General features: G+C 45.0%; 1 protein-coding gene, 1 non-coding gene and 1 pseudogene across 2 annotated transcripts; 1 reads left to right on the top strand and 2 right to left on the bottom strand.

Moving 5' to 3' along the window:
- Positions 1-50,555: 50,555 nt before the first annotated feature.
- LOC112859150 (U6 spliceosomal RNA) lies at positions 50,556-50,659 on the top strand. Its single transcript, XR_003223466.1, has one exon. It is a non-coding gene; the product is annotated as a U6 spliceosomal RNA (small nuclear RNA).
- Positions 50,660-61,354: 10,695 nt separating this feature from the next.
- On the bottom strand, positions 61,355-112,346 carry SCARA3 (scavenger receptor class A member 3). The gene is made up of 6 exons (XM_086703752.1): positions 111,898-112,346; positions 88,210-88,308; positions 86,672-86,791; positions 81,397-81,495; positions 79,370-80,413; positions 61,355-63,199 (listed from the first exon to the last, which is right to left on the bottom strand). The coding sequence occupies exons 1-6, from the start codon at positions 111,902-111,904 to the stop codon at positions 62,748-62,750; spliced, it is 1,821 nt and encodes a 606-aa protein (XP_086559878.1). The 5' UTR covers positions 111,905-112,346; the 3' UTR covers positions 61,355-62,747.
- Positions 93,804-94,973, bottom strand: LOC147581625 (small ribosomal subunit protein eS24 pseudogene; annotated as a pseudogene).
- Positions 112,347-121,603: the final 9,257 nt, after the last annotated feature.

The raw sequence follows: 121,603 nt of genomic DNA, 5'->3' as shown, positions 1-121,603 counted from the left end.
TCAAAAGCCTGGAGCTCAAGGGCCATGATACTTGAGCTCTGGTACTTGAAGTTCACGACTTGATACCCCACCTGCCACAAATCCTAGGGGTCTGCTGAGATTTTGACCAGGACGAGGCTACAAATGTGAAGACTTGCTGGAATGATACCCTTGAGGAGTGGAGTGGTCCAGACCAGCGTTGTTGACAGCTGCACCCCTTCTGTGGCAGTGCTTAGTCTGTAACTGAGTGCGTTTGCAGGCAGGTATGGGGGTAGAGGGAGCCACAGAAACATTCATGTTTCTCTCCCAGCTGCAAAAGCATATTGGAATCCTTAAATGATTATTAGAAGACATTTGAGTTCTGTTTCTCACTGGTCGGGGCAATACCCACATCCATTTGGTTTTCACCTCCTTCACTATGAGAATTCTGGAGTTTTAAGGTTTTTTTTTACTTTTTTTTAATGTTTATTTTTGGGAGAGAGCATGAGTAGGGGAAGGGCAGAGAGAGAGAGAATTTAGAATCCGAACGAAGCAGGCTCCAGGCTCTGAGCACAGCCCAATGTAGGGCTTGAACTCCCAGAACCTCGAGATCATGACCTGAGCCAAAGTTGGTTGCTTAACCGACTGAGCCACCCAGGCGCCCCAAGAGGTTTAAGTTTTTGAGTAAATTAACCCATATGGGAAAGATAGGTTGAAACCAGAATTTTCATACAAAAACACGTAGAAATGAGTGCGTACCCCTGTTAGAGTCGAGGGTACACTGAAAACACAGATGCTTCTCTGACACTGTGTGTTAACCATGGTTGATCATTAGAATCTACTGCCCTCTGTTTTTCTGCCTCACATTGATTGCTCTACTGTGTCTTTCTGATTTCATGGTATCAATTACTTGAGGAACTTTCCACCTTCATGCCCGTGACTCTAGTTCTGCCCCATGGCCAGGTGAAATAAGAAACCTCCCTGCTGTTGGCACATACTGATTGGCACTGACCTGGCATTTTCTGCTTTTGTTGATGGCCAAGGAATGGAGGCCAAGGGAAATGAAGGCTCACCCTTGAAATCTTATGTAGCTTTTACTCGTTCCCAAACCTGGTGCGTGGGTGTCAATATTTAAGGCTGGGGGGGAAAAAAACCCAACTCTCCCAAGTCAGTATGCGTTTTCATTCCCATGTCAACCCCTCCTGTAACCACTGCAGTAAAAATACAAGACTAATGGCCTGACATTTCACATCCTGCCTAGATGAACCCTTCGCTGCCCGCACTCCTGCTGGTATTTTGGTTTCTGCCTCAGCAGTTTGCCCTGCATAGAGGAGGCTAACATTTGCTTAAGACTTCTGGGATATGCTTATGAGAATAGGATCTTTCAGGTTTTAAAGGCTGGTCTGTTATCCTTGAACCTTTTTGGCTTCTTGGCCAAATCCAGGGTCAACGGGTCAAAATTACAGACTGAAAAAGGTAAAGAGAAAAACAGTGTTAGAGGCAGTGCCCTTTATCCAGTTCAGCCTTGCCAGAATTCTCTTCCATTGTGAAGCCCTTGGCTTTGTTCTATCACTTCAAACACTGACTTTTTAATTTTATAGTTAATGTACTCCCTATCAGTGAGGCTTACGTAACCTCTTTCAAAAGTAGAACTGTTTTAGGGGCGCCTGGGTGGCGCAGTCGGTTGAGCGTCCGACTTCAGCCAGGTCACGATCTCGCGGTCCGTGAGTTCGAGCCCCGCGTCGGGCTCTGGGCTGATGGCTCGGAGCCTGGAGCCTGTTTCCGATTCTGTGTCTCCCTCTCTCTCTGCCCCTCCCCCGTTCATGCTCTGTCTCTCTCTGTCCCGAAAATAAATAAACGTTGAAAAAAAAAAAAAAAAAGTAGAACTGTTTTAAGAGTCTAACCCATTTTCCCTTTATTCCTAAAACCAGTTCAAAACTCCCCTTCTTGGGGCAGCCTTCCCTGCTTGGCCTCACCTGTAGGCGTTCACTGAGATTCGCCCCGGAGTGCCCAGTGGTACTCTGTTCCAGTCCCTGGAGCCACAACTGGGGGATGCCCTGACCCCATTTCCCTCGGCCCGGAAGGCAGCCTGGCCTAGGAGCTGGGCCTGGGCTTTTATCCTCACTGCCTCCAATGTCCTGTGCAACCTTGGAGGGCTCACTCCACCTCTCCGAACTCCATTTCCTCTGGAGGGGGCTCCGAGCTCCAGTGTTCCTTCATCTCTGCTGTCTGGTCCATTACAGAGTAATGGAACCCGGGCCTGAACAGCATGGTCGAGGTGTACCTGGTAGGGAACAGTTCCCAGCACTGTGTCATCTCCCCGACCTCTGTCCACGGGAGAGCAGACATTCGCATTTGGGTGGCCATCCTCCTGGACTCTGAGACTCCGGACCGCCACAACTTTGACCTCTTTGCCAATGAAAGTTTGCCCAACCGTGTGGGCTATGCCAAGGTGAAGATCACCCTCATCGATGAGAATGACAACCAGCCCATCTTCAGCCAGCCACCGTACAGTGTACAGAAGTCACCGTGGGGACCTCCGTGCTGACAGTCCTGCTCCGGACCTCGCATGAAACTGTGCGGGCCCTGCTCTCTTTGCCTTTGCTGTGTGCTGGTCTATCCACGTCACCTCTGAGAGGCTTCATTTCCTCATCTGCAAATGGGCATGAGACCTCCCAAGGCTGCTCTCCAGAGGTGTGAATGTTGGATGTGAAGGCATCCCTGGGCAACCCCCACCCACCGTCATCTCCCAGTCTCCCCCAAGGTGCTTCCAGAGCTCCTAGCAGGTAGTAAATTTTGTGGCCACACCTAGCACCCTGCCCCTGCCTTTTCCTGAGGTCAGCCTGGTCTTTCTACCTCCTTTGCTGCAGGAGGAGCTGAAGTTACAGCTACCTGCTTAGGAACTGTGAAATTTCCTTCTCCCTGACCTTTTCTGGGACATTATTAAAAAGTTTGATGTGGGGCGGGGGGTGGGGGTGGGGGGAGAAGTCTTTGCAAAGGGGTAGAAGTTCTCAAATAGGGCTTAATTTTGGTCACAGAGAAGCCTTTACAGGTGCATGCGGTTAGAAAATGTTTCCTTTTTCAAGAAGGGAGAAGGCAGTACATCCATGTTCCTGCCCCTCACCCCCAAAGTGAGGTCCTGCTTGGTCCCTCTTCTGCCATGGTGAAAAGCATTATCCATCATGTTTAAAACCAGTTAACGATTGGAGATTGGTAACAGTAAAACCTTGGTGAACAGAACAATACATTGATTACCTGGACTTGTTTTTTCCTTTGTTTCTATTCAGACAACCTCTCATGCGTCAGGGATTAAAGAAAGTGCTGGAAACACAAACCCTCCCGCACTTCAGTTTGCCCACTCTTCCATGAAAGCGCCGTGAATGAACTCCACTGGAGGAGCCCCCCACACCCAGGATCTCCTGGGATTCTGAACTGGGAAGAATGTTGACAATGTTTTCAAAAAACAAATATAAAAAAAATGTTTTCAGTTATATTCATTAGATATAAAAGGGCAGAGGGCACAGCTTTTTAGGGCAATGAAGCTACTCTGTGTGATCCTGTATGGTGGATACATGTCAATATCCATTTGTCCAAACCCATGGATGTACATCAAGAAGGAACCCTAAGGTAAACCAGACTCTGTGTCAGAGGATGGGTCAGTGGATGTTCGTCCATGGTAACAAATGTACCCCTCTGGTGGGAATGTTGATAATGAGAGAGGCTGTGTGTGTGCGTGGGGGTAGGTGATAAATGGGAAACCTCTGTATCTTCTGCTCAGTTGTGCAGCAAATGTAAAAGTGTTCTAAAAAAACAAAGTCTACTTAAAAGAAGAAAAGGGTACAGCGGGACAAGTGTTCCCAGTTCTTCTTGGAGGCAACCAGTAAAAACCACCAGTTGTTTTTTTTTATCGAAGGTAGAATTTCCCCATCTGGACTCAGCTTTCGCTGGGGGATTTCTGCCTGTTTCTTGGCCTGGATGTAGCAGTGGCTCAACTAACAAGGAGAGGGAGAGGGGCTTCTCTCTGCCTTTGCCTCCTGGGGCATCTAAGCCAAAAGAAACAGTGCAGCCACTTCCCAGACTTCCCTGGCTGCTGGTGCTTAGGGGAAGGCAGTGAGAGAAATGGAGAGGAACAGGAGGATTAGGAGTGCCTTGGTGTCCCCACCCACAGAACCACCTCTGCTTGGACACTGAGTTAAAGGACAGGCTGTCCCTCAATGAAATCCTGTGTTCCAGTTGAATCTGAGCTCCGTGGAGAATGGACACAAGTAAAGGAAGAAGGCTGCTTGCTTTCATCTCAGTTTGTGCTTGAGGGTGGGAGAGGGGGTGATGGGGACAGGACTGGCCTCAAGCAAGTCAAGATGTCCTTGCCGCCTACTCCCTTAGCTGCCCAACGCCCAGTGCTTTTTCCTCCCATGACACAGAGGATGGGAAAAAAGATCTAGTGAAGAATGTTTAAAGTGTTTTCCAATAAATAAGTAAATAAATAAAATGTTTTCAATTCTATTAATTAGGTTTAAAAGGGCAGAGGGCACAGAAGGGTGAGGATTTGCACAGTAAAATGAAGGAAAAGGAGCCGGACACCATTTCCGTGCCTAGGTTTTATCTTTAGGAGTGTGGACTTCAGGAACACTCAGCTCCTTTTCTATGTGACTTAGCACAAGTCAGTTGTTCCCTCTGGGCTCCCCTTTGCCCGCTGGAAAATGGGGAGCAGGACGACAGCAGGGTAAATTCAAGTGCTGTGGGGATCAGGCAGGTCATGGGAATGAGGGCCCACCCACACCCCATGTGAGCTTCTAAATGGGGCAGCTGCCTCTCAGCTCTGGCCAATGATCGCCACGGGGGAAATAAGTTTTTATTAACCGATTCACCAGAGGGGCTAAACTTGACAGGACAGAAAAAAAGAAATGGCTGTTTTCTCCCAGGCCTTTCTTCAGTAGTACTCTGGATTCTCTTGCTCACCCTCTGATGATATCTTGTACCAATAGATCAGATTCCGGGACTTTCTGATCAACTTCCCAAAATGGAACGGTTCCATTTTTAAATTACAACATCCTTTTAGATATTAAAAACTTGATCATTTAAGTCAAAACTGTAGTCACAAATATAATTCAAAACTTCAACCCACCTGCTAGTTCAGGTCTGACTGGTCACCGCCCCTTCTAGCTCTCCCCAGATGCTCTGACGTTCCCCTCTTCCCCAGCAGTCGCTCCCCTCAAAGCAGGGCAGAGACTAGAAAGATAGACAAAGGCCAAGGGTAGGGATCTTTTGTGACTGTTGTAATCTCACTATTGGTGGGTCTCACAACTGGAATGTGAGTTCACTCACCTACTTACTGCTCTCAGCTTTATGACTTCACGAATACCCAATAAATAGCAAATGACGTCAGGAATCTGATTTTTAAGTCAAATTTGTACATGCGAGCTCAAAATTACTCAATGCCACTGGGCCAAACCAGACCTATCTGTGGGCTATACTGGAGGGCTCTGGCTTAGAATGAGTTTGAAGGTCTTTTCTAGTCACTGTCATCTGTGAAGTTACGATTTTCCTAGATTAAGAAACCCTGGGGAGCGCCTGGGTGGCTCAGTCGGTTGAGCCTTCGACTTCAGCTGGGGTCATGAACTCACGGTCTGTAAGTTCGAGCCCCGCGTTGGGCTCTGTGCTGACAGTTCAGAGCCTGGAGCCTGCTTCGGATTCTGTGTGTGTGTGTCTCTCTCTGCACCTCCCCTGCTCACACTCTGTGTGTCTCTCTCTCTCAAAAATAAACATTAAGTCATCCAAGGTTTCCCCTTACAGTCAGGGTCCCCCCAACCCTCCTCCCCCACTCCCCCAGGACTTCTGGGTGGCAGAGGCCTCCTGGAAATGAACTCTCCTGGGTGGATACCACCAGTGTCCTAGAGAAACAAGACCTGAGGGGAAGGCCAGCAGGTGGCAGGAGAGAATAGCATGGTTTTCAGTTTCTGTCTAGTTGTGGTTCCAGCTGCCAACTTGTGAGTCCATATTGTATTCTGACATTTGGATGGGAGGTGGAACACAGGACCTCGGGTATCCCTCCAGCACCAAGAATCTTGAAGCACATCTGGAAAAGCTATGCTTTGGTGGTGACTTGGGGGGGGGGGGTGCGGGTTCTCAAAGGTCTTCGCCATTGAAATCTTAGAAATGTGGGACAGAAGATGCGTGACCCCTCTAAACCAATAGCATGTATTGATTGAAAAAGCAAATGGCTGTTCAAAACACAATGCTTATATTTAAAAACATTTCTTTTGTTTCGGATTCAGCTTCTAGCTTTCCCTTAAGGGTATTAATGCACAGGTTTTGTAGAATCATGGAATTTCATAGAAACATAGCCCATGGAGTTTAGAAGGGACCTTGAAGGTCACCTAAGCTGATCACACTCTTCTGTGCCCTTTACAACGTCCTGTAACAGAACTCCTTCAGTGTCGGCATGAATGCATCCAGAGGGCAGGAAGCTCAGTACTTTCTAAAGCCATTTGTTATTAGAAAATTACTTTATGGAGTCAAAGTCAGTCCCACAGTGACTTCAACCCATCATTTTGTCTTCTGGAGCTACACAGACCAAGTTGAAGTCCTCCTCTATGAACAGGCTTGGAAGGCTGGATCACATATCAATTGCTACATGAGACTGCTCCTAAACATCCCATTAGCAGAAAAAGCAGGCATCTGAGGACAGAAGATGGCCCCTCACATCACATGGATCACCCCCCCAACCCCCACTTGCCTAACTCCCAGGTAAACAGCAGCTCCCCAACTGTTCACATTCACTAGCCATGACCCCAGCAGCTTGCACAGAGCAGGGGAGAGCCCATTCTTCTCCACATGTAGCCTAGATCACCTGACTCTTTGACAATGTCTTTTCCACACATCACAGTGATTAGACTGCTGGGACCTTGGGGAGTTATTTTGGATCAGAGGACTTTTAGATAGGGGGATGGGTGGATGGATTGATCGATTTTTCTTTTTGCTGTAACATGTCACGAACACCCAAAAGAGTGCACGGAAAGATACAATCACTTTGAAAGAGAATGATAATATAAATACCTGTGTTTTATCGCCCAAGCTAAGAAATTGAACAGCCCCACCCCTGCCCCCTTTGTGCCCGCCCCTCTTCATGGCTGCTGCTTCCCTCCCAACTCTCATCGCTTTTGTGATAACCTTTCCCTTGCTTTTCTTCATGGCCTTTATCCCATACTTTTGTCTAACAAAACAATACACTGTTTAGTTCTGCCTGTTTCGAACTTTATATAAATGGAATTTTGTTTGTAGTTTTTTTCTATGATTTGCTTCTTTCACTTAATATTATGTGTTTAATGAATTTTCCCTCTTAAAGATATCTTGTTAGAGTCCACTGAGTTAATTCTTGCTTTAATGATTTACTCCAAAATAATCCCCTTTACAAATATTGTCTACATATTTGTAAGCATTCCTTCTATATTATAATCCAAAAAATTTGGGAAAACATTGAATGGGGAAGGTCTCAGGGTAGTCCCTTCAGCAAACTTCTAGAACCATCCTTTCCAATTGAGATTAATCGATTATTCAGCACTCTTTGGGCAACATTCTCCCAGTAACTAATCCTCTTAATTTTACTTTAATACGGACCATATTTTTCTACTTGCTCATGGGGTTGTCAGAAAACACCTTCCTTAAAATCCAGATCAAATGGATTCATGGCATTTTCCTGATTTACCAATTCAGCAACCTTGTCAAGATAAGACTTAGATAACTTGTATTGGCTTCTAATAATTGCTGTAACATTTTCTAAATCAAATAAAACAGCCCTTCCATAACTCTGCCTGAGATGGTGAGAAGCTCACCAAGCCTAAAATTGTAGGGAATCACCTTTGACCTTCAGAAAACCAGAACTACAATTGCTAATCTCTTGCCTTCCATGAGGTCACGGATAATCTTGCATGGCCTTTCTTCACAAGTTTTCAGTACATGGAATGTCCTTTGTCTGGGCCAGGGGGTTATGCCTCCAGGGGGACAAGAGCTTATCTACTGGGACAAGGAAGGCATTTTTAGCACAGAGAAGATGACAAAGCTCTTAATGATTGGTTTCCAGAAAATGGCAGATGAGATAATTTTCAGAAATTGGCAGTAGGAGTAGGATTAAGAACTTGAGGGTGAAGGGGAAGGTTGAGATAGTCACCGGAGTAATGAAAGCATGCTTTTATGAGAAATGAATCAGATTGCCAAAAGGAAATGGTAGGGTTAGGATAATTTAATAGTTGGTCCATTTAATATGGAATGATAACTCTCTCCACCGGCCAACTCCCAGCCAAGGAGCAGGAGAGGAGAAAGAAGACAGGACAGTCTGGGGCTGAGGGTGCACCAGCTAAAGGGTAAATTTTAGATGAGTTTAGGCCATTTTGTGGGAGCAAAACCAAAGGGGCCGAGGGGCTGAGGAGCTCCAGAACCCAGAGGAAGGAAATCAGATGGAACAAAAGGAGGTGTGGACTGGGGAAAATGGGATAGGTTATGTGACTGGGGGTTTAAGGAGAAGTGAGTTTGGTTATGGTGGGAAAGGGAAGGCCCAGAGATGAGACTCACAGAGCAGGATGACATGTGGCCTGGGAAGTGGTGGGCCTGCTGCTGATGACCAGCAGAGAGTGACATCAGGAGAAAGGGAACAGGCTCAGGTGGGGCATCCCCGTGCAGGCTAGCACCACTGACAGGGCACCAGGCCCACACGTTAGGTGCCAGAGTCGCTAGAGTTGAAGGGGAAAGTACCAGAACCAGATGGCATGATCTTCAAACGAGGAGCTGGGGGACAGCGGTAGGGTAATGGTCTGGATGCTGCAGCAGGGAACAAAGCAGGTTCCTACATGGCCCTAGAACGTGATGGCAGTGGGTTCCCCACATGTCCCCAGAGGACAAGGGGAAGCCACCTTGACCCAGAAGGGCGAAGGAGACAAAGGCATTGAGACTGAACGGAAATTCATGATGATGATGCTGGAACGACAGGCCTCTGGGACAGGAGCTCTGGAGTCAGACTTGCAGGAATGGGGCTGAGGCCGAATGGGGAGCTGCAGGACCCAGCAGGGGAGCCAGTGGGTGGGTTTTCAAGGAGAGTTGCTGTGGATAACATAGTGGAAGGCACAAAGAGTTGGGGGGGGGCCTGTGTGAGGACCAGGGGCGATCTTGTTGCAGCCTCAAACCGCCCTATGGGGTGGAGATGATCTCTCTTTCATAAATGCAGAAGCCCAGAGTTAATATGAATGTAATTGCAGGGCAAGCAGGAACATGCCCACAGGAACAGTTGCCCATGGGCGGCGGGGGTGGGGGAGGGGGAGGGTGGGGTGGGGGGTGGGGAGGGGAGTTCATTAACAGGACGGTTTTTTCGGGCACTATACCTGCGAGCTTTCCCAGGCATACAAAATGTGTGAGACCTTTAAAAACGCGTGTCGGCTTCCAAAGTGAAATAGAAGCCAACATAATCGAATACGTACTTAACGAATGCCTACAAATGTAGTACTAGGATGCCATTCTGATATGCTTAGATTCAGCGCTTATAAACATTTCATTCCATTTTAAACTTGTAACTTAGCAATACACGTTGATTACTGAGCGATCCTAATCATCTGTAAGGTAATTGAGTTAATCAAAGCCAAACAACATCTGAATCATCTCTGAATCAAGGCTGAGCTCCAGGGTCCTGAGTTTTTCTGGCAAGACCCCAGTCTCACTGACTTTATCTCACCAGAGCTAATTTCACTAATCCTTTATTAACCATGGCCTAAGGCCAGAACTAACCACTGAAACCACAGGGGGCCTTTGTGGACAATAAACCAACCTTGCCCCCATTCCTGCTTTATTTTTTTAAATTTATTTTTGCCTTTCCCCTTGCTTTAGTTTTCTCACAAGCGTATCACCATCTGCCATACTATACATTTTTTTGTATCTATTTGTTGGGCTTGATCTGCATAAGCTCCATAAAGGCAGGGATTTTGTTAACTTTGTACCCCAGCATCTAGAACAGTGCTCGGCTCACACTAGGAGCTCAATAAAATATTTGCTGAATGAATGAAATTTTCAAAAGTGAAGTTGAAAAGGTTCAACTTATATGTTTTTTCAAAGTTTAAAAATACTTCACATTTTACAGCAAATACAACAATTTATTTAATGGGTGACATGAATGCATTTTGTTGCATTTAACATGAGGTGGGAGAGGGCTTCTATAAAAAAGGTAATAGGGGCTTGGATGACTTTTAAATGGCCTTGCTCATGAAATGAATAGATGGATGGATGGATGGATGAATAAAGCTGGAAAGGACCTTAGAGATCAGCCAGACAGAGATGTGCCCTGATTTCATCATCCAGGGAGTGGCAGAGGCAGGACTGGAACCAGGGTCCTGACTCCCAGGCCAGTCCTCTCTTCCTATCCTCCATCCTGTGTCCCTCTTCCTCCACCCACCCCCCACCTCTCCCACCAGCTCCACACAAGGTGGGTGGAGGATGTGGTGAGCATCATAGCAGAGATGGGCTTACCATGAAACCAGTGATGGCGAAGTTATACTTACAAAGACCTATACCCAAGGTCTATATTTCTGCATTTGTAATGTTCTGTTCCTCTTCTTAAAAAGTGCCTCCTGCCAAATTGTATCAGCTTCAGGCTCCCCCAAACTGGGATCCACCCAGTGCTGGGCACAGTCCGAATGGCCTACCTCTCTCCCCGCTTCTACTCCATACACATATCCACGAAGGACTGACCCACTCACTTCCCAGGCCCACCAGGCCCCAGACTTGTAGACAAGATTCACAAAAACGTGCTATTTTTCTGACGTGACTTATGAAGGAAGTGCACCAACCTAATTGAGGAGGTTACTGGAGCTGTTTGGGAGAGAATCCCTCCTCCTCCCTGATGAGGTCTGGCCCTGCCAGTGAGAGAGAGCGGTGAGCCAGCCGTCCAGTGGGCTGGGACGGCGGCAGGGAGAGAACGGGGCCTGCCCAGGGCGCCAATCCCCTCTACACCTCCCACTCCCAAAATGTGGCGCCGAGAAGACCTACCCTTCAAGCTCACAGGAAGAACAAAGGGGAAAGTCTGGGCCTGAGACAGGGCCCAAGGCTTTACCGGGCTTCTGCAGCCTGAGAACCATCACCCTCATCTGGCCCCTTCTGTCACTTCCGCTTCCGGTGAGGCTGGAGACCAAGCCAGGGTGGCTTGGCACCTCTTAGTTCCTGTTTGCAGTTAGGGGCACTTCCTCACCCAGCTGATAGCCAGCCTTGGAGCACCCTTGTGTCCTGTAATCACCGAAACCCCAACCGTGTCTCCTGGGGAGGAGCCTTGGTCCCCTCGATTCCTTTGACCTGGCCAAGTCCCGCTCATCCTGGAAGGCTTTGCTCTCCCTGATCCACTTGCGGGCGGATCTGCTTGCTTTTTCTTTGTGTTCCTTGGTTTTCTGTAATTATCTCTATTTAGCCCTTCTCAAAGTAAAGAGGAATCATTTATTTGTTCCCAGAAAGCAAGGACTGTGCCTTTTATCTCTTAAATGCAAAGACTTGGGGGGCAGAAGTTCAAATTAGTGAGGAGGGTTGGCTGTGTAAAAGCAGTTGGCGATGGAGACAATTCACCTGCCCATGACCACGTCTGCTTCTCTAACTGCAAAAACGTAAAAAGCACGGGGGAAACGACAACAACCAACAGGAATTTATGAATTGCCTCCTATGTGCCAGATACAGTAGTGTTTAATCCTTAAGACTCTTTGCTAGTATGCACATTAAATAGGTGAGGGCACCGACCCCAAGAACCAAAGTGGCTCGCTCAGCATCAGACAACCTAGGCCTCACCATTCCGGGAAGTGATCCCCATTATCCGCCCCATCCTCCTGGTGTGGAGAGGATCACGTGTGCTGCTGTGGCCCTGTCTTCAAAACCTCCACATCCTAACAGTCTCCCAGAGTGGGACAGCCTGTGTTTCTTCTTGCAAGGGGAAGTAGCTTCTCTTTGCCTTAAAACACTTTATAAGGTATGACATTCCAAACATAATGATCTTTTTAAAAAAATTTTTTTTAATTTTAATAATTTATTTATCTTTTAATTTACATCCAAGTTAGCAAGTTAGCGTATAGTGCAACGATGATTTCAGGAGTAGATTCCTTAATGTCCCTTCCCCATTTAGCCCATCCCCCTCCCACAACCCCTCTGCAGCCCTCTGTTTGTTCTTTATATTTAAGTCTCTTATGTTTTGTCCCCTCCCTGTTTTTATATTATTTTTGATTCCCTTCCCTTATTTCATCTGTTTTGTCTCTTAAAGTCCTCATATGAGTGAAGTCATATGATATTTGTCTTTCTCTGACTAATTTCACTTAGCATAATACCCTCCAGTTCCATCCACGTAGTTGCAAATGGCAAGATTTTATTCTTTTTGATTGCCGAGTAATACTCCATTATATATATATATATATATATATATATATATATATATATATATACCACATCTTCTTTATCCATTCATCCATCAATGGACATTTGGGCTCTTTCCATACTTTGGCTATTGTCAATAGTGCCGCTATAAACATTGGGGTGCATGTGCCCCTTCAAAACAGCACACCGATATCCCGTGGATAAATACCTAGTAGTGCAATTGCTGGGTCATAGAGTAGTTCTAGTTTAATTTTTTGAGGAACCTCCATACTGTTTTCCAGAGTGGCTATGCCAGTTTGCAGTCCCATAAAAAATTTTTTTTATTATTACAGAGAGAAAGCATGAGCAGGACAAAGGGACAGAGAGAGAGAGAGAGAGAGAGAGAATGAATCTGAAGCAGGCTCCACTCTCAGTCCAGAGCAGGACATGGGGCTTGATCTCATGAGCTGGACACGGGGCTCGATCCCATGACCCTAGGATCATGACCTGAGCCAAAATCAAGAGTCAGATGCTCAACCAACTGAGCCACTCAGGCGCCCCTGAAACATAATGATTTTCTATTTGTGTCTTGATACTATTGGATGTGTCTGTTGGACTGAGCCTAGTCGATTTAGGAGATAGGGAAAGTCTTTCCCTTTCAGAAGAACATAAGAATTATTTTCTGTGTTTCTGAAGTCTGTTATAAGAGTACAGACCCCTTACTTCACAAAAGGGGAGAGAACACAAAGGCCTGAGGTTTTTGCTTTGGTACAGTCACCTGGGTGTTTTGAAATTCTGATGAGTCCTATTGGGGGGGGGGGCAGAGGTGGGGCATCTCCCCCCTCTCCCCGAGTCCTTCTGTCTTGAGCTGGTGAAAAGCTGCTCTTACACTTACATACTGCTTCTCTTGTGGCCTAAATAAATTATTCCACTGTTCTGTATCCTTTTCCCAAGAAGGAAATACTCCCCCATTGCCCACAGGGCCTAGAGTTATGCCATCAATCCTGCTGAAGTTTTGGAAACAATGGAGCTACTGAGAGCCCCAAACTTCTGAGCTCTCCCAGGGTTCTGTTGAGCTATAAGAGCCATAGGACCCCCAATTTTGTTTGAAATCATTCTTTACCAAGTAAAGGTCTTCATTGCTGGTCTGACATTTTGGGGACCATTTTTGGCAATCCAAATGAAGTAGGTAGACATTCATGAGACATCTGACCCTTTCGGGTCTTGTCTAAGGCTCTGCGAAAGCAGATAACTTTTCCCGAAGACACTGCTGAAGTTGCTGGAGGCAGACACATCCGCAGCTGACAAGGGACCAGACGACCAAGTGCCCTGAGAGCCCAGAGGAGGGGGCAATTAACTAGCAGGGGCCAGGGAAGTTTCCACAGAGAAGGCTGGGTTTGAGGTGGGTTTCAAAGGATCGGTGAGAACCTACCAGGTGGTGGAGCATTCCTGGCAGAGGGTCTGTCTTGGAACCAAGGCCATAGTCAAGGAAGTGCTTACAATTAGATAAGGTATGTGCCGAATGCCCAGCACAACCTGAGTACTTAGTGCCCGTAAATGTTCATCGTAGTAATAGAACCTGAGGGAGGGTCTGGGGAGGCAGGGGTGAGGGGGTGTGACTGGAGATAAGAATAGCAAGGAAGCTTGCTTGAGACAGACAGAAGGACAGACAGAACTAAATGCTATGCATGATAAGGTTTTGGCAGAACAGGGACAGGGTCAGTGTTGTGCTTTATATTTCTTGAAAATGGTTTATTTTTTGAGCAGTATGGTGTGGTTTGAAATAAACTTTATATTAGGGGCACCTGGGTGGCTCAGTTGGTGAAGCATCTGACTTCAGCTCAGGTCATGATCTCATGGTTCGTGGGTTTGAGCCCCACATCAGGCTCTCTGCTGTCAGTGTAGAGCCTGCTTCAGATCCTCTGTCCCCCTCTCTCTGCCTCTCCCCTGCTCACGCACTCTCTGTCTCTATCAAAAATAAACATTAAAAAATAGAATTATAAAATAAACATTGTCTTAAATGATATATACTGAGAAGTCTTGTCCTCGTACCTGACTCCATCCGTTCACTCCCCCACCCCCCAGTGCCCTAGCTTACCACTTTTATTAATTTTTTGTATCATTCTAGTGTTTATATCTACATCTATATCTATACCTGTATCTGTATCTACATCCACATCTCTATTTTACTTTGGAGCACTTTCAGCCTTACAGAAAAGTTGCAAGAATGCTACGAAGGACTTCACCCAGAGCCCCCATTTACACTACACCAATTGTCCTAGTGACATCCTAGCACTGGCGTCAATGCCGTGCAAGGGTATACAAGTCACACCCAGCTGTCACGCCTCTCCAGTCTCCATTCTGGAACAGGTCCTCCTTGAATTTCTGACCCTGAACATACTTTTTTTAGGACTATAAAGCCAGCCTTTGTAGAAGATCCTGCAGTTTGGGTTTGTGCAACATTTCCTTGTGATTACACCCAGATTATGCATTTGCCGGGGTGGGGGTTGGGGGGCCGGACTAGCACAGAAGTGATACTGTGTTCTTGCTGAACACTATTAGATTTCACATGTTGATTTGTTCCATTCCTGGTGGCGTTAGTTTTAATCACTTAAGATGGTGTCTGCCAGGTTTCTCCACTGGAAATTGACATATTTCCTACTTTGTACCAAAAAGATACTTGGTGTGGCGATCCTTTGAGACTATGTAATTATTCTATTTCTTATTCCCCTCTCACCCACTAGTTTTAACATCCTTTGACTTTTTTTTTTTTTTTTTTGGTCTGATTTAATTATTGCTAGGGTGACGGTAAAGTGGTTTATTTTTAAACTTCATCATTCTTTTGTATTTATTAGGTGGCATTTTATTATGTGGAAGAGCTTTCTCTTCTTCCCATTTATTTACTTGTTTGTTTACATATATCCACGTGAATTTCCTATTTTAAGTAGTGGATTAAAAACTATTAATATCATTATTTTGAGGCTTAAATTGTTCCCGATTTGATAAGCAGGAGCCCCTTCAAGCTAGTTTCCATGTCCTTTTACATATCCCCATCATCTTTGAGCATTTCCTTAATTCTAAAAAAAGAAAAAAAGAAAAAAGAAAAATTCCAGACTCATCTTGTACTGCCATTGCCCCAGCCCTGGAATCAGCCATTTTTTCCATGAATTCCCGTTTCCTTTTAGTAGAGAGTGGTATTTAAACATCAGCCATTTAGATGTCAGAGTTCCTTTTCTACTGGGGTGCCCTGCTCTTAAGCTGTCTCAGTGGACACACACATACCCCTTTACATGTCCATTTATCATCTATGTAATATGTTATGTATGTATCTATCTATCTTCTATCTATCATCTATCTATCTACCTACCTATCATCTGTCTATCCATCTATCATCTGTTAACCCACGAATTCACACAGATACTTTCAATTTCACTCTATACTTCAGGGTTCATTCTTCCTTTCCCCATTTTCATATTTATGCCTACTTTCTCTGTCAATGAGAAACCTGACTTCATTGTCCACGATTCATTTGTTTATTTGTTCAATCTCATGCATGTAGCCAACCAGTGGGATTCCCCTGCCACCTGCTCTAATGCCATTTTTATGTGGCTCATCATTAATGGCCATCTTAGACAATACATACATGCCCGTGTGCACACACACACACACACACACACACACCCTTTTTTTTTTTTTTTTTTTTTGGAAGGAGTATGGCTCATGCAATTATGGGGCTTCTCTGGCAAGTCTGCAATCTGAACACCAGTCAGGCAGGCTAGAAATCCAAGAGTTGCTGTTGTAATTTTGAGTCAGTAGGCTGAAAATTCAGGCAGAGTTTCTATGCTGCAGTCTAGAGACAGAAGTCCTTCTTCTTTGGAGGACTTTAGTCTTTGCTCTTAAGGCCTTCAACTGATTAAATGAGGCCCACCTGAATTATGGAGGATAACCTACTTTACTCAAAGTCTACTGATTTAAATGTTAATCAATCTAAAAACCACCTGCACACTAATATCTGGATGGGTATTTGCTCAAATAACCGAGGACCATAGCCTAATGAGGTTGATGCATAGAATTAACTACTTTGGTAGCTAATTAGTAGTCATGATCAATGTGTGCTACCTGGTATAACAAATAGTCCCTACATCTCAAAAAAGATTTATCTTTTCTCACAATGGTCTGGCATTGGTTGGCAGATCATACAGACTTTCAAGAACTTTGTTTCTTCTCATTAGTGGCTCTAACACACATTAAAGCTTTGGAAAGTTCTGTAGGTTCCTATCCATCTAGCCAGTAGGTGTAAGAAGGAAAGAATGTCAATGGTGCATGGCACAGTTTTATGGGCCAGGCCTGCAAGTGACATTTAATCACTTTTGCTTATATTCTGTTGGCCAGAATTTGATCAATAACCAGTCCTATTGCAATGAAGGCTGAGAATTGTCGCTTAGGTGTGCCAGGAGAAAAGAGGAGACATTTTGGAAAACAACTAGCCGCTGTCTGCCACATATATGTGTACACAGGCCTGAATTTTGGTTTTTCACTAATACGTCCTGGAGATATTTCTTATTAGTATATTTCTCTTTTTTTATTTTTTTAAATTTTATATTTTATTTTTTTAAATTTACATCCAAATTAGTTATCATATAGTGCAACAATGATTTCAGTAGTAAATTCCTTCATGCCCCTTACCCATTTAGCCCATATAGCTTCCCACAACCCCTCCAGTAACCCTCAGTTTGTTCTCCATATTTATGAGTCTCTTCTGTTTTGTCCCCCTCCCTGTTTTTATATTATTTTTGTTTCCCTTCCCTTATGTTCATCTGTTTTGTCTCTTAAAGTCCTCATATAAATGAAGTCATAGGATTTTTGTCTTTCTCTGACTAATTTCACTTAGCATAATACCCTCCAGTTCCATCCACGTAGTTGCAAATGGCAAGATTTCATTATTTTTGATTGCCGAGTAATACTCCACTATATATATATATACCACATCTTCTTTATCCATTCATCCATCGATGGACACTTGGGCTCTTTCCATACGTTGGCTATTGTTGATAGTGCTGCTATAAACAGGGGGGTGCATGTGCCCCTTCAGAACAGCACACTGGTATCACATGGATAAATGCCTAGTAGTGCAATTGCTGGGTTGTAGGGTAGTTCTATTTTTAGTTTTTTGAGGAACCTCCATACTGTTTCCAGAGTGGCTGCACCAGCTTGCATTCCTAAGTATATTTCTTTTTAAAGAATTTTTTTTTTCAACGTTTATTTATTTTTGGGACAGAGAGAGACAGAGCATGAACGGGGGAGGGGCAGAGAGAGAGGGAGACACGGAATCGGAAACAGGCTCCAGGCTCTGAACCATCAGCCGAGAGCCTGACGCGGGGCTCAAACTCACGGACCGCGAGATCGTGACCTGGCTGAAGTCGGACGCTTAACCGACTGCGCCACCCAGGCGCCCCGTAAGTATATTTCTTTTTAAAACACAGCATCTGCATAGTATTCCATTTTGTAGATGTACCACAGTTGATTTAATCAGTCCCATTTAGATAGCACACGGATTGATTCCAATCTGTTGGAATGTTAAAATGAATAATGAATAACCCTGGTTAGTGTTATTTTGTACATATACAGATAAATCCGCAGGATAAATTCTCATGAGAGAGATTACTGGTTTAAAGATGGAAGTGCACTGGGGTGCCTGGGTGTCTCAGTCGGTTAAGCATCCGACTTTGGCTCAGGTCATGATCTCGCAGTTTGTGAGTTTGAGCCCCACATCGGGCTCTGTGCTGACAGCTCAGAGCCTGGAGCCTGCTTTGGATTTTGCGTCTCTCTCTACCTCTCCCCTGCTTATGCTCTGTCTCTCTCCCTCTCTCTCAAAAATAAAATAAACATTGAAAAAGATAATAAAGGTGGAAGTGCCTTTATTATTTTAATATAATAAATTATAATATTTATAATATAAATATTATATTTATATATATAATATTTTCCCCCTTTGAGAGCATCTCTCTTATTAAGAGTGAAGTTCATCATTCTCATATAGGGCACTTGTATTTCATTTTCTGTTTCTTTGTTCACATTCTTCTTGACTTCTTGATGGATGGGACCTCTGGTACTGGGGAGATTACACTGCAAATTCTTTTCCCGGTTTTCTATTTCCGTTTGGACTTTGCATCAAATATAGTTTCCATGAAGAAATTTTTATTTATATAACTGAATTTATTATTCTTTTCTTTTATGGCTTCTAGATTTTGAGTCATCATTAGGAAGCCTTCCCACTGTGAAAGTCTGTGGAGAAAGGGTCAGAGCGGGGCCAGCCTGGAGGCAGAAAAACCAGTTAGGATGTGGTTATAACTGTGAGGATGGAGGGAAGGGTATATTTGTCTCCCAACATGGTGACAAGGTGGTGTAGGCAGTGGGGCAAGAGGAGGTGAGAATAACTGAGGTCTCTGGCCAGATGGTGTTGCTAAGAATGTAATAAGGTTTCCTATTGTTTCTGAGGTTTGGGCTGATTTGGGGAGTGTGGGGGGAGGGCGAGGCCAGGGGTGAACCTAGAATGGACTTTGTTGGGAAGTTGTTTTACTTACACCTTGCATTTACCTCCTTGTATCTAACTGCTGTTAACTTTTGTGCCACTAAAAAGCAATTTATGTCATAAAGTAATTAAGACAGGCTTATTGTGTTTCCAAAGGCAATATAGAGCTCCCCCAAATCAGGAAGTTAAAAGGACATTAAGGGGCCAAAAAGAAAAAGTACAAATGGCGATTCAGAATATAAAAAGAGGGGTGCCTGGCTGGCTCAGTAGAGCATGCAACCCTTGATCTCAGGGCCTTGAGTTCAAGCCCCACTGTGGGTGTGGAACCTACTTTAAAAAAAAACATAAAAAGATGATCAACTTTACTCTTAATAAAAGAAATGCAAATTGGACTATGCAGAGGTATTATTTCTCATCTATTCAACAGAAAAAAGCTAGAAGTTTGAATACATATTTTGATTCTGATTTACAGGGTGTAGAATTTACAAGAGGGCAGATTTTATCGTGACCCCTGAGTTAGACCTTTGGATCACAGCATGCTTTGGATCAAGCACCCTACGAACACGGTAGACTAGGGAAAGGAAGCTTGCTTTCTTTGTCTCTTTTTTTTGTGGCTTGCGTAGTTGTTTTTTGTTTAGTTTTGTTTTTTGTTTTTCGGCCACCACAGCTCTCTGCCAGCTTCATCCTTTCTTCCTACCTTGCTAACTTATTTATTTATCAACAACTATTTAGTGAGCCCTCATTATGTGCCAAGCACCATTGCAGGTGTTTGAGATACTTGAGTGACTCAGACATAAAGGTTTCTGTCTGGCTTCACGGAACTTCCAGTTGACATCGATTCTTTTCTTCTCTCCCTGTATATCTCCCTCATAACTCTGTTTCCGCATCGTTTCTGCTTCCTCTGACTTTGGTTTATCATGACCCCTCCTGGCCCCATTTATTATGATTGTCTCAACATCTTGATGGACATTTGTGTTATCCCTAATGTTTTACAAATAGTGCGGCATCGAATAGCCTTGAACACGTATCTTTTCATATTTATGCTGCTTGTGTGTCTCTGGGATAGGTTCCTAGAAGTGGGTTTGTGAGTCAAGGGGCAACTCTACATGTAAGCAGACTTATGTAGAGATTTACATGGTGAGTCTATAGTGAGTAAGAAAATATTATATGGTAGTCAAGTATCAAGTACATGTTGGTAGATATTACCAAGTTCCTCTCGAAAGAAGTTATATGGTTGGGGCGCCTGGCTGGCTCAGCGGAGCATGCGACTTTTGATCTCGGGGTCATGAGTTTGAGCCTCACGTTGGGTTAGGGATTACTGTAAAAAAAATTTAAATTTAAAGCATAGGTTAGGTGGTTTTTGTGGCTTTTCAATCCTTTTCTCTGACCATCGCCTAACTTTTTGGACCTTTCTCCTCTATCCTGCATCTATCCCGAACTAGCCTCATCCAGAGTGTTCTTTCTGCCAAAATTTGTTACTACTCTCCGTTCTCTTTTCTCCCTCTAATTATTCCTAAAATACAAAGGCAAGTGAAACTAACAAGCATAACTGCATTTTGAGTTGGAGGTTTAATCACATTGAGAGTAATATTTTAATTGACCTAAAAGCACAGTACTTTGGCTGTATAGTTTTAGCAGGGAATACCCTAAGGATAAAACGAACTTTAAAAGATCTTAAACTTTTCCCACCATATTATTTGCAATGGTAGTGGTTTTGTTATTCTGAAATAATTAAATATGCCATAAGGTGAAGTAAATAAGTAATAATCTTGATGTTGTCCGAAACCAAGATTTTTAGCTTAAGAGAAAAAAGATGAAGATACACAATCAAGGAAATTAAGTAAGATCGTGTCCACCTCCTAAATCTAAATTGAAAATGTTATACATACTCAAGAAGTGTTTTCTCTTTATTTATCTATTTTTTTACATTTTTTAAATGTTTATTTATTTTTGAGAGAAAGAGAAAGAGAGACAGAGTGCAAGCAGGGAGGGGCAGAGAGAGAGGGAGACACAGAATCCAAAGCAGACTCCAGGCTCCGAGCTGCCTGATGTGGGGCTTAAACCCATGAAACACAAGATCATGACCTGAGCCAGTCAGCCACTTAACCAACTGAGCCACCCAGGCACCCTATTTTCTCTTTATTTAAAGAAAAAATGTAGCTATTCCTCCTTTTCCTTGTTCTCCTCTTCTTTCCTTTCACTTCTCTTCCTTTCTTATTTTAAAAATATGTTTATTTATTTGGGGGGGGAGGGGCACAGAGAGAGGGAGACAGAGGATCAAAGCAGGGTCTGCACTGACAACAGAGAGACCAACGTGGGGCTTGAACTCAAGAACTGTGAGATCATGACCTGAGCCAAAGTCAACTTCAGAAAGTTGGCTCCCCATCCCTTCCTTTCTTTTCTTGAACAATTCATCCCTAAAGCCATAACGTGCAGCTGAGGAGTAAAATCAGTGTCTATGCTGGGGTTTCAGGACAGAGGAGCCCAGGGGGTACACAGTGTCCCTGGGGAAGGGTGGGCTGCCAGCATGGGGGGTCAGAGCCAAATGGGACAAGGAGAGTGGCTGTGAGAAGGAGCAGCCTCACACTGGGTATTGGAGTGGGGGCAGGATGAAGAGGGTGTCCACATAGTCAGTGGCAGCACCTGAAGTGGGGACCAGTGCCCCAGTAGGGTGGGCAGAGGGATCCTCATAGGACAGGAAGTGGCAGCTGCTAAGGGAGATTGTTGGGGAGTGACCCAATGGGTAAACACATTATGGATAATGGGAATAATTGTCTAAGCATTGGAAAAACGTATTACAAATACAGAAAGGAAAAAGCAGAATGGACCCTCTGGTGTTAGATTAGAATGGAACTCTATGAAAATAGAAGCAAATATAGGTGCGTGTGTGTGTGCACATATACCTCCCCTAGCTATGTCCATTGAGAGAAGTCCTAGGAACACAGACACCCCAAAAAGCAATAAGCCCATCCCGTGTCCTGATCTTGGCTTCCAAATACTATTCTACACTAAAAGAAACTGGATTCTTTGGAGAAATGGCTTATTTCACAGCTGGGATGGGCAAAAGACAAGATGAAACTAGAACATAATGGATACAAGTCAGAGAGACACAGAACTAGTCTGAAGGAGCATCTACTGGCCATATCTGGGACAATCTGAGCACCAAACTAAATAACGTTTGCAATGGATTATAACCCATTTAATAAGATAGGAAAACTTGAGCCTATACGATATAAATGTGTAAATAATTAAATTGAAAATTTGACAAAGTTTTTAGAATATGTCTTTACAAAATATGTATTAATTACGAAGGGGAGGGGTGCCTGAGTGGCTCAGTCAGTTAAGCGTCTGACTCTTGATTTCCGCTCAGTTCACGATCTCATGGTTGTGGGATGAAGCCCTGTGTCGGGCTCTGCACTGACAGTGTGGAGCCTGCTTGGGATTTTCTCTCTCTCTCTCTCTCTCTCTCTCTCTCTCTTTCTCTCTCTCTCTCTCTCTGTGTGTGTGTGTGTGTGTGTGTGTCTCAACACAAAAACAAAAACAAAACATTAAATTACAAAGGAGAAAAGAATTACTTTACAATGGAGAAGGTTACCAGACCTGACATTAATCAAGTGACCAAACCAAATGTTATTTATAATTCATCAAATTGAAATCATGTGTCACCTAATAAGATGCAGTGATGTCACTTCTGTGATATTTTTGCCCTGGAAACCCAACCTGAATCTAATCATGAGGAAACATCAGATTGACACAAACTGTAGGACGTTCCACAAGGCTGCCCTATCATCTTCAGAAATGTCAAGGGCATGAATTTCAAGGAAAGATGGAGAACTGTTCTAAAGTATTTGGGAGTTAGAGGACATTCTTGCCAGAATTTATTCTCATTTGGGGAGGAGGGCGTCTTTGTACTTTACTTGCAACTTTTTCATAAGTTTGAATTTTTTTCAAAACTAAAAACGATAGCACCAAAATAGATGTATTTTCTAGCTCCATCCATTAAAGAGAATCAGAAACAGTGATCGGCCAGTAGCAGTGAGTGCCTCCTGTGCCCAGATTATGAATTCTAAACACCATTTTCCACCAAAAGGAATCAGAATTCCTTAAAGAGTATTAGAATACAGGTCTAATGTTGGAAATATACAAGATAAGCCGAGAACATTTTATCGCTCCTGAGACAGCAGGGAAACTACCAACAACTACTAAGGTTGGGTAGGAAAAATTCAGAAACAAGCTTGAAGAGGCCAAAGATGGGACTCATTTGGCCCCAAATAAGAATATAAGTGCTGGGGTGCCTGGGTGGCTCAGTCCATTAAGCATCTGACTCTTGATTTAGGCTCAGGTCATGATCTCATAGTTCATGTGACTGAGACCTGCTTCGGGCTCTGTGCTGACAGTGTGCAGCCTGCTTGGAATTCTCTCTCTCCCTCTCTCTCTCTGCCCCTCCCCTGCTCTCTCTCTCAGAAATAAATAAACTACAAAAAAAAAGAATAATAAGTGTAGTAGGTTAAACACATTAAAATTCTTAAAACCCATGAGTTTATAATAATATTAATAAAAACAATAAAAAAGAACTGATAGGTCATCTTTGACTGATATAGTGGGGGGACCAACTTATTCTGAACACTAGAAAACAAAACAAAAATAAAAAAGAAAGGGGAAAAAAGAATTCAATCTGCCTTTCCTGTAGGAATTTTATACCAATCCTACAGGATTGAAGAATCCTATAAGATCTCCTCAAAGTAGTCATTATTTGAGGATAAAGGCTTCTTTTTTTTTTTTAACATTTATTTATTTTTGAGACAGAGAGAGACAGAGCATGAACGGGGGAGGGTCAGAGAGAGGGAGACACAGAATCCGAAGCAGGCTCCGGGCTCTGAGCTGTCAGCACAGAGCCCGACGTGGGGCTCGAACCCACGGACTGCGAGATCATGACCTGAGCCGAAGTCGGAGGCTTAAGCGACTGAGCCACCCAGGCGCCCCTAAAGGCTTCTATCTGTAAGAATCCCAGCTTGTGAGTGAATATACAGTACTGAAATCATCAAAGCCCCTATGAGCTAGGGGACCTAGATAATGATCAGCAGTGTTCACCAAAATCACAAAAAGATCAGATGTTATACACCTCTTAATGGCACAGCATCACCTATGAAGTATTCTTTTCAAAAATCACACCTCACTTGTATACATCTCACTGTTAGTTTATAGGAAATGTCTGGGACAGAGGAATAAGTTTTAAAATTGTGACCAGAATAAGGGCGCCTGGGTGGCTCAGTCAGTTAAGCGTCTGACTTTGGCACAGGACATGATCTCGTGGTTTGTGAGTTCAAGCCCTGTATTAGGCTTCTTTCTGCTGTCCGTGCAGAGCCCACTTTGGATCCTCTGTCTCCCTCTCTCTCTCTGCCCCTCCCCTGCCTCACACATGCTGTCTCTTTTTCTCTCTCAAAAATAAATAAACATTAAAAAAAATTAAGGGGCTCCCGGGTGGCTTAGTTGGTTAAGTGTCTGACTTCAGCTCAGGTCATGATCTCATAGTTTGTGAGTTCGAGCCCCACGTCAGGCTCTGTGCTGACAGCTCAGAGCCTGGAGCCTGCTTCGGATTCTGTGTCTCCATCTCTCTGCCCCTCTCCTGCTTGCACTCTCTGTCTCTCTCTGTTTCGAAAAATAAATAAACATTAAAAATTTTTTTAAAAATTAAAGCAGCACCTGGGTGGCTCAGTTGGTTAAGTGTCTGACTCTTGGTTTCAGCTCAGGTCATGATCTCACGGTTCGTGGGTTCAAGCCCCATGTCGAGGTCTGCACTGACAGCTGTGGAGCCTGCTTGGGATCCTCTCTCCCCCTTTCTCTCTGCTCCTCCCCTCCTTGCTTTCTATCTCTCTCTCTCAAAGTAAATAAATAAACATTTTACTTATTTTTTTTAATTTTTGTAAATGTTTATTTATTTTTGAGACTGAGACAGAGCATGAATGGGGGAGGGGCAGATAGAGAGGGAGACACAGAATCAGAAGCAGGCTCCAGGCTCTGAGCCATAAGCCCAGAGCCCGACGCGGGGCTTGAACTCACGGACCGTGAGATCGTGACCTGAGCTGAAGTCGGACGCTTAACCGACTGAGCCGCCCAGGCGCCCCGAAATCAACATTTTATTAAAAAAATTAAAAATTTAACCAGCATAATTGAGAATATGGGAAACTCTATAGGAAAAATGACCTGGTTTCTTCAACAAATCAAGTGCACAAGGAAAAAGAGGGAGCATAAACATATAGTTTCAAAGAAATTTAAGAGACATATCAACCAAATACTATGTGAACATTTGGGGGAAGTTTGAAACTGCCTGGTTATCTTATGACAACATAGATTTGCTTCAAAACAATCCATTTGGGGAGATTAGAAATGGAGGGGGCAGTGATACAGTTGAAAGAAGGGTGGCCATGAGTTCATCTCTTTTTTTAAAATCTGAGTGATCAGTTCATAGCCGTTCATTGCTCTCTAATTCTGTTATGCTTTAAATTCTCCATAAGAAACATTTCTAAATGTAGCTAACCCAATGTGCCTGTTGACTTCCGCCTAGGTTGTTCTGGCTCTAGTGCCTTACTTAGCTCCAAGCACTTCTGAGGGGAGCAGGAGATCCTCTGTCATGTTGTGTTAATGGTGTCCCCTGGAACAGAAAACTTTCATCTTTCTCCACCCAACAAGAAGGGAACAGAAACAAGAGAAGAGGTAGATGAGGTGGGCAGTGTTGGGCCTTGGACTTAGAGCCTCCAATAGCAAACATAAAAATCGCTTGTGAGGTTCAAATATCTGAGATAATATACACGAAAGAGCCTGTATGTAGAAAATGATATGCAAACATAAAGTGAGATTATTTTTATTTTCAATTCCTTCTCCCAAAAAGAATTTTTCTTGGCCCCAAGCTTTAAGAATATAGGAAAAAATGAGTATAAGGGAATTTTAATTATTCAACCCTAAGAGACATCTCTCTTTGATTTTCTGCAACCACATAACACTGAATTTGCTAACCTGGGGATCCTGACACCTGCGCCCTGTGGTAGAGCTACCTGGGCCAGCCCATCAACCGGTTGCAGGGAGAGAGATCAGGAGGGAGGGAAGAAAGGAGGGACAGTGGGTGGGATCTTGCCCAAGTGCTGAAGTGTATGGATCAGAATTGGCTGGAACCATGTATTAGCACTAGGTTGGCCATGCAAATGACACAGCGGATTTTCTGGCTCTAGCCCTGGGCCAGCATCCCATGCTTCTGGGCACAGAAGGACATTTGGGGAAGCTGTCCATTTGGCAAAGGAGCTCCACCGCTCCTCTGGGTCTGGGGAATCCGAAGGTGGGCAGGTAAGTCTGAGATGAATTCCATGGGACTCAAAGCACCGTTCCCCAAAACTTCCCCTTGTCTCAGCACTGAATGTCAATCACACTCTCCAAAAAGGTGCATGGTTGGAGCTTTCTGGACCTAATGGGATCCATTTAAGAGAAAACCAAGGTGGCATAGAAACCCAGATTGGTGTGTAGAGGCCATGACACTGTGGGCAAGAGGCTGGGACCTTGTTCTAGTTCTGCCTCTTCGTGACCTGGTCACTTACTCTTCCTCCCTGGGTCCAAGTTACCCCAGGTCTTGAGGAGGGAAAGCTTTTCTTGCAAAATCTCATCAGGTAATTCTCCTGATCACACAGCATAGAGACCATGTGCTCAACCTCATGGTCACTAAGTCTCCTTCTGCTATTTGGAGTCTGTTCCTACCTGATCCTTTGCCTTTCTCTGAACTGTTTTCATTTAATTAAATAATCAAATAGATGGGAAGTGCTCATTCAAGGGTCGGGGGAAAGGAAAACTGACATTTCCTGAGGAGATTTCTGTGCTGGGTACTTTACCAACTTCATCGCTGTGTTCTCTGACCAGAAGACAGTCATAGACTGTAAATAATACTTTCAGAAAGTTGTCTTTCTCCCCTTTTCTGACTCTGAAATGGCAACGGCTACTCTGCTGGGATTCTCCTCACACTCTCAGGAGGGGGGATGGTTGGAAATGGGAATGAGAACTCACATTTCTTTTTTGCTATTTCATTTACATTTAATCTCTTAAACACAAAAGTTGTATAAAAGAAACATCTGAATGTGGTTTTAAAAGTCTAATGAAAAACAGTAACCGTCTGTTTAACCTCTCCCTACGTTCCAAAACCTTTTCCCCAACAACCACCTAGACGACCACTTCCACCATTTCTTTTGCTACTTAACTCTACAATATAAAAATAATATGATTATGTTTTTTTCTTGAAACATCAGTTTTAGACATTTCTGTTATGATAGTATATGATATTGTCTCTCTTTTAATCTCTCCCACCTGTTGTCTCCCCATCCTCTCAATATAGTTAAATTACTATTTTTTATTTTATATCAGTAATCAGGGTTTACATCATTAAGATTTTGTAAATACTGTTTGTGGCAGAGTCAAGTAGCACTCTGATTGCATCGTCTTTCCTGCATAGTTTTTTTTTTTCCTGGAGTTATTAATTGCTCTTTTTTTACTTGCATAACTGTCCATACTTCTTTTTGGAAGCTCCATTATATAATCTACTGTATCCCTTACATTATCAGGTCTGTGTTTTTTCCTAGAGAATTCTCTTTCAGAGCACTCCATATTTCTCCAGTCTGGACAAGTCACTCACTAGTTCTGCTATAGAGTGTCCTCTAGGACTTTTTTTTCGCTACACCTCTAGTTGCAACCCCATTTCCTGGAATCTATGACTTCTATCTGGGTTTACCTTTTTGTTTTGTTGGCACCTATTCTGTAGTTTCCTAGGGTAGTGTGGATGGGAACTACATTTTCTTTTTTATTTTTTCAATTTTTCTTTTTTAATGTTTGTTTATTTTTGAGAGAGAGGGAGTGAGAGAGAGAGAGAGAAAGAGCATGGGTGAGGGGCAGAGAGAGAGGGAGACACAGAATCTGAAGCAGGCTCCAGGCTCTGAGCTGTCAGCACAGAGCCCAACACAGGGCTCAAACTCATGAAACTCAAGATCATGGCCTGAGCTGAAGTCAGACGCTTAACCTACTGAGCCACCCTGGTGCCCTGGGAACTAAATTTTCTGAATCTTGGCATGTTTGGAAATCATTTCTCTTCTCCTCTCACACTAAGCTGATAGATTAACTGGTTATAGAAAATAATTTTCTGTCATAATTTTAAGATACATTTACTCTGGAGGAGTCCAATGTAATTCTTATCTTTTGTGTGTATTTTGTTGGTATTGTTCTGTCTCTGGAAGCTTTTTGAGTTCTTTGCTTTATGCTTGGTATCCTGACATTTTAGGATCAAACATTTAGGTTTAGATCTTTTAAAATTCTTTGTTCTGGGCTCTTGGCAGGTTCTTTTAATCCAGTCATGTTCTCTTTAGTTCTGTGAATATTTCTTACATTATTTATTTGATAATTTCTTCTTTTTCCACCTTCTCTTTCTTTGGACTTTCTGTTAGTCAGTTGTTGAACCTCTTGGATTAATCCCTTATTTTTCTTATCTTTTCTCTCTTATTTCTTATTTCTGTATTCTACTTTCCCAGAAATGTCCTCAATCTTGTCTTCTAACCCTTTTGTTAAAATTTTTCTTTTATCTATTAATTTCTAAGAACTCTTTCTTGTCAAATGATTATTCCTTTATCATAGCACCTTGTTCTTGTTTTATGGCCTCTCATATCTATGAATGTATGAGATTGAGTGTTCATATTTAACAATGAGAAACTACAAGCATTGACTGTAAGCTCTGTGTTGCTTATCACTTTAGGGTGAATGGGATGAAACTTCCCCATTTCTTTAGAAGACATTACCCTCCCCCCCAGAATATTAGCATCTGGAAGTTTTTTCCTCAGGCACCATTCAGTTCCCCTAAAGAATCCTATTTTCCTACCTGGGAAAAAGATGCCAATTAGCAGGTAGGGCAAGAGAAAGAGGCTAGAGATCTGCTGCTCCATAGTCAGACTTTCAGCTAATCCTTTCCAGCCCTGAATCTCACCCTCATTATTTGGTGCCTGGATCCTTAAGTACATAACTTCTTCAGTTCTCTTTCTTCCAAGAATAAATGCTATCTCCTGCTTAAGAAATAAGTATCTGGCTGCTAGAATTCTGAAGGTAGACAAGTTTCCAACCTATGTCCTGATTTTTCTCCCATGCCTCATTCTACCCTCCCCCTTACCTGGTGCCTTCACATTCTGAGTTTTTCCAGGGGTCTATGGCGTGGATTGGCTTTCTCCTTATTAATGTTATTCTCCACTGGCACATTTCTTCTTCCCAGTGCTAAAATAGTTACTATCCCTTCCATCATCAAAGCTGCCTCTTCCACAACATCCAGTCAGTCTTCAAGCTCCACTGATTTTTTCCTCTCAGTCACCTCTCATACTTACCCATTTTCCCCTTCTCTGTGTTCACTTCACCTCTGCAGTCAGACCTCTGTTGTCTCTTGCCCGGTTCACTCCCACAGGCTTCTTCTAACAATCTCTTCACCTTCTTGTGTATTCCTCTCCTTCAGTCAGCTCTTCATCCTGTAGCCACACAAATATGATCATTTCATTTCCCTGCTGAAAGCCTCTATTAAAGCACAGACTTAGGATAAAATCTAAACCCCAGCATGAATAGCCAACCTCCATTGTCCTCTTCAGCTTATCCCCTCCCTGATGTCCTTCCTACCACACACACTCCATCTCTGGCCATTCTAAACTATTTCTGTTCCTTAAGCCATGCTTTCTTTTACTGCAAAGCCTATGCACATGTTGTTTCTTTGCTTTCCTTTTTCTTTTCAAAAACTTTTCCTGTATTGACAAACTCAGCTTAGATGCCATAACCATGGGAAAGATGTTCCTCATCCCCAAACTACTACGTGCTCCTATATATAGCCCTAGGGCAGCCCTACTTGTCCTTCCTAAGTAAGCTACAAGCTCCTTTGGAACAGGGACATAATTTGGTTACCACTGCATTCCCAATGCCTAGCACAGCACTTTGGACATAGTAGGCACTCAATAAATAGTTGTTGAACAAATAGACATGTAAGTAAATGGTTAGATTCCCATATTCATGTGAAGAAAGTGAGGTTTGGAGAGGCCAAGCAAATCATTCAAGTTCACCCAGCTGAGAGCTGCATTGAGGTCCCTCTTCCAAGGCCTGTCAGCCCCTGTTTGATGATGGGTGCTCCCTCTTTCAAGCTGCACTTGTTTTCCTAGGCCCTGGCCTCTGCCTCAGGTATGTTAACCTTGGCTACTGAGGAATTAAATTTCCAGTGTCCTCTGGGGTGGCTTTACCATCAGCATTGATTTTCAGTTGCTCCTGCCTGGGTCTGCCAACATCCTGCCATGGATTTCTGCTAGCCAAGTGCCCATAATAAAAGACACTAGCCCCAGAGGAAGGCAGATGGGGGGCCATCCCCCATTCTGTACCAGACTCCTTGGACCTATGCTTCCTTTTCCCCTCCCTTCCTTAACCACCCTTAGCACTCATTTTCCCAGCCCTTGGCACCCACAGAAACCCAGACTATGAGGATTTTTATGGGGGAAGTGGGTGGGAAGTGTGAGAGAGGCAGCTTGTTGGTACCCTTACTAATTAGTGCCTTAATGAGCAGAGGTGTGGGTTCTATTTTGGCCCAATTCAGAGGACACTGCCCTCTGGGGAGACATTGAGGCTGGAAGTTTCAGATTATTTTGCAGCTTTTGAAGCAAACATCCACTCAGAAAACATGATGTCACCAAGGATGGTTTGATTACCCTGTGGGGTGCTGGCAGCAAAGACACCCCTCCCTCATCTCCAGCTTGTGCTCCTTCGGGAGACAGACAGGAAGAGCACTCATTTCAAAACAGGAATGATGCTCCGAAGGGAGTTGGCTCAGTGTCTTCCGGCTGCGAGCATGAGTGTGTGTGTGTGTGTGTGTGAGAGAGAGAGAGAGAGAGATCCAGAAACAAACCCCATGCAAGGGCTCTGTAAATGCTTCTATTAACTGGTTCCCCAGCTAGTTCAGGAAGTTTCCTTCTAGTCCAGCCCAGGCCAGGGTTTTCATTATCGACCCTAAGAAAAGTGAAGGGAACACTGACTGAGGTTTCTTTTGCTGTCACTAGTGCCTCACTCTCCGAGAGGCCAGTCCGGCGCCCCAGGAAACTGGCAGGAGGACAGGCCCTCCATGCCCATGCTTTCCTCCTGCCCCCTTCCCTCCTGCCCTCCTTTTCGTTTTCCTTTGATTCCTTCCTCATTTCAGACGTTCCTCTCTCTTCTTTTTCTCTTTCCTCCTGCTTCCTCTTCTCCCCCTTTCACCTTAAGCTAATACTATCCATTAGCAGATGCCAGCCCCTCGTTCTGCTAAACGTCTTATGTGTAGCGTGTCATTGGTGAGAATTCTTTTTTCCCCTGGAAATATCTCACACAAGCAACCCTTGCTTGTTGTAAAAAAAAAAAAAAAAAAAAAAAAAAAAAGTCCAAGTGACCCAAAACAACAAGATAATTAAAGTTCACCCCGTCATCACGTTGTTGACATTTTGGTGCGTGTTCTCCCAGATTTCTCTGTGAGAATAAGAGTAGGAGGTTCTTGAGGAGTCAGGAGGCCTGGCTTTGACGCCGAAGCTCCGTCCTGAGCAAATCACAAGCCCTCCCCGCTCGCCTCTGGATCTCCGTTTCCTCAGGCGACACCTGGATGGCAGGAAAAGGCCTCAGCTGTGCCACCTGCTACCACACCCAGGATGACGGACCAGATTTTTTCTCTCAAGGGAGCCCCAGCCTCGTGGCCTTTTGCCCTAACCAGTTCGAGAATCAGACCTGGCTTCTCCGCCCAGCTACACATCCCCTCACATCCCTTTGGGCCTCACCCCTGCCTTCTCAGCTTTCACTTTTTCTGCTAACGCACTGGAAACTGCAGCGTGCTCCTGTCTTCCCTCCACCTGCACTAACAAACACAAAGTGCTACCCCAAGCACTATTACCCACGGTTCTAAATGTCCTCTGCCAGGCGCAGGTGCTGCAAAGCAGCGTGCTAAGGGGACCCGGGCACGGCTCCTTTCTGCTTTGGTGGACCCTGCTGGCAGCAGGCAGGGGAGGCTCCTCTCCTGTGCGGCTCAGGGCTGTTTCTTCCCCTGGAGCGCTGTGGCCAAGTTTCCACGGCCCTGCGTTCAGGGACCCTGGGCCAGGGCTGTGGGTGTGGGCAGCTTTCTGTTCCATGCGGGTTCTCAACAGGAAGGGCTTTCATGTGGGCGCCAGCAGGACTCCCAGGCCGGCTTCACCCTGGCGGGGCCTGAGGAGGGAGGCTGCGAGTGTGAAAGACACTCTGTTAGGGAGCTGGTTGGTGGGACGGAAAGACAAAAGGGAGAGAGGCCAGGCAGGTCAAAACTTTTGTCCAGGCGGAGGGCAGAAAGACCGGCCGACCTTGGGGAAATGAGACACTGTAGCCTTTTCCACCCACGAAGAGGCCTTGGCAGAGATGCAGGGGAGAAAAATCTGTTGGGTGGGAATGGAAAACAGTTTCTCCTCCCTGCCTCTGCCCCGGCTCATGGAGCCTAATCAGGTCAAGCATCCAGTCCACTGCCAGACACAGTGGCATTGTTTAAATCCCCAGCCTCCCCAACCCCCAGCCTCTCTCCCCACTGAGAACCGAGTTCTGGCAAAGGAGCCCCTGAGGGACAGGCCTGAGAGGACAGAGGCCCAAGGTCTGGGAGGGAGGGTCACTTCCTCGTCGCTCTCTCCTCCCGCCCACTGGGTATTTTTCTACCCGGGACCTGAAGAGGAAAACAAGCCTGCCCCTGGAAAACCTGAAGGCTGTTTTTGTTTATATAAAGTTACTTTCCAACCGAACTGCTCCCTGGAAGGTCAGCACTAAGACCAGGCTGCGCTGGCACTCGAGAGTGGCTTTGGGAGGCGTGGGGAGGAAGGAAATCGTTGGCCACTTGGGGTCAGATGACTTCCCCGGAGTGGGGAAATGGTAGGCCAGGAGGTGGGGAGCGGAGCTTCCTGGAGATGCTTTTCATGCACTTACGTGTCATTCGTAGATCTTCTTTGCAAAATTTCTGTTAAAGTCCTTTCCCTATTTTTAAATTGGGCTATATGTCTTTTTAAAATTTAATTGTTAGAGTTATGTATATACCCTGAATGAAAGTTCTTTGTCTAATATATGCATTGCAAATATTTTCTCCCATTCTGTGGTTTGCCTTTTTGTTTTCCTAAAGGTATATCTTGAAGAACAGAGCATTTTAATTTTGATAAAGTGTAACTTACCAAGATTTTTCTTTTATGGCTTGTGACTTTTGTATACTAAGAAATCTTTGCCTATCACAAGGTCATGAAAATTATCTCTTATATATCCTTCTAGAAATTTTATAGACTTAGTTCTTACATTTATGTCTGTGGTCATATAAGATAAATTTTTGTTGTGTGGTATGTATGAGGTAATGTTGAGCTTAATTTTTTCAATATGGAAAAAAATCGTTTGTTGAAAAGACTTCTTTCCTTATTGAAATTCTTTAGTGTCTTAGAGGAAAATCAGTTGATGGTGTATGTATGGCTCTATCTGCATTTTCTGTGTGATTTAATTGATCTGTATGTTTATCTCTACACTATTATCACACTGTCTTGATTACTGTTACTTTAGAGTAACCCTTGATATCAAATATTAAAAGACCTCTAACTTAACTCCTCTTCAAAATTCTGTTGGCTTTTTCTAGGCCCTTTGCATTTTCACATATATATTTTAGTATCAGTTTGTCAATTAAAAAAAATCTGCTGGGATTGTATTGAGAATGCATGGGATCTGTAGATGAATATAGAGAGAATGGGCATCTTAATAATATTGAACGTTCCTATATGTGAACATGATACATATTTCCATTTGTAAAGATAGCTTAAAATTTCTCTCAGCAATGTTTTATAGTTTTCAATATAGAGATCATGCACATCTTTTGTAAAGTTTTCCCTACGTATCATGTTTTTATTACTATTGCTAGATAATTTTTAAATTTAATTTTCCAATTATTTTGCTCCTGGTATATAGAAATGCAGTGGGTTTTAGTGATTGGCCACCTATCTTGGGACATTGATAAACTCACTTATTAATAATTGTTTTCTTATAGATGCCTTAGGGTTTTCTATATAAACAACCCTGCTGTCTATGAATAAGTACAGCTTTACATTTTTCTTTCCAATATTTATTTCTTTATTTCCCTTATTTCCCTGGGGAAGACCTCCAGAAAAATATTGAATAGAAGGGTAGGAGGTTAGATCCTTGCCTTATTCCTAATTTTAGAGAAAGACTATAGTCTTTCACCATCAAATATAGGATTAGCTGTAGGGTGTTTTTTATAGATGTTCTTTATCAAGTTGAAGAAATTTCTTTCTATTTATAATTTGCTGGAATTACTTTTTAAAATTGTGAAATGCTATTGGATTTTGTTAAGTTACTCTTCTACATCCATTAAAAAGATTGTATAAGTTTCCTCCTTTGTTTTGTTAATGTGGTAAATTACCTTGATCAGTTTTCAAATGTTAAAATAATCTCTCATTTCTAGGATAAACCCTATTTGGTCATGGTACATTATCTTTTTTTTTTTTTTTTTTTTTTTTTTAATCTATTGTTGCACAGGCACCTGGGTGGCACAGTCGGTTAAGCATCCGACTCTTGATCTCGGCCAGGTCATGATCTCACAGTTCCTGGGTTCCAGCCCCGTGTCGGGCTCTGCGTTGGCAAGTGCAAAGCCTGTTTGGGATTCTCTCTCTCCCTCTCTCTCCCTGCCCTTCCCCCACTCATGCTCGCACACGTGCTCTTTCTCTCAAATAAATAAACTTAAAAAAAAAAAAAAGAATTTCAATAAGTTTATGTGTCTATAATTATCTTCATTGTAATGCCCCTGTCTGGTTTTGTTACCAGATTTATACTGGCTGTCTCCGTCTGTTCGGGTTACTATAACAAAATACCACAGACTGGGTAGCTTATAAACAAGAGACATTTATTTCTCATAGTTCTGGAGTCTGAGAAGTCCAAGATCAAGGTGCTGGCTGAGTTGGTGTCTGGTGACAGCTCATTTCCTGGTTCATAGTCTTCTTTTTTGCTGTGTCTTCAGGTGGTAAAAGGGGTAGGGGACTTCTCTTAGGTCTTTTTTATAAAGGCACTAAATCCGGTTTGTCAAGGCTATTTCCTCATGAACCAGTTACCTCCCAAAGGCTCCACCTCCTAATACCATTACCTTGGAGGTTAGGATTTCAACATAAGAATTTTGGGGGGACACAATTATTCAGTCTATAGTACTGGCCTCACATGATAAATTGAGAAGATTCCCCTTTTCCTCTATTTTCTGAAACAGTTTGCATATGAATGATATTATATCCTTCTGAAGAATTTTATAGAATTCATCTGTGAAATTATCAGAGACTGGTGCTCACTTAATGAGAATTTTCCTTATATTAAAAATTCAATTTCTATAACACATATAGTATTATTCAGATTTTAAATTTCTTCTTGAGTTAGTTTTTGTAAGTTGTGCTAATCAAGCAATAAGTCCAAGTTGTTTCAGTAATCAAATGCATTGGCATAAAATTGTTCATAATATTCCCTTATTATTTTTTAATGTCTGTTTGATCTATGGTAATAGTCCTTTTTCATTTATGATATTGGAATTTATATGTTCTCTTTTTTGTTTATTATTAATCTTCCTAGGTGTTTATCAGTTTTATTAATTTGTTTAAATAACCTATTTTTGGCCTTGTTAACACTCTCTATTGTTTGTACGGCTTCTGTTTCATTGATTCTTATTGTTCTATTATTCTTTTCCATCTACTTACTTTAGGTTTAATTTGCTGTTCTATATCTAGTCTCTTTTTTTAATTTTTTAATGTTTATTTTATTTTTTAATATTTATTTATTTTTGAGAGAGAGAGAAAGAGAGCATGAGCATGAGCATGAGCAGGGGATGGCAGAGGGAGAAAGGGAGACAGAGAATCCAAAGCAGGCTCCAGGTTGTGAGCTGTCAGCACAGAGCCTGACACAAGGCTCAAACCTGCAAACCACGAAATCATGTCCTGAGCCAAAGTTCGACACTTAACCAACTGAGCCACGCAGGTGCCCCTATATCTAGTTTCTTAAAGTTGATTTTAACCTTTCTTCTTATCTAATAGAAATATTTAAGGCTATAAATTTCCCTCTAAAAACTGCTTTAGCTGTATCTTACAATTTATATAGGTTGCATTTTTCTCTTTCATTCTAAATACTTCCTAATATCTCTTATGATATCTTTTTGACCCAGGTGTCACTTAGTAGTGTGATATTCAATTTACAATTATTTGGGAGATTTTCTAGACATCTTATTTTCATTGATTTCTAATACAATTCCCTTATAGTCAGAGATATTTTATGTAAGATTCCAATCTATTAAAATTTACTGAGACTTAACTTAACATAATCAAAATATATGTTTTATTTTGATGGCATATATTTCCTTGAAAGGAATGTTTATTATGCTCTTATTTGGCATAGCATTCTATAATTACCAACTCCAGTTGTTTCAGATTTTCTATACAATTACTAGGAGTTTTTTGGGGTACTTATTGTTAATCACTGAGTGAGAGGTGTTAAAATACCCAACTATGACTGTGAGTTTCTTTCTTTCTTTGGTTCTGTTATTTTTGCTTCTTGCATTTTGAAGCTCTGTTATTAAGTTTATACATGTGTAACAGTGTTATGTCTTCCTGGTGAATTATCTCTTTTATCATTGTGACATATTCTTCTTTATCTCCTTTAATGTCTTGAAGTCTGTTTTACCTGGTATTAAGATAGCTCTACCAGCTTTCTTATGCATACTGTTGGCATGGTAGATCTTTTGCCATTTGTCACTTCCAATCTATCTTTGTACTTAGAGCACCTCTATGTAGACAGTACCTAATTGGGTCTTTTTTAAAAACCTGGCCTGACAAAAAGCAAACAAATGAATGAAAACAAACAAACAAAAACAAAAACAAGCAAAAAAAACCCAACCTACCTTGACAATCTCTGAATTTTAATTAGTGTTTAGTCCTTCAGCATTTAATGTAACTATTATTATGATAGAGTGCAAGTCTACTACCTTGTATTTGTTTTCCATGTGTTTATCTGTTCCTTTTGTCTTCTATTCTTCTGTTGCTGCTTTCCTGCCTTTCCATGGTTAATTAAATAATTTTTAATATTCTAGTTTACTTTTTCTATTGGCTTCTTAGCCATACATCTCACTATTGTATTTTAGTGTTTGCTTAGGGTTAATAATAAGCATTTTAACTTACAGGTCTACCTACTTAGATTCAATATTATACTGCTTTTCACTTTATAACTCACATTTCCTATTTCTTACTTTGCACCTGACACTCCCACTTCACACATCCCATTTCACTAATGTAATAACCTTACAACAGCACAATTTCATTTACACGTTTCCCCTTGTTCGAAGTACAATTGCTATATCTGCTTAAAATATTGCAGATACATACATTATAAATGTTCTACAATGTTATTATTTTTCTTAAAAAGTCAGTTATCTTTTAGCACAATTTAGAGAAGATAAAGATTCCATAAATTTTAATATTTATCCATTCATTTACCATTTCTGCTGTTCTTCATTCCTTTTTATAGATATGAGTTTCTTTCTAATATTTCTTGTTAGTATGAAAAATATACTTTATCAATTCTTCTAATGCAGATATTCAACTCTGAATTCTGTCAGCTTTAATTTTTCTGAAGATATCTTTTTTTATCCTCATTTTTGAAGGATGTTCTCAATGGATATAAATTCTATGTTGACAATATTTTCTTTTAAAACCTCAAAGATTTTATTCCATTGTTTCTTGTGTCTGTTGATTCTGATTTAAAAATTAGGGTCATATCATTGACCCTCTGTATATAATGTGTGTTTTATTCTCTAGATGTTTCTAAGATTTTCTCTATATCTTTGGGTTTTAGCAGTTTGCCTAGTAGGTGTGATTTTCTTTCTATTCTCAATTTTTCTTCTGGTTCTCCAATTTCATGTATGTTGGATTATTTGCCATTATCCCCAAGTACCCCTGGGGGTTCTGTTTGTTTTTCCTGCTGTATTTTTTCCTTCAGTTTGGATAATTTCTATTGATTTATCTTCAAGTTTTTCTGACTTTTTCTTTTCTGTTGCCAATGCAATGTTAATTCCATCCAATGAATATTTTATTTCAGTTATTATAATTTTCAGTTTTAAAATTCCCATTTTTTATAGCTTTCACTTTTCTGTGGGATTTCCTGCTTTGTTATTTATTATAACTGTATTTTCATTTAGTTCTTTAAATATATTTATTATCATATTAATATATTATCTTTGTCTGCTAACACTTGGGTAACCTCTGGATCAGTATTTATTGCTTTTTTTTTCTTGACAATGGTCACATTTTTTTCTTCACAATGGTCACATTTTTTTGTTGTTTTTTGTTCCTTTTGGGGGCCATGTCTAGTAATTTTTGGATATTATGGATGACACATTTTAGAGACTATGGAATCTGTTATTCTCTTCAGTAGAGTATTGATTTATGTTCTAATAATCAGTTCAATCACTGATTGATCCCTTTGAACTTGATTTGATTTGATGTTTTTTTATGGCAAGTTTGTTATTCCCGCCTTCGAACTTTATGGGACTCAGCCTCCAAACTTTCTCTCTTGGACATTTTCCAGAGCTTGGCTTTAGTTTTTTTTTAGAATGAGCCTAAGATAAGCCTTGATCTAGAGTGTAGTTCTTACTCCTATAGCACAACTTTGCTGATGTCTCAGCCTGATGCTGAAGATGTTGACAAATTATTAATAACATCACTCCACTCTGCTGTTATGTATCTCCAGTATCTCCAGGACTTCATGATCTCATGTCTCTGTTCCGTTCTCAGCCCATATTAGTGTCACAAGTAATCCTTTGTAGTCTTTACCTGTGTGTATACAGCCCTCACCCAAGGCTTCATGGGTAACCCAAACACAACTTTTGGGCCTTTCATATGCACATCCCTTTCTTATTCATTGCCCTGCTCTGTAGTTCCCACTGCTTCAGCTACCCCTCTTGAACTCTGCATGCTGACTCCTCAGCTCAGCAAGACTGCTATGCTTAGATTAGACTTTAACCCTCTGCCCTCTTTTACAAAATTGTCTCCAGGGTAATCATGAGTTCACCTTGTGGGTTTTCTTTCTCTTGGGGGACTGGAGTCTTGCACTGTCCATTATCCACTGCCTGAAAACAGTTGTGTCATATATTTTGTCCCATGTTATGATTGTTTATGATGGGAGGGCTGGTATGGTACCAGTTACCCTGTTATATCCAGAAGTGGAAGTCATCGGTGGATTTCAGACAAGGAAGTCTCAACATCATTTCAGTCTATATCGTATGGTAAAGGGTTGAGGGAGACCACTTAGAAAACCCTTGAACGACTCTGATGAGGATGGATTATTTTACCCAGCAGCACCATTTTCCATTCCATTTCCATTCCTTCTTATTTCTGTATGCCTTTTTTCCAGTTATAGTCCTGCCCTCTGGTGATTTGATCTTGTGGGGACCTGAGGTGACACACGGATGTACTTAACTACTTTGGCTCATCTTTCAGCAGGCAATAAATAGGCACAGATCTCTCTTTCTGTGGCTAGCTTCCATTTCTCTTTCTGTTTCCTGCTATTGTGAATGGGTGAAGTTTACAAATTAGGTCACAAATAACTTGTACTTACCAAACTACCATGGGGGTGTGCCTCTTACTGATCAAAGCTATGTTTACTTCTCATTCCCACACATTCACTCACCTTCTTCTCAGCTTTTCATTTCTCCAACTATCTGCTCATTTCTTTCTTCTTCTAAATGTAGTTTTCCTCTGTTTGCTTTCCTGTTTTTGAAAAAATTATTGTCTCTTGGGCCATATGAATATGATCTATATATCTTTGTATAAATCAATTTATATATGTAAATCAATGTCTATTACATTATTTATGTAATTATTACAATTAATTATTTAAAATTTTTTTATATTTTATTTTAGAGAGCACAAGCAGGGGAGAGGGGCAGAGAGAGAGAGAGAGAGACAGAGAATCCCAAGCAGGCTCCACATGCAGTGTGGAGTCCAGTGTGGGGCCTAATCCAATGACCCTGGGATCACAACTTGAGCCAAAATCAAGAGTCGGATGCTCAACTGACTGAGCCACCCAGACACCCCTACAATTATTTCTATATTGTGTTATTTATAAAATTTATATTAGTTTATAAATTGATTTACATATATTAATTGATTTACATATGTATGCTTGATGAGAGGTATTCCTACATATGTGAGTGAGAATTTATTTGGCATAGTTTCTATGAAATGAAGCTGGAAAACATCCAGGGGTAGAGAACTATATTCACTAAGCATTGGTTCTGAGTCAAGACACTAAAATAACCTTTTACATACAAAATTCATTTAATCTGCTCTACTACTTTGTGAAGTATGGATTCTTACACTTATTTCTTAGGAATCTTTTCACTATGCAATACTTTCTACCCAGAAAGGTGACTGTTAATAAATTTGGTCAAAAAGCAGGCAGTTCCCTAATTCATGAAGTCGGAATGGTCCAGCATTACCTGGATGGAAATTGTCAGATATTAGGGGTCTTGTGTTATAATCTCCATCAGAAACTTGTGTGATCTGGGAGGCTTTGTGATCAGGCAGAGGAGAATGAGAAGGGTGGGGAGGAGATCATAGATTAAAATAATTGAAAACTACAGGAAGGGAATCATAGGACTCACAAGGGAATGAGTCCAAGGTCTAGGAGGAGAAAGGATTGAGGATGAGGTCAGCGGGAAGAATAGAACCTCAGGGGACAAAAGGGCCATTCAGCCCTGAAATTTACAGGAATCCACAGGGGGTAGATTTAATGCAGCAGACAGCCTTCCCAGAAGCCACTCATATGTAGAGTGACAGGAACCAGGTGAGTGTGGCACTGAAACTTACAGGAATCCACAGGGGGCAGGATTAATGTAGGAGACCGAGAGCCTTCCCAGAAGTCATTCACGTGTGGATTGACAGGAACCAGGTGAGTGCAATCAGGCTCCCCTCCTCTCAGCAAGGGGTGCCAACATCATTTATAATCAGGATGAATGAGTGGTCTGGTTGGAAATGTTAGCGTGCCATGAAATATTGAAATGAATCATGATGTCATGACAAGTGCAAGAAGAAAGGAAGGGGTTGAGAGTTTGAAAAAGCAAAAAAAAGTAAAGGGAAATAAGAATCTCAGATTCTGCTCCTCTGGCCAAGGGAGAGAAACTGAGCTGGGAGATTCAAATATGTGGTCCTTGGAAGGCTGCACTCTCACAGGCCTACTGATGATTTGCTGAAGTCTCCCCAGTCTGGATTAAATGTAAAAATATTCCTTGCTTTGGAAAGCTTCTTTACTTTTTTATGTTTTAAAATAAAAACAATTGCTTAACACATTCACAAAGTCCAAAAGGTGCAAAAGAATTTACAGGGAAAGGCAGATTTCCCTCCTGCCTCTGTTGCCCCCTACCTGAGCTCCCCTTTCCAGAGGCTTCTATCATCAGGCTTTTATAGATCCTTCCAAAGACATTCTCAGCATTTAAAAACAGCAATGTACATATTTATATTTTTCACACAAATGATAGCATAATGTATATGTTCTTTTGCACTTCGCTTTTTATAAATTTTACCTTTTAAAATATATTTTGGAAATTATTCTTAATCAGTTCACAGAGGACTGCCTTATTACTTTTTAATGACCACATAATTTCATGTTATAGATGTCTCACAATTTAGTCTCATAGTAATGGGGATTCAGGTTAATTTCTAGTCTCTTGCTATTCCATACTGGACGGTAAACGTCCTTGGACATACATGGAGTCAAGCTTAGCAAGGTGCTGGCAATTCCAAAGTAACTGAGCAGCTTTTGGTGAGCCTCTCAGGTTCCCTAATACTGGGAAAGGTTGTATCTCTCTGGATAAAGGGGAAGGATGTCTAGAAGTATGGGTCCTTCATGATAAATAACCTCAATCAGCTTTCTGGTCCAGTTTGGTCTTAGAGGTTCCTTGGGATCCCTTAGGAGTCCACCCAGAGTCTGTCTGGTTCACCTTGAGCAGAGCTGAGAGAGCACATCTAGGCCTGCCCTTGTCCCAATGCCCTGAGGCCCTGAGGCCCTGAGATGACTGGACAAGTTTACTCCCAAACATAGATTCTAGAGCAATTTAGTGCCTTCTCAGTGCCTGAACACTCACATCCAAACACAATAGGACTTTTGTTTCCATGGACAGGGCCCTGGGAAGCCTGCCCGACCTACCTGAATCCCTCCTCCATGATGTAGGACGATGAGGAGATATAAATGAGACGTGGCTCAGTGCGTTATCAACTTCACATTGGTCAGAACTTCTAGAACCGGTTTAGCAAATTTCTCTCTCGGGAGCCTTTCATGCTGCCCAGACACACTCGTTTCAGGCACTGCTTCTGATATTCAGTTCTTTTCTGATTGACTGGTTCGGTCACTGACCGGCAGACTGGCGGGTATGTAATCATGCGGCAGGCTGGCTATTCAGCTCATGGTAGAAGGCCAATGGCAAAATAAAGGATTTTGACTAAATGAACACTTCATTAGACCGTAAAAGACAAAAAATATCTCAGGCACCATATGCACTGTATGCCTTGTACCATTTGTTTCTTTTTCTTACTTTAATGAAATGTATAGGACCTCCAGTTCAACATTGAGGACAAATGGTGATAGCAGCAGGCACCCTTGTTCTTGATCCTGAACAGAATGTATTGCATTCTCTCTTTTGTGCATGTGCGCGCGCGCGCACACACACACACACACACACACACACACACACACACGGGTATTTTATTAATTAATGTACTAGAAGATGGAGGGGAGGAGGTGTGGCTATATATAGGGATTATAATTGTCACCAGGCTCTGAGTCTCTGAGTCTCTGCTTTCTTATAGTGGCTTCTTAGGTAAGATCCCCTCCTGTTTTTAGGGACATGGCCACAGCCCCTCCAAGCTTTCAGTCTGCTGACCTAGCTACCCCATAAAAAGAGAAAGCACCTCTTTTCTAATATTTTCAGCAAAAACGTGGAGGCTGACATTCTTTGGCTAATTGGCCCTGCCTGGGTAACATGTCCATTCCTGCAATGGTATTCCCATTGCAGTGGTATTCCCATTGGTCAGACCTGAGTCACTGGTCTGTCGCTGGGGGATGTGGGGGGGTGGGGTCAACTTTGAACCACATGAAGTGTTTATCCCAAGGAAAAGACGGATGGGTGTTGTTACTTGAAGAAGAGTGGGTGGGGATTCAGTAACTACAGCAGATATCTGCCATAGGTACATTGGGAGCTGGGCTTGCGGGAAGTCAGGGCTTATGTCTGCAAAGACAAGTGAAAAGGGAACTCTGGGAGGAAGAAATGGTGTAAGCAAAAGCCATGGAGATGGGCTGGAGACAGTTTAACTAGCAGCCTGGTCTCCCTGGGAGGCCCCACGATGGTGAAGGAGGAGGAGGGCCTACTGCCTTCTTTGTTTTGTTTTCAAAATATTTGTTGTTGTGGCCACCACCACCATCATCGCTATTTGTCTTTTATGTTGTTATTACAGAGGGTTTCCACCAAAGGCCAAGAGACTAGCTGATGTATCCCCATGTACCCATGTATCACTCATCACCCAATTTTATAATTGTTAATGTTTTGCCAATTGTTTTTTTTTTTTTTTATCTTATCTCATGGCATACTTTAAAGCAAATCCCAGACATTGAATCATTTCAGCTCTAAATATTTCAAGGCATGTATCTTTTTTTTATTTTTTTTTAACGTTTTATTTATTTTTGAGACAGGGAGAGACAGAGCATGAACGAGGGAGGGTCAGAGAGAGAAAGACACAAAATCTGAAACAGGCTCCAGATTCTGAGCAGTCAGCACAGAGCCTGACGCGGGGCTTGAACTCATGGACAGTGAGATCGTGACCTGAGCGGAAGTCGGACGCTTAACCTACTGAGCCACCCAGGGGCCCCATCAAGGCATGTATCTTTAACACAGAGGTTTTTTTTCTTAAAAAAAAGCAATCACAATACATTATTTTCTTAATGTTCATTTATTTTAGAGAGTGAGCAAGCTCGGGAGGGGCAGAGAGAGAGGGGGGGACAGAGGATGCTAAGTGGGCTCCTCGCCGACAGCACTGAACCCGGTGCAGGACTCAAACTCACCAACTGTGAGATTGTGACCTGCGCCAAAGACAGACACTTAACCAACTGAGCCACCCCGGTGCCCCAGTAATCACAATACATTATTACACTTAATAATTTCTTAATATATTATAATAACAAATCTGTGTTCAAATTTCTGTGATTTTCTCAAAAATTCTTTATAAACTGGTTTGTTTGAATTAAAATCCCAAGTCCAAACATTGCATTTGATTGATATGTTTAAGCCTCTCTCTTGAATAAACTTTTACGTTATTTTTTGTTAACGTCCCTTTTGATCTATAACATCTCCTCCACGCTACTTTTCCCATGCCACTTATTTGTTGAAAAAATGAGTCATTCTAGGTTGACGGTTCAAGATCATGAAGATGGTGTTAACATGTTTCTCTCTTTGGAGATGCTGTGGGCAAACTGGAAGATAGATCTAGAGGCTTGATTACAACAAGGGGCAATTTTCTTTTCTTTATTTTGGCAAATCTACTTAATAGGTGGTGCTGTGTACTTTCTATTACATCATGTCAGGAGGCATGTGATGTCTGGTTTTCTTAAAGGGAAGAGTTTCCATTTTTCACCTTTAGGAAGGATGTTTGCTGTGGACTTTTTTGGTAGATTTTACATTTTAGATTTAAAAGTTCCCTAGTTTGATAAGATTTCTTCTCTTATCACATAGGATGAGATAAATAAGGCATCTTATGGATGCCTTATTTACTAAATGATTTTTCTGCATCTATTCATCTATTTCCTTTTCTGATTTTTGTAACAAGCTTTTCTATCCTCATGGGATAAATCTGGGGAAGTCTCCCTATTTCATCTGTTCTCTGGAGGAGTTTGTGTTGGATTAGAGTTGTCTTTGAATGTTTTGGTAGAATTTGCCTCTAAGTCTTTCTGCATGAGCCTGGTGTTTTCTTTGGGGGAATATTTTAAACCACTGATCCAACATCTCTAATGTTCTCAGAATATTCAGGTTTTCTACTTCTTGAGTCAGTTTTGATGACTTACATTTTCCGATGAATTTGTTCGGTCCATCAAAGCTTTCAAATGTATCGCGACTAAATGTTCATGGCAATTCCATTTAATGTTGTCTTATTTATTCTCAATGTCTTTTATTGATGCTTTCATTTTTCTTGATCAATACTGCATATAGCTTATCAATTGTATTAGTCTTTTAAAAGAACTAACTTTCGGCTTTGTCTGTCCTCTCCATTCAAAACCTTCTTTTTCTCATGTCATTAATTTTAGGCCTTTATTATTTCCTTCCTTCGACTTTATGTGTGTTCCGGTGGACTTCAGACTTTTCAAGTTGGACACATAGCTCATTAACTTTAGCCTTTCTTCTTCTAATGTAAGTATTTAAGACCATTAATTTTCTCTTCAAGTACTGCCCAACTACACTCCTCAGCTTCTGAGATTTTATTATGATACATTTCATAATAAAGCAGCTTAAAAATACTTGCTATGTCTATGTCAATGTAAGTTTTATTTTTTCTTTTTTGACTCATGAGCTTTTGGAGGTAAATTTCTATTTCTTAAAATAATTTTTAAAAGTTGAGTGCTACTTCACATTCCTTCAGTGAAACGCATAGATTATGTGCATAGTTCGATGCGTTTCCATAAATGCATACATCTGGAGAAGTCACACAGCTGTCAGGACACAGACCATTTCCATGAGAGCAGAAACTTGTCTTATGGTCTCTCCATCGATTCCTGCTTTTCCCCTGCACACCCTGAGGCAGCAACCACTCTGTTCTCTAGCGTCATAGGATGGCTTTGCCTCCCCCTAATTTAACAGAAATGGAATCATACTGTATATGCTCTTTTGTGTGTTACTTTTCTTCAGTATAGTATTTTTGACTGTTTTTTTTAATGTATTGCTTATACATTTTGGTTGTTGCTTTTTTTCTTCCTCTTCAACCTCTCCCCCCTCCCCTTCTTCCCCATCTTCTTTGGAGTAGTTCATATTCCATTGCACAAAAATATAACAATTTATCCATTCCTCTGTTGGTGGATATTTGGCCTATTTCCAGTTTGGGGCAATTATGATGAAAGCTGCTGTGAATGTTTTTGTACAAGTCTTTCTGTGGAATATGTTTTTGTTTCTCTTGGGTAAATACTTAGGAATGGAAGTGAAGTGTTGAGTCATAGGGTGAGTGCATATTTACCTTTATAAGAAATTGCCAAACTGGTTTTCCAAAGAGGTTCTACCATACAGTCCCAACAGGAACATTCTCACTATAGCTGGATATTTAAGTCTTTTCCATTTTAATTCTTCTAGTGAGTAAAATATGGTATCCTAGTTGTTTTTTAAAATCAATTTTGGGGCACCTGGGTGGCTCAGTCAGTTAAGCGGCTGACTCTTGATTTCAGCTCAGGTCATGATCTCACGGTTGTGGGTTCCAGCCCCACACAGCACAGACCTTGCTTTGGATCCTCTGTCTCCCTCTTTTCTGCCCCTCTTTCCCTCCCCCCACTCTCTCAAAAATAAATAAATGTTTTAAAAAATTAAAATCAATTTTATTGATGTATACTTTACATGCACACATTTTAAGTGTATAATTTTAAAATGCACACATTTTAAGTGTATAATTTCTTGAGTTTTAACAAATGTACACACCTGTGTAATCACCATCCCTAATCAAGATAGGGACAATTCTGTCACCTAAGAAAACTCTCATGCCCCTTTCTGGTTGATTACTCTCCACTTCGGCCCCAGTAACCACGAATCTTACATCTATCATTTTTTTATTTGTTTTGCCTGTTCTAGAATTTCATATAAATAGAATCATCACTATGTACTCTTTTTTATGGGTGGCTTCTTTCACTCAGCATAATTTTTTTTATTAAAAAAAATTTTTTACACTTTTTTCATTTTTGAGAGACAGAGACAAAGCATGAGAAGGGGAGAGGCAGAGAGAGAGGGAGATGCAGAATCTGAAGCAGGCTCCAGGCTCTGAGCTGTCAGCACAGAACCCGACGCGGGGCTTGAACTCACCAACCATGAGATCAGGACCTGAGCCGAAGTCAGATGCTTAACCAACTGAACCACCCAGGCACTTCTCAGCATAATTATTTTAAGATTCACTCATATTTTTGTGTCCAATATAATAACATTTCCCTTTTCATTGCTGAGGGGGCATTCCATTGTATGGATTTTATACATTCTCCTGATGGTGGACATTGGGTTGTTTTTACTTTTTGGCTATTATGAATAAATTTATTTTTTGATATATGTTTTTATTTCTTTGGGATAAATTCCTAGGAGTGGAATGACTGAACCATATGATAAATGTATGTCTAACTTTAAAAAAAAAATTTTTTTTCGGGGCGCCTGGGTGGCGCAGTCGGTTAAGCGTCCGACTTCGGCTCAGGTCATGATTTCACGGTCCGTGAGTTCGAGCCCCGCGTCGGACTCTGTGCTGACAGCTCAGAGCCTGGAGCCATGAGAGAGGGAGACACAGAATCTGAAACAGGCTCCAGGCTCTGAGCTGTCAGCACAGAGTCCGACGCGGGGCTCGAACTCACGGACCGTGAAATCATGACCTGAGCCGAAGTCGGACGCTTAACCGACTGCGCCACCCAGGCGCCCCTATGTCTAACTTTTTAAGAAACTACCAAACTGTTTTCCAAAGTGGTTGTATTATTTTACATTCCTGCCAGGGGTATATGAGCGTTTCATCCTCACCGCATCCTCACCAGCACCTGGTCAGTCTTTTTAATTTTAGCTATTCTAATAGGTTTGTGGTGGTATCTCATTGTGGTTTTGATTTATATTTCCCTGATCACTAATGATGTTGACCATCTTCTTGTGCACTAATAAATGTCTCTTGTGAAGTCCGTTCAAACATTTCACCCATTTATATGGGTTATTTGTCTTATTACTGAGTTGCAAGAGATATTTATATATTCTATTTATAAATTATTTGTCAAATGTTTTCTCCCAGTGTGTAACATATCTGATCATATACTTAACTGGATCTCTTGGTGTGCAGATTTTAATTTTTATGAAATTTATCACATTTTTCTCTTATGGTTAATGCTTTTCTTGTTTTAGCTGAGAAATCTTTGCCACCCAAAGATCATGAAGGTATTTTTCTGCGTTTATTCTAGAAGTGCTATAATTTTTTTTTTTTAAGTAAGTCTTTATGCCCAGTGCAGAGCCCAACACAGAGCTTGAACTCACGACCCTGAGATGAAGACCTGAGCTGAGATTGAGTCAGACACCAAAGTGACTGAGCCTCCCAGGCGATCTTAGAAGTGCTATAATTTTAACATTTGTATTTAGGCCTTCATCTATCTTGAATTAATTTTTATGAGTAATATGAGCTAGGGGTCAAGATACACTTTTTTCCTTATGATTTCCAATTGTCCTAGCACCATTTTTGAAGAATCTTTTATTTTTTTCGTTGACTTCTTTTGGTTCCTTTGTAAAACAAAACAAAACAAAACAAAACAAAAACATCAATGGGCTAATTAATGTTGAGCTAATTTCTGACTCTGTTTCTGTTACATTTGTCTGTTCATCTTTGTGACAGTACCATACTATCTTGAATACTAAATCTTCATAGTCATTACTGAAATCAGGCTATGTAAGTCCTCCAAATTGGTTCTTTTTTTTTCAAGAATTTTTTTCTTTTTTGCTATTCTATGTCATTTATATTGCCATATACATTTTAGTATCCGCCTTTCAATTTCTATAACAAAGACGTGCAGGAACTTTGAGATTGCATTAACTATAGATCAGTTGGGGTGAATGTCCACTATTGTCTTTCAATCTGTGAACGTGTATATCTCTCCATTTATTCTGGTCTTTTAAAATTTCAGCAACATTTTGTCATTGTATACATACAGATTTCATACAAATTTTGTTAAAGTTATTCCCAATTATCTTATGTTCTTTCATGCTATTGTGATATTTTTTTAATTTCCTTTTTCATTTTTTTTTTTGTAGCTAGTATATAGACAAATGATTGATTTTTATGTATTGCTCTTGTATCCTTTGACCTTGATAAGTTGTTTTTTGGTAAAAGTAAGGTTTGCTTTTGAATAGATTCCTTAGGAATTTCTACATGTACCATTATTTTGTTCGTAGATAGAAACAATTTTACTTCTTTCCCTGTCTTTATATTTTCTTTTTTTGCCTTATTTCACTGGCTAAGATCTCCAGTACAATGTTGAATGCAAGTGGTATGTCCATACCTTTGCTTTGTTCTTGATTTTAGAGAGAAAGCATTTGGTATTTAACATTTAAATATGATGTTAATCGAAAGATTTTCATAAGACAACTTTATCAAAGTTTGAAGTTTCCTTTGATTCCTAAGTCTACTGAGACTTTTAATTAGAAAGCATTGAATTGTTACAATTGTTTTGCATCTGTTGAGATGACCAAATGATTTTTCTCCTTTATTCTTCTGTGTAAATGATGAACCATATTAATTGATTTTCAAAGTGTTAAACTACCTAGCATTACTGTGACAAAACCTGCTTGGTCATGATGAATTATCTTTTTTATATATGACTAGATTTGATTTGCTAGTACCCTCATTCAATTTGTTAAGAATTTTTGCATTTATATTCATGAAGATCATTGGTCTATGATTTTATCTTCTTGCACTTTACTCATTCCCTCCTTACCTTTTGAAAGAGTTTGTGTAAGATTGCTATTTATTTTGTAAATGTTTAAAGTAAATTTTCTTAGGAAAAGGTTTTTAATTCTGAATTCAGTTTTTAAAATGCACTTAAGACCATGGAGACTTTTCTATTATTTTTGTATTAGCTTCTGTAATTTTTGTCTTTCAAGAAATTTTTTCATTTCACCTAGATTGTTGAATTTGGTAGTATAACTTGGTTCATAATATTACTTTATTATCCTTCACTCCGCAGGATCCATAGTGATGTCCCCTCTTTCATTCCTGATATTGTTAATTTATTTGTTCTTCCTTTGTTTTTCTTGAAAATTTAGTTAAGAGTATATCAGTTTTATTCATATTTTCAAAGAACTAACTTTTGGCTGTGTTAATTTCCTTATCGTTTGTCTTTTTTTTAATTGATTTTGGCTTTTTTAGTTGTCTCTCTGTATCTTATTCTGTGTTAACATTTGTTTCTCTTTCTAGTTTCTCAAAGCAGAAACATAAATCAATGATTTAAAAATTGCTTTTCTTTTTTTATATAGTCATTTAAATGTTTATTTTTGAGAGAGAGAGAGCATGAGAGCACAAGGGAGGAGCAGAGAGAGGGAAACAGAGGATCTGAAGCAGGCAGATAATAGAGAGCCCGATGCAGGGCTCAAACTCATGAACCTGTAAGATGATGGTCTCCGCCAAAGTCAGACGCTCAACTGAATGAGCCACCCAGGTGCCCCACTTATATAGTCATTTAAGCTCTATTTTATTTTTTTTTCCTAAAAACTACTTTATCTGCATCTGTCAAATTTTGGTATGTTATATTTTCAATACTAGTTAAAAAATTTTTCTAATTTTCTTTGTGATGTTTTTTCTCTGACCTATATAATTATAAGTGTGGCATTAAAGTGTTCACTTCAGCAGCACATATACTAAAATTGGAACGACACAGAGATTAGCATGGGCCCTGTGCAAGGATGGCATGCAAATTTGTGAAGCTTCCAGAAAAAGAAAAGAAAAAAGAAAAGAAAGAAAAGAAAAAGAAAAGAAAAAGAAAAGAAAGAAAAGAAAAAGTGTGGCATTAGAAGCATCTCTTTCACACAGCGTATCATTAGGTCTTACATTTTTTTTTAAGTCTAGTTTGACATTCTCTGCCTTTTAATTTGAGTATTTAGTTCACTTATATATAATGTAATTATTATATAATTTTTTAAAGCCCATATCTTTCTTTTTGGGTTTTTATTTGTCCTGTTTTTTTGTGTTCATTTACTCCTCTTTTCCATCTATTTTTAGCTCAATTAAGTATTTTTAGTATTTCATTTTACCTCTTCTATTTGCTTTTCTGTTCTACCTCTTGGCTTTATTTTTTAGTGGTTGCTGTAAGAGTTACACTATACTTCCTTCCTTATCCTACCTTGAATTAATGTTATTTTTGTTCACATATGATGTAAGAACTTTCCACTTATCTACCTCCCTTTCATTGTGCCACTGTTATAATTCATTTTCCTTTTTTGTATGTAATAACTTCACAATGCACTGTGGTGATTATCCCTTTAACAATAAATTTTCTTTTAAGGAAATCAAGAAATAAAAAGAAAAAGTATTTTATATCCTTAAACTTAACACTTATTGTTTCTTTCATTGGGTAAAAGAGTGTTGTGTGTGAAACTTAAGTTTGTAACTGGTATAATCTCCTTTCAGCCTAAAGATATTCCCTTAATATTTCTTTTTTGTGCAGGTGTACTGGTTATAAACCTGCTCAGCTTTGTTTATATGAAAATCTCTTTTACAGTCCGTGTTTGTATGCTTTTACATGTTGACATACTTTTAATATCATATTTAAGAAACTGTTGCCTAACTTACTATTCTAAAATTTTTATATGTTGTTTTTTGATGTTTTATACTTTAGCTTTTACAATTAGGTCTATAATCCATTTTGAGTTAATTTTTGTGTATGTTAAGAGGTAAGGGCCAAGATTCATATTTTGTATATCATTATACTATTGTTCCGAGTACTGCTTTTTATAAAGATTATTCTTTCTTCATTGAATTACTTTGGCAATCTTGTTGAAAATCAATAGACAATATATAAGTGGATCTATTTCTGAACTCTCTATTCTGTCCCATTGATCTATGAGTCTATCTCTATACAAATACCACACTATCTTGATTACTATAGCTTTGTACATCTTGAAATCAGGTAGTATGTCTTTCTACTTTCTTCTATTTTTCTAATTTAAAAAAATTAGTTTTTTAATGTTTATTCAATTTTTGAGAGAGAGCGAGTGAGCAGGGGAGGGACAGAGAGAGAAGACACAGATTCTGAAGCAGGCTCCAAGCTCCAAACAGTCAGCACAGAGCCTGTTGGGGTATTTGAACCCATGAACTGTGAAATCATGACCTGAGCCAAAGCCAAAGCTGGATGCTCAACTGACTGAGCCACTCAGGCACCCCTACTTTCTTCTTTTTTAAAAAGCATAGTTTTGGCTCTGGGGTGCCTGGGTGGCTCAGTTGGGTGAGCATCTGACTCTTGGTTTCAGCTCCATTCATAATCCCATGGTTTGTAGGTTTCAGCCCTGCATCTGGCTGTGTGCTGACAGTGCAGAGCCTGCTTGGGCTTCTCTCTCTCCCTCTCTGTCTGCCCCTCCCCTGCTCATGCTCTGTCTCTTGCTCTCAAAATAAATAAACATTAAAAAAATAGTTTTAAAAAAGTTTGGGCTCTTCTAGGTCCTTTGCATTTCCAAGCAAATTTTAGAGTAAGTTTATCTATTTCTTTAAAAATTCCTCCCGAAAAGCAAATAACCCAGTGAAGAAATGGGCAGAAAACATGAATAGACACTTCTCTAAAGAAGACATCCGGATGGCCAACAGGCACATGAAAAGATGTTCAGCGTCGCTCCTTATCAGGGAAATACAAATCAAAACCACACTCAGGTATCACCTCACGCCAGTCAGAGTGGCCAAAATGAACAAATCAGGAGACTATAGATGCTGGAGAGGATGTGGAGAAACGGGAACCCTCTTGCACTGTTGGTGGGAATGCAAATTGGTGCAGCCGCTCTGGAAAGCAGTGTGGAGGTTCCTCAGAAAATTAAAAATAGACCTACCCTATGACCCAGCAATAGCACTGTTAGGAATTTATCCAAGGGACACAGGAGTACTGATGCATAGGGGCACTTGTACCCCAATGTTCATAGCAGCACTCTCAACAATAGCCAAATTATGGAAAGAGCCTAAATGTCCATCAACTGATGAATGGATAAAGAAATTGTGGTTTATATACACTATGGAATACTACGTGGCAATGAGAAAAAATGAAATATGGCCTTTTGTAGCAACGTGGATGGAACTGGAGAGTGTGATGCTAAGTGAAATAAGCCATACAGAGAAAGACAGATACCATATGGTTTCACTCTTATGTGGATCCTGAGAAACTTAACAGGAACCCATGGGGAAGGGGAAGGAAAAAAAAAGAGGTTAGAGTGGGAGAGAGCCAAAGCATAAGAGACTGTTGAGAACTGAGAGCAAACTGAGGGTTGATGGGGGGTGGGAGGGAGGAGAGGGTGGGTGATGGGTATTGAGGAGGGCACCTTTTGGGATGAGCACTGGGTGTTGTATGGAAACCAATTTGACAATAAATTTCATATATAAATAAAAAAAAAAAATTCCTGATGGGATTTTTTTATTAGGATTACATTCAATCTATATATCAATATGGAGTAAACTCATATTGTAACAATATTGAGTCTTCTGATCCATGAACATTGTATTTACCTACAGTTATTTAGGTCTTCCTTAAGTTCTCACAGCAATGTGATTTTCTGTTTTCTAAATCTCAGGTCTTTGCCAAATTTTTTACTAAGTATTTCACATTTTTGATATCGTATTACAGTTTTTCATTCCAACTTCTAGCTGTGCCTTGCTAGTGTATAGAAATACAATTGATATTTGTTTATTGACCTTGTGTTCTCAATTTTGTTTACTCATTGCTGAGTCATCTTTTTTTTTTTTGCAAATCCTTAGTATTCTTTACCTAGTCAATCACTGTCCTCAAATAAAGACAGTTTTACTTCTTCCTTTTCAATCTGGGCATCTTCTTTTATCTTTTACTTCCGTTATTGCATTGGATAGGATTGTCAATACATGGTTAACTCAAAGTGGTAAAAGCATACATACATCCTTGACTCTTTTCTGGTCTTGGTCTTGATACAAAGCATTAAGCCTTGTATCATTAAGAATGATGTTAACTCTAGGTTGTTTGTTTTAGGATGTTTTATAACAGATTGAGAAAGGCTCAATCTATTCCTAGTGTGGTTTTTCTAGAGGTATTCCTAGAGGTTTTTCTAATATATAAATTTTGGATTTTTTCAAATGCTTTTTCTGCATCTATAGAGAGAATCATATTATCTTATTTTCTATTAACATGGCAAATTATCTTGATTTTGAGTGTTAAAACAACTTTGTATTTCTGAGATAAAACTCATTTTTGATATATTATCTTCATATATATTGTTGGATTCAGTTTGCTAAAATTTTGTTAAGAAATTTCACTTCTAGGGGTGCCTAGGTGGCTCAGTCAGTTGAGCCTCTGACTCTTGATTTCGGCTCAGATCATGATCTCAGGGTCATGGGATTGAGCCGCCCGTTGGGCTCTGGGCTAAGCATGGGAGCCTTCTTAAGATTCTTTCTCTCAAAAAAAAAAAAAAAAAAAAAGATTCTCTCTCTCTCTCTTCCTCTGCCCTTCTCCCCTGCTTGTGCTCTCTCTCTCTCTCAAATTAAAAAAAATTTTTTTAAAGAAATTTTGCTGCTATATTTTAAGGATATTGATCTGTAGTTTTCTTTTCTTATGATTTTCTTTTCCTGTAATATGTATTAGGTTTTGTTATCAAGATAATGCTGAATTCATAGAATGAGTTAGCAAGCGTTCCCTCCTCTTCTATTTTCTGAAAGAGTTTGTATAGAATTTTTCATGTTTCTATTGTTGCCTAATGTCTCCAGGCGTAATTGCATGTAGGGCGCTGTTTAGCATTAAAGATAATGAACATAAGTTTATTTTCAAATCATATTCTAGGTCATTCCAAACTTTCTGGCTGACTTCATGTCAGATCTGATTGTGTGGAAAGGAAGCATGACTTAGAATAGATGAAACACAGGGAGTAGACATTTTAATACTTAATAGTTTGTGCCTCACCCCAGAGGATTTAGTTGGGTGCCCATATTAGACTTAGGGAAAAGACCATTGGGAGTTTGGTGGGCACCTGGCTTCCTTTGTAAAGCCCCCAGCTTTCACAGCAGAGATTATGCTCCTGTCTCTAACCCCTGTATTGCTCTTCCTAATCCCTAATCCTAAATATGTGCCTTGTCACATGTTTAGTGACAAGGCAGCTGGGCCAGAGAAGCCCGGCAGGCCCTGAGATTGGCGCCTTGTTACAGCTGTGTCAATAGCTTGCTCTGAGTCCTTGAACAAATCTGTTTCTGAGGACCTCAGCTTTCTCAGGTGCAAAGCACAGGCCCAACTGAACCCCCAATCCTATCCTTCTGTAAGAAGCACCTCACCATAGCTGGCTTCCATACATTCTGGGTTCAAATCCGCATAACTTCTACATGGCCTTGAGTGAATTACTTTACTTTTCTCAGCCTTGTTTTCTGACCTATAAAATGAAAATACTTTCAGTTTGTGAGAACTGGATGAGATACTATACACCGATTTTATTTTATTTTATTAGTTTTTTAATGTTTTATTTATTTTTGGTGAGACAGGGCACAAGCAGGGAAGGGGCAGAGAGCCAGTGGAGGAGAGGGTCTGAAGCGGGTTCTGTGCTGACCGCAGCGGGCCTGATACAGGGCTCAAACTCACAAGCCGTGAGATTATGACCTGAGCGAAAGTTCGACGCTCAGTGGACTGAGCCACCCAGGCGCCCCGAGATACTGCACACAAATTTTAAAGAACATAGTTTGCTTTCTCTCTTACACCTGTGGTTCTCAAATTTTCTTTGGAGCACCAGAATTCCCTGGGGATTTCTCCCCCTCACTCCTCCCTGTGCTGCCCCCTCTGTGATTCTGAAGCGGGCAGTGGAAGCCTGCAGCCTGCATTTCTAGGGCCTCCTGGGTGGTTGTCCCTGCTAAGAGCACTGCCCTAACCTCTGTAACATCTCCCACCACATCAAACACAGAGCCTTGCACTTTGAAGTGTGCACAGGAAAATAAAAGGACCGGGTAGGTGATGGCAAGGAAAACAAATAACCTGTGCTTCTGCAGGTCAAGCAATCCCCTGGGAGGCTGCTCAGCGTCCCTCCAGGCCCTCCCCAGCCCCAGCCCAGCGCTGCTGGAAAGCGCGGCGTGATCCCACCGTGTTTGTCAGCTCCCTGCTCGCGTCTCCTCTGGCTCTGTTTTGACAGGTGTGTCCAAGGCTGGCGCAGCACATGTTGCCAGCACAGCCTGGGCCAGGGAGGAGGAGCCGGAGGAAGGCGCAGAGGCTCAGCCCAGGCTGGAGGGGCGGTGAAGTGGCCTGGGGAGGAATGGTGGGCAGGCCCAGGGTTTTTAGACATAACCCAGTCCTGTGGCCCCCAGGAAGCCCCCTTGCTGTCTCCTTAGGAGGAAGCCCAGGAGCTCCTTCAAGGCTTTGCAAACCTGGCAGGGAGTAAAACACCTGATGGCAAAGGCCATGATTCTGATCCAGTGATGAGAAATCTCGCAGGCTATCACCTCTTAGTCCGGGTTCAGACTTTAACGCCTCGGCCCTGGTAAGTTCCAGGGGAACAACCAAGCAGGGCGGGAGGAAGAGCACTTGGTCAGAATTGCAGGATAGAGAAATCCAGCGCATTCCAGGTGACTTCCTGATGGCGTCAAGACCCGGCCACTCTGTTCCCTGGTAGAGGAACCAATGGTCAGAGATGCATGGTGTCAGCCTGCAATCCCACTACAAATGGAGGGCCCAGCGGGGTAGAAGCCTGCCCCGTTGCAGTTCCATGTCCGCGAAGGAATTCTATCATGGAGCCCACCCAGTCATCCCACGTGATGCGGGTGGATCACAGAGTTTTTGCACAGAACAGTGTACCGATTCATGGTGTTTGCTGCAGGCTTTATGGTTCCAACTGCCCTCCCCACCAACACCTGTCGGCTCTCGGGCTTTCCAGAACCTTAAAAGGGTCTGGACATTCTGAAGGGTCACGTTAGTAGCGAGGGCTATTTGATGAGGTGGGAATAGAGAGAGAGACCCGCGGTACTTTTTCTGGGGAATGTGCATCAGGAGCCCAATGGTCGTGACCAACGGCAAAGTGGCCTGAGAAGTAGAGTTTACAGCACAACCAGAGATGTGAGAAGTTGAGGGGACCAGGACCTGAGCTCTAGTCCCAGGTGGGTGACAAACTCCTCACCCCTCTCAGCCTTTGCTGTCTCTCTTGGAAAGTAGGCTGAGCCTGGTGATTCACCAGCTCTCTCTTGGCTCTAACAATATAGGGAATGTGGCAGCGGGAGCTGCAAGGGCTCCCATTCCGACCACTCATCTGCAGTGGGCAGTGGTGACCGCCACTCAAGAAGGTCTGCATCTGTATAATGCACATGATAACGGCTGCTAATCGCCTGACCACCACTGCCAGGTACTGGGGACTGAGCTGTGTCTCCATGAAATCCATGTGCGGAAGCCCTAACCTTCAGTGCAATTGTATCTGGAGAAAAGGTACTAGGAGTTAGCTGAGGTTAAATGAGGTCTCTTAAGGGTAGGGCCCTAATCTGTTAAGACTGTGGCCTTATGAAAAAAGGAAGAGAGTGCTCTCTCTCACTCCCTCTCTCTCCTCCCCTTCCTTCCCTACCCCACACACTGGACCAGGTGAGGACACAGCCATCTGCAAGCCAGGAAGAGCTGGCATCTTGCTCTGGGACTTCCTAGCCTCTGGAACCCTGAGAGAATTAATTTCTATTGGTTGAGCCACCCAGCCTCTGTTATGGCGGCCCGAGCTGACCAGTGCACCAAGCAATTGGCCAAATGCACTGTTGAAAAGAAAACCCCAGGCCCAAAATGGTGGTAACTGGGCCAGGCCAGATCATCAGACCTGGGCTTAGTACCTAACCTAATTGCAGTTTCAGTCTCCCCCAGAAATGTAAATCTTAACCTGTCAGTCGGGAATTTTCTGATAACAGCAATGAGGTAATCTGTGGACCTGGGCCCTCTCCATCCCCCAAAGGAAGATGAGGTAATCTGTGTAATAAAACCCTTTGCCCTTCCCACTAGGGGAAGGTGATTTTGCCTGAAATAATCCTTTCTTTTCTTTTGCTTGTAATTTTTCTGCCCTACCCTCCTTCCTCCAAAAACTTTCCATTTTGGGGTGCTGGGGTGACTCAGTCGGTTAAGCATCTGACTCTTGATTTTGGCTCAGGTCACGATCTCACGGTTCATGAGACAGAGCCCCCCTCGGGCTCTGTGCTGACAGCGCGGAGCCTGCTTGGGATTCTCTCTCTCTTGTTCTCCCCTACTCACGCTCTGGGTCTCAAAATAAATAAACATTAAAAAAAAAAATAAAAACAAGGGGCTCCTGTGTGGCTCAGTTGGTTGAGCGTCTGACTCTTGATTTCAGCTCAGGTCATGATCCTGGGGTCACGGGATCGAGCCCCACATCAGGCTCTGTGCTGAGCACAGAGCCTGCTTAAGACTGTCTCTCTTCTCTCTCTTTCTCTCCCCCTCTGCCCCTGCTCATGTTCTCTCTTTCTCTAAAATAAATAGAATGAAAAAAATAAATAAAAATTAAAAAATAAAAACAAAACAAAACTTTCCATGTTGTACAACTCCTTACAGTGTCCCTCTCTTCACTAGATGGGGTACAGCCCGATTCAGTGAATCACTTGATAAAGCCAACTAGATCTTCAAATTTCATCAGCTGAATTTTTTTTTTTTTATATAGTATCCTCTTACTTAATCCCCTCAACGACCTCAGGAGGTAGGTGCAATTGTAATCCCCATTTTACAGGGACGGAAACAGAAGCATAGAGAGGGTAACTTGCCCAAGGCTGTTTTAATGGAGGTACATCTAAAAACTCATTACCTATGTGACTTTGGGAAGCTAATCTCTCCAAACCTCCGCTTCCCCATCCGTAAAGGGGGAATAATAATAGTATATATGGATACAATAGCTGCATTACAAGTTGTAGCGAGGATTAGATGTGTGACTATATGTAAAGTGCTGGGTCACCTGGTTGGCTCAGTCGGAGAAGCGGGTAACTCTTGATCTCGGGGTTGTGAGTTCAAGCCCCACGTTGGGTGCAGAGATTATTACTTAATAAATAAGTAAATAAATGAACTTAAATTTTTTATTTATTTTTTTATTTTTTTTTAATTTTTTTTTCAACGTTTTTTATTTATTTTTGGGACAGAGAGAAACAGAGCATGAACGGGGGAGGGGCAGAGAGAGAGGGAGACACAGCATCGGAAACAGGCTCCAGGCTCCAAGCCATCAGCCCAGAGCCTGACGCGGGGCTCGAACTCACGGACCGCGAGATCGTGACCTGGCTGAAGTTGGACGCTTAACCGACTGCGCCACCCAGGCGCCCCGAACTTAAATTTTTTAAAATATATGTAGAATGCTTAGAATGGTATTCTGTTGCATAAGTCCCCCACTGGTGTCTGCTATTATTGTTGCTATGATTCTCCTTATTCCTTTATTGCCAACCACAGATTTATGGCCAGCTTCACTCAGAGCCAGTCTGGCTCTTCTGTCTCTAATTTGACCACAAGACTCTCTCCCTGTGTGGTCCCAGCCCACTGGATCAAGGTGGATCCTGGACAGACCCCCAGGGTTGGCAGTTCAATTGCTATCCTAGGGTTGGGAATGAGCAATCAAAGGACAGGGTCCTTGCGGGGGAGAGCAGTAACCCAGTTAAGCTGAGCCTTATGCACACAGAAGATGATGGTCAGGAGAAAGGGGACAGAGGGGAGCAGAGAGGAGAGGTCAGTGGCCACCAAGAGAAGGTAAGAGACCAGTCACCCTCGGCAGTGAAGACAGAAGCCTGAGAGGCTGGCAGCCTCCCACAGGTAGCAAGCCCAAGACCCGGCTGTTCTTCAGCATCTGTAGCTCTGATTTTGCCTGCTGTGCCTATTTCATAAATACTCTCTCTCTTCCTTCCTCGGTAGGGCTTGAGAGGACTTCCCTGACCAGGGAAGGTGGAGGTATGCACCTGTGGGGGGCGGTGACAGCACAGGTGGGCTCAGGTGCGTGCCTCACCCTCACCTGCGAATCAAGCTGAACTTCACCCTCCAAATCACACAGCTGGGGATACTGGTGGCCAACAGTCTAGGACACATGAGTTTTCTTATGTCTTTATTCTTACGTTATTGAGTCACTAGGTTTTTGTTGTTGATTTATTTTGAGAGAGAGAGTATGTGCACGCATGAGTGGGGGAGGGGCAGAGAGAGGGAGAGAGAGAGAGAATCCCAAGCAGGCTCTGCACGGTCAGTGCAGAGCCCGACACGGGGCTCGAACTCACAGACTGTGAGATCGTGATGTGAGCCGAAACCAAGAGTCAGACGCTTAAGCAACTGAGTCACCCAGGTGCCTCATCTGTGTCTAATTTATAAATTAAACGCTATCATCGGTATGTATATTTGGAAAAAAGGCAGAATACGTATGGGGTTCAGTACTATCTGTGGTTTCAGGCATCTAATGGGGGTCTTGGAACCCCTCACAGATAATGGGAGACTATTGTATAGCCTCTTGGTTTTGTTTCTGTGGAGAAACCTTACTAACACGCAACACTTTCCCCTCCCTTCCAAAAAACAAAATCGAAACAGGGCATAGGACTTGTACTGGGCTGTGTTTTACTAGCAAGTGAACATACTATGCTACCATAGACCGAATATTTGTGTCTCCCCCAAATTTATGTGTTGAAATCCTAACCTCCGCTGTGATGGAATTAGGAGGTGGGGTCTTTGGAAGGTGTTTAGGTCTTGAGGGTGGAGCCCTCATGAATGGGATTAGTGCCTTTAGAAAAGTGACCTCAGCGAGCTCCCTCTCCCCTCCTGCCATGTGAGGGCACAGTGAGCAGATGGCCATCTGTGAACCAGGAAGCAGGGCCTCACCAGGCCCTAAGTCTGCTGGCACCTTGATCGTGGACTTTCAGCCTCCAGAACTGGGAGAAATAAATGTCTGCTGTTTGTAAGTCACCAGTCTGTGGTATCCGGTTAGAATAGCCAAAATGGACTAAGACATGTGCTTTCAAAGCCAGCCCCCGAGGGCAGAGCTCCCTCCTACACTCTGGCTTCCTGGAGCAGACCTGGCTGATTCACAGGGGACCCAGCTGTCCTCTGTTTCCTGTGGATCCTGGAGAGGCAGGCTTTCGGGGGCAGATCTGGCCCGATCTCTTTCTGCTTTTCTGTTTTATCTGCAGACCAGGGAGGGTGAAGGTGTCACTCAGATTGTCTAGGGCTCCGTTTAGCCTGTTGCAAGAATAATAGAACTCACCTTGTTTCTCACTGGGTTCCTGCTCTTTATGGGTGGTTCCCTCACATGCGCTTGGTCCTTGGCCCCCAGAGGACTGCTGTGAGTTCCTGCCACAGCTCCGTTCCTCTAGATTGAGGGGCAGGGGGTTAGGGCCAAACTCTACAGTGAATATCTAGGGGACCCTTCGTCCACCGGTTCCGCTTCAAAGTCCAAGTGAGGCAGAGCCCCTGAAGGCATTATGCCCCTGGTTGGGCAGAAAGGACCAGAAGACACCTCCCTCCTGGAAACAGCTCTTTACTGACTCAGTAATACTATATCACATGATATCATATATAGACAGAATTACATGGCATTGGGGGGGGGGGGGCAGGTGGGAGTGCAAACCAGTTGCACATATTACAGGAAGGGAGGTGGCATTAAGGCTTTTGGAATGAGGACAGAGGCTATTCTCTGAGTCAGGGTGGGGAGGGGACAGCTCCAGACCCCCAGCCCAGGAGTGGTCGGGATCTGCCGAACACCAAGATAAGGCAGCTTTACCACAAGTTTAGCCTGTGGGCGGCCTTCACCCTGCTGGGGGAGCTTCCAGGGCTCCTTTCTGCCCTTGTGCACAGGAAGTTGGAGGTGACGAGGGATGGTGTCCTAGCGAGTCTCTTGTGGATGTTTGGGCCCTTCCCTCCTCGTCCAGTCTTCCCACCCAAGCTGAGAGGCCTCGGGCCATTCTGAGTCAGGACAGGGTAAGGTCAGCAGGCAGCTGTGGGCAAGACAGCCGGGGACAAGAGGGGAGAGCTGCTGTCGCCAGGCTTGGCCCTCCTCCAGCCTCCACAGAGCGGCCCGTCCCAGGAATGGAGCAGGTGGGCCAGCCTCAGATGGAGCAAGGGAGGCATCTTCACTCATGCCTCTGCCTCCCTTCTTCCAGCTTCCCAGCTGCTGGGCGCCACTCTGGGAGAATGTTCCAGGGCCTAGATAGTCTCCCCATGCAGATGAAGCTCCTGCTTGGATTTCTCCCAAGATGCTCCTGAGAGAAGGAGGCAAGGATGAAGTGAGGAATTTTCTGGAGACAAGAAAAAATTGCTGAACTCATGAGAGCTCGGTGCCCAGAGCCCGAGAATGTGACTCAGGTGGAGTCCCTCCGTCCCGTGTGAGCTCCCGGGACGTTGCTCCCATGGTCATGAGGAGAGCGTTCTGGTCATCAAATCCACCTTGTCCCTAGAGTTTGAACCACATCCCCTTCAAAGGTTTTCCTGGGTCTTTTCAACCGCTGGGAGCCACGGGGAACTGTTAGCTAGGCTGGTTCCGAAGAAGCTGGAGAGCCAAGTTGGTCAACAATTCAGAAATAGAGTTAAGACCTTCCTCCCAAGGTAGCCACCTCCCTGGCAGGCTCAGTCACAGGAGAGGGGGGTCTTCTCCTGCCCTCTCCTCCTGCCCAGCCAGGGACACCCAGTTGGCCCCCCTGGCCAGCAGGGAAATGTATGTGCGTGTGCGTGTGAGGGGCTGCTTTCTGTGGTACAGTCAGTACTGGGGAGCCCCGAGGTGCAGGGGCAGGCCAGGGAGAAGCCCCTTTGGGATCAAAGAACCACAACTGTCTGTAAGGGTGGCTTTCTGGGGTGGGGGCTTGCCATGCCCTGAGGCCCTTCCCGGCATTTGGTGCAGCAGTGTCTGGGCCTGGGGCCCTTAGTAGCGGCTCTGGCTTCCTGGTGGGCCTGGGGGCCCTGGGAGGCCAGGGGGCCCCTGGATCCCTGGTTCACCCTTAAGCCCCATGGGCCCCCGCTGGCCTGGTGACCCTGTTTTGCCAGCAATCCCTGGCTTTCCCTGAGGCCCTGAGGGCCCTGGAGACCCTGGGGGCCCCTCTGGCCCTGGGGGCCCCATGTCCCCTTTCGGGCCTGGCTGTCCTCTTGGGCCTCCAGTTCCAAAACTGCCCTTTGAGCCTTTGAGGCCTGGGAAACCCCGAAGGCCAACCGGTCCCCTTTCCCCCATGGGTCCTGTGTCTCCAGGCTGCCCCTGAGGACCCTGGGGTCCCGGGGGCCCCAAGCTGCCAGGGTCTCCTTTCGGTCCTCTGCTGCCACCAGGCCCTTTCGTGCCCGTGTCTCCTTTGAGTCCTCTTGGTCCGGGGGGGCCGGGGGCACCTAGGGTCAGAGAGAAGAAGGGAGAAGTCAGTCCATGACGGGCAGCTCTCACGAGGCTCTCCCACCAAGGAGACACAGCACAGGCCAGGCCACAGTGACAGCCTGAGGGTTAGCTAGACCCAAAGGCCAGGCCTGCCGCCTGCGAGCTCTGGGAGCTCGGGCCCATTATGTGACTTCCCTAAGTCAGCCGAACCACCTGTGAGGAGGGGACCCTGAGATAATGCAGGTAAGTGTCTGGCAGGAGGTCTGGGGCACCGTGAGAACTCACTGTTCTGACTTCAGGGCTTGCCCATCGTTCCCCACGTGCACTCAAGCTGGGAACTGGGAGAGCTGAACAGCTCTGGGAAAAGGCCAACACTGGCCAGGACTGTCTGTCCCGGTCTGGAGGCCGCCTGGCCTTCTGCTTGAGTCTTTGACTCAACCCCCTGCCCCGCCCTCATCTCAACCTCAGGCTTTTGCCCATGACCGTTCTGCATCTGGGGCCAGGGATGGAGTCAAGTGACACGGGGGAGGAAAACCAAAAAAGTGAGGCAGGAGAAACAGACCCCTTTGCAGGGTTAGTGTGTGGGCACAACAGCCCAGAGAAAGGATGGCTCCTCCAGGAGGCCCACCCTGACCACTCTGAGCTCCTGAGGCTGCCACTTGCTGAATCTTTCAATTGACGTGTGGAAAAAGAAGTCACCGTACCGTGAAAGCAAACCCTCAGTGCCTTTCTGGTAGACCCTGCTAGACTATGGAGCCTCTGGAAGAGACTGAGGGCCACAGCTCACAGCCCCTGCCCTGGGCATGGAGGCTGGCACATGGCAGTGAAAACTCAGAATATGCTTGAAAAGAATGATTCACCAAATAGCTGTGGACTCCTTGCTCCCACCTGGCTCTGGCCTAGCGCCTGGGGGAGAGGCCAAGATGAAGACATGGTCTGTCCTTAAAGAACCCTTCTTAGTTCCCAAGCCAGGGGTTGGAAGACTTTAATATGCTTCTGACTACGTAGATCTGAGAGTCACCAGCTCCCAGAGCTGTACAAACCCTCAGGGCACAAAGCAGAGTGTGGCCGTTGCTCTGCCCCAAGGCATCTCTGAATTCCTGGAGGAAAGGGGACTCGTTGGCCTCATGAGGATCATGCAACAAAGGCACAGCAGAGACCTGGCTTTTTTCAGTGGTCTCAGCAAAGGGTACTGGTACAGAATTCTCCCTGAGAATTCTGCTGCTGCATCATTCTTGCAAAAGACTTCTGGCATTTTCAAGCTAGGTGAGAGCCAGTCCAATTCCTGCCTTTCACAGAGGAGGCAACTAACACCCAGAGAGGTGAAGCAGTCCCCTCAGGGGCCCCTGAGCGGAAACCAGAACCCAGGTGGGCCTCTCAGAGAGGAGGGATCCTGCAGCCTGGAGCAGGGAGCCCTGCCAGTGGCCATGACCCAGGTCTGCGGTGTCCGGGCTCTGCCCCAGCTAATGAAGATGCTACTGCTGTTAATCCTGGCTGATGCTACCTGCTTACGCCTCCCCCGTCCCCAGCACCCTCTCCCCACTCCCCACCCCTGTTGCTCCCTGTGGGTCTGCTTCCCACAGGGTTCTGTGGATCAGTGAATACGGTCCTCTTAAGCTCTAAACTGGGATCTAAACGGGAAACTGGAGCCCAGACAGTCAGCCCCACGAGGGCCAATAAAAACCTTCCAGCAGTTCCCTGCCCCCGCCTGCCCATGCCCATCTCCCCCCCCACAGGGGCATGCAGCCCTGTGTGGGCTCGGCTCACGTGGCGTGCCAGCTGCACAGGCTGGGATTCCGTCATGGGGCCAGCGGGGGCAGGGGTGGGGTGGCTGGCGGTGCAGCGGACCCACCAGGGAGCAGCCAGGAGGCAGGACCTGCTCTTTGGTCTGCAGAGGCCCCTGGAGCCCCCCCAGCCGCCTCCCCCCACCACCCGCACCAGGCAGCTGGAACAACCTGGTACAGAGAGGTGCCCACCAAGGGACTGCCTCCCCCAGCCTGGCAGGACTTGCTGGGAATCGGCAGAGCCATGGTGCCGGTCTCCGCCCCAGCTCTGGCCTTGGCACCTGGGCCTGCTGAGGTTGGAAAAACAGAGCCATTCAGAGGTGGAGGGCCCCTGGAGGATGGGTGGATGGGTGGATGGGTGGGAGTCAGGGGGCCCTGGAGCGACGTTGGGCAAATTCCTGCCCACTCTGGAGCTCAGGCCCTCATGGATAAAATTGAGAGTTGTACTTCAGTTCCTGAGGGCCCCTGGAGCTCCCCCCCCCCACCCCTCCCCCTGCCTCTGTCCTTGCCCTCTGGCCTGCTTCTTTGGGCTCACCCACTGCCCGCCCCAGGATACAGCTCCCCGGTTCTTCATTCTCTCCCCTTAAACCACTTCCGTGGCTTCCTCTCTTGTCCCCGGGGTGAATGGGTCCACGATCCCCATTTCCAGCGTCGACCCAGGAAAAGCATGAGAAGTCTCATCCCGACGAAGTTGCCCTGCTCTGAGCAGCCCCCAGGTCCAGTGGGAGCCCCCTCACTCTCTCCCCAGGACCCCGGCCTGCCCGTGTCGTCTGCATCAGGTGCCCTCTCCGCCCTTACTCGAGGGGCAGAGCAGCTAGCTGCGAGGGTTGCCAGGGGTCTCTATGCCAGCAGTGAGGGAGAGAAAGAGGGTGAGGCCCTCTCTTCTGCCCCTTCCCACCCGCCCTCACGGCCTCCTCTTCCTGGGGAAGCTCTTGGTGGCTTCCCTGGATGGGGAAGGCCGGGGTCCACATGCCCGGGCGGAAGGTGTGTGCAGAAGCCTGGGTCACACTACGCACCTCACTGCCCCAGGAGTGCAGCCCTCAGCACGTGTGGAAGGAGAACTTCAGGGAAATGGGTGACCTCACTTTCCATACCCCTCCCCATCGCGGCTGGCACCACTGACCCCATCTCTGAGCACATGGAAAGGGGTCCTAGACAGTCACTTTGAGGACATCAGGTGGGGTGGCCTCGTCTGGGGCTACTGACAGGAGCCTCTGTTGCAGACAAGGCATCAGGGGCCAGTGACAACCCTGCGACATCCCTGCCCACTCTCTGACTTCTCTGGGACCTGCCTTCTCTCGGAGAAGGGAAGGGCAATGACAGTGCCAGCATCTGTCTACTGAGTCTCTCCTGTGTCCTTGTATACTGAAATTGTTGTCCCATTTTACAGATGAGACAATGTGGTGCAGAGGGTGACATCTTACCCAAGATCATCGGCCAGTAAGGGGTAGAGACAGGACTCAAAGCCGGGCCTGAAGCTCTGAAACCCATGCTCTGTCCCCCTACCCTGCTGCCTCGGGTCCTCATTACCCTGTGGCTGGGCTCCTGGCCCTTTCCCCGCCCCCTCCCTGCCTGTCCCAGGGAGGGTCCACACAGTGTGGGGAAGGGTAACATGAAAGGCTGTCTTCCCCAGGTTAAGCTGGTCCCTCCCAGCCATGAATCATGCTGTGGGACCTGGGTCTAGCCTGGGAGGAAGTCAACAGCCCTGGCTTTCGTCGTTAGCTTAGGGGCAAGGAATGTGGACAGAGGTTGACAGAGTATCTGCTCTGCGGGAAGGCGTGCCACTGACACAGCCCATTATCAGATCGGGATACCAGCAGGGCTGCAGGGCAAAGGAGGGGAGGGCTCAATCCTGCTCACGGCGGAATTCAAATGCTGTGGGGAGCGTTTAAAGCAAAGGAGGAAAGTGAGCAGTGTGGCTGAGGGGCAGGGTTGTGGGAGAGGAACGGAGCACCCTGGAGTCCCGGGGAGGCCCATAATTACTCAGGAAGCCGGGGACTATAATTAGGCCATCCTGGCCCATTAGGGTCGAGCCACAACTGACTGCATGTCTGGGACAAGTAGGTGGTCTGCACTGGGAACCCGGAGGAGGTGGAGGTGGGGGTGAGCAGAAGTACTGAGTCTGTCAGTGCCCAACACTCCCCACCCATGGGTGGGGTAATGCGTGGGCAGGAGGGGCCCGCAGTCCACCTCCCAGTCCAAAGCAACAGGCCAGCTTACGAGGACGGAAGGAAACAGAAACGGAATGGGCGACTCTTGAAAGGCCATGGAAGGAAGGCACACTGGCCTGGGCTTTGGGGGACCCTGGTTTGAGTCCCAGGTCTGGTATTAACCAATTGGATGCCTGGGTAAGTCTCTGTCCCTCTTGGGACCTCAGGCTTCCCTCTGTTCAGTGAATATACTGGCCTAAGTCAGGGACTCTCAATACCGGCTGTTGTTACCTGAGGAACATTGAAAAAATGACAATGGACTTCCACTTCTGTGATGCACTAGATTGTAACAGACGAAACTTCCCACTGAGAATAATCTGAATCATCAGATCAAATACCAAGACATACTCCTGATGGTTTTGGAGGGAGATCAAAGGCCAAAATCACAGGGAGAAGGGAGGCTCATGAAGTCAGCCTGGCAGTCTTTGGCACTTTCCTTCTCAAGGCATTTGTTGATGAGTGATCAGTTTGAGCAGAGAAGCTGAGAAGCCAAACGAAACGCTGCAGCCGTCAGGCTGAGAAGCTGAGTAGGGCTTTCAGTGGCTTCACTGGTGCTGGGGTGGAAGGATGCCAAGATTCAGGAGAAGAGGGGATCGTGTGTGCATTTGCACAGGGCAGAGAGACTGAGCAGAGCGTTCAGCTTCGTTCATTTAGTCTTATGGTGCCGGGGAGACAAGAATTGGCATTCAAGACAGACAAGGTGATAGGGCCCTAGTAAACGCTCCTCCAGGACCAAGTGCTGTGAGCATGAGTGTATCAGAAATAGGCCAAACGTCACCTTTCTTGCCCACCCTCTGCTTCTAGCCTTGTTTATGCTTTCATTCTGCCTTCACTGAGCAAATGTTTCCTGAGTGCCTTCCAAGAGCAGGCACTCTGCTGGGTACTTGATGAGGGAGACAAGTAGCCCATCATCAAGAAAATTAGATTCAGAATCATCCCTTAAATTAGGGCAGCCTTTTATATTTTATAAAAATTGTTCACACCCACTGTTAACAATGATACTCACAACTACCCCATGGGATATAAGCAAGGGAGGTATTAATATTCCTATTTGTGGATGAGGAAGTTGAATTGAAAGTAGCTAGTGGCCAAAAGCCTTATCCAAGGTCACTCAGCTAATAAGCAATGATGGTTTCCTGTTTTCAATTTCCAAATAATAGTCCTAGCACAGACGCTGTCTAACACAGACACAGAAATCATCCTACAGAGCAGGAAGAGAGAAATACTCTTTTTTTTTTTTTTTTTAAGTTTACTTATTTATTTTGACACAGAGAGAGAAAAAAATAGCAGGGGAGGGGCAGAGAGAGACAGGGAGAGAGAACCCCAAGCAGGCTTCGCCCTGACAGCATAGAACCCGACATGGGGCTCGAACCCATGAACCGTGAGATCATGACCTGAACTGAAACCAAGAGTTGGACGCTTAACCAACTGAGCCACCCAGGTGCCCCAAAGACAGAAATATTCTATGAGAGGCACACACACTATGGAAGTACCACAGACTTTCTGTTGAGCAAGTTGAACTGGAAGAGGTCTCAGAGAACAGCTGGTCTTATCCTTTCACTTACTGATGAAGAACAAAAATAAAAAACAGAGGCTTAGAAAGATTAAGTGATTCTGCCTACAGACTCCGAGCAAATTAGAAGTCAGACTTCTTTCCCATGTAGTTTAAGAGCTCCAGCCCTTCAGTCAGCACTTGGCACCTTCCACACTGGCTGTGGTCATTGCTGTCCCACCCCGTTTATTCTAGAGAGCAGCTCAGTTCCAGCCTGGGGGAGACCTCACTGCCAGCTCCAACATGAGAGACTGTCAGCACCTGTCTATGCCTGAAAGAATGAGTAACAAGCTCCTGTAGGAAAGGATGCACATTTTGTACCTGAAATTTTCTCTCAGATGAGAAAGGTTTTACATGAGGTGCTTTAACAACCATGAGGAGTTTAAACAGAAATTCAGAGGTTGAACCAAGAGTCAGATGTAGCTGAAACAAATATCTTACCTTGCTCTCCAGCTAAGATGAGGTCCTCAGATGAGGACTCTGTCATTATTAGGACAGGAACAAATATCAATTCCCATGACTCTTGTTGGGTTATACTTAGAATGGGGTTCTTAAATGGTTCCCCTGCCAACACTTTGAGTATCATCTCCCTCTTTGCAACTCTCTGCCCCACACCCTACACCTAGGCAGGACCTGAGGAGAGGTGCCTTTTTGGTATCTGAGAGCTTACGCTCTCAGTGTCTCCTCTTCTGGCTGCACCCTGAATGTGCGCACCTCAGAGCCATGACAAGGGGTCAGAATTTAAAATCATAGTGTGACCTTGAGCTCGTGCCTTAACCTTTCCCAGTCTCAGGTCACCTTCTTGTAAAATAAAGACACTGCCTTGTCTACTGCACAAAGGTTGTTGTGAGGCTGAAACAAAACGAAGTCTGTGAATGGGCTTTGTCATTGGGAAAGCTTTATATTTCATTGGTTCTTAGGCTGAACGCAACAAAAATACAGAGGATAAACTGTAAGAACCCCCTGATAATGCCTTTTCTAGAACAATGCAGCCTAGAGGATGTATCCTAGAGCTACATATTTTAGATAAAATACTGGGGGAATGTTTCAGTTACCCAAGAAACATTCAGTACTTGGCTTTGTTGCAAAAATATGACAGCAGGTCAACAAGATGTACTTCCATCCCCCCCAACACCACCAATTTAGATTGAATAAAAAATTAACCCTCGTGGCAGTAGAAATGCTCAATGATGTAAAATAAAGGCAATATAGGTTTGAGACTAAATGATTAAAGCAAAATAGAGAATCAGAGAGGTTGGCTCCAAGTCTGTGCTCTGCAGAGAGAACAGAGCTGTCTGGGATTGTGGGGCCCTCCCTCCTTCCTCCTTAGAGCTCCCCTAGATTATCAGGCCCAGATATTTGCCCCCTTCCCCCACCAAATGTAAGCCATAAATTCTGGAACTGTCAGATCCCAGTGGCTAACTAATTTTATTCTCTAGAGCCAAGATTGGTTATATTTTCAGGTCGAACCCTCTTCCTGCAAAGACACACAATTCCTTGGGAAGGGTCCAGGGAACCTGGGTAGAGCCATCCAGATTCCTAGTATAAACGAATTCTGATTAGGAGTCTTTGGGACTATTTTCCAGGAGAAAAACTGTTGGAAATACTGCTGTAAAAGAGTAGAATGAAAAAGTAATAGCATTTGTTAGGGATTGAATTTTGTCCCCTCAACATTCATAGACTGAAGTCCTAGCCCCTGGGGAATATGACCTTCCTTAGAGACAGGGTCTTCACAGAAGTAATCAATTTAAAAAAAAATTTTTTTAACATTTATTTATTTTTGAGACAGAGAGAGCATGAACAGGGGAGGGTCAGAGAAAGAGGGAGACACAGAATCTGAAACAGGCTCCAGGCTCTGAGCTGTCAGCACAGAGCCCGACGCGGGGCTTGAACCCACGGACCGCGAGATCATGACCTGAGCCGAAGTCAGACGCTTAACCAACTGAGCCACCCAGGCGCCCCAGAAGTAATCAATTTTAAATGCAGCCATTAGGTAACCCCTACTCCAATATGACTGGCTTCCTGAGGAAAAGGGGAAACTGAACACAGAGACAGAAATGCACAGAGAGAAGATGAAGAGATGAGGGAGAAAAGGGCAATCTATCAGCCACTGCCTGGAACAAAGCCTTCCCTCACGGCCCTCAGAAGGACCCAACCTTGTCGACACTTGAACTCAGACCTCTGGCCTCCAGAGCTGCGAGACAGTACGTTTCGGTGGTTTAAGCCACTCAGTCTGCGGTACTTTGTAACAGCAGCTGGAGCAGACTAATACAGTGCTCATTTCAGAATGAAATTATCATAAGCAGAAGCCATAAAGCATGATTTGAAGGAGTGGGCCAGGCAACCCACCTTTGGTATGGAATCTAGGGGTAGGCTGGGGATGGAGGTTCCCCACGGGGAAGAAGAGGTCAGCCCCTTGCTGGGGAAATTGATGGGGACTAGACAGGAGTGCATTGCAGAAACTACACTGGGCAGATTGCTGTCACCAAGAAGCAGCTGCTTCAGTTGCTCAGGTGCTTTTAGAGGCACAGGGTTATGTGACTTTGGAGAAGGCTGTTCAAGGCAGCTTGCAACTATGGATCTGAATCCTGTGTCCATTCCTTGACAGCTGTGTGAACCTGGCTAGACCTCATGTGGTATCCAGTTCTTCACTGCAAGCTTTTTGGGTTCACGGTTTCAGGGATCGTGGGAATGAAAGGAGATAATGTGTATGCCATAGGCTTCCCCCATGATCTTTGCATGCGTTGCCCCCTCTACCTGGAACCCTTCTGTTCATCCATGCTGACCCTGCTATATCTAACTTATTCCTCCTTCTTTTTCAGGTGTCTCAGTTCAGATGTCACCTCTGATGGTTAATTTCATGTATCAACTTGACTGGGCCATAGGGTGTCCAGATATTTGGTCAGACATTATTCCGGGTATGCCTGTGAGGGTGTTTGGGGATGAGATTAATATCTGGATCAGTAGACTGAGGAAATCCCCAATGTGGGTGAGCCTCACTCAGTCAGTTGAAGGCCTTGATAGAACAAAAAGCCTATGGGGTGCCTGGGTGGCTCAGTCGGTTGAGTGTCCGACTTCAGGTCATGACCTCAGTGTCCATGAGTTCGAGCCCCGTATCAGGCTCTGTGCTGACAGCTCAGAGCCTGGAGCCTGCTTTGGATTCTGTGTCTCCCTCTCTCTCTGCCCCCCACCCCCACCCCCGCTCACTCTCTGTCTCTGTCTCTCTCAAAAATAAATAAAAACATTAAAAAAAAAATTTTTTTTTAAAGCCTAAGAGGGAATCCCTACTACCTGACTGCTTCAAGTGAGGACTTCAGCTCTTTCCTTCCTTTGGGTTTGAACTGAAACCATTGGCTCTTCCTGGGTCTTGAGGCTGCCAGCCTTCAGCCTGCAACTACACCATCAGCTCTCCTGGGTCTCAGGCTTTTGGACTCAGATTGGAATTAACCATTGGCTCTCCCAGGTCTTTTGCTTGCTGACTCACCCTGCAGATCTTGGGCTTTGCTGGTTTCTATAATTATGTGAGCCACCTCCTTCAATCCCTTATAGTAAATCAATTTCTTTCAGAGATCCTAATGGACACAGGATATATATATATCCTGCTGGTTGGTTCTGTTTCTCTGGAGAATCCTGACTAATACAGATTGTGGTACCAAGAGCAAGTATAAAGGAACGGAATTTTAAAGATGAATGTTCTAAATTGATCTGGGATTTCTGGAACTGACTCTAATTTAAGATTTAAAGATGCTAATGACTTTATTTCTAGTAGTAAAGACAGCCTAATAGTCCAAGGCATGATCTGGCAACAAAGATATGCAAAGTATTGGGGACTGATACTTTCGAACATTTTTTGTCAAAGTAACGAGTATAATGAGATTGGTTGCTCCTAATGTTACTGGACAAAGTGAGGCAATAAAAAGTTGACCTTGGGGATTCAAATTCCCAGCTCAAGTGTCACATAAATGACCTGAAAGCTTCCATGTCTGCCCTGAATGAGACCCTTATTTCCTGTGGCCATGGGGTTGAGATTGCTGCAAATCTAACTTACAATCTCATCCTGTAACTGGCTGAATTGCAATGCCGGCTGAATTCCCAGCTTCCCAGGGCATCCACTCTTAAAGTAAAGGCATTCGCTGGGAAGCAATGGTATCCTGAAAGTTGGAATGGGGATATGTGGGAAGACCTTGATGGAGCTGGGGACACTAGACCCCTAAATTCTGATAAGTCATCTTTGACAGCGGAAGCAGTTCCCCCACACCCAGTAAAAGTGGCCTCTCAACCCCTGTCTGAAGCCCTCATGGCCTGAGGAAAGGGCAGTGGCCTGCCCTGAGGCACCGCCAAGCAAGACAATGATGATTCTCCTGAGGACCCACCGCCACCACCCCCCTTTGCTTCTAGACCTATAGCTAGACTCAGTTCTCAGCAGGCCCTTAAAGGTGAGGCACAAAGTGTGACCCATGAGGAGATGTGCTACACTCCAAAAGAACTACCTGAGTTTTTAAATTTATACAGATAGGAATCTGGGGGATATTTGTGGTAATGGATCCTAAAAGTGTGGAGATAATGGTAGAAGGAACATAACATTGCATCAGGCAGAATTTATTGATAGGGGCTCACTAAGCAGGGATTCTGCATCTAATATTGCATCTTGGGGAGTGAGAAAGGCTCTAACAGTTAGTTTGGTTGGTTGGCTGAGACATGGGCCAAAAGACCCACAGTGAGTTAGAAATGCTGGATCTCATTGGTTTTATGTAAAGAAAGGGATTCAAAGAATGAGAGAAGCTGGGATGTTGGAGTGGATTTGTCATCTGGGACCTACTCACCCACCCTGGGAAGGTCCAGAAGACGTGCCTTTCACCACGACTGTGAGAAATAAATCTGTAAGGAGAGTCTTAGAAGCCTTGAAGAGTTTTCTGATTGCTCTCTTCTGCAGGCAGACTGTACAGGGGGAACTTTTGTCACTCAACTGGGAAACCTAACCATAATGGGAGTGATTGGGTCTCGGGGTGGCAGATACCTAACGGTGGCACTCAACTGGCCAACACAAGGAGAGCATGGATACTGTAATAGCAAAGTCGACACGGTGATCAGAATAGGCTGATATGCACAGACCCGTGGTGTTAGCTAGTGATCATGGTGTACCTAGAAGTGAAATAGATAGGAAGCCTACTAAATTCTTACTTGTTTTGTATAAGCAGAGAAGTTCCAGGTCAAGTGAATAAAAGTCTAATCCAAATCATAAAAATAGCCATGGCTCCTCAGTCAATTCTCAGACTTGAGCCAGTTTACAAATCCAGAACTACTTGAATGAAAGGGAAGCTGGGTACCCTTGAGGAAGGACCCTAGTATTTATACTGTTAATCTTCCCAGCCTTCCCCAAGGGGACCTACACCTTTTTTTTTTTTTTTTTTTTTTTTACCAGGATAACTGTGCACCGGGGCAGAGAAAATAATCAGCCCTTCTGGGGACTACTAGACACTGGCTCTGAACTGACACTGATTCCAAGAAACCCAAATGTCACTGTGGCCCTCCAGTCAGAGTAGGGGCTTATGGAGGTCAGGTGATCAACGGGGTTTTAGCACAGATCTGTCTCACGTGAGGCCCACTGGGTCCCTGAATTCACCCTGTGGTTGTTTCCCCAGTTCTGGAATGCATAATTGAAATAGACATCCTACCTACTAGCTGGTAGAATCCCCACATTGGTTCCCCAGCCTATGAAGTAAGGGATATCATGGTGGGAAAGGCCAACCAGAAGCCATTAGAATTGCCTTTACCTAGGACAATAGTAAACCAAGGGTACCTGGGTGGCTCAGTCAGTTGAGTGTCCTACTTCTGCTCAAGTCATGATCTCATGGTTCGTGACTTCAAGTCCCGCATCAGGCTCTCTGCTGTCTGTCAGCTTGGAGCCTGCTTTGGATCCTCTGTTCCCCCCCTCTCTCTACCCCTCCTTTGTTCGTTCTCTCTTTCAAAATAAATCAACCAATATTTATTTTTTCCTATATATATCTATAAAGGAAAATTGTAAACCAAAAGCAATACCACATTCCTGAAGGGACTGAAGAGATTGGTGCCCCCATCAAGAACGTTAAATTTGCCCATTTGACCTGTGCAGAGGACAGGTGAATCTTGGAGAATGACAGTGCATTTTCATAAGCTTAGCCAGGTTGTGACTCCAATTGTAGCTCCTGTACCAGATGCAGTCTCATTACTTGAGAGAATCAACACATCCCAGATGCTTTTTTGTCCATACCTGTTCACGAGGCCCACCAGAAACAGTTTGCTTCCAGCTGACAGGACCAGCAATACACCTTCACACACCTGCCTTGGGGGATCTCAACTCTCCAGCTCTCCATCATACTTAGTTCACAGGGAACTTGACTTCCTTTCTCCCCCACCAGATATCACGCAGGTCCACTACAGTGACAATATTATACTGATTCAACCTAGCGAGCAAGTAAGTTGTAGCTCACTATTTCGAAGACATTCATGGGTCAGAGGGTGGGGAATAAACATGACAAAAATTCAAGGGCCTTCCACCTCAATGAAATTTCTAGTGATCCAGTGATTTGGGCCTGTTGAGATATCCCTCCCAAGGATAAGCTGTTCCATTTGGCTCCCTCCTGAAATCAAAAAAGAGGCCCACCTTGTGGGCCTCTTTGGATTTTGGAGGTAACATATACGTATTCCTCACTGGGATGTGTTGCTCCAACCCACTTATTGAGTGACCTGAAAAGCTGCTGGTTTTGAGTGGGGCCTCAAGAAACCCCGCTCTGCGACGGGTCCAGGCTTCCGTGCAAGCTGGGCCATATGATCCAACAGATCCAATGGTGCTTAAAGTGACAGTGGCAGATAGGGATGTTGTTTGGGGCCTTTGGAAGACCCCTATAAGTGACTTGCACTACAGACCCTTAGGATTTTGGAGCAGAGTCATGCCATCCTCCGGGGATAACTACTCTCCTTTTGAGAAATAGCTCTTGGGCTTGAGTAGAGACTAGCAGAGGTCACCATGTTACCATGAGACCTGAGCTGTCCCTCATGAACTGGGTACTCTCTGACCCACCAAGTTATAATGTTGGACACACAGAGCCGCACTCCATCATCAAATGGAAGTGGTGTATATGTAATTAGGCCTGAGCAGGCCCTGAAGGCACAAGTAAGTTACATGAGAAAGTGGTCCAAATACCCACGGTCCCCACTCCTAGTATACCACCTTCTCTCCCCCAGCCTGCACCTATGTTATTATGGGGAGTTCTCTATGACCAGCTGATAGAGGAGGAGAAGATTCCGGCCTAGTTTACCATTGGTTCTGCACAAAACGCAGGCATCATTTGAAAGTGGGCAGCTGTAACATCACAGCCCCTCTTTGGGACATCTCTGAAGGGCAGTGGTGAATGAAAATCCTCCCAGTGGGCAGACCTTCTGGCAGTGTACCTGGCTGTCATGTTTGCTCAGAAGAGGAAATGGTCAGACATGTGATTATATACTGATTCATGGGCCATGGCCAATGGTTTGGGTGAATGGTCAGGGATTTTCCACAATTGGAAAATTGGTTACAAGAAAAGTTGGGGAAGAGGTTTGTGAATAGTCCTCTCTGAAGGAGCAAAAAATGTGAAGGCCTTTGCATCCTATGTGAATTTTCTTCAAAGGGTAAGCTCAGCAGAGGAGACTTTTAATAGACAAGTGCATAGGATGACCTATTCTGTGGATACCAGTCAGTCTTTTTTCTCCAGCCACCCCTGTCATCACCCAGTGGGCTCATGAACAAAATGGCCATGATGGTGGGGATGGGTTCTATGCATGGGGTCAGCAGCATGGACTTCCAGTCACTAAGGCCAACCTGGCTACGGCTATTGCCAAGTGCCTAATCTGCCAACAGGAGAGACCACCAACAAATCCCCAATATGGCACCACTCCCCAGGGTGGTCAGCCAGCTACCTGGTGGCAGGTTAATTACCTTGGACCACTCTCATCATGGAAGGGGCAATGTCTTCTTACTAGAATAGAAATTTACTCTAGATATGCATTTTCCTTCCCTGCATGAAATGCTTCTGCCAAAAATACCAGACAGAATGCATTATCTGCCATCATGGTATTCCATGGTATTCCAACATAGCACTGCTTCTGATCAAGGAAATCACTTCACAGCAAATGAAGTGTGGCAATGGGCCCATGATCACGGAATTCACTGGTGTTACCATGGTCCCCACCATCTTGAAACAGCTGGCATGACAGAAGGGTGCAATGGCCTTTGAAGACTCAGTTACAGCTCTAGTTAGGTGGCAATACCTTGCAGGGCTGTCTATGGTCTGAATCAGTGTCCAGTATGTGGTGCTGTTTCTCCGATAGCCAGAATTCACTAGTCCTGGGATCAAGGGATGGAGATGGGAAAGACTCACTCACTATTACCCCTAGTGACCCAGTAGCAAAATGTTTGCTTCTTATTCCCACAACCTTATGCTCTGCTGGCTTAGAGATCTTTGTTCCAAAGGAAGGAGTGTTCTTGCCAGGAGATACAACAATGATTCCATTGAACTGGAAGTTAAGACTGCTGCTTGGTCACTTTGGCCTTCTCATGCCTTTGAATTAATAGACAGAGAAGAAGTTATTGTGCTGACCACGTGACTGATCCCAACTACCAAGGAGAAACTGGACTATTACTCTACAATGGGGGTAAGGGAGAGCACGTCTGGAATTCAAAAGCTCCCTTAGGGTGTCTCTTAGTGCTACTGTTCCCTGAAATAAATGTCAGTTGAAAACTACAACAACCCAGACTAGGGAGGACTGGAATGGCCCTTCAGGAATGAAGGTCTGGATCACCCTACCAGGTAAAGAATAACAACCAGCTGAGGTGTTTTCCTGGGGCAAAGAAAATACAGACGGGTAGTGGAAGAAGGCAGTTATAAATACCAGCTATGACCATGTGACCAGTTACAAAAATAAGGACTGAACTTGTCAAGAGCATTTCCCCCTTGGTGTGTTATAAATATATAAATATATATACAGCAAGTATCTTTGCTTTCTTCCCTCTCTTATCCCCTTATCATGTAACATAAAAAACAAAACACATTGACTTTAGGGGCACCTGGGTGGCTCAGTCAGTTAAGCATCCAACTCTTGGTTTTGTCTCAGGTCATAATCTCATGGTTCGTGAGTTCAAGCCCCGTGTCAGGTTCCGTCCTGACAGTGCTGACAGCCTGCTTGGGATTGTCTCTCTTTCTCCCTCTCTCTCTGCCCCTTCCCTGTTTGCTCTGTCTCAAAATAAATAAACTTAAGAGAATTAAAAAAAAAAAAAAAACACTGATTTTATATCACAGTATTTAAATATTGTTAACTTTATATCGTAGTATTTAAATTATGGGATATCCAGGGGGAAGAGTAAATATCTCTCAAGGACTTTACCTCCTCTTCTGGGGAAGGGTTTAGTATGATTTTGGTTGTACACAGCATACTCACATTATGAGCTTTAGGCAGAATTGTAACCTTGTTATTGTCTCCATTTGGGGATTAAGTATTATTTAAGGAGATGTGTATGGGCTTGACATGTGGTCAATTTTATGTGTCAACTTGAGTGGACCACCAAATGGCCAGACATTCTAGACATGTCTACAGGGGTGTTTACAGAAAAAATTAATATTTAAATCAGTACTGAGTAAAGCAGATTGCTCTCCACAATATGGTGGGCCTCATCTAATCAGTTGAAGGCCTTAATAGAACAAAAGGCTGACCCTCCCCTAAGTAAGACCGAATTCTCCTGCCTGGTGGCCTTCAAACTGACACATCCTCTCTTCCTAGTTCTATAGCAGCTTCCAGCCTTCTGACTCAAACTGGGACATCAGCCAAGCAGATTTTGGACTTGCCAGCTCCATAATTACATAAGCCAATTTTTAAAAGAATCTCTCTCTCTCTCTCTCCTGTTGATTCTGTTTTTCTGAAGAACCCTGATTAATGCAGGGATGAGATGAGAGGAGAAGAGAGCATCAGAGTGATGGGCATATGAGGGGCACATGGCTGAGAACACCAGTGATGGTGTGGGAAGACAGAAAACAGTTTCCAAGACGAGATCTGCCTATTTCTCTGTGTAGACCCAATCAAACAAACCCACATATGAAAATCCATATTTGTATGACAGGCAAAGTTAGGAGCCATAACACCTTTACAAGGGAGCCTTGTAAGTATGGCAGTCCTCCCTTATCCGCGGTGGATATGTTCCTAGACTCCCTTATATCGCCTTTCTTTCCTATGTATACTTACCTATGAGAAAGTGTAATTTATAAATTAGGCATTTTGTGAATGTCATCTCTCTCTCTCTCTTTCTCTCAGAATATCTGTTGTACGGCATTCACCCTTCTTGTGATGATGTGAGGCGATAAAATGCCTAAGTAATGAGATGAAGTGAGATAAATGATGTAGGCGTCATGACATGGCGTTAAGCCACTGTTGACCTTCTGAAGGCAGAAAGTGAACCCGCAGAGAAAGGGGGACCACTGTGTTTTTAAAGCTTCCAGTCGCCCTAGGCATTTGCTACAGGATTGGATTAGGCTACCAGGACTCTTGCCTGAAACCGGGTACTTCTGTGTCTGGCAAGATCACCAAGGCCCTCTGGGAGCTCCGTAGCAGGGCTGGCCCAGGTCGGGCTCTTACCTCTCAGGATGGTGACATTGCGAAGGATTTCTCCATGCCGCGTGTCCACAGCTTTCATCTCCTCCACGATCATGGAGAGGTTGCGGACGTTGAAGTCCAGCCGGGCGCTGAGCAAGCTGAAGCGCTCCCGGAGCAGGTCTGTGGTGCCCAGCATGAGGGAGACGGACTTGTTCAGGTAGTAGAGCTCCTCGGCGTGGGTGTGGAAGCCCAGCGTGCAGGAGAGCCGCACGTCGTCCAGGTACTTGAGCATGCTGTGCACGTGGTTGTCGGTGGCGTTGATGTTGGTGAAGATGGTGCCGATCTCGATCTCATGAGAAGCCATGCGTCCTTCTAGCGTCTCGAATCTCTCCACTGTGCGGTTCTGGGCATAGTGGGTGTGGTACTGCAGATCGTGCATGTTCTCCTCGTGGTCGTCCAGGAAGGACGAGATGTTATCCAGCTGTAGCTGCAAGCCCATGACCTGCAGCACCAGGTCATGCATGCTCTCGGAATTCTGGCTGATGCGCTGTGAGGAGACCCCCAGGGTGGCCTGGATGTTCTTGACCGCTTCTCCGGTCTTGGCCGATGTGGTACGCAGGCTGCCGAAGAGCCGGGTGTAGTTTTGCCAGTCAGTGACAATCTTCTGGAGGGTCAGGGTCTCCTCATCAGTCTTCCGCCGGATCCCATGGATCCACTCTGAAGTCTGCCCAACAGTGAAGTTGATCTGGTGGACAGAAGCCTTGACATCATAGCACTCCTGGGTGAGGTCCTTCAGAGAGAGGTCCAGGCCAGCTGTGGTGGCCTGCCAGCCTCTCACCTGAGTGAGAAAGAACCCCAGAGACTGGTTGACCTGGTGGATGGAGAAGGAACAATTGCCCATCTCCTGGGAGATTTGACTGCTGGTGGTGGAGAGCAGTTCATGGGTCTGAGAGGTCTGGTCCAGCTGGACCTCCTGGGCCAGAAGCATCTTCTGAATTCCTTCCAGCTCTTCCTGCAATTTTCTGATCTCTTGCTCCAGCTGCCCAGCCTCATGGCAGAAGGAACAATTGTTTGGGGCTTTCAGATCTTTAGGAGAAAGGGACAACATTTTGAGTTGCTGAAGGATCATGGGACAAAAGTGGCTTCTTTAAATATTTTGGAGCATAATGAATTGTCAAGTGGCTTCCTGTTCCCTCTTCCTATCCTAAGTCTGCTATGAAATCCTTTATGGAAAAATCTTGCCATTTCTATGAAATCTTATTTTGACCAAATGTCTTTACTATGACTTGAAATGTAGAATTTGGGACATTTTTTTTTTCCAACTCACCACCAAATTCTCGAGAACATATCTTCATAACTTTTTGAAGGTTGCCAAGAACTGCCCATTTAAACTTTATATTTCTCCAAACACTTTTATATTTGCTATCTTATCAGTACATTTATGGGGAAAAGATGGTACAGGGATTATTTCTCCCATGTGTCCGATGAGAAATGAGGCACAGAGAAGATGCCTGCCAAACATCACTCAGCCTGTACTTTCTCTTTCCATCAGGGCAGACTACCTCTACCCCTTCTATTATGGCTCCTCTGTCTCTGCCTCAGAACGAGAATGTCCCTAGCTAACGCAGGAGATAGACAGCATCCTGAATTGTGCACACTTTAAGGCAGTAGTGAGGCAAGGGCAGACTTGCCAAGAGGCTTCGGAAGATCCTGAAAATAATCTCAGATACTTGAGAATAACTGGGAAATGTCTTTGGGTTCCTTCTCTGCCTCCTAATGCTTTACAAAGTCTACCTCCAAGCCTTCTCTACCTGTAGGCTCTGGCTAGATCTGTACCTCACACAGAAACCCTGGCCCCAGTCCTGGGTGAAACCCAGGGCAGCCGCCCACTCGGGATGAACCAGGAGGCAAGGAGTCATAGCTGCCCTTTCCTTGTGCCTAGAGGGTGGCTTAAGGCTTCCCTGCTCCAGGGCACCATGGTCTGGGGGGAGGGGGGGACACTCACCCCTCCCCAATTAACCCTGGTCTTCCATCATTGTCATTAGCACATCTGGACACTGGACACTTACCCAGGCCTTGCAGATTTTCCTGCATGGACATCAGCTTCTTGTCATAGATGGCCTGGGCCAGGGAGATGTCTTCAGAGAGAGAGTCCACTTTCCTGAAAACTATATGGGAAATACAGATGAGAAACTGGGGCAGGGTCTTAGCTCAGAGAAACAGCAGTCTTTTGGTAAGAAGGTATTTTTATCAGCCTTTCTGCAACCAAAACCATTCATCCTTCTACAGGGCTTTTCAGTGGTGGTAAGGGAAGATGCTTCTTATGGCCAGAGTTCACACATTCTATATCCATTTAGATCTATATCTGTTTAAACATCTCTCTTAAATATATATATGTATGCATATGTGTGTGTGTGTGTGTGTGTATATATATATATATATATATATATATAGTTGCCAAATCATTTATATAGAGTATGATACAAACATTAAAAGTTTGTGTGTATGTATATGTGTGTATATATATATATATATATATATATATATATATCCTTGTGCCTACATATATATATGTGTGTGTGTATATGTATCTATCTCCATCCCCATCCAGATTTTAAAACTAGGGCCTGACCCCCACAGGATAGAATAGGGAAAATTAAGAAAAAAATGTAGGGGCGCCTGGGTGGCGCAGTCGGTTAAGCATCCGACTTCAGCCAGGTCACGATCTCGCGGTCTGTGAGTTCGAGCCCCGCGTCAGGCTCTGGGCTGATGGCTCAGAGCCTGGAGCCTGTTTCCGATTCTGTGTCTCCCTCTCTCTCTGCCCCTCCCCCGTTCATGCTCTGTCTCTCTCTGTCCCAAAAATAAATAAACGTTGAAAAAAAAAATTTAAAGAAAAAAATGTAAAAAGAATATAAAAATATTCTTAATCCTACCACTGAGAGATAATAGCCATCAATATCTTCATGCATCTCTTAGACTCTTACTTATCTCCATAATCATTCTATAGCTACATAGATATAGGTATACTCTTTTAGAAAACAACAGAAAAAATGGAATGTTCTGAACATCTCATCTGTTTTCTTTCATTTTGCATCACTAGTGTCATGTCATGGACATTTTCCCATTGAGGTTTAAATCGCCTTAAAATCATTACTTTTAGGGGCATCTGGGTGCTTAAGCACTGACTTCAGTTGCTTAAGTGTCTGACTTCAGCTCAGGTCATGATCTTGGGCTCTGTGAGTTCGAGTCCCACGTTGGGCTCTGTGCTGACAGCTCAGAGCCTGGCGCCTGCTTCGGATTCTGTATCTCCCTCTCTCTCTGCTCCTCCCCCGCTCACACTCTGTCTCTCTCACTCTCAAAAAAAGAATAAATGTTTTAAAAAATATTTAAATCATTACTTTTAATGCTTGTATCATACTCGATATAAATGATTTGGCAATTATATAAAAATCTCCTGTGGTTGGGGGACACCTAAGCCACCCCCCTCTGAGCCTACAAATAAAACTTGATATGTAAATATGAGTAACACTTGTTCCTAGAAATAATCCTTATATTTGGTGGTTGTGTGTATATGGTTATTCTCTTAGAATGAATTGCTGGAAGTAGAATAAATGGGTCAAAGGGCATTAATATTTTTTAAGTCTTTGATACATGTTGCCAAACTGACTCCTAGAAGAGGATTTATCAGCTTACACTGCATGGGGAGTCTCACCCCCTTCTCAGGGGTCAGTGCTGGCCAGTGATTAGAGCACATCTGAGCAGCAGCAGGATTCCTGGCTTTCTCTAGCAAGTGTCTGGCTGGACGAGGAAGTGAGAGGAGGGCCCGGATTGGACGGAGGTAGACCATATGTTTCCCACAGAGCCTAGGAAGGTAAGTGCACAGGGATGGAACAAACTCCGCCAAGAGAGCTGGGTCATGCAACTTCTCGTCCACACTTGCCTCAGATTTGCAGGGTGACTTCGGGCAAGTCAATTAATCTTTCTGGAGCTCAACTGAATCATCTGTAAGGCAAGTCTGAAGCTAGATGACCTCTAATGTTCTTCTCAGCTCCAAAATGCCATGATTCCAACTTTTTTGGAATCTCTGGGCTTTAATATCGTATGTCTGAGAGCTGTTGAGACTTAATTAGTAACAGTGACAAGTTGAGAGGTCCTAGGAACAGTTCTATGCCATTTTATTACACTAGCACTTAGAGTTTACAGTATTCGTCATTCCATTTGAGTCTCCCCCGAGTTAAAATCCCTTGTATAGATAGGGAAAGAGAGATGCAGACTTTTATTCTTATTCTAATGCTTTATAAAGTCCCCTCCAAACCAATAGCCAAGGGCTCATTCATATAATTCACCTTGTTCATTTCTTCACAGAGGGTTTCATGATCTGTAATTACATACTGTTTTCCTTACTTTTTAGATCTTTTTTTTCCTCATCTTTTCAAAGTTGAGTCTTATAATTATACTAAAAAGAGTATACGTGTATAATTTATAAATAAATAGGCATATTTTACAGGTGTGAGATTATCGCGTTTTTTCTTTTCCAATATTTAATTGTAAAAATTTTCAAAGAGTAATCAAAAGACTTGTACAATCCTACTTGCACAGTAGGCAGTAATGTATCAACTGCCTACATTCTATAATTAACATTTTACTATAGGGTGCCTGGGTGGCTCAGTCATTAAGCATCTTACTTAGGCTCAGGTCATAACCTCATGGTTCGTGAGTTTGAGTCCCACATCGGGTGAACTCAAGCCCCCCTCCCTTCAGGTGAGCACGAGCCTTGCTTCAGGTAAAACATGAGCCCTGCTTCAGGTGAGCCCCACTTCTCTCTCTCTTTCTCTTGGCCCCTCATGGAACTGCCCCTTGTGGAATTCTCTCTCTCTCTCTCTTCTCTGCCCCTTGCTCACTTGCGCCCCTCTCTCTCAAAAAACAAAACAACAACAAAAAACCATTTTACTATATTTACTTTATTGTACATCTGTCCATTTTATCTTTTTATCCATTCACCTACCCATCTAATTTTTTGATGCATTTTAAATCAAATTTTTTTACCGATGGGGTGCAAAGTCAAAAAAAGGTCACAGGTTACTGCTCTAGAAGGGCTGGCAAAGTAGGATCTGCATATGTAATCTAACCCAATGTCATTCTGTTGGAACATAGCCATCCCCATTCATTTTCATATTATCTCTGGCTGGTTTGGCTCCACAATGGCAGAGTGGTTTTGACAAAGACCATGTGTGGCCCATAAATCCTAAAATATTTACTACCTAGCCTTTTACAGAAAGTTTGCCAAACCGTGTTCCAGGTTATAATCCCCATAACGACAAGGCTTATGTTTTATTAAGCAGTGTATGCCCAGTGCCTAATACAGTTCTTGGCTTATAGTATGCATGCAACAAATACTTGATTAAATGAATAAGTGAATTTTCATTTCCCTGCGAGGAAGACGGATTTTGCTCAATCCTCCAGACTTTATCCACAGTCCTGACCATAATGCCTTGACTAGGACCATCCACATATGTACTCACAAGTCTCTAGTCATTCATTTGACAAATATTATCGAGCACCTACCAGCCAGGCCAGGACGGTGCCCAGCCCACCCTGCTCTGGGGACTTTGAAGGCCCAGGCTGGAGGCAAAAGCACAAAAGGAAACCTAAAGTTCTCCCTGGAGTCCCCAAATGCACTCCTCGCCCCCAATTATTACAATCTTCTGCTCATTCATTCTGGATCTTAGGGCAAATCATTTCACCTCTCCAGGTATGTGGAACGAGGGCAGCCTCCCGTTTCGGGGCTGGTTAAGATGACCCACGGATATCATGTATACGATGGTGCCTAGCAGCTGGTGGGCACCAATGACTGTCCATAGCTTCTGAAGTGTGGTCGTGCCTGTGTTCTGCTCTGGGCTCAGGTTTGTGGCTACCGGAGCTTTATTAATGGACCTGCAGGTGCCGGGAGCTGAGGCCCTAAAAGGCCTGACCAGGAACCTCTGGAGGTTCCCTGATGTCCAGTTTGCCACCTCAGAATGGTGGCCCGCAGCTCCCCACCTCCTCTGGCCCAGGATTTTGGCTACTTTCTGAGAGGCCAAGCCCCGCAAAGTGATTTAGCAGGAAAAGGTGGGGCTGATCCAGGTGAGGGGCTTGGAAAGTTCTTGAAATCAATGGTCCTCCAACCTGGTTGCACTCTGGAATTAATTACCTGAGAAGCTTCTATAGTTTAGGCCTGGGTCCTACCCAGAGATTATGATTTCATTCATCTGGAGCCAGGAACCCTGCCATTAGGCATTTTAAATGCCTTTTAAGGTCCAGACAAAACTGAGAACTGCTCCCTCCGATGACGAAACGTAAGGGCCTCATCCTGGTGCTCCCTTTACCTGGCACAAAGTAGGTGCTCGGCTTGTGTTAGATTCCTCAACACCTTTAGGATTCCTGCATTATGACAAGAGTGTCCATTCAAGTCACTAACATGCTGACCTTGTGCCCTCAACCCAAGCGAGCCAGCGGCTGAATATCTTTAGCCAGGACTGGGACCAGGTGCTCCCATTTAGGGAGGCGCTCACTCTCAGGGTCACACAAGTGCGGGGGCGGCACCTGGACTGAGGCACCCCACCCTGCTCCTCACTTGTCTCACCTGCGTCCCGGCCTTGTCCCCAATATCTAGGCCACAGGAACAAGCAAACCTACTGGCTGCCCTTAGTAACATCTGGATTTTTTTAAATCTGACGCTGAGTGTAATGGGACTGCAGTGAGAAGCTGTCACATCTGTTCCCCTCAGTCTACCGTAAACTATTAGCATCCAGGAGGCAGGGTTGTCCGAACTTGGCTGTGCACCATCATCTGGGTTGGCTACCATGGTCATACAAGCTGTAGTGCTCATGAGAGCCGCCAAACTCCAGGTCCCTGGGCTTCGCCTGCAGGACTCTCATTTCATAGGTTCCAGCGAGACTCAGGAGTTTGCATTTTAACAAATACTGGGGGGGCGATCCTGATGCAGGCAGGCATCCAACCTCACTTTGAGAAACACTCACAAAGACCATGGAAGGGGCTTAGACATTGCCAACAGAGTGATCTCAACCCTGGATGGACATTACCTGGGCTGGGGCACAGAATCGATAGCTTTTAAAGCTCCCAGGTGATTCTCACATGGAGCTGGAACTGGGAACCGTTGAGCTGGTCCTGTCCTCTCATTTTCCCAGCAGGAAAACAGACTCCCTAGAGGGCAAGTGCCTTGCTCAAAGCCACACAGCTACGAATTGACCGGAATTCAGGGGCCAGCCTTTGGAGTCTGAATCAAGCATGAAGATCCCCAGAAAGATGCTGGACTCCTAGATGCCACTGGGAGCCTGCACTCACCCAGAGAGGCCAGCACGGCCACGGCCACCAGGAGCAGGGCCAGGAAGAGATAAAGAATCCGCACCGACGTGTGCAAAGACAGGTTCTTCTGGCAGCGGCTGCAGCGGGGCCCCGGCCGGCCTGTTGGGGAACAAAGCAGACCAGTGGCTGAGGCTGCAGGCGAAGGGACAGTTTCATGTTCCTACTCTGACCTGTCTCATCACATATCAAACCAGCCTCCAGGAAGGGAGTTGTTCTCCATTTTCATGTCTGCCCATCTCCCTGTGTTTTCTCTAGGTGCTTGAGCTTTGAGAAATAGAAGAGACCAGAGTCGGGGTCTTCCAAGAACAGCCCCATGACTGCCACCAGTGTCCCTTATGGCAACATCAATCAGCCCATGGTGTGGGAAGACACCTCTTCCTGATGCATTGGCCTTACGATGGTACATAACACAGGGCAGTCAGCTTTGTTTCACCACTGGATGACCAACTTGTTTCAATTTGCCTCCGACTTTCTGGGCTTTAGCACTGAAAGTCTCCTGTTGTGGGAATTTCTCAGCATGGGGAAAACCAGTCACACACCCTGGGAAACCCCTCAGTCCCCAAACTTTTCGGGTAACGAACAGTTCTCCTGGAAATGGAACGAATGGTTCCAGTCCACCAGTTGGGTCCCTGGTATGGAAGAAGAAAGAAGCCAGGTGTTCTGGCTACTCTGGCACATGGCCAACGTCCAGGAGGCATGCAGTGATGTCCCCGGTTGTGACATTTCTAAGGCGGATTTGGCTTCAGCTGCATATTATGAGTACTGGGAATGTTTTAAAATTCCTGATGCCTCCTTTGCATTCCAGACCGAAAGAAATCAGAATTTCTGAAGGCTGGTCACAGGCATCCTGGCGTGGTTACAATATACAGCTGAGGTTGGGGTGCCTGGGGGTCTCAGTCGGTTGGGCATCCGACTTCGGCTCAGGTCATGATCTCACTGTTGGTGGGTTTGAGCCCGGCGTCGGGCTCTGTGCTGACAGCTCAGAGCCTGGAGCCTGCTTTGGATTCTATGTCTCCTTCTCTCTCTGCCCCTCCCCTGCTCGTGCTCTGTCTCTCTCTGTCTCTCAAAAATAAATAAATGTTATATATATAAAAAAAAAATACAGCCAAGGTTGAGAACAGCTGCTCTAATCTAACCAGAACCCACTGAACTCTACTCTAAGTAACAGTTCAGGTGGCATTGGTTTCTGACACTATCCAAATGCTAAGGTGGGTCCTGTGGGCTAAGTGGTTGAACCACTTGGGTGGCATGGGATATGGTGAAGGGGACAGTTCTGGGCCAGCTAGAGGACGGGTCCTGGGGGAGATGGCAGAGGTCCCTGACAGGTCTCAGGAGGAGCCCTAGAGACAGATGTCACTTGTGTCAGACTTTGACATCATCCACACTATATAACCCAGGCCTATGCAACTCTGCCCTTCCCCCTCCAGGAAGCAATGGGGAAAGGATTTTGAAGCCATGTAGAGAGGTAAGTCAGCAGCCTGGGGGTGGGGGCAGGGAGATCAGAGGGCAGCCCTTACCCTCTTGTGTGCATGGGAAGGTCGGCATGTCCTCGTCGTCACCAGCCAGCTCCTCTTCTGTAACATACAACGCATCTCTGTCGCCGGTGGCCGACCTCACTGTGACGGAGCCAGTGCTGTCAGACCCGGGGCTGGAACCTCGAGCCATGCCCACCCCTCTCCAGCTGCCCAGTTCGTTTACAATCCCCACACCCCATGCCCACCCCCACCCTTGAGTACAAGTCAGCCCACCTGAGCTCCAGGTGACCCGGAGGAAAGGGGAAGAGGGAGGGAGAGAAGAATCGAGTGGCTGAGGAACTGAGATGTCGCAACACCTCTGGGCAAGGAGATTTCATGATCTCCCACAAGCCAGTAAAGATCCACAGGACAGCTCTGCTGCCTCCTTGCTCTGTACCTTGCTCAAAGCCCTGGGATGGAATCAGAAGGAATAAGCGCTGGTTGCCTGACCCCTCTCAGCATCCTTCCATTCCCTGGCACATGGTAACCCAAGCAGAATTCCTCTGCTCCACGGTCAAGTGTGAATCTACAAGACTCTGCATCCAGCCCAGCTGGGGGAGCTGCAGAAAGGAGGAAGTGGGAACAAAGAGAATACAGAATGGTGGAAATGGTCACAGACCTCTGCCTCACGCGCTGCCTCATCCGGGACCTGCCAGGGTGTGGAAGGGACCATGGGAGGAGCAGGTCTCCCTGGGGCCATGTGTTCCCTAAGTAAGACCTACGTGATGGATTCCCTCAATCAGAAGATTGCTCTTGTTCCCCCAGACACCTCATACCTCCTCCTCCTTCCAGGACCTGGTCTTTTAGAAATGATGAGGAGAAAGACACCCAAAATAGGCAGAGTGAGCCAGAGTGGGTGTTTAAGGATGGAGCCACCCAGTACTTCTGTCCTGGGAAGTGTGGGTGTGTGTGGCGGGGGGGGGGGGTTGGGAGTGGAGGTTGGGGGGGCTGGTGTACGAGCTGATCATGACGACTGAATTCCTGGGAGATATCTGTTGAGGGGATTTTTAAAAACTATGCCTCAAAATCCGGAAGCAATAAAAGAAAGAGATTAATACATTTGACCACATGACAATAAAATAACAATGCTTTGGCATGACCAAAACAAAGTCAATGACAAACTGGGAGAAAATATTCATAGCACATATTATAGACAAAGAGGCAATATACCAAGTTTCTAAAGAGCTTTAAAAATTCAGGAAGTGGAATTAATCCCGTAGTCCCAGAATACAAAATCAACGTACAGAAATCTGTTGCATTTCTACACCCTAATGATGAAGCAGCAGAAAGAGAAATTAAGGTATCAATCCCATTTGCAACTGTGCCAAAACCAATAAGATGCTCAGGAATAAACCTAACCGAAGAGGTGAAAGACCTATACTCTGAAAACTATACAACCCTGATGAAAGAAATTGAGAATTACACAAAGAAATGGAAAGATATTCCATGCTCCTGGATAGGAAGAACAAATACTGTTAAAATGTCTATACTGCCCAAAGCAATCTACACATTTAAAGCAGTCCCTATCAAAATACCAACAGCATTTTTCACAGAACTGGAATTAACAATCCTAAAATGTGTACGGAGCCACAAAAGACCCTGAATAGTCAAAGCAATCTTGAAAAAGAAAAACAAAACTGGAGTATTACAATTTCAGACTTCAATTTATACTACAAAGCTGTACAAACATGGTAATGGCACAAAAATAGACACACTGATCAATGGAACAGAAAAGAAAACCCAGAAATAAGCCCACAATTATATGGTCAATTTATTTTTGACAAAGCAGGAAAAAATATGCAATGGGAAAAAGTCTCCAACAAATGGCAGTGGGAAAACTAGACAGCAGCATGCAAAAGAATGACACTGGACCACTTTCTTACACCATACACAAAAATAAATTCAGAATGGAATTTAAAATGAAAATTCATTTGCAAATGACATATCTGATAGAGGGTCAATATCCAAAATATATAAAGAATGTATAAAACTCAACACCCCCCAAATGAATAATCCAATTAAAAATAGGCAGAAGACATGGACAGACATTTCTCCAAAGAAGACATCCACTTGGCCAACAGGCACATGAAAAGGTGCCCAACATCACTCATCATCAGGGAAATGCAAATCAAAACCACAACGAGATATCACCTCACACCTGTCAGAATGGCTAAAATCAAAAACACAACACAAGTGAGGATGAGGATGTGGAGAAAAAGGAACCCCCTTGCACTATTGGTGGAAATGTAAACTGCTGTAGCCCCTGTGGAAAACAGTATGGAGGTTCCTCAAACAGTTAAAAATAGAACTACCCTATGATCCAGTAATTGCACACTGGGCATTTACCCCTTCAACAAAATACAAAAACACTAATTCAAAGGTATACATGCACCTGATGTTTATTGCAGCATTATTTACAATAGCCAAATTATAGAGGCAGCCAAATGTCCGTCGACAGATGAATGGATAAAGATGTGGTATATACACCTAATGGAATATTATTGTCATAAAAAGAATGAAAATTTGCCATTTGCAATAACATGGATGGAGCTAGACAGTATAATGCTAAGTGAAATAAGTCAGTCAAAGAAAGACAAATACCATATGATTTCACTCATATGTGGAATTTAAGAAACAAAACAAATGAGCAAAGGAAAAAAAAAGAGAGAATGACAAATCAAGAAACAGACTCTTAACTATAGAGAACAAATTGATGGTTACCAGAAGGAAGGGGGTCGAGGGATGGATGAAATAGGAAAACCCAAACCCAAAAATCCTATAGAAAAATGGACAAAATACCTGAACAGGCAATTATGAAAAGAGATAAAAAATGTCCCCTAAGTGTTTCCAATTAAGCAATAAATAAGTCATGGGCATAAAAGGTACAGCATAGGGAATGTAGCCAATGGCATTATAATAGTGTCGTATGGTGACAGACGGTAGCTACATTTGTGGTGAGAATAGCATAATGTATAAACTTGTCAAATCACTATGCTGTACACCTGAAACTAATGTAACATTGTGTGTCAACTATAGTTCAGTTGAGAAAAAAAAAGGTCCCCTAAACAAATGAAAAGATGTTCAGCTTTATTCTAAGACAAAATGCAACTTAAACCTACAGTATGAGGGGCGCTTGGGTGGCTCAGTCTGGTAAGTGTCCGGCTTCAGCTCAGGCCATGATCTCACAGTTCAGGAGTTTGAGCCCCACCTTGGGCTCTGTGCTGAGAGCCTGGAGCCTGCTTCACATTCTCTGTCTCCTTCTCACTGCCCCTCCTGTGTTCATGCTCTCTCTCTCTCTCTCTTTCAAAGAATAAATGAACATTAAAAAAAGTTTTTTGTTTTTGTTTTTTTTTTTCAATATATGAAGTTTATTGTCAAATTGATTTCCATACAACACCCAGTGCTCATCCCAAAAGGTGCCCTCCTCAATACCCATCACCTACCTCCCCCCTCCCACCCCCCATCAACCCTCAGTTTGTTCTCAGTTTTTAAGAGTCTCTTATGCTTTGGCTCTCTTCCACTCTAACCTCTTTTTTTTTTTTTTTAAAGTTTTTTTTAACTACAGTGTGAAAATGGTTCTCAACTATCAGATTGGCAAAAATGCAGAGGCTGACAATATACTGCATTGGCCAGGCTATGGGGAATTGGGGTGGAAATGCAAATGGCCCAGACCTGGTGGAGGGGAATTAAACACATACATATTTGTCCTTTGACCCCACAATCACACTTCTATAAATTTATCTATAATATACACCTCCAACAATCTGAAAACATATATGACAAGGTTATTCACTTCAGGATTATTTGTAATTGAGAAAACTGAGAACTGTCTAAATATTCAAGCGTGGGAGATTGGTTAATATACTATGGTTATATACACACAATGGGACCCTATGCAGCTATACAAATGAATACGGAAATCTCAATCAACTGACATGGAGTAATTTCCAGGAGATATTAAATAAAAAAGCAAAGTGCAAATATATAGTACGCTACCTTTTTTGTAAGAAAGAAGGGAAAATAAAAAAACATGCATATATCTGCTTACTATTAAAAGAAGAAACACAGGAAGGAAAAAAGCAAAAAACAAAAAGTTGTTTTCTACAAAGGATGGGGTGGGGGAAATAGGGTGAAAGGGATATAGACAGAGTGGCATTTCTCTGAGTGAAACTTTTTGTTTAGTTTTGACTTTTGAAAACATTTAATATTTTACACATTCAAAACATTAAATTTTATTGGTTAAAAAAAAATCACCTACCTAGAACCAAATGAACCTTATTTACATTTTGAATGAATACAAAGCATACTGAAGGGAAGGAAAGAACTAATGTACTAAATTAGCTAAAATTATTTAATCTAAGTAAACTAAATAAATTAGTTTTGACTATGTAATCTCTATCTGGGATGTGGTAGGATATAATTGGGGAAGTACAAACACGTATGAAACTTATAAAGTAATTTTATTTATTATTGTAGCATGGGTAAAGCAATTCTGAAATTACTTTAGATTAATTCAAGACTGAGCAAATGAGGGGCACCTGGATGGCTCAGTCGGTTAGTGTCCGACTTCGGCTCAGGTCATGAGCTCACGGTTTGTGGGTTCAAACCGCATGTCAGGCTCTGTGCTGACAGCTCAGAACCTGGAGCCTCCTTCAGATTCTGTGTGTGTCTCTCTCTCTGCCCCTCCCCCACGTGTGTGTGTGTGTGTGTGTGTGTGTGTGTGTGTGTGTGTGTGTCTCTCTCTCTCAAAAATAAACATTAAAAAAAAAAAAGACTGAGCAAATGAATAAATGTGTTGATGTGGTTTGGGCCCAGGGTTTTTCACTATGGAAAAGGGGACACAGAAATATGGAATGGGGGGGACAAGAAAGAACCCTTGGGGATGGATTAAAATTGAGGGTATCAATATAAGCTCATAATTTCCAATATATATAGGTATGTATATATTCATGCTTATGTGCATATATAACATATATGTATCTGTATGTGTCGGTATGTGTACAGGTATAACTTTGTTGAAAGGCTCAGAAAGCAGACACTTAAATAGCAATGAACAGCCCTCGTAGCCCCAGGTCTTGGTGGCTAATACTATTTCCCACTTTAAAAAGCCAGGCAGGGGCACCTCGATTGGTTAAGCGTCTGACTCCTGATTTCAACTCAGGTCATGATCTCATGGTTCGTGGGATTGAGTCTCAAGTCTGTACTGTCAGTGCACAGCTTGCTTGGGATTCTCTCTCTCCCTCTCTCTCTCTCTGCCCCTTCCCCCACTCATACTCTGTGTCTTAGAAAAGAAGAAGAAAAAAAAGCCAGGCATTCTTAGAGAAATGGCTGATTCTAGGGTTGGGGTAAAAGGTAGGTAAAGATGAATCTGGAACATCTTATTATTTCAGAAATTAAAGGAATGCTAAAAAAAAAAAAATGATGGGGGATGTCATAAGGAAACAGAAACCATCTTGAAGATGTCTGCACTGGCCAAATCTAAAACAATTTGAGTCATAAAATAATTAAGTATAATAATGCTATTTTAAGTCATTAAAAACAGGAATTCATGAATCCATACCACTGATAGTTAGATAATAGAAGGAAGGGCTCTTTCCTTTTTTTTGTAAGTTCTGTTTCTTAATTCCCTCATGAATCTGCATGAGGGAATCTGCACAATCTGCACAAACGCCACAGATAAAGTCACTGCAGAATTTTTACCCCTTCTGTTGTCCAATCTCCGCTCACTTTTTGCCAGCATCAACACCGGCGTTTGCAGTCCCCCTGACTTTCTCTATTCTGTTCTTGTGTTCCTTTTGCTGTTTTCTTGAGGTCTTTTTCTTCTTATACAGGCCCTGTCTTGCAAGTCTATGTTTGGGCTCATTTTTCTTTGCATAATCCAAGGAATCATAAATCCTGCCAAAGCCAGTTGTCTTACCACCACCCAAACGGGTTCCCAATCCAAACACAAAGATGACAGCTGGTGTGGTCTTGTACATTTAGACTAGGTTTTCCCCTGAATTTCTGTCTTAGGTACTGTTGCCTTTCTGGGGGTGAAGAACATCAATGACCATTTGTTTCTGCTGAAGTCGCTGGTTGGTCATGAACTTCCTAGTCTGGATAGTTACTGTGTCTGTCATTCATGATGGCGGCCAAGCTTTAAGCAGCCAGGGAGGCCAGGGGAAGGGCTCTTTCTTATAGCAGCGCTGGGGTTGGGAAATCAGCAGTCTGCACTCATTACAGTAAAGACTGAATCAGGCAAGAACCATCAACGGATGCTACCTCCAGGGAAAATTTTGATGAAGAGCAGTATATACACATGGTCTTAAAGTGTCTTCTCACAGATGACTTATTTGTTATGAGGGAGGGGGGAAAGCCCACTCATTATGTATCAGGGAAATCAGGCCACACCTTGACCAGGTGATCAAAATGAACATCACCTGTGAGGGACAGATGGACACTGTGTGCCTAGAGATGTGTTAGCTGGAGCAGCACACATCATCACATATACTATTTATTGGCCAAGAACACACAACCGCAATCCAATCACGAGGAAACATGAGAAAAACACAAAGTGATGATCATCACATTAAAAAAAGGGATGTGATGGGGCACCTGGGAAGCTCAGTCGACTTTGGTCCAGGTCATGATCTCACGGTCGGTGAGTCTGAGCCCCACGTCAGGCTCTGTGCCGACAGCTCGGAGCCTGGAGCCTGCTTCGAATTCTGTGTCTCCCTCTCTCTCTGTTCCTCCCCTGCTTGCACTCCGTCTCTCTCTCGCTCAAAAATAAATAAAGATCAAAAAAAAAATTTTCTTTTAAAGGATGTGGGAGAGGACTGTATTTTTCAAAAATATCAGTCATAAAAGACAATAAAGGTGAAAGAGACATGACAACTAAATGCAACCCTTAACATTAGACTAGATCCTGTGCTGGAGGGGAGAGGAAATCTACAAAGGATACTGTTGGTCCACTGGTAACACTGGAACACACACTGTACGTTACATAAAGTTTTAAAGCAATTCATGAAGTTTATGACTGTACTCGGACATATTCCTATTCTTAAGAAATCCATACGGAAGTGTTTAGAAGTAAAGGGCCATGAGGTATGTGCAAAAAAAAAAAAATGTGTACATATGTGTATATGCATATATGTGTGTGTGGGGGGGTAATACTTCATTGAAAATCCTTGTGCATAAGATGTTATGCACATATAGGATCTTCTCAAGATAATTTCCTAAAAGTGAATTGTCTGGATCACATTGTAAGAACATTTTAATGTTCTGGAAACAAGTGAACTAACTGCCATCTAGAAAGGGCATGCAAATTGGGGCATGCTCAATCACTTAAGCATCTGACTCTTGATTTCAGCTCAGGTCAAGATCTCATGGTTTGTGGGATGGAATCCTGCTTCAGGCTCCATGCTGAGTGTGGAGACTGCTTGGAATTCTCTCTCTCTCTCTCTCTCTCTCTCTCTCTCTGCATCTGTCCCTTCCCCCACTGACACTTTCACTCTATCTAAAAAGTAAAAAAAAAAAAATATTAAGAAAAATTATTGGGGAGTCTGGGTGACCCGGTTATACCTCTGACTTTAGCTCACATCATGATCTCATGGTTCGTGGGTTCAAACCCTGTGTCAGGCTCTGTGCTGACAGCTCAGAGCCTGGAGCCTGCTTCGCATTCTGTGTCTCCTCCTCTCTCTGCCCATCCCCCTGCCCGCATTCTTTCTCTTTCTCAAAAATAAATAAACATTAAAAAAAATTTTTAGAGAAAAAAATTAAGAGGCTGACCATTATCAAGAGCTTACTAGCCATTCTTTCCCATGCATTGTCTATATGTAGCCTTTGCTCTTTTTTCTGTTGAGCTATGGATTTTGCGTGTGTGCGAGGCTTTCATCAGAACATTTTATCACGTGTCTTGCAGATGTTTCAATAGATTTATTTATAAATTTTTTTTAAACATCTTTATTTTTGAGAGACGGAGAGAGACAGAGCACAAGCGGGCGAGGGGCAGAGAGCAACAGGGAGACACAGAATCTGAAGCAGGCTCCAGGCTCTGGGCTATCAGCACAGAGCCAGACACAGGGCTCGAACCCACAAACTGTGAGATCATGACCTGAGCTGAAGTCGGACGCTTAACCGACTGAGCCACCCAGGTGCCCCTATTTCTAAATTGTTAAAGCTTGTGTGTACACAGCTCCGGGGCCACCAGAGTGTCTTCCAGGGGCAGGGCACGGGGTGGGGAGGTGTGGAAGGGCGTCCACTTCGTACCCCCTGATTAAATGACAGAATCCTGAGGGGTCTGTATTCAAGACTCTTTCTTCCAGAGGGAATTTTCTTGACTTTTACCAGGTGCCAAGGGAACAACAACCAATCTGGGACCACTGCAGTTTGCTTTTTAAAACTGGCTTGCCCAGGGCGCCTGGGTGGCTCACTGGGTTAAGCGTCCAACTTCGGCTCAGGTCATGATCTCGTGGTTCGTGGGTTCAAGACTTGCACTGGGCTGTGTGCTGGCAGCCCAGAGCCTGGGGCCTGCTTCAGATTCTGTGTGGCCCCTCTCTCTGCTCCTGCCCCACTCACACTCTGTTTCTCTCTGTCTCTTGAAAATGAATAAACATTAGAAAAATTTTTAATGAATAAATAAGTAGACAAATAAATAAATAAAATTGGCTTGCCCAAGTGCACACTGAATATAAACTGGACCCCCAGACCCTTGGGAGGGCAAGCCTATCCCTGGCACAGCCCTTTCCACCCTCTGGGCTCTCAGGAGACATCCGGTTTCCTCCACAGCTCTCTGACAGGTGTATTCCACTCCACCCCCTCCCCGCTCAGCCTCTCGCTTCTCCCCTCCTCTTTTCCAAGGAGCAGACTAGCTGGGGTGAGCTTCAAAATGCCTCAGGTACGGGCATCGAGCAACCAGTAGGAAGACTGTGATCAATCAGAAAAGACTGGGGCAAAAACATAAACAAAAACAAAAACCTCAAAACCAGGCAGAATGGCTGTCTCAGGGTTTCTCGGGGTGACAGAGTGTGACAGGCTTTATGGTGGGGGTCTTTGAGCCTGCCGCCCCCTCCCTGTGCCACTCACAGCCTTGTTCCTGACACCCAGCTTCTGTATGTGTTGACCCATTGGTTTCAGCTCCTAATTCGAATTCTTTTTCTTGGTCTTTGTAAACTTCCTCAGTTTTCTTTCAACTTTACCTATGCATTTGGCTAGTTTATCTAGGACATAAGCTTCATGTCCCAAGAATATTTTAACCTGGTAACACTAGAAGTAGAAGCTCAAAGTCTTTTGTTTCTTCCCTTTTTTAATTTGATAAAAATCTGGGTCTTGCCTTGTGTCAGTTGTCACGACAACCCTATAAACTTTACAGTCTCCAGTGTCACTTCCATGGACAAAAAGACTGAGGTTCAGAGAGGTTAAGACTGTTGCTTAATGGCCTACCGAATATGTGATGGGGCTGCGATCTGAACTCAGACATCTTTTCGACCATGCCTACCACCTCCTCAGAGTAATGATCAAATGAGTGGACTCAGTAGGAGAGGGACTGAGGGTGACCCCAAATTAAAGATGCCACCATCATCACCATGAATGCCTTCTCCCTGACCTCCAGGGCACAGCATATATGTCACTTCCTCAGTGGCCTTCCTTGGGCTCCCAAACTGGAATAGCCAGTATGCTCCATGCATACTTCCGTGTGCTCTTTGTCTCCCCATTGTAGAAGGCAATATATCTTTTCTTATTTATTCAGCAGGTCTCATCCCGTGTTTAAGATCTGGGGGTAATGAATATGTCTGTCTTATTCTCTGCTTTATCCAAAGACCCTAGTGCTGTATATGGCACTGAGAAATACTCAACAAACACAATTTTAAATGAATCTAGGAATGATTTTACATTATGCTTTTCCAGTAGTAAGTAGGTCTACACTCGCGTGTGTAACTACCTGGAAGCTTGGTCGAGAGCCCCAGGTGAGCACCCCACTCTCAACGATTCTGAGCTAAGCTGAGGGGAGGCTGGAGACCTCATATCCATTACTGCATTCGGTCCTTATGACTAGCCTGAGAAAGAAACAGGGTGAGAAGTTATTCCCCTCACTCTCCAGGTGAGGAAAGTGAGTTGGGGCCGGGGGTTATCTCGTAACACCTGGCTAAAGTCACCGAGCCAGCTAGTGGCAAAGCCTCCTGAATCCTGGTTGTTTTCCTATCCACAGCTATCTCCAGGTAGCTTCTCTGATAGAGCTAGTGTGTTCTCATGGGCGTGTACACGAGTGTGTGTGTGTGTGCACGCGTGTGCCTTGGAGGGGAGTGGGTACAATGGCAGAAGGAGGGCTGACATGGCAGGTACCACTGATCATCTCATAAATAGCCTAGGAAATCTGGGGAGCCCGGATGGCTCAGTCGGTTAAGCAGCCAACTTCGGCTCAGGTCACGATCTCGCGGTCCGTGAGTTCGAGCCCCGCGTCGGGCTCTGTGCTGACAGCTCAGAGCCTGGAGCCTGTTTCAGATTCTGTGTCTCCCTCTCTCTGACACTCCCCTGCTCATGCTGTCTCTCCCCGTCTCAAAAATAAATAAAATGTTAAAGAAAAAAAATTAAAAAAAAAAAAAGAAATCAATCTTTTCACCCCTGTGTTGTGTCTTAGGCTGTCATGCTGCCATCAATCTGCCACCAGTTTACGAGGGTAACTGTGCCCGGGGGGGTTACCACGATTACCATCCCTTTCCCATAAATTTATGCTTCAGATGAGGCAGGCTAGGATCCCTTGGTGCCCTCTATGCTCCATCTGACCAAAACCTCCCCCTAACATCTCAGCCCCAGATGATCTCAGCCAGAACCACGCTGAGGGCTGTCAGATTTACCCGGATTTACCGCCACCTTGGTCCCTAGGGGAGGTATTCCTTCCATTCGTTGGAGCAGAAATGCCTTCAAGGCCTTCCTGCCCGTTTCTCATTTCTCTCCACCCCTTGATGGTGCTTCTCTGCCCTCCCTTGTGACTAGGCCTCCTCCCTGTTCTGGCTCCGAGGCCAATTTCGTCACATCGCTGTTTATAGCCTTTGCAAGGGATCTGGGAGAACTTAAATCAAGCAAGGCTGACACTGACCTTCAGCAAACACCCCCTCAAAAAGCACACAGCTTTGTCATAACTTTGCTCTCCTACCGAGGTCCCCCAAGATTGGCAATCGTTAGCAAGTGGGAATTAATAAAGATCCCATTCCGGTACTTTGCAGCCCATGGGCAGGGAAATGACAGTTGCCAGCACGAACTTGGCTCTCTGTAGATGAGGGGTTCACAAGTGCCTGGCGTTGTTCCCTCTGTTGACATCTCAGCTCCGCAGCTCACGCCCTCCCCGATCCCCAAGGGGGTCTCCTCCTCTTTCTAATCCTTTGGACTTCCTGTTCACCAGCACAGAGCCGCGGGCCCGGGGGACCTCTAATTTACCTATGTCTGGAATGCTGTAGCAACTCTCCACTTTAGCCTTGTTCATTTTAATGAGACCATAATCCAAAGCATTTGGGAGGCTTTTATAAGCCAAGCCCTCTGCAAGCACAGGCTCATTATATTCACATTACACCAAGATTGTTCCGGTCAGGGGACAGAGGAAGAAACAGACTTGAAGAATGGAGGAGAGCCTGGCTTGAGGATACAGAGGCTATGATTGATCAGAGGATGATTGATTAGACAGGAGTCTGTACTCCCTCCTTGCACTGGGCCAAGAGACAGGACGATAATTTTCCTCCTCCTCTCCATCTCCCATGCCTGCCTGTTCCTACGGCTTCTGTGGCGATCTTAACGTTGGGCACACCGGCTTTCCAATGTGTTTTCAGAGACAGGGAGTGGGAAGGAACTCAGAAGTCACAGAGCCCACCTGTCATGGTACAGAGGTGCGGAGAGGTCAAGTGACCTGCCAGTCAGTTCGTGGTTCCTGAACGTCCAGGGATCTGAAGGACGATCCAAACACACACACAGAGGGCTTGCAGGGTCGCATATACCCAGCTCAGACTGGCCACAGATCTGGGATAAGTCTTTTCTATCCAGGCCCGATGTCTGTTTACATCGCCTTCAGGTCTGAAATCCTCTTTCCAGCCTCAGTCTGCACAGGGCTGAGCCCAGAGTGGGTGTTCAAAAAAATGAGTTTACCGATCCTTTGAGAAAGCCTGCATCCTTCGTTAATTCTTGACATCTGCTGTTTCATTTAAGAGCTCATTTTTATTAAAAAATAAAGACGAATGACTTCAAATATGGTTTAAATTTTGTGTATTCTTAGTTCTCCACGGCTAGGGGGTATTGGGGGGGTGCTAATGCATAGAGGATGCAAAGGCTTAAAGCAGCAGAGGCTTAGCATTCACATACAGGGGCCTAATGTTTGAATTGAAAAATTCAACATGGGGGCACCCAGGTGGCTCAGTCGGTTAAGTGTCCAACTTCTGCTCACGTCACGATCTAGCGGTTTATGAGTTCGAGCCCCCCGTCGGGCTCTGTGCTGACAGCTCAGAGCCTGAAGCCTGCTTCAGATTCTGTCTCCTTCTCTCTCTGGCCCTCCCCCGACTCACACTCTGTGTCTCTCTCTCTCTGTGTCTCCCTCAAAAACATACATTAAAAACAACTTTTTTAAGGAAAAGGAATGAACTTGGGGGGGTGGGGGTATAGTGGAAGGTAGGGTCTGCTTCCCCTCCCTTTTCTCAGAACCAGAACAAGGGACATGGTAATCCTCTCCTAAAGCTAAAAGACCTCTTTTTGGTGGGAAGGGGGGAGTATTATTTTCCAATGGTGTCCCAATTAATTACCTTAGAATAGCACCAGCATGTTATGGCTCTCTAAAGCAAGGCCCCGGCTCTTCCCTGGGTCATACATAAGTTATCCATGAAATTGAGGACTCCTGGCATGCCGAAAACCCAGGTGGTGACGAGTGTCAAACATCATGGGTGCTAGGTGTCTGTGATGGCTGAGGAAGAGGCAATGCTGTAGGCCATGGGTGTCTGAAGGGGGGCTAAGGTTCCAGAAAGGCAGAAGTAGACTCTGTTGCCTTCTCTCCTTTTTTCCCTTCCTTTCCTCATTTTGCCGACTCTAGCATAAATTGTGACAAGAGGTGGTGGGCTTGGGAAAGGACACGGGAGAAGAGATGATAATGCCTGGACTATAAGCCTTTGGGACTAGACTATAAGCAGCAAGCTGCTCCAGTCAGCAAACCCCTAAGGTTTTATGAGCCGGTTTCTGCCTCCCCTGTTCCAGAGGCCCCAAGGGATTATCCCTGTCATGAGGTGCGTATCCTGGTCCCTGTGTTGAAGAAGCCAGACACCACGAATGACCTACCGAAGGCACAGCCAGTAGAGCCAGGCTCTACTCCTCATCCAGCAACTTCTACACAAATTGCAGGCAGTAAAACAAACAACCAACCCAACAGCCTTCGAAGGCCAGGGTTGTAAGCTCGGACTCAAAAAGCGGTGGCAACCACTGAAGATTTGAAAAGAGCCTCTGTTCCCCTCATACTCGAGGTCATAATGGCCAACTCAATGTCAGGACAGCCACAAGAGAAACTACTTTTTTTTTTTTTTAATTTTTTTTTTAGTGTTTATTTATTTTTGAGAGAGAGAGAGAGACAGCGCGAGCAGAGGAGGGGCCGAGAGAGGGGGAGACACAGAATCCCAAGCAGGCTCCAGGCTCCAGCTGTCAGCACAGAGCCCGATGCGGGGCCCGAACACACAAACCACGAGATCATGACCTGAGCCGAAGTCGGACGCTTAACCGACTGAGTCACCCAGGCACCCCACCCCCCCCTTTTTGTGCCTCTGCTCTCACAGAGCCACGTAGAAAGTGTGATTGAAGGTTCGTGCCTTGGCACATTTTTGGCGGGACTGCTGACTCTGTTGGGGTTGAGCTCCGTTCACTTCTTCCTGGAGGTGGAAAATAGCCTGGACCTGTGAACCAACTGCTAACTCAACTGTGGTCGCCGACTCTGGCTTTCTTTTGGTTGACCAAAAATATGGAGTTAATTCACTCCGTTGCCTTTCCGGAACTGCAATCTTCCATCAGAGTCAGCGAGGGGGAGAGATTCGAGGAACTGAATAAAAGGTCTTTCTTTGGGAACTTCAAGGAACATATTTTGATGATTATCTTCTATGGAGTTCACAGAGTGGGTTTTCAAAAACGGCCAATTGGGTCGGTAAAAATAAAGATTTCAGAGTCTTCTCAAGAGCCAATGCTATATTTAAAGTTGCAGAATGGCTATAGTTTAGGGTTGCAGAATGCTATAATTACGGTTGCAAAATTGTTTTCATTAGAATCCTCCTGCCATTACCCCCTCCCCGCAGGCTTCCTGTGTGGATACAGCTATATTCCGATGGGAATCCGTCTGCCCCTCTCCACTCTAATGAATCCGGTCCTTCTCTTTCAGATTCTCCAGCTCATCAACTTGTCATGATCTGCTTCCCTGTGATGATCACCTGCTCCCTGCGCCTTCATTCCTAAAATCCACATTTGGTGCTCTGGGACGGGTTTTTGCTCTCCTCCTGCCCACCTCTGTGTCAGTCCTCGGAGCCAGCCCTCAGCCTGCCTTCCACTGTGCTCCCGGGTCACCACAGAGGCTGAGGGGAGACTCACCCTTTATCCTAAGCCTTCTTTATCCCCGACGACTTTCCTCGCCTTTCTTGCCCTCTGTGTTCCCAACTGGGGGACATCATCTGGGGGGCACAATTCTGTTAGACAGGGCTTACCCACGCTGTGCAGACTTCTGGCATTCGAGCCCGCTAAATGCCAGCAGCAATCCCTGATCATTGTGATAACTCCAGATGCCCGCCCCATTTCTAGAAACCCCTTCAAGGGGCAGTGTGGCCTCCATGTGAGAAAAGAACCTTGCCTATTCTAGTCACTCCATGCAACAGACCCAACCCTCCCCCATCACATACACACTGGTCCTCCTCTGTGTAGACAGGGACCCCTCCGCTGCCCCTGAACCCTGAAACCCCGTGCAAATGGTGGGGGAGGGGTGGGAATCACCAGTTGCTTGATCTCTGTGGTCACTTCTGGATCTTCAAACCCTTCACTCTCCCTGTGTTTCACCACTTGAGGTCCCTGCTCTCTCTCTTGTGGGGCCTCTCTTCCCTTCTCTCAACTTCACGTGCAAACTAGAGAGCACGCCATCTTCTCACAGAGCTGCTGTGGAAACCCAATGAGAGGGGCGCCTGGGTGGCTCAGTCGGTTGAGCGTCCGACTTCGGCTCAGGTCATGATCTCTCAGTCCGTGAGTTCGAGCCCCGCGTCAGGCTCTGTGCTGACAGCTCAGAGCCTGGAGCCTGTTTCAGATTCTGTGTCTCCCTCTCTCTGACCCTCCCCCATTCATGCTCTGTCTCTCTCTGTCTCAAAAATAAATAAATGTTAAAAAAAAATTAAAAAAAAAAAGAAACCCAATGAGACAATAAATGACAAGTACCTGGCGAAGGGCAAATACCTGATAAATGGTAGTGGCTGTCATTTTTATTGGGACTCTTTTTCGGTCCTACTTGAATTGCTGCTGTCATTTTTCATCCTTTCCCAGTGTCCCTTATGCTCAGGGCCAATTTCCAACTTTCAAGAAATCCATTTTTCAAAATATGGCCTGTGGAACACTAATCCCAAAATATTCTTTGTGAAAAAGAAAACAAAGAAAGCTCTTTGATCAAGTAAGTCTGGAAAGTGCTGCGTACTCTATTACCATCATAGAAGCTCACATTAATGTAGTGAAAATTTTGACAAGGCAGCAAAAGAAAAAAAAGCCCATTTCAACCTGTGTTTAATTTTGTTTCTCAAACTTATTTGACCATAGAACTTTTTTTTTAGTAGTTCTTTTTTTTTTTTTAATTTTTTTTTCTTAACATTTATTTATTATTGAGAGACAGAGAGAGACAGAGCATGAGCATCTCATGTTCTGGACTGTCTCCTGCCATCAACTTTAATGGAAGCAACATTTGTTGAAAGTCCATTGGTTCCCTAGACCTCCAACCTCCCTGACCTGGAATCTATGAGTCTCTTCTCTGCCTCGGCCACAGCTCAGCTGGCGTGCCCTCTGGAACAGAAAGTTTTCTGCTGTCCCATCTGCTGGACCTCAAGGACCTCTCCCACTGCTCTTCAATCTCTCCACTGCGCTAAGCCTTTTCACTCCTCACTCCACCCTGCTCTCAGTCTAGCCCCCTGGGATAAGCTTCAGCGTGCTGGGGCCGTTAGCTTTGTCTCCTGGCCCTTGTGCCCTTCACCCCCTCAGCCTGTTTCCTCTGCATTGCTCTGGGGAACCCCAGCCCGGTGGGAGCGCGTCAGAGAATGGCGTGGATTTGACTTCCATCAAGTCCCGCTTGGATCCTCGCTCGCTGTTCCTTCTCTTCTCTGATCGCTTATTCTCCAAAGATGAACTCACTTCCTCCTTTTCTGCAAAGATCAAAAGTCTACACCTTCCCCTAAACTTCCTCCACGTGTTATACCTCAAACCCAGTGGGCTGAAGGGGCCACTCATGCTTTTGGAGTCGTGTGGCACACTCTGTTTCCAAACTTCAAATGAGCATGCCTTTTGACTCAGCAACCCCGTTTCTAGGCATTTTTTCCTAAGGGGATGCTTATACAGTGGGGCAAAGATGAATGTGTGAAGATTATCATTGTATGTTGTGACAAACCCCAGGAAGAACGTAAATAACTCAAATGCCCACCAATAAGGGATTGGTTAAATAAATTATTGTAAAGTCATATATGGAATATTATGCAACCATTTTAAAAATAATGCAGACTTGGAACACCTGGGTCTCAACGTTCAGTCAGTTGACTGTCCGACTCTTAATTTTGGCTCAGGTTATGATCGCACGGTTTGTGGGATTGAGCCCCGTGTTGGGCTCTGTGCTGACAGCGTGGAGCCTGCTTAGGATTCTCTGTCTCACTGTCTCTTTCTGCCCCTCCCCTGCTCTCTCTCTCTCTGAAATAAACAGTTTAAAAAAATTTTTTCCCCAAGGAAGATATCTAAGTTCATTGAATTTTAAAAATACATATAGAGAATAACATGGAAAGTATAATCTTATCCATATGAAAAAAATCGGTGTGCCAATATTCACACAAAGATTTCTGGAAGAATGCTCATCCAAATCTTGTCAATTATCTCTGAGGGGTAGGAGTAAGTGCTGTTTTTTCCCCTTTACTGAATTTTTCAAAATGTTTCATAATGCATATGTACTATATATAAGAAGATTAAATGCAACAAGTCTGTGTCTGTACATGTCATTTCTCCCTTCCCTTGCATCCCCAAAAGAGAGCCTTTCTTCTTTCGAAGGCAAAGCTTACCCACTGCTACCTCCTTCCTCACCACGTGCCCGCTTCCAGAACTCCGTCTTCTCTCCCTCTCCCTTTAAATAAGCACAGGCCAGCCCCACCTTGAAAACCCCTTCATGCCTGGCTCTGCTTCCTGTGTTCACTACTCAGTTACCTTTTTCTGGAACTTCTCTAATGCGAGGTCTCCCCGTACCTTTGCTTCAGATCTAGCCATTGCCCTCTCAGACTGTGCCGCCTGGCTTCCTCGGATCAATTAACTCTGTTGAGGAACAGTCAACATTGTTGACCATTTCCTCCTTCTTGGAACTTTCTCCTCTCAGTTTCCCTGACATTACCGGCACGGTTCTCTGCCTGTGTCTCTCTGGCTCTCTCACAGGCTCGTTTTCTTCCCCCTCCCCCCCACCCCCTCTGCCGCCATTCTCTAAAAGCAGAGATTTTCCAACGTGGGCTAAAGTCATTAGAGCACATCTCCAGGCCGTCTCCTGACAAACCCTTCCAGGGCTTCTCCAAAATCAACAAGACACAACCGGAAGTCCTTGGCAGGGTGCTCGACGCCTCTTGGCCTTGTGGCTCCCTGAGTCGCTGACCCAGCTCTCAACCCTAGGCAAATCACTTTACCCATCACCCCTAAACACATTTACCCAATGACGTAAAGCCCAGCTTTCCACAACGCTGTTTCCTGCCTCTCATGACTATCCCCTAAGTGACCTGACCCAAGTTTTGCCTACCCTTTCATTCCTCCTTAAAGCCTCCCCAAACTGCCCCCCAACCTGTACTGCTCTTTCTCCCCGGGATTCCTACTGAACCTACTACATATACCATGCATTTGTCTGTTTGCTTCGTCTCCCTTCATTATCCAGTTTTCTTCTTTTTTTTTTTTTCAACGTTTATTTATTTTTTTTTGGGACAGAGAGAGACAGAGCATGAACGGGGGAGGGGCAGAGACAGAGGGAGACACAGAATCGGAAACAGGCTCCAGGCTCTGAGCCATCAGCCCAGAGCCCGACGCGGGGCTCGAACTCACGGACCGCGAGATCGTGACCTGGCTGAAGTCGGACGCTTAACCGACTGCGCCACCCAGGCGCCCCTCCAGTTTTCTTCTTAAGTGTGTACGTCTCGTCTCTGCCTGAGGGCAGAAGCCACCAAAGTGTGGTGCAACATCCCAGTAACCAATAACCAATAACCACAGCCAATAACCACAGCTCAGGTTCAGGTGGCTGTGAGGTATGTCATCTGAGCCTTGAAGGTATCCGCAGGCCTCTAGAGGTGTTCACGACACAGTCAGCAATATGAGTATGGCGCCCAGAGCCGTAAACCTGGTATCCTCAGCCTGTCCTCATATGTCAAATCCACAAGGCCAGGGAAGACTGTACTAGAATGGGTGCCCAGTGAGAACCAGAGAGTCCATAGCAGATGCTATGCTAAGAGGGAGACAGGAAAAGAGCCAAAACTACCCCAAATGGCCTCCCCGGGACCTCTCTTATGGCACACTTTCAATCTCTTTTGAATGATTTGGGCACAAATCTTAAGCATCTTAGCAAAGGGTAAGCTCCTTGAGCGAAAGGGCAGTGAGTTCTTCTTTGCGTTTATCTTGACCCTTAGACATAAATATACACACAAGCCCTGGCATTTGGAGATTGGACAGTGAATGTTAAATAGAAGCATGAGTCTTTATGGGATACCTACCTTAGATTCTGGGGATAGAGAGCACGGTGTTGCTGTTGCCTTGAAGGATTTCAGCCCCGTAGGGGACCCAGACGCATCCACTAGCAAATGCAGTGGACACCTCCTAAGTGCCGGGCACCGTGAGAGAGTGAGGCAAGAAAAAGGCAGACAAGATCGCCATGTTCATGACACTCACATCCTAATACTATCCTGTGGGCTCTACAGTCTTATTCTGAGAGAAAAATAGACATGGATCAATAGACAGATGGAGAGAGACAAATATATGTACCCTCTATATACCGTGGAATACTACACAGTCATAAAGAGGAGGAGATTGTGCCATTTGCAACCACATGGATGGACCTAGAGGGTATTATGCCAAGTGAAGTAAGTCAGACTGAGAGACAAATACCACATGATTTCGCTCATATGTGGAATCCGAAAACACAACAAATGAATAAACAGAAAGCAGAATCAGATCTATAAATACAGAGGACAAACAGATGGTTGCCAGAAGGGAGGTGGGAGGGTGGGCAGAACGGGGGAAGGGGAGCGGGAGATAGCGGCTTTCGGTTATGGAGTGAATGAATCAGGGGAAGAAAAGGCACCACGTAGGGCACGCAGTCAACGATACTGTAACAGAGCCGTAGGGTGACCGATGGCAGCTACACTTGTGGGGAGCACGGCGTAATGTCTAAACTTGTGCAGTCAGTATGGTGCACACCTGAAACTAATGTAATGGGGTGTGTCAGCTGCACTCAAATTAAATAACTGAATCAATAAGCCCTCTCAGAAGGAAAAACAAAAGAGTAGAATGTTAGAGGGGGTAAAGACGATGCGGTCTACTTGCAGACGAGGGGGGCCAGAGAGTAGCAATGACTTCACCATAGCCATGTGGTTATAAAGCTGGCGGGTACAGGGCTAGGTCTAACCTCCGGCTTCAGTGCTCACAACACACACACACACACACACACACACACCTGCTAAGTTAAACATAATCCGACATGGGCAGCATATCTATGAGTATAGTGGCACAGTCCCTCACGTCAGAACCTGCCAGTCCTAACACCCAGCACGGCGGCCTGCCTTTCGTGGAAACGGCTAAGCTCTCCACCAAACGTCTGCTGAGAAGCAGAATTCTTTTTCCTCGCAAACTGGCTTTGCGATGTGAGTCTTCAGCTATTAAAATTACCCCAGCTGGATGGCAAGGTGAGTAGCGGGGGGGCGGGGTGAGGGTTTGGAGCTGACCTCCATCATCTAAGCTCCCGGGCCCCCCCACATCAGGCCGTTTAGTGGCTCGCTGCACCTCTGCCACGTCAGCTCCTTTTCTTCTAGTCTCAGGCTCCTTTCAGCACCCAATGTCTGGGGATGGAGGTCAGGCTTTCCAAGGGAACCCAGTCTGCCCGCTCATGATCCCCTCTGCCAAGCTGTGGGGGATGGATTTTCCTGGGGTCACACTGCTATATTCTGAAGCCCTTTCTCTCCCTCTCCACCCTTTCTCCACGGAGTGTGGGCACTGGTCTCTGATTCTGTGGCGAGGGGCCATCCCTCCCACGCTTGGGAAACAGCGGGGTGTGGCTCTGCCCTGTCTGTGGCAGCTGAGGACAAGTCTCCCAGGGGCAAAGACTCACCCGTGCGGTGGGCCTGCTTCCAACCATCCCTCCACCGAGTCACTTCCGCTCCCCAAGTGGTACTCAGGGCCGGAGGTCCTGGGCTGAGCCACAGTGCATCAGAGCAGGACGGGCCTTAGGGATCACCCAGGAGGAAAACGAGGCCCAGAGACAGAAACGCTTTGACCAGAGCCTCACGTGGGGCTAGGACTCGAGACCCTATCTTTGACTCTCAAATCACTTGGATAGCTGGGAGAGCTCCCACGACCGGACCCTCTTGCCACAGGTGTGGAAACAACCCCACAGGTGGCTATTAATGGCTCAGACAGGCCAGTGGGACGCTCCACGATGGGCCAGTCACCAAGGGCCTGGGGCCGGCTGTGTGGCCCCCAGGTGTGAGAAGGGGCTGCACCTGGGGCCAGGTACCAGCTTGCATCAGAAGATGTGGTTGCCTGGGAGGCCCAGCCAGAGGCAGGCAGGCAGGCAGGCAGGCAGGAGGAGCCTCGGGGTGGAAACAGCCTGGCTGGCAGGAGCAGGCCCTGGCGCCTGGCCACCGGGGGCCGTACTCCTCAGCAAATGTGTTTTCTGGTTTACGTACCGTCCCCACCAACACCCCTCTCCCCCACAAAGCATAACATCACCATGTTTTGCTTTGAGGGGAGATGATGAATCTTGGCCAACAGATGTAATTCTCAGATTGGTGGGGCCTTTGGAGGAGCGTGTGAAGCCAGTTCCCCTTGGGGAAGGGCCAGTCTGGAAGGGCTGCCCTGCTTTGCTGGGCATTTTACTTTTTCCATGTGGGTGAAAAAAACCCTGGTTCTTCACACGCCACGGATCCAAAGGCCAAATATTTGCTGTCTGCCCTGCCTTTTCCATCTCAGGTAGAGGTGGCAGGTCTTCCTGGCTCCTGGGGAGAATGAGGGAAGACACTTGTGGGGCGGGGTGGGGGGGCGGGGTGCCCTGGGAATCAACCCTCGTCTTCCCCCCGCAGCCCGGCAGCCCATGCCCCTGGGATGTTATGGGAGATCACGGAAGGTTTCCTGGAGACTGGAGGACAAATACATGAGAGCGGCCCCAAAGGCCCCAGTGAACAGGAATTTGGCCCCACGTGGTGGTGAGGCTGTTGGTTGAGAACAGGGAAGAAGAGGTGAGAGGGGCAGACTTTGGGAACCCAAGGAGGGAGCCTGTAGACTTCCGGCGGGCAGGCCACAAAGACCCCGAGACCTGCTGCCACAGTAGTCCATCCTCCTCGAAATATTCATCCACACTAGCTCATTTCCTCTTCCATTCGGAGGAGTGGAATTGCCTTGCTGAGTTTCAGAAAGGCAGGTCATGTGCTCCCAACTCCCTCCTCTCTGGGAGCCGAATGGCTCCTCCACTCCAGGGGATTCCTGCCCTGCCCTGCTGTCTCTCACTCTGTTTTCTCTTACAGTGTTTGCCGGGGATGTTGGTGGAGCCACACCACTCTGAGTATGTGTAGCATCTCACCATCGTCATGAAGGCCCAGAGCAGTATGGGCCCCAAGCCTGTGGTGAGATGTGGTCTAAGACCCTTCCAGAGGCTTCTGGGTAATGACCTGCCCTAGGCCGGCTGACCAGGGTGAGTATGTCTCCACAGATGTGGTAGCTGAAGGCAGGAGCTTCGTGGGTGAGGCTCCTCTCTGCTGCCGTGGGAACTCCCTGGAGGTGATTATAACTTGCTTGCCTCATCCCAGAGAGCCCAAGACACGGTGAGGCCGTCAGCAGGCACGGATAGTGGGTCCGGAGGCCAGAGGGAAGGAAGTGATAGAGAGGCAGGGGTGCGTTGGCCAGTGCTCTGGCCTGGAAGTCAGGCCGCTGGGTTCTAGTTCCCCGGACTCGCTGTGAGTCTTAAGCAAGTTCCTTCCTCCTATCCCTAGGACCAGCAACATAATTCGTAGAGGCCGGTAAAGTGTTAGGGGCCCTTGTTTAACAGTTACTAAGCATTTTCAAGACATTGAACCCAGTGTGAGGCCTTCCAAGCGCAGGAACCTGTGAAGATGCACAGGTCTGCACACCCATGAAGCCGCTTCTACCTGTTTGGGCCTCAGTTTCCTCAACTGAGGAACTGCATACATACAGTTCCTCAACTGAGGAACATGCATACATACAACACGGAGGCTGCATTCAGTCAGAGAGGTTTGTCTGTGGGGCCCTTTCTCCACAGGAACCCTTAGACCCTCATATGTAAAAGACACCAACAGAGCTGATACTTCAACCACACCTGGGAGTATATTTAAAGCCACATAGATGATCTCGAAGGTCTTTGTCAGCCCCAGCATTCGGTAAGTCAAAGGAGTGATGAGGTTCTCACTACTAGGAACACCGGCACCTGCCCGAGGTGCTGTGGAAGGATTATTGGAAAGCATGGGAGAGAGCATTAAAAACCCCAAAGGTTGCCTGTCCCATAAGATGATCCTAAAGTCTGCTGCGCCCTTAGCCTGAAAATGAGTGTTAAGGCAAAGTGTGCTTTTTCCCGGGCCTCAAGAAAGCCAGGCCCAGGTATGAGCACCTGGGACCGAGTCTGGTTCTTGTCTCTGCAAGGAAGGGCCACTGTGGGGATAACCCAGTGCCCCCGGGGAGAACTCAGGCCTGGACCACTGGTCTTTCCCAGATGCTTTTGTCCCTGGGAGGTCAGAGGGCTGGTCAGCCAGGGTTCAGAGGATGGGGTGGGGCAGGGCCTGGGCTGAGCGACTTGGACAAAACAGGTCTCTCCTGAGGAAGGGGTTGAAGTTCCTGGAGGACAGTACCTAGGCCTGGCACCTGGCAAGCTAAGTAGGGGGCTGCGGGAGCTCTAGGATGGGTCCCCTGGTTGGGGATTTACACCACCCAGAAGGCTGGGCTGGTGACATCTTTCTGCGCTGACCGGTTAAAGGGACCAGAAACTTCTCTGGAAGTTCAAACTGTTTTTAGGGATAGAGCGATGCGGAGTGAGAAGGTGACTGTGTGAACTCTCCCCTCCTCTAGACAATCAGGGCTGCATGCGTGCCCCATATCAGTGCCTTAGGCAGGAGGATCAGAAGGGCAGGGAGAGCCCATGGCTCCCCCCCCCCCACCCCGAGAGTCCTCCCCTCCGCGCCCGGGCGGGGAGGGGAGCGCGGGGGGTCCCGCCGGGGTTCGCCTCGTCCTCGCGCGCTCGGGGCTTACCTTTCATGATCCCTCCGGCAGGGGCCTCGGGAGCGCCCCGGGGCGGCGGCTCGAGCTGCGGACTGGCGCGCGCGGTGAAGCCGGCGGGTCCTCGGCCGGCACCCGCTCGCCGCCCTACGCGCCGCCCGCTCGAGCGCCGGGCTGCGGAGGCGGCGCGCCGAGGGGAGGGTCCGCGGGGTCGCAGCCGGGGGGCGCCGGGCCGCCCATCCCGCCGCCGCCGCCCGCGCGCTTCCCGCTGGAGGCCGGCGAGGTCTGCGGCCGGCCCGCGCCCCGCGCTCCCCGCCTCCTGCCTCCCCCCTGCTCGCTGGCGCGCGCTCCCTCCCTCGTCGTCACTCCCTGGGCCCCGGCCCAGATCCACTTCCTCGGTATTTTCAAAACTGCCGCGGCGGGCCTCTTTGTGCCGCCGCGGGGGCCCCCCGACCCCGGGCCCAGCCGGCTCCCCGGGCCCGCCCTGCGGCCGCCGCGCCCGGAGGAGGCGCCTCCCGAGCCGCCGCCCGCCCCGGGGGCCGCCTCGTGGCCGGGCTGGGGTGCGGGAGCGGGGTTCAGCCCTGGACCGCGCGGTCTCCTCGCCCGTCTAAGGGGGAGACGCACTGGGAGAAGGCAGGCTCCCCGGGTTGCTGCCCCAGCCCCTCCTGCCCCGGTTTGCCTGGGACTGTCCCCGCCTTAGCACTGAAATTCCGCCCCCCTCCCCCGCAGCCCCTCGGTCCCGGGAAGACCCCGCGAGGTTGGTCCCCAGCCCCGCCACGCTGGGCGAATGACTCAGCAGCCACTTCGTGTCTCCAAACCTCCGTGTTCTGCCGGAGGGAGCTGGGCCCCAGGCGCTCCCAAATTCTGTGATTTTGTTCGTGGAGGGGCCTCTGGTATAAACAGTGACGTCCATAGGAGGGGAACTGACCTCTAGCAGGGAGTTGTGACTCTCCCCCTAGGCTCCCACCTGGGATCCTCACTTGTCATTCTTCATGAATGGATCCCTACCTACCGCACACCAGGTTCCGCCCCAAACTCTGGGAGTGTGCGGAATACTTCACACCCAAGAGGTTGCATCTGGTGACGAAAGCCAACAATTCGACAAGTGAGGGGGCTGAGGTGTGATGAAAGTTATAACAGGACAGTGCAGGCAGAGAGGGGACCACAGAGCGGGGGCAACCCTGCCCGGCCTCTTCCCACATCCCCACACTTCCATGCCCACCCCAGCTTGGCCCTTGGAGTAAAGTAGGTATGGCCAAAGCGCAAGAACTTTCCTCTAAGCCAGGAGCTGAGGGGGGGGGGGGGGGGGGCGGGGGCAGCCAATCAGAAAGCCAATTCACAATCCCAGCGGATCAGAAAGCCAATCAGCCATCTCTAATCTGCTCCACCTGGTCAAGGCAAGTTTCAGTTTGTAAGGCACGTTCTCTCAATGGTCTCAAGACAACCTCACCACAGCCTCCAGCGAGGGAGCCAGGTCCCATGCTGCCCATCTTACAGACGCAGAGACTGAGGTTCAGAGAGGATGTTGCCTCCCTGGCAGCAGTCACAATGTCCTCCTTGAACCTGGATTCCGAGTCTACCTCCTGTCTGCTGGCGTTGTGGCCTGGGTCGGGAGAATTGCTTGGTAAATACCAGGGAGATATTCCCATCAAAGGAATCCTTACCTAGGCTACCTGTGTATTAATTTATTTAATCCTCGCAGCAGCCTTATGAGATAAGCACAATTGTTGTCCTCATTTTTTAGCGGAGGTTAACTGAGGCAAGGAGAGATTTAATAATGTGCTTCCTGTCATGTAGCTAGTAAGTGGAGATCTTGAAAGCCGAACCCGGGCAGGCTAAATCCAGTGCCTGTGTGTATAGCTTCAGTCCATCACACTGCCTCTCATAGAAGGTATTCAAATATTTATTGACAGAAAGAACAAGCAAATGACCTTTGGTTTTCTCCATGCTTTCTCAATTGGCTTGATCCAAGATGTTTGGCGACAAAAAGGGCCTATCCCTGATGTGAGGGAGTGCCCCCCCCCAAACCCCTGTCCCTGCCCTTTTGGATTTGGAGGATGTACATACCCTGTGGTATTGCTATGATGTGCAAATGAATCAGCAAAGAAATGAAATATGTCCGTGTCTGGTGGCAGATCGGCCCTGGGTGAGCAGAGCTGGACCCCAGCCCTGAAGAGGTTCAGAGGATGAATTCCAGTTCCAAAAGGACTCTAGGGGAGAGGGGACCTAGCTCTGTGGAGTGGCAGGAAAGAGCTGGAGATGAGTTGGAGGCACAAGGGGTCAAAGCTCCAAAATAGTTCAGAGGGAAGGCAGAATGATGAGAATAAAGGATGATCACAGATCAAGGGAGGAGACAGGGATTTCCTAAGAGATCACACTAGCCTTTGGGTGAAAGCCTTTCAGCTGCAATTTCAGGCATTTCCTACCAACAGCCAGAGGGATAGACCCAGGGTCAACTGAAACAAAATCCCCACCCAGACCAGAATGGGGCGGGGGGGGGGGGGGGGGGGTGTTATCAGGATGGGGCTCAGGCTGGGACTTCAGCACAGAGGCAGAGACAGCAAAGTGGGGGGGGGGGGGGGCGGGATGGGATAGGGAGAAATGCTTAATACTGTTTTTAACTTGTGTGTGGGCTGGGGAGGGGGTGAGGACATTTGACTGTGGCACTTAAGCCATACTCTGCTGAAAGCCAAAGGAAGTAGCTATAGAACCGATGTCATTTAGAGGGGGGAAAAAAAAAAAAAGAAAAAAGAAACACTAGTGACGGAACTCTCCGTGTATTAATGAAGGTACAAAGTCCCACCTCAGTTTGTGAGCAGTGCTATGATTTGCTCAGAACAGAACCTCCTAGGGAGCCCCCCAGACCATCCTTTCTCTCTTCTACTTCAGGCACAAAACATCTCTTTCTCCCAAAGTTCGATTCCTCCCTCTGTGCTTTTGATCCTTTCTTCTCGCAGCCTGTTCTTCTCCAGCATTAGGACCTTGCTTCCACTTTTCCTTCTCAGGATGTAGCTGTAACTCACAATGCTTGCTAAAATTGCTACTTTCATCTTAGTTGCCAAGATAATTACTCTTTCAAAACTTGCATTCTCTTCAAACTTTTGCAGACCTAACACTGTATTTGTCAGAGTTCTCCAAGGAAACAGAACGAATAAGCCGGTAGGCTGGAGACCCAGGGAAGAATTAATGTTGCAGCTCAAGTCCAAAGGCAGTCTGCTGACAGAATTCCCTCTTTCTCTGGGGAGGTCAGTCTTTTTTGTTGTTGTTTTGTTTTGTTTTGTTTTCCTGTTAAGGTCTTCAACGGATTAGATAAGGCCCTAAAGATTTTTGTATTTTCGGCCTCTAATATCAAGTTCCTCACATCCTGCTACCCAATTGCTAAGCCAGGCCACATATTTATGTTTTTATTACTGTGGCCTCCCATTTCAAGATAGCAGCTTCTACGGTAGTCAGAGCAAGTAATGCTAGTTCTAACAACTGCAAGATTTGAATGACGGCACAGCAATAGTTTGTCTCTCATGTAGATCACAATCCATTGCAGGTTAGATGGCTCCCTTACAAATGTTGCCTCGGGGATGGGGGCTTCTTCCATCCTGTGAGGCTGCCATCTTTAATAAGTAGCCCCCAAGGTTGATGTAGAAGGGGGAGAGAGATTGGAGGATTGTGGATTGGAGGTAATCCTGGCACACGCCTAGGAGAGGCACACAACCACTATCAGCTATATTCCATTGGCTGGAACTCAGTCACATGACCTCAAGCAAAGGCAGGGGCTGGGAAACATCCCTTAGGGGGGTTACCATGAGGAGAGGGGGAAACACGGATGCTGGCGAGGCCTCCAGTGCACTAACCCGTCTCCAACCCAGAACTTGGCGAGATTTTCGTCTTTACTCTCCCGTAAGCTCTCTAATGCAGTGGATTGAAACTCCATGCAGGGTTGTCACTTTGTTCATGCCAGAGCTTCACCGAAATCATCGTGCATTGGAAGCCAAAGAGTAAACTACCTTTAGAAGGCAGGTATGCTCACCCAGCCTGCACAGGAGTAAAATATTTTTGAAAGGTCACGCGGGGCCAGTTCCAACAGAGCAGTGCCCCAGCCGTACAGGAAAATATAAATCCCATTTTTCTGTTGGATTCCATTTAAAATAAGAAATAGAATTTCCTGGGGTGGGTGGCGGCGGGGGGGGGGGGGGGGGGAGGGACCCATCAACATTCTCAGTTGAAGACATTTGTCCCAAGAAGTGTTAAATTGGCCTTCTTTGGCCCATACTCTGGACTATCTGATATTTTCACAATTCTTAAGTTTCCTATCTTTTATTGCTTCCTCCCAGAAATTCACCTAAGTTTCCTCCCATGTCTGTGGATTCTTGCCTTACATTACATTTATCAATACTAGAACTTTTGAGAATGTACATAGGGGCTAAGAGGTGCCCTGTAATACCACTCTTTACTAGCAGGTGATGCTATATTATATGAATTCTTCTGGCCTGAGAAATTCTTTTATTTTTATTTTTTATTTTTTTTTCAACGTTTATTTATTTTTGGGACAGAGAGAGACAGAGCATGAACGGGGGAGGGGCAGAGAGAGAGGGAGACACGGAATCGGAAACAGGCTCCGGGCTCTGAGCCGTCAGCCCAGAGCCTGACGCAGGGCTCGAACTCACGGACCGCGAGATCGTGACCTGGCTGAAGTCGGACGCTTAACCAACTGCGCCACCCAGGCGCCCCAAGGCCTGAGAAATTCTTAAAGGGGCTTCACATTATCATACTAATACCTTATTTTATGAACTCTGTAAGGGTGACGTTCTGAAGAAATTAGTTTATTTTGATGTTTTTTAAAAAGATTGTACGTTTTTTAAGTTTATTTGTTTGGAGAGAGAGAGATTGAGTGCAAGTGGGGGAGAGGCAGAGAGAGGTGGGGAGAGAGAGCATCCTAAGCAGGCTGTATGCTCAGCATGGAGCCCAACACAGGGCTAGATCCCACAGACTATGAGATCATGACCTGAGCTGGTGATATACCTGGGTGGCTCAGTTGGTTAAGTGTCTGATTTCGGCTCAGGTCATGATCTCATGGTTCATGGGTTCCAGTCCCACATTGGGCTCTGTGCTGACAGCTCAGAGCCCGGAGCCTGCTTCAGAGTCTGTGTCTCCTTCTCTCTCTTGCTCTCTGTCTCTCTCTCTCTCAAAAATAAATTTAAAAAAATTAAACAAAAAAAGATGATGAGCTGAAATCAAGAGTCAGACGCCCAACTGAGCCACCCAGTCACCCTAAAGATTTTAATTTTTTAAGTAATCTTTACACCCAACATAGGGCTTGAACTTACAACCCTGAGATCAAGAGTCATATGCTCTACCAAATGAGCCAGCCGGGCGCCCCTGAAACAGTTTAATTACAAAGATGCATCAGAGCTTGAACAAATCTTTCAAATTAACATAATAAGGTATTAGCAAAGACAAAGTACTTAGGTTTTTCATCCAAATCAATTATAAACTCAGGAAGAAAGTGGCTGACTTCATTTGGGGCTGGATATAGATGAGCAAAGAAGGAGCCTTGATGCTGTGTAGGAAGGAGAAGCATCTTTTAGCCAAACCATCCACTGGATAATGGAAAGGGATCCCTGCAATAATTTGCATTGGTGCAAAGAGGATCGGAAAGGCCTGTGTATCCAGGGGGGAAAGAATCATAAATATTAAATTTTTTTTAATGTTTATTATTTATTCTTGAGAGACAGAGAGAGACAGAGCATGAGAGGGGGGAGGGGCAGACACAGAATCTGAAGCAGACTCCAGGCTCTGAGCTGTCAGTGCAGGGCCCAATGCGGGGCTCGAACCCATGAACCGTGAGATCATGACCTGAGCTGAAGTCAGACACTCAACTGACTGAGCCACCCAGGCGTCCAAAGACTCATACATGTGAAAATGGAAATAATCAGAGCTGGAGGGACACAGATGCTTTTCAAGAAGGTATTTCCCAAAGGATTTGGTACATAGGAATTTCTTTATAGCGGGCCTTCAAGAGACTGAGTTTTTAATGTGCTAAGAAGGGTCCTAATGGACGTTCCTATCCACATTCTGGATGGAGGAGACCCAGGAAGCATGCTTATTTCTTTGTTTCTCATTCAAAACTGGGAGAACAAAATTCAGAACCATCTTGACAGGTGTCTAAAAGATAACATTCAGGGGAAATAAACTGAAACCCCTACACTTAGATCCACCATCAGTTGCTCTAACAAAGGATGAATTCAGAGAAAACGATGTAGTTGATATGTGGCCGTGCATGGCTTTTGTTCATTTATTATACAAACACAGAGCCAGGAGTTGTGCTAGTGCTGGGGATATGTTCCCTAACCTTGTGGATGTTACAGTGTTGACAGGAATCACAAATAGGAGAAGACTACTAAAATAAACCTGGGATCTTAGACTGCACTCATTGAAAAATGGATTCAGATCATTTAACACATATTTATTTATTTTTATTAAAAAAATGTTTTTAACGTTTATTTATTATTGAGAGACAGAGCATGAGCAGAGGAGGGGCAGAGAGAGAGAGAGAGACGCAGAATCCCAAGCAGGCTCCAGGCTCTGAGCTGTCAGCACAGAGCCCGACCCGGGGCTCGAACCCACAAACCTCAAGATCATGACCTGAGCCGAAGTCAGATGCTTAACTGAGCCACCCAGGTGCCCCAGCACACATTTATTAAGTACCTACTGCATGCTAGGCCATGTCTTAGAGAATGGGAGTGCAAAGCTGAATGGAAGTGGGGAAACATTTGAACTCTAATCTGATACATTTCAGTATGCTATGTTTAGTCAAGATTTCTCTCACTTTCCCACTGCCATAATGACAGAAGTAGCAAAAATACCTTTGAAATTTTTCCTCTTATTAAAAAAAAAACAAAAACAAAAAAACACGATGTAGGGACCCTTGGGTGGCTCCGTCGATTAAGCGTCGGACTCTTGATTTCCACTGAGGTCATGATCTTGTGGTTTGTGAGATCAAGCTCTGCATGGGGCTCTGCACAGGCATCATGGAGCCTGCTTGGGAATCTCTCTCTCTCCCTCTCTCTCTGCCCCTCCCCCACTTGTGTGCTCTCTCTCAAAACAAACAAACAAATAAATAAAAATTTTAAAAACAATGTAAAAGTTGCGTGCCATATCACAACAAAACCGTATCTGTTTTTATACAGAAGTAATGTTTTTCTGGGTTGGGGGTGGGTGTGGGGGCAGCCTGGCGTCGAGGAATGGTGGGGAATGTGGCAGAGCGCTGTTGCATTGGTACTTTTTCTACTACTTGGTATTTTCAAATTATATACCTATCTCACTTTGATAAAGGCAAAATTTATTTAGAAACAAAAATAATAGTTTAAACTACTTCTAGACATGTTATGTTTCTGCACCGGAAGAACGAATACAAAAATGTGAATTTTTCTAAAACCGATACGTACCTTTCATGCAACTGTCATTACAATTACCATTTTTTCCCCAAACTGCACAAAATTAAAGTTCATACGGAAGACTTAACGTCCGAGAATAGCCAACAAAATTTGTAAAGGAACAGTGAGGGAGGTTATCTTTTCAATATCAATTATTGTTTTAAGACTATGTAATGAAAACAATATGTTATACATGAATAAAAAAATAAATCAGAGGAATAAACTAGAAAGTCCTAAGATAGATCCAAATTTATTTTGGGAAAGTTCACAGATGACAAATGGCATTTTGTACACAGATGGCATTTCAACTCAGCACAAATCGGGTGGTTTATTTGATAAATCATGTTGACGTAATTGGCCACACATCTGGAAGAAAATGAAGTTAGGTCCTTGCCTCACCTCCCTCCTCCACACACACACACACACACACACACACACACACACACCCCACACCACAAGGACACATACACAACATACATAACACACACACCATAAAGACACACACATACACACACACACACACACCACACCACACACCACAAGGACACATACACAACATACATAACACACACACCATAAAGACACACACATACACACACACACACACACCACACCACACACACCACAAACACCCACGTTCCATTTGGATGAAATATCTAAATTTTTTTTTTTTTCAACGTTTATTTATTTTTTTGGGACAGAGAGAGACAGAGCATGAACGGGGGAGGGGCAGAGAGAGAGGGAGACACAGAATCGGAAACAGGCTCCAGGCTCTGAGCCATCAGCCCAGAGCCTGACGCGGGGCTTGAACTCACGGACCGCGAGATCGTGACCTGGCTGAAGTCGGACGCTTAACCGACTGCGCCACCCAGGCGCCCCTGGATGAAATATCTAAATACAAACATTGACACAACAGGAAACTAGAGAAAATTAAGAGAATAACTGTCTCTATTTTAGTGAGACATTCTTAAGACAGGAGACCTAGAAACTGTAAAGGGAAAAACCAAATTTCACCATATAAAAAATTTTAAAGCCTCCATAATCAAAGGGAAAAGACACAAAATAACTTGGTAAAGACTTTGCAACACACACATAAAATTTATTTATTTAAAGTGCTCCTATAAATTGATAAGAAAAAGGGATCAAAGTCCAATAAAATGAGCAAACAATGTGAATAGGCAAATCACAGAAGAAGAAATTTCCTTTAAAAATGATTAGTTGAGGGGCGCCTGGCTGGCTCAGGGTTGTGGGCTGGAGCCCCACATTGGGTATAGAGATTACTTAAAAATAATATCTTCAAAAAAATGATGAGTCAGGGGCGCCTGGGTGGCTCAGTCAGTTAAGCCTCCGACTTCGGGTCAGGTCATGATCTCACAGTTTGTGAGTTCAAGGCCCGAGTAGGGCTCTGTGCTGACAGCTCAGAGCCTGGAGCCTGCTTCGGATTCTGTGTCTTCTCTCCCTGCCCCTCCCCGACTTGTGCTCTGTCTCTGTCTCTCAAAAATAAGTAAATGTAAAAAAAAAAAAAAATTCTTTTTAAATAAATAAAATAAATAAATGATGAGTTGAAAATAATAATAGATGAAGGGATTAAGGTGTAAAGATGCCATTTTCACTCACCAGACGGGCAAAAATGCAAAAGACCAGCAGCATCCAGTCTGATGATCACCTAGGAAATGTACATTCTCAGAGAGAGTGGGAGTTACCACTACCTTTTGGGAAAACCATCAGGCAATATAGATTCACGTGAAGAGTACAATTCTCTTTTATCCTACATGTTCCCTTTTATCCATCAATTCCACTTTGAGAATCTCCCTTATACCAGAAAAGGCACCAACACATTAGAATACATGTGAAAGGCCATTTAATGTGGCACCATTTATAGCGACAGAAAAAATGGGAATGACTGAATAAAATATGTAGCTACAGAAAAGCATGGTTTAAATCTATCTGTGTATTGACCTCGAGGGATATCCGTAATGTTTTATTATGTGGAAAAAAACAAGCAATATGTATAATATGATTTTATATACTTATTTTTAAAAAGAAAAGAAACAGGCAAAATCCCTTATTTGTTTAGATACGTAATATATGATGTATCTATATTACATTTCTAAATATACATTTATACATTCTAAAAATAAATTTATGGGGGCGCCTGGGTGGCTCAGTCGGTTAAGCGGCCGACTTCGGCCCAGGTCATGATCTCGCGGTCCGTGAGTTCGAGCCCCGCGTCAGGTTCTGTGCTGACAGCTCAGAGCCTGGAGCCTGTTTCAGATTCTGTGTCTCCCTCTCTCTGACCCTCCCCCGTT

This window comes from Puma concolor, chromosome B1, assembly GCF_028749965.1.
Source record: "Puma concolor isolate L17-30 chromosome B1, mPumCon1.1.hap2, whole genome shotgun sequence".
NCBI classification, from domain to species: Eukaryota; Metazoa; Chordata; class Mammalia; order Carnivora; family Felidae; genus Puma; species Puma concolor.
Note: the sequence above shows the minus strand (reverse complement) of the source record. Positions and strands in the feature narration are given on the sequence as shown.

Coding starts and splice junctions, on each gene's coding strand:
- SCARA3 (XM_086703752.1), bottom strand. Junction 86,792..88,209: donor CTTCCCATGCACACAAGAGG/GTAAGGGCTGCC, acceptor GTTCCCCAACAG/GCCGGCCGGGGCCCCGCTGC. Junction 81,496..86,671: donor GGCCGTGCTGGCCTCTCTGG/GTGAGTGCAGGC, acceptor TTTCCCATATAG/TTTTCAGGAAAGTGGACTCT.